A 144,179-nucleotide genomic window follows, 5' to 3' on the forward strand; every position below is an offset into this window, starting at 1 on the left:
AGACTCGAGATGTTCTCTGGGATTCTTGAAATGTGGCTCTGGAAGTTTCTTTGATTGAGAGAAGGATCGTGAATTTAATCTCATCCGGCTCGAAGGACTAAAAATTGATCGTCTCATATAATTCACATCTAAATTGAACGAAATCAATCCCAGTTATTTTCCATTATGAATTGAATAATATGAAATAATGTTTGAATTTCAAACATGCTCTTTGAAAACATTTTGTCAGATGCTTAAATGAAAAATAGAATTATTTACTAACAGGTATATATCTTCCAGCTGTAAACGTTCGAAAGACAATTGGAATTCTGTTCTGAAATTTCAAATTGATTGGATATTATTGAAGTATTGATTCATATAAATTGAAACCATTTGAGCCTCATGATCCAAATTGCGGAGAATCTTATATCGGATCATTTTTTCTTGAATGTAAGACTACCAACATATTCCGAATCAAGGGCTCATTCACTTATAAAAGTTTGAAAACTATTCACGTGTGCAACTAATTCTTGTGAATCCTATTAACTGAATTTCAAATTGAATATTGACACAAGCAAATTTCAATACAAAATTACAGAATTTCATATCAAAAATTTATATAAATTCAGTCTGCAGATCCAACTGGTGGTACATTTGTAATACCACTCGCTCAATGATTGTTAGCCAACATAAGAGAATCTGTCAGACTAAAGTCAACATAAAGATCAATAACCAATAACCTTTCTTTATTTATGAAAATCAATAGAAGTGATTCAAAGATGCCAAGAGGTAGACGAAATCTCTGATTTGTTAGAATTTCCCAATGTACTCTTGAGCCAAAGTGATAAGCACAACATTGCTCAACATTATTGAAGAGATGAAGGATGAAGTGAGATGAAATATTTTTATAAAGAACAGACCAGACGTTCACCGGAGATCGTGACCTACGGAGTTCTACAGAAAACAGTCTAAGAATCTATCCTTCTTCTTATTTTCGTGAATGGTTCACTAAAAATATAGGAGTCTAATGATGCAATTTGGTCTGCCGATGATGCCCTTCAATAGTGGTAAAACGAAATATATGGTCTATAGCTCTTACACTCAAAAATATTATTTACATTATTATTGCAGGAAGACCAAGGAAAAGATGGTCGGAAAGCTGGGTCTCTACTTCAACAGAGACGCCTTGAAGAACAACAGGTTACATCCTAAATGAAAGAGGAATAAGAAAAACGAAGATTGCAGGAACAAGTTTTTGTGAATCACCACCATTGTTAAACACCTAAGATGGGCTTAGTACGTAAGAAACCTCGACAATAAGATAAAAGGCCTAAACTTTAAAAATTAAACATTATCGTAAAACAAGTTTTTCATAAAGTTGAACTCAAAATAGCTGTCATATGAGGAGGTGAGATAAAACCTCTGGAAGTTATTAAAAAATGGGTCTAGAAAAGCATCCAGAAGAAGAAGTGTACTTTTCCCACTCAATAGTTATTCGATATAATAGAAGTCCAGGATGTGAAACACTTAAAGCACTTTTCAACATCATTTCAGGAAAAACATTCATGAATAAATGTTCACTGTGAAAATAAACTTTATTATCATTATATATCATTCAATCAATCGATTATCATTATTTTTGTTTGTTTATCTTTAAACTATATTCTCTACTATAGCTTTGTAATTTATTCATTATGCTTATTATTCTTTCTTCGTCTGTAGCGACAATTCTAAGGTGTGGTCAGCATAAATAACCTCAAAAAGATGAGTCTCCGCCTGTAGTTTTTTCGTAGTTAAATACATCAAAGACATTCAACAGGCAATATAATAAGAATTACTTCTAGTTTTCTCAGCATCAGCTGGTCATAGAATGCTCACTGATCTATCAGCTAACAACAACGTCAAACGTCATCTATCGTATGTTTTTCCGCTCTATAGCCTAGACGAGACATGTAGGTATCGCACAATCGACATTTCATCACTTTTCACGTGTTTCCAATACATCAATCACTTCAAATCTCACACAGAGACATTCTCAACGACATGCCTATCAATCAAAAACATCCGTCACCGTGATAAAATAAAGCATCCTTTGAATTGCAATTTTCGCAACATTTAACTGGGCATCCCGTTATCAGTCAAAGCTCGCAGACACTTTTTTGACTGCTGCAAGAGAGCACGGTCCATTTACACTTCCCTTCCCCGTTAATTAAGGTCTAATCGTCGGAGAAGAAAGACCTCTTTTCACTACGCACATGTGGAGACGACCAGTTCGTTCACCGGCTAACAGACGGACAGTCTCGGACAGAAACGAACTGGTCGTCCCAACTTAGACGACTTTTCGGGCTCAAATCACACGAAACCATTGCGAAACGGATTTTTTACGACTCGGCGAGACTATATCGAGATCTGTTTATTTTTTTGCATGTATAGGATGTTTAGGTCGGTGGTGTCGATGGACTGTCTTGCTGAAGGTTTAGACATGAGATTGAAGGAGATCATGGCTTTCACGAACTGGTAGAATAAATGATTCTTCAAATCAATATAATTCATTCGGTAGCTTATTTTCGTTGCTTCATCTGGAATTTCTCTTGAAATGAATGCCTTCTTTTTTAAGTTGAATCAATCAGAAATTTCTGAAAGGAAATATCTTACGGAAAAATATTTCGCATAAAATGTTGATGGTGCTCACGGGCGCTGGTTTATTCCCAGTAGGCTTATGATGCTCCCTGGGATTCTTGATATGTGGCTCTGGTTTGTTTGATGAGATAAGGATCGTAATTCCTTAACCTCATCCGGCTTGAAGGACCAAAAATTGTTTTTATGACCCTTGACTTTAGCATGATTTTTGTGCGACAAACTGAACAACACGGCTCAGAAGTTCAAATCTTACTCCACGGTTTTGAGGTGGGAGTCTGAAATCCCTTCCATTTACTTCACCCTTGTGGGAAGACGGGGTCAATTTTGGAATCTCAAATGAGAATCCCTATTTTTTATTGCACATTTCTATTCTACTGCAAAAAACACGTAGAAACGATTTTTCACGCTTCGTCACTGCAATCGATTTTAATTTTTCCGTCCGAACGACCTCAAGGTATCCATTCCATTAATTGTTCACTTGTGGAGGTGTCCTATAATTTTGTGTAAATTTTCGTCGTTTTAGAGTAGAGTATCGAAAGAACGGACCGAAACAATGACGTTACCTTTGGACAGTGGAGCTAAATATTACCACTCGATTTACATAAATTTGCCTTCAAGAGATGTCATGATAATCAGCAAGCTACGATCGGCTATGAACTATCAGCCGTGGCATTCAATCTACTACTTTGCTGCCTAGTGAAACAAATAACTATATTTCGCAGGGCCGCCGCCAGGACCGGCAAACCGGACATTTTGCCGGGGCGACAAATTTTAGGGGCGCAGTCAGTTAATGGAACAAGAAATATTTTCTGACACAAAAATGTTTTCTTACTTAAAATAAAAATAAAAAATAGCACTCTTTGTTGTAAAATAATGAAATTACCAACGGCCAATGTTTTCGAATCGAATAGGTGCTCTCAACTATCAATTATAGTTATGAATATACAAATTGGTACTTAAATGAACCTTTAAGAGCCACGTCGTGTTTTTACTATAAACTTATAGAGCGTTGTACTTTTAAGTATGCAGGACATTTTTGATGAAATCGACAAAACGCGACCTTTGATAAATTTGACAAGGTGATTTTAAGTTAAAATACGAATTCTTATGAAACTGAATTATGCCTGAGGGAAAAATAACAGAGGCTCCTTCAACGAAAATTCAGATAAATTAGGCAAAGCAGGGCGACGAAATTTTATTTTGCCGGGGCGCCAAAACGTCTGGCGGCGGCCCTGAAATTTCGGCTTTGCATATTGGCGCTGATGAAGCCTTTTATGAAACTTTAAATCGGCATGACAATTGTTTTGGGTACCTACTTATTAGCTTTATTTCCTGTGATCGATACGGAAAAACTGAAAGCCGTTATATCTGAAGGCAACTGGTTCAAGATCCACAATTCACTACATCAATTAACGTCACTGAATCTACCGCTTGATGTTTCTTTGTTCAAGTAAAATACAATTTTTCTGGGAATCATAAAGCAGAGAATCACGTAGAATAAGTGGAAACTATGCATCCAAATTTGAAAATTCTCTGTTCTAAGATAAGCATAAAAGTTCACTACGTCTATAGATATCGCTTTCCAGAAAACTTGAGGGATAAAAATAAGGAAGAATAAGGCGGAAGATTACATCAGGACTTGAAACTATAGAAGATCAATATCAAGGACGATGGGATATTCACATAATAACTCAATACTGTTGGAATCTTTTTCGAAACTATTCTACCAAGTTCTATAAGTCATATGAAAGGAAAATCCTGAATAATAGTTTATGTTACTTGTTAACAATAAAATTTGATTGGTTTGATTGATTATAGTGTATTATGTAAATTTTGTAATAAATGCTCAAATCTACAGGGTGTTTCCAAATAAGACGTAAACCTCAGATTACGTGTTAGTATGGCTCATTTCCTTCCGTTTGAAACATATATAGTGATAACCAAAAATCAACAGTTTACGAGATATTTAAATTCTTGTGTTTTTAAAAGATTTCTCACCTTACTTCATCTTTCATAAATTTTTTTTTAAGTTGACCAAATTTGATTATAATTTTGGTTTATTTTCGTGGTCAGCGAGAAGTCCGGATCTAACACCGTTAGAATAGACGAAGAAGTTTAATTGCAATAAGAAATATTCAATTCATCATTTATTAAAGAACTAAAGAAGGAATTTGGCAAATTTCTAAAATAATTTTATTATACATAAATTGTGGAATTCGAAAGTTGAAGGAAAACTATCAAAAATTTACTATTCATTTCTTCATATACCATCTTTTAAATCATACTAATTCTCATTCAACATCTAATACAGCATATTTTTACTTTTTTCATACATATCATCATCAAATCAAACTAACATCACGAGATAAAAAGAGAAATAAAGAGTGTGAAGTTCCAGATATAGTTCGATGGGGCCGCAATAGAAGAAGATTTTGGAATGCCCATGTGGAAAGGATGGATGAAGAAAGAATTGCCAGAATAGCAAGGGATGGAAATCCAGAAACAAGTCGACCGTTGAGAAGACCGCCTAAACGGTGGAAGGACCCGTGGACGTCAATCTCCCAAGAGACATAAATAGTTGGGAAATACAAGCCACCGGCTTAAAATATGTAGAAGAAGAAGAAATCAAACCAGGTCAACGCAGAAAAAATTGAGGAAAAATGAAGTAAGGTGAGAAATTCTTTCAAAAACACTGAATGACTCAGGAAATCTATTTTCCGCGTCGGAAGCCTTAAAGGTTCCGCCCGCCTATCAGACTTCTCTCCGAACATCACATCCGTCCTCGTGGCACGTCCTTTAGCGCGGATTCAATCCGTGCCGCGACGGCATCAGCGAGGAGGAGACGATGGGAAAAAAGATCCCGCGGGCAATTCGAGTGGATACACGCAAAACTGAGGCGACGGCGAGAAAATTGATGGCAAATTGAAATGGGGGATATTATTCGGGCGAGATCGATGGCTACGGCCGCTACCGTGATGGCGAGCGTGCGAACGACGACGCCTCAAGACGATTGCGTATTGAATTAGACTTTTATTAGTTTCTCACGATTCGAAGGCCGAAGGATGGCAGAAAAAACGGTGTGGAGGCATGACGTTGGTACTGGGAGGCGGCTGGCGGCGGCTGGTCCTTCGAGATCCGTGCCAGATCGAATGATAAGCCGGGACCAGATCGATGCTTCGCGGAGATTCCGGTAGGGGGTGCGGGACGAACTGCGTTATACAGGGTGGTTACTCACTTAGGTATGAAACTTCAGGGGGTTATTCGTTAGGTCGTTTTGAGGAAAAAAGGTTCTATGAACATATGTCCGGAGGTGCTTGGTTTCCGAGATACAGGGCGTTGAAGTTTGAAACATACGATAGGTATTTATAAATTATCGTAAGTAATTGCACGAGTGCATCAAAATTACTGATAATTTTGCATGACAGCGTGTTGTCATGAAAACTGCATGAGTTCATTTTCATTTTTGGAGAAAGAGCCCGAAACCGAAGGCTCTTTCTCCAAAAATGAAAATGACCGAATGCAGTTTTTCAAAGAAAACACGCTGGAATGCGAAATTATCCGGTCATTTTGATGAACGAGTGTAATTCGGGGGAATATTTCCCGAATAAACTGTTACATCACTTGTCAAACTGATGTAGAATGGAATTGCCATAGATTCGAACTGTGTAAGATGCATAGAAACTATGCATCCATGAACAGAACAATTATCGCAGTGCAGTTTCGCTTCCTACAATGCAATTATCGCTGTAATTTTCGATAATTGTTCTCCACATACATAGAATTTTTGACAGGAGGGAAATATTCGTAAGTAATTGCACAAGTGCATCAAAATTACCGATAATTTTGCATGACAGCGTGTTGTCATAAAAACTTTTCATTTTTGGAGAAAGATCCCGACACCGAAGGTGGAGGGCTCTTTCTCCAAAAATGAAAATGACCGAATGCAGTTTTTCAAAGAAAACACGCTGGAATGCGAAATTATCTGGTCATTTTCATGCACGAGTGTAATTCGGGGGAATATTTCCCGAATAAACTGTTAACTTGTCAAAGTAACATAGATTCCATAGATGACATAGATTCGAACTGTATAAGATGCATAGAAACTATGCATCTATGAAAAGGACAATTATCGCAGTGCTATTTCGCTTCCTACAATGCAATTATCGTAAGTAATTGCACAAGTGCATCAAAATTACCGATAATTTTGCATGACAGCGTGTTGTCATAAAAACTGCATGAGTTCATTTTCATTTTTGGAGGAAGATCCCGACACCGAAAGTGGAGGGCTCTTTCTCCAAAAATGAAAATGACCGAATGCAGTTTTTCGAAGAAAACACGCTGGAATGCAAAATTATCCGGTCATTTTGATGCACGAGTGTAATTCGGGGGAATATTTCCCGAATAAACTGTTACATCACTTGTCAAACTGATGTAGAATGGAATTGCCATAGATTCGAACAGTGTAAGATGCATAGAAACTATGCATCTATGAACAGAACAATTATCGCAGTGCTGTTTCGCTTCCTACAATGCAATTATCTCTGTAATTTTCGATAGTTGTTCTCCATATATATAGAATTTTTGACAGGAGGGAAATATTCGCAAATATTCTTGAATAGATTTGGTTGAAATTTAGTGAGTTAATTTGAAGTAATAAGGTGCTTATTTGGCCCTCACTATATTTAAATTAGTAGGTCCAGTGACGTCTCAGTGGGCACAGACAGCAAACAACATTGGGGAAAATAGTACGCCTCTGACTTTTTTGTGGGTTTTTATTTATTGAGATTGATCAAATAATTTTTTGGTTTTCTGTACTTTCTTTTTATATCTAGCTTCGTTTCCGTGAAAAAAATTGAAGCCAATTTATTGCATAACACCTGCACTGAAGACCAGCTGACAGTGATAGTATAGTAATATCTCGAAAACGAGGCTTATATGAAAAAAATCTGCCTGCACCTGTCTGCAGTTTTTTCGGGTCTATCCTAGAGTAATAAACATAGATAGAGATAGTATACTCAATTTTTTCATGTCCCCAACATGGTGAGATGTTGGGTGATTGTCGGATTGTGATATATTTTCAAATCCACAATTTTACTATATCATTCTGAATGTATATTATATTGAATGAAAAATATTCATTTGAGTGATTCCCGATTAAATATGCAAATTTGAATATTTCGAATCCGATATTTTTCCTAATCGTCGAATTTATAAATAAGCAGAATATTTATTATTTTCTGTACCTACCTGCTGAAATCCAAGGTTTGGCAACCTTTGCTCTCGCCTCTCCTATAGTGTCATCGGTTGTTTCACGTCATTTGACGCGCTTGAATTTTGTTTTCTGGATTTCATATATATTCAGGTATTTATTTCAATATATTTTGATTTAATATGAAACGTTGGAAACACTTTGGGACATAAGGAGTGCGTTCTTTGTGGAGAAACTCGCGAATTGCGTGAAATTTCGTATCACTGATGTGTTTTCATTTCCATTCGCTTCATGTCATTTTGATAGTTCATGTTGGGGACAAAATAGGCTTACTAAAAATCACATATGCTCCCTCTATCAATGTTTATTACTCTGAGGAGTCTCTCCACGCTAAAACTCGACAGTTGTTTTCACAAAAATTACAATACTTTTTATAACAAGTAACTTTAGTCTCATGAAATAGTCTTGACAAATACTATTCCAGCATCTGATTTTTCCTGTTGATAAAATCGAAAAAACACAATGAAAATCAGGTCCAAAATTCTCTTCTTCGACTGGGATTTTTGTTACCATGCATATTACTCATGCTTCTTGTAAAGGAAATATTCCATTATTTCCAATGAAAATTCAATGAATTAGAGTAAATAATGTTTTTTATATAATACTTGTACAGAAGACTCATTCAAAAACTCGCCTCTTTGTGGCTCGTTTTCTAATTTTGAACTTGAAAAATATTATTATTATTGAAACTCTTATTGGATAAAAGTTTTTTAACAAAGTGCTATAAGCGAACATATCCCAAAGCAATGTGTTCCTGTTCCTGTCCCCTTCAATATTATACCAATTTGAATTTTCTACATAAAAGAAATCTTTACAAAAATTTAAATTACTCCTGACTGAATATTGGATGAGGAGGAGGAAATAGGAATAGGGATGGGAAATAGAGGGGAAAGATATCTGAAGAACAGCTTCGAGAAAAAATATAAGGACTCACATATTAAGATTTGTTCCAGCTAGCCAGTGGTGACGCCGGGGGAAGGGACAGGGGGGCCCGCCCCCCCTCAAATTTTACTGCCCCCTCCCTAAAAAATGACATACTAAGGCTTAAAGATTAGCAGAACTATAATTTCGCTTTACTTTGGCTCCCCAAAAAAATTTGGACCCCTCTTGGCCACCCCTGTTTTTGAAAGCTGGCGTCACTAATGGCCACTGCAGCTAGTAGAATACCTCTTTTGGACTATTTCTGTTGGAACACGATTCCATAACTGCGGAGACACAGCTTTAAGGCTGAAAGATTCAAAAATGATGAAGGGGAGGTTGAATGGTAATGATAAGATTTTAATGATTCCAAAAACAGACCAAGACATAGATAGTACTCAAAATAGCATTTTAAAGGTCTTATGAACCTTCCTAGTTGAGATTTTACTTTAATCTCATAAAGTATCCTACAGATTACCTCATAGATCAGATACACAGAAACTGAAATCGTTAATTGCGGATGAAACGTCAAATCGTTCGCGGAACAGATAAGTAGCCAGGCGTCAGAAGGGTGCATTCCAACTACTAATTACGTATATACGCGGTCTTTTCTACGGACACCATTACACCGAGTTCGACCTACTTCTGTCACACCTGTTACTCGCTACCGATTTCGCTTGTTCTGTCTGCGGGAATAATTTATTTCTTTCGAATAATTCTTTGCGCCACCTGCGTTTCCGAAGACGGTAATTAATCAGGTGGATATCAATTCGCGAGTAACAGCCGCTGCTATCGAGGTTTTCTGACTCGAAGTTGAGCGGATGTTAGGTTAGAGTTTCATTCAGAGATATAAATCGAATTGTGTTAATTTTGATCGCAAATTTAAAATGAAAAAAACAGAAGCAAAAACAATAAAGGAAATAACAGTGTTTTCGAGCGCTCGTTGCGAATTTTGAGGCAGAAATTAGGGATTCACTTTGACTTGATCTCAAGTCAAGTCTGATATTTATTTAGCAAGTACTTGAATCATATCAGGCTACTTGATTATTAGTAATTTTTTGTGTAGTGTCACATCAAAAATGATGAAATGAGAAGAAAGCTTGTAAAAAACACTTTCATTTCTTGAACTTATTGTATCTATAAAAAAACCTGAAATATCAATTTTTTGAAATAGAAACATAAATTATATCAATATAAATCATATCAAAATAATAAAAAAATAAAGTTTCTCAATATTGACAAAACTCCAGGCTTTGTTTGATTTCATAATTTTCCATCCAGGATCTAAGACACATGAGGCATCTTATAGATTTGTCGCCTAACCTATTGCGGATTTTTGTAACTGTAAGAGCAGCTCTGGAAAATTGTCTTTCAACAGGAGCTGAAGTGCTGGTGTTGATGAAAATCCTTGGCCATTTTGGTCAAGTTTGGAAAGATATTTCTGAAATTACCATAATCAACCAATAGATTTCATGGGAATGTGAGAAAACTACTAATAAAGTCACTTTGGCAAATGCTTCAGTATCACGGCGCTCGAGAAATCCCCTTATTTAGTCTAAGCGCATACGAGATAGCAGAAATATATGCCATGCGACGCGTGCATATCAAGCTCAAGTAATATCAAGTAGTTTGATATCAAGTCAAGCAATAAATATCTAAAATCAAGTCAAGTTAAGCTCAATTATGTAATTTTTCACAAGCTTGATTTTCAAGTTAAGTATTTGGTTAATATATCAAGCTACTAGGCTTGATGAATCCCTCAATATACACCTTCAAAAACTACGTTAATTGTCTTCTAACTATAGACTTATAGAGCGTCGTACTTTCAACAAAACGTCCTTTGAAAAGGTGATTTTCAGTTGAAAAATACGTTCTCATATGAGATTGAAAAGATGCCTGGAAGAAATAACAAAGGCTCCATCAAAATCCAGAGAAATTAGGCAAAGCAGGGCAGCGAAATTTTATTTTGCCGGGGCGCCAAAATGTCTGGCGGCGGCCTCGGATTTACGTGTAGGTTTAAACGGATTAATGAATTGTGATGAATGTTTTTATTCAATAGATCATGAAAAACACTTTTTTTGACAACCAGATGATTCTTCGATAATTCTCGAGAAAAATGCCGCAACTATTCATATAACGGGCGTTTATTGGCATTCTTTTTACCCAAAAAGTGGTGCATTACCGAACTACACGTTCGTGACTATACCAGAAACATCGAACATTGATTTATGACAACACACAATTGTACTTTTGAGGTAATATATCGAAATAAGACATTGTCGGCTTGCTCTACCTCTATGGGAACCTCATACAGCCCATATATTCGCGGTTCGTATACATCTATTTTTCAATTTCCAATTTTTCGTGATGTCATTACCGGCGCAATAACAACAGAAGCAGAGATAGGTACCTATCGGTATCCTCAAATCGCTCCGACCGCAATTCTGAGATCGTGCCGTCTCATCGTGTGAACTTATCCGCGAAAAAGCGAAATAGATCAGGAACCTGCGAACGATTTTTTTCAAAATCGTTTTGTTCCGCGCGGGAGAACATGATATTGTGATATTGGTTTATTTTTACTGTAATAAAACACTAATGTTTCGTGAAGAAAAAAGATGTTTGTGAGTGCACGGAGAAATGCATAAAGTGATATTGATTCCTACTAATAGAGTGAATTTTTTTTGAGGAACAAAAAATTATTGCCGCAGTACTGAGTTGCATAAACTATTTGATGAGAGTTATACGTATAAAGAATACCGGCCAAAAAACTCGGCCACCTATAATTTTGCTGAAGTTCGTTGAGCAAAAACTTTCGCAATTTTTTATGGATTTCAATTGTTCCATACGTAATGCTTGGTAATATACTGTGTCCGTAAAGTGTGGAACAAATTCATTTTTAGCTAAACAGACCATTTTAAGTAATAATTCTGAAACATGTGGATTTTGGATTTTAATTTACCGTATTTTAAAATAATAATCTAATATACAGGGTGAATTACTTTCGAGTAATGACGTTACCGTCATTTTTTTCAAATGGAACACACCCATTTTGTCTCAATTTTCCGATTATTCTAGCTGAATTGATTCCAAAAATGCATCACATGTTGATTCCAATTGGTTCAGGGTGGACAAAAATACAATAGATTTGTATGTGCTCATAAAGTAACGCGTAACATTCTTTATTAGTTAAATTAACACTATTATCAAAAATACTTATTGTTTAGCGGCAATTGGTTTGAATGTAACAACCTGTAGTTTGTTACATTTTTAGATTAATATTAATGAGCTGTTTTCAAACATGTTTGAAACTTGTGGTCTAGCAGACAGAATATGAAAGAAATTATTTCTTATCAATTTGAAAAAAAACATAGTCGTCTAGTTTTTTGTGAAATGTCATTATTTCTTTAGTAATTTATTTATCTTGTTTTCTGAGGAAAGTTCACTTTTTGGGTTGAGCAGCGGGTATAGTCTCTTGTGCAATTGCCTTGCCTTTTTTCTGTTTTCTTCTGTCTGTTTGCTAAAGTTGATTCTTTCATCTAGAATTACCCCCAGATTTTTTGCTTCTTTTTTCCATTCTATCATCTGATTTTCGATTTTGACGTTTCCTGCTTCTTCTTCCTTTACTGTTGTTCCAACGAAGTAGATTTCAACTGTTTCAACTGAAAAGCAGCAGTCCTATTATCGATCCTTTGGGAACTCCGGCTTCAATTTTTCTAATCGTCGGCGTCGGCCTGGTACTATCGTCATTCACTCTAAATTTTCCATTTGCCAGGTACGATTGTATTAATCTGTTAAGTTTGGTTGGAAATGTCATCAACTTCATTTCGAATATCAGACCTGGATGCCACATTTTATTAAATGTCCAACAATATTGCACTAATCTGTAGAGAGGTTCATTTGCTCCTTAATATTTTCGGTTAGTAGTACCAGTTGATGAATCGTTGAATGCTCTTTGCGAAACTCAAACTGGTGATGTGTATTTTTTTCTTCTACGAAATTTATCTTCTGTGAATTAATTTCTCCAACGCTTTATTAATTGCCGATAATACGTTTATGGGTCGATAGTTCGTTGGGTCTTTTTTATCTTTTCCTTTCTTCCAAATTAAGAAGAATAGGTACAAACCAAAAATTGTAAAATATCTTCTAATGTCAATCTGATTCTCCATTCGACATCCTTCGATGAAAACAAACTCATTTTACTCCCATTCCATCCAATCGACGTGAGCGACATCGTCTCAGGATATAATGCAGGTCCATTTAATTTTTCCCGATGTACGGTAGACCATTTCACGCATATCTAAGACTGAAGCTATTCGGCTACGGTTCGTAGATGCTTTATTACCATAACCAATCCCAAAGGGTCTGCTGATGGCGATTCCTTCGCCCGAGATGGGTTCTGCATGCGCTCAGTTGATTGCTTCGACGTTTTCGTTTTTTTCTGTTCAGCTCATCTTGGGAGATATGCGGAATTCGATATGGCGTCCGTCCACACGAGTTTTGATAGTTACTGAACGGTTTCAAGGAATCCACCGAAAATCCGCAAAAAACTGCATTATCAATCCAAAACAGTAAAAAAACAATTATGAAACACTTACAGGAGCTCTTGAACGCAAGTGACGTTTCCTCATCTCATCTCAGTGGTCTCATTTCATTTATATGTTTATATTATATTTATAAATTTTTATTCTACTATATATACAGGAAAGTCATTAAGTTAAACACTTTTTTCATTCACCATTTTTCCAGATTCGGCTCATATAGACAGTTATAAGTATTTTATGTTATTTGAGGTATTTCAGAAAAATCATTTTATATCTATCAATTGATGTAATGAACAAGAGCCAATATGATATTTGATAGAAATCTAACATTGCTATTTAGAATCATTAATTCTGTGACAGTCGTCAAAAAAACTCATTTTGTATGTAGCTCTCTCTCTCCATAACTTTCATTATACAAAAACAGCGTGTCAACATTGCCTTAGCTGTGTTGAAGACAATTACTTGAACTGAGATTGATTCATAATTAAATTTTTCACTGATTTTATATCATTCAACTTGAAATATCTTAAAAATGGTGAGAGATCATAACGACTCATTTTATTTTCACAAATGATTGAGCATTTTAATAGTGGATAGTTGGATTATTTCTAATTGCTGTATTTATGCTAATTTCGTACAGTTCTTGATGATCGGTAGGGTATAACTTCATGAAAACCATTAGAAGTAGAAAAAAAATTGAAGATTATATCTCTTAATTAAAGAAAACTTCAGACTAAAATTAATTTCATTCTGAATAATCATGTGAATGCAACAAAGATCACATTTAATTCTGGAACTTCAACATCCTGTATATTTTCACTTGAGCTGAATCTGAAAGATAAAAGTTTGGGACTCAAACTTTATATATGCACAAAATGCCATATCAGTCGATTTGTTGTAACTCAAATATAAAGTATTCTTTCAAAATGTTGTTTCTGCCGACGCTATATACAGGGTGTTTCCTAAACATGCGGCAAAAATTCAGGGGGTTGTTCCTTGGACTATTTTAAGCATGTTTTGTCCTTGGATGATTTTTGAAAAACCTCTTTGTTTCGAAGATACAGGGCGAACAACATTTTTCATATTTTTAAAATTAATAATAGTTTAAATAAAAATGCGTACCGCACTGTGTTTACTAAGTAGGTACAATTTATTTTTAAATTTGTTTAACAACATTCCAATTACTAAAAACGGCCAGTTTTTTGACTAAAAATTGATAAGTGCAGATGGTAAAGGAATACAGATTAAACACGGTTTTCATTTGAATTCGTTTTGTGATGTATTATTATTATTATTTGTTTTTGAAAGGGTTCGGCAGTCAATGAGGAGAAGATTGGATGCTTGTATGCTGGCTAGAGGTGGTCATTTTCAACAGTTTTTGTAGGTTGAGTTGAATTTTCATTTAATTTTTCATAATAAAATGTTATTATCTGAAATTTTGTTTCCCCTATATCTTCGAAACAAATAGGTTTTTCAAAAATCATCAAAGGACAAAATATTCTTAGAATAGTTCAAGGAACAACCCCCTGAATTTTTGCCGCATGTTTAGGAAACACCCTGTATAATCCTAACTCTGTCGATTTTGTGGTCAAGGAAATATTGGATCATTTATTTGCGATATTCTTTTTGAACATCCTTTGGTCCTGATCATCTGATCAGCTTGAAATTCTGTATGGATCTTGAAATTTGTTATTTTATACCTAAATACAACTATCCTATTAATTCAAGGAACCCGTAGTTGGATTTTGACACCCTGAATATTTCAAGTTACCTGAAACTTGAAATATTCGGGGTTGGTTCAGATTCTGATCACGAATCCGTCATCAGTAAGCCGAACCATTCCTCAGTTAAAATTACATTAAACTACGGACAGTCTGTGCGTAGAGAGAACCACTCAAAAATAAGTGACATTTGGAATATCCAAAAAACAGGAACAACTTGAAATAAATTGAACATGATAATCTTCATCTTCATCTTAAAGTACCTATCCTCTGTAGATGTTGGCTATCAACATGATAATAACTATAACTATTTAGCTATATACACAAAAGTCGTTTTCGTGATTCAATAACTAAGAGTTTTTTTTCTCCAGTTGTATTCCACTACATCTGTTTTCAATTTTGTGAACCTACATATAGTAAGTCGGAATATGATTTACTTATCTTATCTGGAGTCAGGGCCGTCGCTAGGGGTAGGCAGGGTAGGCGGTCGCCTAGGGCGGCAAAATTCAAGGGCGGCGTTTCAAGCTTGATTCAAAAAAGTTACATATGTAAAAATTCAGAGTTCCAAATGAGATTCGATTCAGTCAGCAACAACAGGAAGGAATACCGACAAATTTAATTAATATCAAAAACCATATAAGGTGCCGCATTATACATTAAACTCATAAATATCCAGATGTGGCGTGATCCCCTCATGGTGCTGTTCACGAATTGTTGACGCTAACAAAACACATCCATTCATCAGGCTTGTCCGCGTTCGCTTTACGTTGCCGAATTTTATTGCCACTTGGGGTTCTGTATTATTTTATTTTCAATTCTCTAATCAGAATGTTGATTCCTCAGAATGGAATGCAAAATATAAGGAAACAGTTCCATTTCATCACTTCCAACTGATCTTTCTTGGGAAATATAGGAAGTTTTATTATTTCATACAACATTCCATTATTTTATAATACTTCTTATTTTTTATATCAAATTATCTAGTGTTGGGCGTGGACGCCTTCGAATTGAGTGATGGTTCATCCGCATCATCCAATTGTTTCACTCGATAATCTTAAACAAAAAAAAACAAAATTCCAAGCTTTTTCCAAAATCGAAACGTAACTAGGAACCTGAAACTGCAGGGCCCACTCTAGAGGGGAAGCAAATGATGCAGGGCGGCATTATCTACTTTTCATGGGAAATCTGGATTTGAACAAATTTCACTAATAATTTTTTCATCAAATTTACTAATCTTAAACATCTTTGCATCATGAATATCCGTAACATCTATTCGAATTTAAAATAATTGTTGATTCGCATCTTCCGGTTGTTAATTCAATCATATCAAAGAAAAAAAACGAAATGCTCGAGCGTTATAAAAGAGGTTTTTTTTAGAGCTATATAAGTTTCAATTGCAATAAAAAAACGATGGATTATTCGATTGACATGAGTTTCATTTATCCGCAAGATAATAAAAAAAAATAAAAAAAAAATAATAAAAAAAAAAAATCTTGTGGCATTACATTTTGAATATGATTTCTGGCATATGACCGCCACGGCTGGCTCGGATGTAGTCCAATCTGGACGTCCAATTTTCGATGACATTTTTCAACATTTGTGGCCGTATATCGGCAATAACACGACGAATGTTGTCTTCCAAATGGTCAAGGGTTTGTGGATAATCCGCATAGACCAATGACTCTACATAGCCCCACAGAAAGTAGTGTAGCGGTGTTAAATCACAAAATCTTGGAGACCAATTCACAGGTCCAAAACGTGAAATTAGGCGGTCACCAAACGTGTCTTTCAATAAATCGATTGTGGCACGAGCTGTGTGACATGTTGCGCCGTCTTGTTGGAACCACAGCTCCTGGACATCATGGTTGTTCAATTCAGGAATGAAAAAGTTAGTAATCATGGCTCTATACCGATCAATATTGACTGTAACGTTCTGGCCATCATCGTTTTTGAAGAAGTACGGAGCAATGATTCCACCAGCCCATAAAGCGCACCAAACAGTCAGTTTTTCTGGATGTAACGGTGTTTCGACAACACTTGAGGATAAGCTTCACTCCAAATGCGGCAGTTCTGTTTGTTGACGTAGCCATTCAACAAGAAGTGCGCTTCATCGCTAAACAAGATAAAATGGACGTAGTGCGCGATACATATTCCGCACAGAAGCATTATTTTCGAAATAAAATTTCACTATTTGCAAGCGTTGTTCAGGCGTGAGTCTATTCATGATGAATTGCCAAACCAAACTGAGAATAAATCACTTGACAGCTGTTAAATAGGTCGCCATCTTGAACAGTAAAGCCAACTTAAAGTTATATACATACTTCGAAAAAAACACCCGTTAATGTAGTCAAAACTCAGCAAAAGGATCTGAAACCTGAATTCACTTCATATATTTTATCATTTATTCATTACAATTCAGTTGAGCACGTTTATTGTTTATTACATTCCACTTATCCTGAATCATCTATTGGATTAAAAATTGAATTCATAAAAAAAAATGATACTTAAAATACATTTTTTCCTTCCTTAATTACTTTTGATGGAAAAGTGTGGAGTTTTTCACACTTCCAAACAGAATCTTTGAATACAAATTATGAAAATGAGTTTGCTAGCTCTAGAAATGATTCTTCAATCCGAACGATGTTCGGATTATAGATATCATTCAATATGATTCCTATAATCCGAATGATTCGATAAACCGAACGGGTCCTGCCAACTTTCTGTTCGGATTATCCATACATGACTTTACTTGATTTTCGAGTGAAAAATTCCAACCTCTCTCGTCTCCTTTTGTTGCAGCACGTTTGGAATAGTGCGGAATCCAAAAAACAAAACAAAAACAACAAACGAAAAAATAAGTAATAAACGAAAACCTGAAACCGATACCTCGACCATTCGAACAATTTAATCAAAGCGTGTGAGTCGACCGACGTCGTAAATCAGCCGATATTTTTAGTATAAATACAATTAATATTTTGATTCGTACGTGGTCTGGTGAGTTATGGTGTGTTTCACGGGCGAAAAAGACGCCGCCAAGTGTGCGCTCTACGCTCGCGTGAGGAATCCCGCCGAGGCTCGTATTCGAGATGAGGCGATGCTGGGGGTGAGATGATGAGGTTGTAGTTGGGTGTGAGGAGGTCAGGTGTGAAAAGATGATTAGATAAGGAGCGGTCAGATTTGATGTATCGGAAAATTTAATTGTGTGGAGTTGTGGAATAGTGTGCATCCATTTTTAAAGGAGATTTGTTCTGTTAAAAGTGGAGTATTGTTGATTCAACCTCAAAACGACATTGACAGACAGACGACGTGAGCACCGCCATAAAAAATGATGCGGAAATTAAGTGGAAAGGGACCTCAGAGTAATAAATATAGATAGAGGGAGCATATGCAGAATTTTATTTATTTCATTTATTATCAATATGATAATAGAAAAAATATATTTTTTCATCCCACCCTAAACACTACCATGGATCCGCCACTGGGACAAGCGGTTGTTATTGTGTCAGTTAATTTCGAATGAGCGTGAACCAGAATAGACTATATTTCGAAATTATTTTGTGGTAACAATATATTGTGTGAACATGGATCTTTTCGAATTTTTAGAAGACGAATTTGATAATTTCCTTGCTCATATACAGGGTGTCCCAAACTAGATGGCCTATTAGACATTTCTGGAAAACTAATCATAATTTTGAGCTGAAAATTTGCATATTGAGGTTTGAGACAATGATCTTTCTCCCTAAACTATTTTCAGATCTCTACAGCTTCCGGTTATACCGGAAACAGACTACTACTTCCTTATTTCAAATGGCACACCCAGTATATTATAGCATGATTAGATAGCTTTTTTGATGGCAATTTCGACAATATGCCATACCTTGGGTAAACATTCAACGGTTCATGAGTTATTGGGATTCTTATGAAAAAAAGGTGGCGATGAGGACTCACATTTTTTTGAATATTTCAGCAGAAAAAGCCTTTTTCGAAAAAAATTTGTTTTGTTTCGATTTCGCAAATACGTAGTATTATAAGACTGTTTTCGGTTTGGACCAAAAATGTAAAGGGTGTTTATAAGAGGATCATGAACTTCGACAACTCAAATTCATCAAAACTCAAGATTTTCAAATTAGAACCTATATTTTTATTATTTAAGTCGAATCTACGTACAAAAATAGTGGGGGTAACTTCAGCAATCCCTATACCTAAAATGAATACTTCAAGAATTAACTGGGAAGAACTTCAAATGAGGAGAAACCGCTATTTATAACTGTGGGAATAACTGTCTGTTACTTCCGTAAAACACAGAAAGAAAATAAAATTTTCAAAAAAATGTGAGTCCTCATCGCCACCTTCTTTTTCATAAGAATCCCAATAACTCATGAACCGTTGAATTTTTACTCAAGGTATGGCATATTGCCGAAATTGCCATCAAAAAAGCTATCTAATGATGCATAATATACTGGGTGTGAGATTTGAAATAAGGAAGTAGTAGTCTGTTTCCGGTATAACCGGAAGTTGTAGAAATCTGAAAATATTTTAGGGAGAAAGATCATTGTCTCAAACCCCAATAAGCAAATTTTCAGCTCAAAATTATGATTAGTGTTCCAGAAACGTCTAATAGGCCATCGAGTTTTGGACACCCTGTATATCACGTCCATGAAAAATATGTATATGCAAAAAGAAATCATAAAAAATATATTTCTTCTACTACCTTACTAGAAATCTCATTTTCGAATTAAATATCAAGTCTATCCCCACAAAATATGTTGATTGTAGAAACAAATCATCAGAGTAACATAAATACACAATTTAAAATGTCTAACTTAATGTTTCTTTAATGTTGCCAAACCTTCCTTCTTTCAATTTGTCGGCTAGATATTAGCATATTTTATCCGGTACTCGAGTGGTGAAACGGAAAGAAGTTATCCGACACCGTTATTCAACATCCGCTGGCTAAATATCCGAAACACTAATAACAAGCGGTGAAACAGACCTTGAGTTGTACAATTTTATGAATTTGAGCACTATTGATGAATAGTATTTAACAATTTTCAGCAGAAAAACTAAGGACGAAGCTGCCGCACGAAGAGTGCTGGCGGCAGCACCTCATGAAGAACTAGATAATTCCTGAAGAATATCATTCCTCGACTCCAAATATTCGGAACAGGGAATATATTCGCAGGGGAACAGCTGTTTTGATGTCCAGTTTTTTTGAGCTGTTTCTATATCGATTTGATGTCTGGAATTCACCTAGGAGCTCAAATTTTTAAGATATACAATATTAAAGAAATATACCTTACATTATTTTAACTAAAATCCATAAGTGTAGTAAACAAAAGTAGATTTTTATTTCAGTTATACAAAATACAATATTATGTCGTACTTACAAACGAAAAAAAAAACATTGAAGAAATGAAATCGTTACTCAATACTTTGAAAGCTTCTTTTCCGAGACATTCTTGAATGTTTTTTGAATAGTCGGTCCTCCATAACTTTAATATCTTCACCTTGTCCCTCATGTCTTCTAAATTTTCGGGAAAACGGTCTAAGTGGCTTTGTAAATAGTGTCTTTTAATACTATTATTGCACCCTTAATTAATTGTCTTATTTGTGGGCCGTCAAATATACCTGCTTTGAGTTTTTCTGCGCTCAACTGATGCATTTTTACCCCTATATATGCAAAACATGACCCATTCTCATTAAGAACCTTCACAAATTGCTTCATTAAGCCCAACTTTATATGTAACGGAGAAAGTATAATTTTTTTTCTTTCAACGAAAGCGTCGTTAAAGACATTATTTTCCCCAACGTCCATGTTTTCTCTCTGAGGCCAATCTTTCCTTAACTAGTGGTGTGTTTTGGCCCTACTATCCTAGAGGCACAAGAAACATGGATTTTCGTGTGCTGCCCAAGAAGAAAGTTTACCTTTTTTAAGTCTACACAAATCATCCATTGATGTTCGTGATACCTTATCTTCTGCAAGACCAAAGATATTGATTTATATTCTTTTTCCAGTTTCGTTGAGTGAGCTAATGGTATTGAACCATATTATCTATTCTCATTATGTAGGGCACATTTTAAGCTTCGCTCTGAACTGTAAATAAATAGGAGAAGAGCTAATCATCTGGAATATATTCAGCAAGTCCCACTTTTTTCATGAGTCCCTTAATTTCATGACAAAATACAAGATTGTTTTCTTGAGAAAATAATGGTAGCAGATTCACCTGGAATTTACTCAATTACAGACTAACAATAAAACTATTGTACCTACAATAATGAATATAATGGGTGTTTTTTTTAGAGCTATAGAACTTTAAATTGCAATAAAACAACGATGGATTATTCGATTGACATGAATTTTATTTATCCGCAAGATAATCTTATGGCATTACATTTTAAATATGATTTCTGGCATATGACCGCCACGGTTGGCTCGGATGTAGTCCGATCTGGACGTCCAATTTTCGATGACTTTTTCCAACATTTGTGGCCGTATATCGGCAATAACACGGCGAATGTTGTCTTCCAAATGGTCAAGGGTTTGTGGCTTATCCGCATAGACCAATGACTTTACATAGCCCCACAGAAAGTAGTCTAGCGGTGTTAAATCACAAGATCTTGGAGGCCAATTCACAGGTTCAAAACGTGAAATTAGGCGGTCACCAAACGTGTCTTTCAATAAATCGATTGTGGCACGAGCTGTGTGACATGTTGCGCCGTCTTGTTGGAACCACAGCTCCTGGACATCATGGTTGTTCAATTCAGGAATGAAAAAGTTAGTAATCATGGCTCTATACCGATCACCATTGACTATAACGTTCTGGCCATCATCGTTTTTGAAGAAGTACGGACCAATGATTCCACCAGCCCGTAAAGCGCACCAAACAGTCAGTTTTTCAGGTTGTAACGGTGTTTCGACATACACTCGAGGATAAGCTTCACTCCAAATGCGGCAGTTTTGTTTGTTGACTTAGCCATTCAACCAGAAGTGCGCTTCATCGCTAAACAAAATAAAATGGACGTAGTGCGCGATACGTATTCCGCACAGAACCATTATTTTCGAAATAATATTGCACTATTTGCAAGCGTTGTTCAGGCGTGAGTCTATTCATGATGAATTGCCAAACCAAAGAATAAATCACTTGACAGATGTTAAATCGGTCGCCATTTTGAACAATAATGCCAACTTAAAGTTATATACCTCGAAAAAAACACCCATTATAATATGATAATTTAAGAACTCTCATGAATGAATAAGTATACTGAATGAAACCCACATTGATAGGTAAGTTGATGTATCTAAAAAAGTAGAGCTGATAGGGAAAAACGGATTGCATTTACAGAATAGGCGTCCCAAATATAGTTAAAATCAGTTCATACATCTCAGGCACCAAAAAAAAAATGTTTTTTGTTAACCTGTGATTATGATTCAAGAATACATTTGGTATTTGAATAATTATACATTTTTCCGTGTATGCATCAAGTTGCTCTTCCCCACATAGACACCAAGAAGATTCTCGACGATCCCCCTCACTCTCCTCGAATCCCGCTACCATCAAGGCGCCTCCTTTTCAATTAAACGAAACCATCTATACGCCAACGGCACCGTCGTCGTCCACCACGGGCAATTTGTCCAGCCACAATCGCCTGCCAATCGAAAGACCAATTTACCGCGAAACAATAGGTACTCAAAGGTGATAATAAAATAGTAAAATATATAACGAAACGATATTGGCCCGTTTAGGGAGGGAAATAACAACGTCGTTCCGCGTTTTAGAGCCTTTCAGAGCCGGTACGCCAGAGCCAATCTGCGTTGGTTGACGGGCGACAAAAGATCGGCCGGACAAAGAAGAAGAACGACCGCAATTGCATCTCGCCTTGGCTCGCCTTGGAAGATTTAGGGGTGACAAGTGAAAAGGCGGCTGTGGCAATATGAACATTGAGTTTCCGTGTAACACAGGTGAGTTGAGAATGAGCACCGTGAGTTTTTACATCGGACGGACTTTGAGTTATCGGTTGGAGGAGACAATGGTCGAGTAGATGAGGCGAGCGATGCCGTAGGAACGGAGTAGTCTTGATTTATTGGATACTCAGAGTAGTAAACAGCATATGTAATTTTCAGTAAGCAAATTTTGTCCCCAACATGAACTATCAAATTTGACATAAGGTGTGCGGAAATTAAAACATATCAGTGATACGACATTTCATTCAATTCGTGAGTTTCTCCACAAAGAACGCACTTCTTATGTCCAAAGTGAATCAACGTTTCATATTAACTAAAAATATATTGAAATAAATACCTTAATATATCAGAAAATCAGAAAACAAACTTCAAGCGCCCCAAACGACGTGAAACAACCGATGACACTAGGAGAGCAAAAGTTGTCAAACCTTGCATTTGAGCAGGTAGATACAGAAAATAATAAATATTCTGCTCATTATAAATTCGACAATTAGAAAAAATATCGGATTCCAAATATTCAAATTTGCATATTTAATCGGAAACACCACAAATAAATCTAACCACACGTAAAATTGCGTATACTCCCTCTATCTATGTTTATTACTCTATGATTGGATACCAGTAGTGAGCTTCCGAAGAAAACATAAGTTTTCATTATATGGATTTTACCAGGTGATCTATTTTTAGTTGAAGCAGACGCAATTATCGAGAATGAAACATCAAGTGATCTCTGCCTAAGACACCCTTTCACACCATCGTGGAGAGGTGACTCTGCTGCAACGCGGCGGCTCGCCGGGCCCGCATTAGAATTTGCACAAAAATTGTTTGGAACCATTTGAATGAGAATGGTCTCAAAAAGAAGCTCGATGTAGTATGGGTACCACATCAATTAACGCAAAAAACCTCATTGAGTGAATTTTTACCTGCAAATCGCTGCTGAATGTCAACAAAATCTACCCATTTTTGGTGATTGCCACTCGGTATCATAGACATAGAATAATATCGACTTGAAGTTAAAGAGACCATTGATATCGGCGTATTTTGACAAGTTAGTTAATGGCGAAACATGGGTTTCTTGAATTGAGTGTGAGTGTTGTCTTGTGGAGATTGCGGATTCTTAAATGATTTTGTTGTGATTCTTGTACTTATTTAAGTACTTATAAACATTTTTGAAATTGTCTGCTTCGTATGCAGCTTATAAGTTTTTTGTTGGATCCAAAAGAAGGGTTTGACGTGAAATTTCATAGGTAAGTAAGAATGAAGTGATGTATCGTTTAGTTCATTGGATATTTTCACACATTATTTCTGAGAAATTAGGTGAAATAGGTTATGCTGATGACAATGAGGAGTAAACACTACAAACCTTCTGCCACAGTCGTATAATATGTATTAATCAATATGGAAAGAAAGTTTTGAGAAAGGAGCCATAAATTTTGATATTGAAAAGATGTATTACTAGAATAAAAATTAATACTATACAGAAAATTCCTACCCTTTATAGATCTGGTTATGAATTTTTGATCATTTTATTCGAGTTTCGAAACGAATAAGCCCGCCTTACAATCTCTGTGTCATATGTTGATCATAATTGTGTTATATTAATATTTGTTATATATTTTCTTCCAAATATGTGTAAGGAGACTTTTGTTTTAAATGTGATCAATCGCATTAGATGTCAAGTTGACAGAAATAAAAGAAACTGAAATTTAAATTCGTGTAATAATTTGTTTTGAAGATTAGATGAGTAATAAACGAAAGCGCAGTCCCAAGGGGGGTCAAGGGGGTCATGACACCCCCTCAAAATGGAACCACCTAACACTTAATATGCGTTTCAAGCAGACAAGGTACGAAATGGTCTCCTTAAAAAACTTGAAGCCCAAAACGGCGATCCCCCGAAAATTTAAGGCTAGGGCCGCCCTTGAATTAACGTTGAATGTTGTTTCTTTAATGTTCAGGTATGATTTATAATGCATAAAATTGTGTTTAACATTGTATTTTCCATGGCTAATAATAAAGAATAAACTTCAATTTTCAGTTGGTTATTCTGAAACATTTTTTTTTGGGATATTAACATTATATATGCTTGAATATTTGATGATGAAAGGGAAAATAATAAACCCTTGTGAAAACCTGGAATTCTTTTTTACACCACCAGAGTAAAGGGAGATACTTTTGGCACGTAAGACTGAAATGTCCTCTTTCGATAGGAAATTTACCACTTTCATCCTCAATCACTCTCACTATTTTTCTCAGTCTATATTTCCCGAAACAGATATAAAATTTTGAAATTTCATAAATGGTTTTTTGTAGGTAAGTGTCATTATTCATCACATATTTTGGATTTGCTAAAGTTCTGTTACACTTGGAGCTACATGAAACATGAAATCGGATATAAATTAGTGATCTATAATTTTATTCAAATATGAATTTTCTGAAGACTCTGGAATAAAAAATAAAAGATATTTTCTTTCAGATTCGCTTTATTCTTAAAGAAATTCTAAATATCATGAAAATCTGTCCCATACAACTCTTAATGTGGTTTCGATACTATTCTCATCCGAATAACTCAATATTTATATCCTGAAAAAAATTAAAAACGCATCATTTCCATAGCCAATTCCTATATTTAGCCATTAATTATTCCATCCTTCACAACCCCATCTCTCTCTTTGATAGTCCGCAACGCTTTTCAGTCCACGTGACCACGTGCTAGCCAGTCCATGCTCGGAACGGAGTTAACAAACGCGCATGCGCGTGCAATACCCGGGAACCGCGTCGAATGCAATTATTAAATGCCGTAAATAATCCCAAATCGTAAAAGTTCATGTTTCCCGGCTCCGAAATAGCCCCATAACGCCCGTTCTCAAAACAAAAAAACGTCGTCCGTCGATGCCTATTAATAATCGCGAAACAATCGCAACTGCGACAACGAGAACCTGAAACCGTCGTAAAAACCGCTCGCGTCGTCTTACCTGCCGTATCGACACCTATTTCTGTGCGCCTCGGTTTCTTCGTCGTCGCCCACGCGATATTCGAGCGCCATATTTGAGGGAAGAACGTCATCGTGAGGCACGTGTCGCCTGTTTGTTATCAGGAAATCGACTCATTTAGATCTGGAACGACGTCGGGTGTGGCTTCCGTTTTTTCGAGTGTGGCGAATTTGCGATAACGCGATTATATCGCCGCGATCTGTTCGCGGTATAGGTTCTAACGACGCGCGATCCGTTCTCGCGATGCGCGATATGTGAGTCTTTGACGCGAGTTGTAGTGACGTGTTTTCGAGGTTAAAATAGACCGATTGAGGAGATAGAGCCGTGTTGTTACTGTTTTTAGCTTGATACCGGCCGTTTTGATCGAGTTCTTTAGAGTGAATTAAGCAAGGTTTTCAAATGTTGCCTAATGAATTTCATTCTTCTTCCACGGCAGTCTCAATATTCTGAACGTTTTATCTTTTTGTTTTCCAAAGTGTTGTATAATGTATTTCTTCAGTCAATGTCATATATTCAGGGTGTGATTTCACGGCAAAAAACAAGATCGTTTCCTTCTATAACTATTTATTATCAATCCAAATCGTGTCACGTAAATCCTCATGAATTTGAAAATATTAATTAACTCAGTACCTACTTAGATGTACCTAGAGAAATTCTTGATTAAACCGGAATTTTTCAGAAGATTCGTAGATCATCATAGTAAAAGGAGTTTCTTATTTGTTTTCATAATTTTCTCTCATAAATTTGTCATGAATGAGGTGGCTCTGAAATCGAGTTTGAATTTTCTGTCAAAACGACCTCAATTCGAGTCATCCATAAATTGTCCAACTAGGTATTCGTTGAAACGATGGAAAACGTTCTTCGTATAAAGATAGACGGCCTTATGGAGATTTCTACCTACTAGATTTCAAAAAATCTTTTTTCAATTAATACATCCTTAATAAACAATGGGAAGTATTTTGGGCAAAAAATAAATGATTTCGGCATTTTCGAATCATCAATGATAGTACTAGTACATGTACTGTGAACAAACAGTTTAGCAGAAAACGTCCGAATGTCATGTGAATGATTACTCGAACGTATAGGTATACGTCGTTAAGAAGGAAAATTCAAACTCAAATATATGAAACCATCTGGGACGATTCGTGAAAAATTGTTCGTATAAAACTTCTGCATTTCTTACCATAAAATACGAATCTGCAATAAAAAACAGGGATTCCCATTTGAAATCCTAAAATTGACCCCTGCACTCCAACAATGGAAGAGGTTCTGGCATAAGACGAGTATCTTTCCGCAAGATGCTTGATTTTCAAGATTTTCGATTCAAAAAGTTACCTGATATGGGTAATTTTTATTTGTTATTGTATAATAGTTTTAAAAATTACTCATGCGTGAAAATTTTGTATCCATCAGAGTAAAAACTTCGAATAAACTAGACGCCTAAAAATTGTTGGAGAATCTGCTTTTCTTTGCATATTTTTCATAATTATTATTATTGTTCCAACAAAAAATATTGTTTCTTGTTTTGATATATGTCATAATCAAATAATTTAATCATACCTTGAAAATATGACAACCCTTGGATTCTTACATATTAATCAGAACTGAAATACTACTATGTCAAAAAAGTATCGGAAATTGGTAGGGGGGAAATACGAAATATCTACCCATATGTTTCGTTGATTAAAATATCGAATAAATGTCGAATTAAGAGTTCAGTGGTTTTTCGATTGGATGTTTATGGAGAACTAATCATACCTAAATTTGTGCTGAAAATTTGCACTTATTGGTTTGAGACAATGGTTTTTCTTTCTAAAATATTTTCAGATCTCTCAACTTCCGGTTATACCTTATTTCAAATGGCACACACAGTATATTTTTGTATCATAAGATAGCTTATTTGATGACAATTTCAGCAATATGCCAATAACTCAACGGTTCATGATTCTCATGAAAAAATGGTGGCGACGGGGACTCACATTTTTTTAGAATCATTGTCTGGATTAAATACAAACCATAAAGAGAGAAGTTGGAAGTATATAAGAATAAAAAAATTGGGGCACAATTTTCTGCTTTTTCTGGTCACTTAACGACAATATTTTGAATTTGAAACTCTCTTAAAGCAACCCTCATAATTATCGAATCCCGGTACTTTTTTGACATTGACATGTATTCTCGAGATTTCTTATGGTTGTTCCTATTAGGACTAGAATATATTCCTTTCTAATATTTTTTTCAGGTAGATCATATAGATATTATAATCATTCCTTATTTTATGCGGTGTTCTGTCGATCTTTAACCTACGTAGATACTTCCTTTTTATTATTTCTAAAACCACTAAAAGACGATGAATACGTGGAGGCAATTTTCGAGTTCCTACCTGCGCAATGCGAGTGAAGTGTTCTACGACAAAGGTTTTTTTGTGTCGTACATAAGCGACAATATAAGACAGAATTATTACCTTATTGGACCTCTTGGTGAGTTTCTAATAATATTACTGAAAGCTCGGTGATCCGATAATTCTATATTATGTAGCAATTAATTACGTATCATGCTCGAGCTCAGTAGATTTAACTGGGTCGTGAGCCTGACCTCACAATTCCACAGAATGAAAAATCACAAATTTCAAATGGAAAACTCGTTTTATTTACCACAAGTATTTCTTCTTCTTCTTCTTACAGTTTGTATACACATATTCACAGAAATGTTACCATATGGTACCAAAGTGAGTCGAATAAAATAATCTAACCGATAAAAACTTAAAATTACTTAGGTAGGTACTAGGTATAGGTATAAAACTTTTTTTAGTCGAAAAAATCTTAATAAGGAAATATCTTATGGAAAAATGTTTCCTATGATAAGTTGATGGATTTGTGGCAAACCAGGGCCGCTGCCAGGTCCGGCAAACCGGACATTTTGCCAGGGCGACAAATTTTAGGGGCGCAGTCAGTTGATAAAACAAGACATATTTTTTGACACAAAAATGTTTTCTTATTGAAAATACCACTCTTTCTATTAAAATAATTAAATTACCAAAATCCAATTTTTTTCTAATTGAATAGGCACGCTCAACTATAGTTCTGAAAATACAAATAGGTTCTAAAATTCACCTACGAACTACGCCGTCTTTTTGCTATAGTCTTATAGAGCATCGTGCTTTTAAACAATTCAGGACGATGAAATCGACAAAACATCCATTGATAAATTTGACGAGGTAATTTTAAGTTGAGAAATACGATTTCATATGAATTTGGAAAGATGCCTGAGGGAAATATCAGAGGCACCTTCAAAGAAAATTTAGATGAATTAGGCGAAGCAGGGCGGCGAAATTTTTTTTTACCGGGGCGCAGAAATGTCTGGCGGCGGCCAGGATTTTATGTTCCTTTTCGAGATTTTCGAATGATTCAACTTAAAAAATTACCCGGTATACAAATACCTACCTATACAAAAATGGCGCTTCTCGACGTTATTTGGTTAGTTGGTTTGGGGAACAGGCTAATGATCAATCTAATCAGATCATAACAGATGAGTTGTTTCAAATAGGCCGGCGTTTTATGATTCCTTGAACAGCATCACGAGGTTGCTAAGTTCTAAACGAAATTAGATATCTTTCATCTTACATATCACCGATTTTATGGGATTTTCACGTAATTTCCTTAAAAAATAATGGGAATAATCTACATGGAAGAAAGTAAATATTTTCAATTTGCGAATGAAACAAAATTAAAATTTGTGGTAACACTTCGTTTTTTCCAAAAAATATACTTTTTCACCAAGCAATGATATATTTTAAAAATATTCGTGAAAAAAGCCTACAAAAAGAGTTTATAATATAATTTCGTGAATGTCGTCTACTCATTTGCTTCGAAAAAAGAAAAAAGATGAAATCAATGTACAACTTCGTACACCATATAAAGTTTGGTCATCGCAGGAGCGCCAAAGGGGAAATTAATGGAACTCCTTTGTTTGATTAATACGCAAAAAACCACATGGTGGTTATCCCTCTTAACAGCTTCAACGTCTTCGTGCAACCAGAAAGAAATATTGGGAAAATCCAGGAAAGGATCCTGTAAAATAATTCAAAGAAAAAATACTCCAAAACAAGGATTTTAAATTTCAAGTTTCAAGAATAATTAATATTACGAAGGAAATATAGATAACACCTTTCTTGAAACAATCAAGAACGGAGAAGAAGAAATCTCCTTCGGTAGGTACCTACATAAGAAATGACAACTCATGAACATAGGTACAGATTTCGAAATTTTTTTTTCATTAGCCGGTCTTCTCGATTAACTTACCAGCGAATAAATTCCCAGCAAGTAGAACGCTGCAATTCATTACTTTTCCATATCAGAATAGGCAATTGTGTTTTCATTTCGAATCAAACTCCTTTAAAACAATATCTAGAGTCATAATTAAAGAGCCATATGATACCAGCCTATTGTGACTTTTTATATAAAGCTTAGTAAGGTGTAAATTATATCGAACTATTGTAAATTGATACTCGACTCAACCATATTCAATATGATTCTCATGGTTGACTTGTTGCGATCAATGAGTACGAGAATTATCGATTAAACAAATGAAAATGGAGTAGACGGAGGTTATATCCATAGGTCCTTTACCTCGTAGGTATACTGGACATCAATCAAATATTATTATTTTTTTGTTTTTTTCTGGAAAATGCAATTATCGAACTGAAAATACTGTAGATTGCACAAAAAGTTTCTAATAACTGGAAAGCGAGAAAAAGCACAAGATAAAACACGACTCATTTTAAAGCTAGTTTTACGATTACAAAAACAAGTTGAAAGTGTATATCGATTAATAATAAGGTAATTGACAAATAGCACGTGACAATTAACCTTAGGTATTGATATGATGTCTAATAGTTATATTGTAAATTTTATGGATGGGTTTCTAGACACTCAAAATAATTTTTGATTATTCATATTCTACACTTACTTACCTACTTACATTAGCAAAGACTATATTCAAAAATGACTTAGTGTTATCTTAAGTTAGTAACATAGCTTTAGCTATTAATTTTTGTAAATATTTTCTTAATAATGAGATATCTCCAATACTCCCAACACAAACTCCTTCTAACATTAGCTTACTTTCTTCTTCTAAAAGTTCCTTGAATTTTTCTGAAGCCAAATCCATAAGCTCTGTGCAACTTCTTTTTGGGTTCTTTTGAAGTTTTCGATACTAAATGCATTTACTGTAACTTCTTTTATTTCTATTTCTATACACCATTCTAAAGTTTACGATAATTTGTCAAACCCCCTTGAATGCCCCTCGTTGGGCGCCAATTGATATGATATCTAATAGTTATATTGTAAATTTTATGAATTGGGCTGGGTTCTAGTCACTCAAAATATTTATTGATTATTCAAATTTAGAATTAAACATATTTCTTTCAATCAAACACAAGAATAACTTAACTGAACTCACTTTTCTACTAACATAAGCAAAGGCTATATTCAAATATGACATAGTGCTATCTTCAGTTAGTAACATAGCTTTAGCTATTAATTTTTGTAAATCTTTTTTTTATAATGAGAGATCTCCAATAATTCGAACACAAGCTCCTTCTAACATTAGCTTACTTTCTTCTTCTAAAAGTTTCTTGAATTTTTCTGAAGCCAAATCCATAACCTCTGATGCAACTTCTCTTTGGGTTTTTTGAAGTTTTCGATACTAAATGCATTTACTGTAACTTCTTTTATTCCTATTTCTATACACCATTCTAAAGTTTACGATAATTTGTCAAACCCGCTTGAATGCCCCTCGTTGGGCGCCAATTGATATGATATCTAATAGTTATATCGTAAATTTTATGAATTGGGCTGGATTCTGTTCACTCAAAATATTTTTTGATTATTCAAATTCAGATTTAAATATATTTCTTTCGAACAAACACAAGAATAACTTAACTAAACTCACTTATCTACTAACATAAGCAAAGGCTATATTCAAATATGACTTAGTGCTATCTTCAGTTAGTAACATAGCTTTAGCTTTTAATTTTTGTAAATCTTATTTTTATAATAAGAGATCTCCAATTATTCGAACACAAACTCCTTCTAACATTAGCTTATCCTCTTCTTCTAAAAGTTTCTTGAATTTTTTTAAGACAAATCCATAAGCTCTGATGCAACATCTCCTTGGGTTCTTTCTAAGTTTTCGATACTAAATGCATATAATGTAACTTATTTTATTCCTATTTCTATACACCATTCTAAAGTTTACGAAAATTTGTCAAACCTCTTTGAATGCCCCACGTTGGGCGCCAATTGATATGATATCCAATAGTTATATTGTAAATTTTCATGAATTCGGCAGGGTTCTAGTCACTCAAAATAGTTTAGTTTATTCAAATTTAGAATGATATATACATATATATCTTTTAAACGAACACAAGAATAACTTAACTAATTTTACTTATCTACTAACATACTTATCTCTACTCCCTGTTTTTACAATGTCTTTTTTACTTTTGTTGAATCTTTCTTTATTAGTTCAGTATTTGGTTTCTTTTCTTCTACAATTTTTCCATAAATCAATTGATGTAGAGCACGTCTACATCAGTGTTTCCAGGTGCAAATGAATATGTATCAAATAACCACAATGTTGTCATTTGAGGGACAAAAAATCAATAAGAACAATAAATATCAAATGAGATTGACACATAATTTATAGTAGGTACCTCTATCAATCATGTATACCTACCTAGTATCACTCATTTAAATGAAGGTAACAACATATATGGTGCTATAAATAATTAGAAACAGTTCATAAGGCCCACAAGTTTCAATAAAAATAGTTCTTCGATGAAAACATAAAACTTCAAAATAAAAATCTAGGTAATGATTATTTATATATGTAATTGACAGACGTTTGGTTGTTTCGTTGACGGGTGCACCAATCCTAGGTTATTTCGATACCTCACTAGTTTTGTAACATATGATGACATTCAACTTATAGGTACCTCACAATTGATGCAGGATGCTATATAAATGTTCATTTCACCTTGATTCACCTCACTGATTTTTATATTATGTAATACCTACGAATTTTTTTTCAACATTCTCGAATAACTATCATACTTTATATCGGATGAGAGAACTCCTTGATCTTCATAGCACATAATTCATAATATTGAAATGAAAATTGAATCAATCATTTAAGGTTGTCAATATAAATTCAAGAGAAAATTATCTTGATCTAAGAGGGATACCACCATGTGAACAGCTGCTCAGTTCAAAACGAAAGCAGAAATATTTCTTTTCACAAATCACCGATTTTTATGATATGTACGATAAACAAGGCACTAATATATTTTTAGAATATTCATGAAAAAAGCCTACCAAAAATCATTACAAAATAGGTAAAACTATAATTTTGTGAAAAAAATAATCGACCGTCCTACGGTGCCGCCCTCTAATTATTTGCTTCGAAAAAAGAAAAAATAAGGTAAATGAATGTACAACTTTGTACACCGTACAGGGAGGGATTACCACGTGGTGGTAATCCCTCTTAATTTCCAGCATTGTTATGTTGACGATAAGGCACTAAGGAGTCAAGGCGTGTATCATAATAGAAGTACTTGTACCTGCTATTTCTCAACTCATTGGGAGTATTTAATGTTTTATTATTTACTTTACGTATTATGATTACTTTAATAGTGTATTGGCGAAGGATTTGAATTCGCAGGATTATTAGTTGTGATATCCAAACAAACATATCCGATCAATTTTTCTAAAATCAAGTGAACAATAATGTAGATAGTTAGATGATATCTATTTTTTATTAGATATTCCATAATTTTAATAATATTATGATGAAATTAACCTCTAACAACGGATTTTTGGGTCAATATTTATCAATAGATATTATATAGATGAATAACTCGGTGTATAAACCCCATCTCCCTGTTCAAATCTCATTGTACCTATAATTACTTAATTGACTGTTATTATATTGATATGTATTCATCAGAAAAAAATGTTTTTGGCAGCTGAGTTGACTGAGTTATATATTCATTTGAGCGCCATCTTCTGTTTTTTTCTAAACTGCAGGTTGTCGAATTTTCACTGCATTAGCCTCTATTATTCCTCACCAGGAACCTTTTTAATTTCATATGAAATCGTATTTTTGAACTCCATATCACCGTATCAAATTTATCAATGGACGTTTTGTCGATTTCATCAAAAAACGCTCTGAATAGTTTAAAAGCACGACGCTCTATAGTCTAGGTATAGTGAAAAGACAATGCAGTTCTTGAAGGTGAATTTTAGTACCTATACTTATTTGTATTTTCATAACTAGTTGAGGACGCCTATTTGTTTTCTATAAAATTGGCGCTTGGTAATTTATTTATTTCAAGTAATACAAGGAAAAGTATTTTCACTAAGAAAACATCTGTGTCCAAAAGTATCCACGTCTTCTTTTAATAACTGACTTAGCGCCTCTACAATTTGGCGCCCCGGCAAAATGTCCGATTTGCCGGTCCTGATCTAAACTACCTAATATAAAGGAATGTATTGTACTGCGGTCAAGGCCGCTGCCAGACATTTTAGCACCCCGACAAAATAAAATTTCGCCGCTCTGCTTTATCTAATTTATTGCATTTTCTTTGCATTTGCCTCTGTTTTTCTTCCCAGGCAACTTTTCAATTTCATAAGAAATCGAATTTTTCAACTTGAGATCACCTTGTCAAATTTCTTAAGTTCTTAAAGGTGCAAAAAGTCTTGTTTTATTAATTGACTTTGCGCCCCTACAATTTGGCAAAATGTCCGGTATGCCGCTACTGGCGGCGGCGCTGACTGCGGTCTGCGACCTAAAGTTATAGGTATTGGACCCTCTCCACAGTATTTATAGGTATGCAACTAAATGCCCACAATAAAAATTTATAAGAACACATTCCTTTCTACAAAAATGGAAATGAATACCTAATAAATATCAGAATACCTACCTACATCGGCAACATAGCAAAGGGTGACCACAAAAACTTCAGAAGTTAACCAGTTTTGCGTGCGTTTTCAAGGTGTATACCTATACAATTGGCATCTGGGATTCGCCATCTATGGCATTATCTGCTAAAATAAATGAACTATACCTACCTTCCAAAGAAGAACTGAAGATTTTAAATAAGTCCCTCATTGATTTCACATCATCTTCTGGAAAAAAATTGTAGAGCTAAATAACTCAAATATCATCCGAAATAAACATAAACTCGAGCTTAGTGGATTGGTTAGGTATCATAGTGTCAACAATTGTATACATTTTTCTGCATTTTTCATTTTGATGAGAACCTTATAAAATCGCTTGGTTTCAATAACTACGACACAATTGAATCCGTTTGAATTCAAATAGCTTTACCTATATCTAAATAAGTATACCAAGCTTTTCCTTTCTCCATCTTCAATCTATTTTTAAGGATCATTCGATTCTTAGAATAATAACAACTTGTTTTCAGGTGAGATCACTTTCTTCTTCTGGGACTATTTGGTGAAAGTATATGGTGAGTATTTCTTACAAACAAACATCAATGGTTTGCAACTGAAAATACTAGAACAAAAAACATCAACTACAGAAGCTTAAATATCAACATAATATACCTACATGAGGACTATAGTTAATCTCTTATAATCCAGAAAATCTTTCCTTACTCAAAAAGAGTTTCGGAAGGCTGCAGCTCCACACCTGCAAACCAAAAACCATCCCATAAACCAACTTACAAAGAGATGCATCCGGCGAATATAGCTATCCCCCAAACTCGCCCCAGAAGGAGCATATCTCCCAAAAACAACCCATGCCCGTCTCTTCCAGGTAACATAAATACCAGTTACAAAACATTAAAACATATTCATTCCGCATCATCCAGAGCTAAAACTAATATGAAAAAATGTAGAGCGGTAGCAAAACAGAATGCGAAATGAGGCGAAAGATCGCGTCCAAGCTATTATCGCCTTTACGTCCCTTTTCCATAGAGACCAACGGATCCGCGGCGGGAGCGATAAGATCATAAGCTGATGGCTACCAGGTACAGGAGGAGCCTGAAAGAAGGGCGTTACAGCACATTTTTATTGGCCCGCGTACGCAGATTTAGCGGTGGGAGAACGGATCGATGAGTAGGGGGGGTAAGCAAAGCTCCAGCACGGCCTGTCACGATCAGTTGTTGTCTTCTCATCACGTTGTTGTGTTCGGCGCGTACGACAAGCTTTGAAAAATTAACAAAACGCGTGTCTTGTCGTAGAGACATAATATCGCGAAAGACGGGTCTGTAACTCTGCGATCTTGCGATTGATGTGCCGGTGAAGCTACTGAGGGCTTTCTGTGTCTAAAAAAGTTCGCAGTTCCGTATACAGGGTGTATAGTGTCAGTGTAAAAGTCAACCTGGCGGCCTACCTTGAAGGAGGCCCCGCTTGTGCTTCTGTGGGGGCCCTTACGCTCAGGGCCGGGTTGGCCCATGTACCCTCCGGGGCCAATACCAATTATTTGCAACATTCAACGCACGACATAGGTTAGTTTCACTGTTACAAGCGTCACATCTTGAAACTTTGTTGTGTATTTTTTGTGAAGTTGGGCAGTACCTTTCGGAGCATCTTCATGAGCACCTTATTAGATGTTTTTTACTCCAATCAGTCAACTGAGCTTCAATGAACTCTAAAATCCAGCTTCATTTTTTCATTTGCGACATATATGACTTTTTTGTCAGCACAAATCAGTTATAAACACCGAATTTGAAACCAAAACCTGAAGGATTATAGATAATTTGGAGAAAATAATAATTTCTCATTGTTTATTATAAAATCATATTCCAAAATTCTCAAGTTCCTTGAATTATTGAACTCTGGGCAAAAAATCTAAGTTCTGTATTGAAATTTCGGTTTTGATGCCTCAACATCAAAAAGGAGGAAAATTATCACAAGTGAAGGTGTTAGGTATCTCATTTCTGATAGACACTTGATCACAGCTATTATTCAAACCTCTCAAGGAATGTACTGAAACTTAAAATAAATTTTAATACCACTTAAAATAAATCGGAGATCAGTTCACCACAAATAGTTTCATTGACAATTCAGTTGAGGTAGCTACCTGCTGTAACAACACAAGTTCATAAATCATTATTTGTGGTATTTTCGGTGAGAGGAAAGATAATAGAACAAAAACCGACTAGACTACAGGCTATAATGGTGTACAAAATGAGCTAATCATTAGAAAGGGATTGGTTATTAGGATCAAACGCACAAAAATAATAAATATAAAACAATACAATACAATAATTACAAAACATAAAAACTCAATGAAGACAAAACATATGTCAATAAGACTAACGTTTTTAATATTCTCAATTAATCATTTCTATTCAAAAATTCGTTCACATTAAGAACTAAAACATGTACAGGTGGATATTAATATCAATAAAAATAATTTAAACGTGTCAAGATTGTCACTCATTAATATTGAATAATTAATTGCATTCATCAGCATTTATTTGACCTTTCCTGAACTTTCCAATTAACATTTAAACCATTGCGTAACAACAACATTCAATTGAATATTGTTAAATTGATTTTTTGAAGTCCAATCAAACCTCTGCTAACGATTCTTGTATTTTACGTTCGCTTATCTTGCCGACGGCTGTTTAAACAAAGGAAGTACGTATGTACCCGTCGTACCAATTACAATACCTACATTCAAGTTTCAAAAGGAATACGAAATCCGAGCCTAGTACATCTTGAGATAACAGTATACCTACTCGTAGGTATACATACCTATAATAGTTACCTCATATAAGTACTCACCATTTTAGTATCTTCAGTTATTTAGATGTGGGGTTTACTAGATTTTATTTCAATGTCAAATTGCAATTCTTTTATAGGCCCATGTGAACTTTTCTGTTATATAGTGACCTCTTCAAAATTTTTTGTACGTTATAGGACATGTATCTAAGTTATTTACATTCAATGCAAGATTACGTCGTAAATTAAACGAATTTTACCGAGCATTTTACTCACGATCGTATATCATTTTACATTCCTCCTTGGAATTACCCGGTTAGCAGCTCCTGTTCAAATATTTACTAAACCCTTATAACTTAATGACATACCAGTCTTTATTATACGAGTTATATCTATTTTGTGGATATTTATCATAAGAAATGCTAGTCGGCAGTTTTCCTCATTCAATTACTTATGTATTTGTGTTGAATCCTTAATTGTTTTCGTTCACATCAGTAATCCCTTTCTTTCTTATTCCTTTCATTATTATATTACACCGAATTTTGAATCGGGTATAACATTTTTACCTACGCAATTGTGATTTTTTCATCTTGATTGAGTCAATTGTCCCACGTTTGTTATAGAGATAGATAGTGGAACTTCTGGTTTCTATGCTATCGGGATCATAATACTTAAATGATTTATTATCGTCAACTATAAAATTCTTATCAGGCCAATTCTGAAGTAAATCATTATTGTTGATGACCGACGTATTAAATCGTTCTGAATTTACAGCTATTCTGAGGAATTGAAAACTGAAAGTAGAAAAAGAGAGAGATGTTTTATGCGTAGGAATAAATTCGATAGGATTAATGATTTCCATTCAGATAATATTCATATATGACGGTCATTAAGAAAAAAAAACAGAAAAATATTAAAAATAATGGGGAAAATACAAAATGCCGAAAATGAACAAAGGGGAATTTTCATCAATTTGGATTATTACTGCAAATGCAAATTTAAACTTCATTAATATGGATTTCATTCATGATTTTCAAAAATTACCCACCAACAGAAACTAATCGAATTCAGTCTTCAAAATCTCTTCGTTGCGCAACAGATTTGTTTAGTTTTTTCAACCCGAGGTTCAACCAATCCAATGAAAAATATGATATAACAGATGCTGTTCATTTTCTATTCCCTAGTCGTTGGTTCCTGATCTAAACTGATCAAATTAAAGATATCTTTGCTAACCTAATCTGCACCATAAAAGATTTGATGTCCTGTTTTACCATGTAGTCTTTTTGTTGCCATAACACAAAAAATACTTAATTTTGTTTGAAACAGAAATTCTCGATCACGTATAGATATAAAAAAAATTAAAAAGTCAAATGCTCAAAAGTTGCCACGATTTGCAATTGTTGATGGATCACAGTATTTCTATAACTTAAGTACATTGAACGTTTACGTAATTACCTATGGTAATTGATCTGGTCCATAATATCATGTTCTGGAGCATGCAAGAATGATAATTAACTTGTATTTACATCAATTAGATCATTTCTTGCAGTTACTGATTATGCCATTCATACTTTCGTCAAATCTATTTATAGCTCGAATGAGAACATGAGACAAGTAGAAATAGGTATTCATTTCATTATAACTGAATATAGGCAATACATTTTTCGTGTGCTATACCTATCTATCTATTTTTTGCTGGAATGAACTGCTTAAATTTCCATAATTTGAGTTTTGGACGGAGAAAAATCTAGGCTTTAATCATTTTAGAGTAATTATGGTTTTTATGTTATACCGCCTTGATCATATTACTAGCCTTGATATTAAGTAAGTTTTTGAGAGCTGAAAGACAAAGAATCACTTAAATTTAAATATTCGGCAAACTAGGTATAGGTACCTATGTATATACTATCCTAGTTTCATATATGGAACTAGGATTGATAATAATTGATAAATATTGGCTCGAGAGTTTTTTATTCAAAACGGAGGAAAATAACTTCAGTTTTTGAAATTCAATGATCCCTTTTAAAATTTGTAAAAAAGATTAAAACGATATAGCACCCGTTTTAAATATAAAATTTCATGTAGATAAATGACTATAATTTTCCAGAAAAAAATATAGAAATGTGTACAAATTTTCCGGAAAGATTCCAATTATTAGAAATAATATAACAAAATTTCCATTGATAACTTATGATGTGCTATCAGAGCAAAAATATCAAACGGTATGAATCCGAAGAACATGATATCTACGTAACAATCAATCTTAAACAAATTTAACATAATTGTAAGTTCTCAGCATGGCTTCAGACCATGGTATCCAACTGAAACTGCAGCTTTTTAATTTTTACCGTGTATTTATTGAAAGTTGGATAATGGACTTTTTGTGACCAGTTTGTTGTTTGATCTATCAAGAGTTTTCAATTCCTCGAATTTCAAACTCATGCTAAGTAAATTTTATACATAGGTACGATCATATGAATTCTTCTTCTTCAAGTGCCGTCTTCGTTCCGAAGTTTGGCTATCATCAAAGCTATGCCTATTCTCGATACTGCAGATCTAAACAATTGGCAGTTGTTGCAATTGTACCATTCTCTCAATTAGGAGTAGTATATTATTTTCTCTTTCTTGCTATTGTTATACCTAATGAAGTATTTTTTACCGACTTGTGACTTGTCTCATATTGGGGATCAATAAAAGTTTAATACTATTACCAACCGATTGAGAATCAGTTTATTTTGAATAAAGAATAATTGTGGACAATTGCTTGGCAGATACATTTTGAGCCTTCGTTCTATGATCAGATTGGTCTCTTTCATGAAAAAAAATTGCATAAACATTCGTGTCATTATCCAACAACTTCACAATGAGGTTCATTTCAATTCGTTCAATATTTTTTTGATATTGGGCACAAAAAATCAGACGCCTCAAAAATATTTAACTTCGGAAACATTGGACGGATTTTGACTATTAACAAACTCAACCGAAGCGATCGGAAAGTTCTTAGGTGTTTCATCTGGAAAGTTATTATTCTTTCTCACGAGAAACTTAAGTCTCAACTCCGATCCTATCCGGGAAACGCTCATTGTTTCGATCTATGCAGATGGGGGGCAACTCTTTGCGCCATTAACGTTATCGTCCTTCAGCGTTGCGCAAGGCGTGTCGGAAAATCGTAAACGTTTACCTGCCGATTTAATGTTTATGTTACAATTTCAAAACCTTAAACCTATCGGTAATTGGAACACCCACGACGGCTAGCCATTATTGACTTCTGGAACACGCACTGTTGAAGTGTTCGTGCACTGGGACACGGGAAACTGACTCTGGGCAGTCGCTATAACCCCAATAAAAAAAAATCGGGAAAAATAGCTACCCGCTGACGCGATGCAATGAGATTTTGATTACTTGTTATTTTCAATACTGAGGCAATAGGCTAAACGACTAAATTTAAAATCCCCTATTCATGATTTTAAATCACATAATATTCTGATGTAGGAATACGTTCTCGTGGACGTATTCCTCAGATTTTGATTACTTGTTCTTTTCAGTACTGCCACAATAGGCTAAACGACTAAATTTAAAATCCTCTACTCGTGATTTTAAATCACCTTATATTCTGATGTAGGAATACGTTCTCGTGGACGTATTCCTCAGATTTTGATTACTTGTTCTTTTCAGTACTGCCACAATAGGCTAAACGAATAAATTTAAAATCCTCAATTCGTGATTTTAAATCACCTACTCTTCTGATGTAGGAATACGTCCTCGTGGACGTATTCCTCAGATTTTGATTACTTGTTCTTTTCAATACTGACGCAATAGGCTAAACGACTAAATTTAAAATCCTCTACTCGTGATTTTAAATCACCTTATATTCTGATGTAGGAATACGTTCTCGTGGACGTATTCCTCAGATTTTGATTACTTGTTCTTTTCAGTACTGCCACAATAGGCTAAACGACTAAATTTAAAATCTTCTACTCGTGATTTTAAATCACCTACTCTTCTGATGTAGGAATACGGCCTCGTGTACGTATTCCTCAGATTTTGATTACTTGTTCTTTTCAATACTGACGCAATAGGCTAAACGACTTAATTTAAAATCCTCTACTCGTGATTTTAAATCACCTAATATTCTGATGTAGGAATACGTTCTCGTGGACGTATTCTTCAGATTTTGATTACTTGTTCTTTTCAGTACTGCCACAATAGGCTAAACGACTAAATTTAAAATCCTCTACTCGTGATTTTAAATCACCTACCCTTCTGTTGTTGGAATACGTCCTCGTGGACGTAATCCTCAAAATTTTAGGAATACGTCCTAGTAGACGTATTCCGTTATTATTATTATTAGATTTAGGGCAAAAACGCGTCACGGTGCCCGCTTATGACGTAACGCTTAAGCAAAACTTTCATTGTGTAGTTTGTGTCTATTTTGAACGATGAAAGACAACGAAATATACTTACTGAATATTGTCACTCAACCCTGGGAGAACGTCGAACAACAATTAAATAATACACATATCAATCGAAACGCCAACATTAGATAATCACAACAAAACTTCCAAACTATACACAAGGTGGTGTTATTTTTATATCATATAGAAATGAATTATACTCCGTATGTCTATGGATTGCGCCCAAAAGTGACGTCTTTTCTCTGATTCGTGTTCCATATAAAATGGCTGTATTTCATAATTTTATTTAATCGAAAATCTCATTAATCTTCATGTTCAAATTTGAGAGTCAATTTTTAAAATCTTTTTAACATCTTTTTAACTCAAGTAGATTATTATTTTTACTCTTCATTAGTCTGTTGTGTATTTTCTAATGCTTAACCCTGTGGACAATATTTAGATTTCTTTCTATTGTTGTTCAATTGAAATACATACCTATTAATTACTTACAATTAATTTTCAATCAATAATATCCGATTGTACATAATCATGTTAATTAAATATAATCTGCTAAATTCACTTAGTACCTAATTATTTTTCGAACGGTTACTTCATTGGGATCTGGTACTTCGGGAGCGAATGTTATAGGTAATTATAATCGAATGAAAGATCATTTCAATTCTATCATTTATTTATTGAATCGAAGCATCTAGGTTACGATTATCAGAACACGATTTTTAAGAAATATATCAATGCTAACGAAACAGAAGGTATTCTTTTATTTCTTCATTTATTTTTGGTATTATCACTTGAAGCCCCTCCCAATACCTTGTTTCTTTTGTTTTCCTGAAAATCAATAGTTTGAATTGGATTTTTTTTGAGGAAAAATATTGAATCAAATTGGAAGCAGGCACCGAAGAAGTTTATTTGTTTTTATATGTGCATTCAAAAGGAATCATGAAATTTTGAAAGATATTTAATTTCGAACACGAAATATCATGTTTTTCAATTTTGGAATTATTATTATTAGATACGTACCTACTTGATTATTACTCATCTATAAATTATACATTCATCACCTGAGGTTTTCTGAAACTGTACAAATACCTATTTGAATTTCATCCTGAAAATCTTCTTCCTCGTCTTCATTATCGAATAATTTCATAATTGAATATTCGTCTGAAATCTATAAATATTTCCAAAGAACTAGCTTGAAAATCGGATCCAATTCCATAGGTTTAATATCAAAAAATGAAAATTTTAATACTATACAACATTATCCAATCATTAAATTGATAACATATGAGTTTAATTATGATAATAACACTATATTTTCCATCACACACTTTTTTATTCTAATGGGTTTAGAAAATAAGAAATTTTAAATGACTATACCGTACTTATTTGATGCAGAACAAATACCTACTATTGAGTACCTACTTTTTATTTATTTTTAGATTTTTCGAATAGAATAGAAAGTCATTTTGTGAGATAGGATAAAGTAATAAACTATTTTTTCAATACAACCAAACTAATTAAGTATAAATATTAAAATTGACGTAGAAAATTTTATACCCTCAATTTATATCTATATCAATTTCAATCTAGAAGGAAAATGCGCTAAATAACAATTTGTTTAATTGCAAAAAGTGGATTTTGCAAAATGGTAATATTTTTGTTCTATTTTAGCAAAAATGCAGTTGGTAAATATTGATTGAACAAATACCTATTCTAAGGTTTCTATCTGTAGTACCAGAAAGACAGACTATTCTTTCAATTCTGTTATCTCATAACAATTTTCCATTTAGATATTGCCGGGTATAGGTATAGGTATTGGGCAAATTCTATTTCCTCGTTATCAGAACATACGAGGGAGTATCGGATGTATAGCAATAATATATCGATTATTTACTTCATAATTGAAAAAGTCGTCCGTGGAATTTTCCATTTTGTGTCATTACTCTTAGTTCGAGTATACTATTATAATGTCAAACATTATTGGCTTTGCTATGATCAGTTTTTGAAATATACAGGGTAATTTATAAAGAGTTATTACAAAAGTTGTCGAAAAGTTGCATACAATGAAAATTTCATACAGAGTAAGTACACCGGCGTGTGCTTGGCAGCCACTTTTCAGTAGCCTTATATTTTCCAGCAGCCAAATGACCAGTGGCGTCGGTAGAAATTATTACTAACAAAACGATCCGTTTTTGGGCTGCAACGCCAGAATTTGATTCTTGAGTACTCTTGGAATTTCATATTTTGGGTATTTCCTCAACTTTATGTTACAATAAAAACGCTATTTGTTAACGAATAATATATTCACTTCTGATGGTTTTTTATGCTTATGCTAGTGGACTGTATATTAGACTGAATTAACTTGCGTTCCTGCATAGACTCGCAGAGTGTCAAGTGGTTTAAAGTGAGATTGGTTGCACATGGCCCTACAGTTTCTAGAAAAATCTATGAAACCCATAGGCGGAGTATGATAAGGGTTCAAACTGATTATATTATTATAAACATCATACGATGAAAATTTCATACAAAGTAACGGCAAGATACATGTTGGTGCATTGCGTTGCGTTGCATGGTAACACACAAATGCGTTTTAGCCTTTAGTATCTAGTGATTCGTTACGAAATTCACGATTAGAACCTTGATCCGGTCGCCGTCGCAACAAATTTACCATGACAAAGGATCCATCCGTGACCGTGTCCGTCAAACCGACCGTGTACCAAAACCAAATCGTGCCGACAAAACCGCCGTGTAAAAAATCGCCACGGCGCTTGAACCCGCCTGCGGTCGCGGATCGACCTTTTTCTGCAGTTTCGGGCTCGTTGCCGCCGCTGTCTTCTAACGTTTTCGGTTTTTGTCGCCGACGGTGACATGTAGTCGTTTCACACGGTCGAGTAGGCCGAGCAAAGGACGTAAGGTATCCTTAGCACGATTCGGTGGTTGCGAATTCGGTTGTCCCGTTTTTGAAATTTGAGAAATGAGGAAGATAATAATCTGGAAGTTTTAGGAAAGTAAATGTTTTTACTGTCGATGGAAATAAGCTACACTTACAATGTGGCAGTGATTCGTTGCATTCATTTCATAGCTTGAAGATTCGTCTTAGAGCAGGTTCACAAAACAAGCGCTCAACGCGCGTTGAATTTTAGCCTAGTGTTCACATGATCCGCGCTTGCAAAGCGTTCCGCGCTTGCAAAGCGTTGAGTCTGCGTTGCAGTGCTAACTTGGGATACATCAAGCCAAGTAGCTTGACATGACATTTTAACCAACTACTTGACTTGAAAATCAAGCTCGTGAAAATTACATACATGATCTTAGATATGTATTTATTGCTTGACTTGATATGCACGCGTCGCACGGCATATATTTCTGCAATCTCGTACTCGCTTAGTGTGACTTTATTAGTAGTCTCCTCACATTTCTATGAAATCTATTGTTAGATTTTGGTAGTTTCAGAAATATCTTTCTAAACTTGGCCAAAATGGACAATTATGTCAGATCGAGAGATGAATTTGAAGGTATAGACTTCATAATTCACCACTGAAAAATCAAGTATCAGATTATACAGAGCGTCCTATTAACCTCATCAACGAAAGAAAATTGATTGGCTAGAACGCAAAATTGGGGATGGGTAACGCGAAAGATGTCAAACATTTGGTAGCACCATCGAGAGAAATGCCATCCTAAAATAATTTCATAAAAAGTCCTTATAATTTCGTCAAATTCATATTGATATTCTCAAAATTTTCGAGGTCCACACAAAATTACCAATTTCATGGTTAAAGAAGTGTCCTCCTATTTTTTGGGATGAAGCTTCCTCATAAAAAATTGACTCTTACCTTTATGATGAAGCTTCAAAGTTTCCTCAAACCTTGAAATTGGTTCTTGGAACACAATTATTTTCTAAAGGAGACTTTACTTTCGATTATGAAACTGACCCTAAGATCTTGACTTTCAGTTTGAAGAGGAATTTTCGAGATGAAACATCATTCATTATTTATTTGAGTGAGTCAAAATTCGGAACGAGCAAAACCAAACTTTCTCTATCCCTCCATATTCAGAGACCCCTAAAAATCTCAAATCTCAATTAGCAACAGTTCGATCCTTTCACAACCTTCGGCATCTCATCATCCTGCAATATAAACACAGGTGGCCGAGCGTTCCGACTTTCGAAAAAAATTACTCTGATCCCATCACTTCTGCGCCGTTTCCATGACGTTAAAAACGTTTATACGAAGCGACCATAGAAAAAGCTGCGCCACCGACGACGCGCTACTCGATCTATGAAATGCCGATTGCCGAACGATGCGGCAACCTATAATTTCGCCAAATCGCATAAAAGGCAATACAAAAGGTACGTGGGCGCACAAGCGGCGGCCGCGATCGCTAAAAATCTAGTTATTTACACTCGGACGATCGAGAACGAGTCCCGGGATAAATCAAACGTTTCGAAAACAGTCGGACGTAAAGGAGATAAAGTGTTCTATGGGCGTAAATCATAGAGCGTTATTCGTTTATCTATGGACGGTTCGCTGAAACAAGCGGAGAGAATGTTTTTGAGCGCTCGTCACAATGTTGGTAAATTTAGAAAATTGAGCCGGGAATGGTCTCGAACAAAAAGCACATTATCAATGATAAGGTAAACATAATAATTCCTGAACGGTAGAGCTATAGTCTGTTAAAATATGAGACGGGTCCTCAGAGTAATAAACATAGATAGAGGGAGCATATGTCATTTTCAGTGAGCAAATTTTGTCCCCAACATGAACTATCAAATTTGGCATGAAACGCGCGGAAATGAAAACATCAGTGATACGATATTTCACTCAATTCGCGAGTTTCTCCAAAGAGAACGCACTTTTTATGTCCCAAAGTGAAGCAACGTTTCATATCAACTCAAAATATATTGAGATGAATACCTAAATATATCAGAAATTCAGAAAACAAAATTCAAGCGCGCCAAACGACGTGAAACGACCGATGACACTAGAAGAACAAAAGTTGCCAAACCTTGGATTTCAGCTGTTGATACAGAAAATAATAAATATTCTGCTTATTATAAATTCGACAATTCAAATTCAAATTTGCATATTTAATCGGGAATCACTCAAATAAATATATTTCATTCAATATAACATTCATAACAATATAGTAAAATTGTGGATTGAAAAATATATCGCAATCCGACAACGTAATCTAACCATGTTGGGGACATGTAAAAATTGCGCATACTCTATGTATGTTTATTACTCTATGGACGGAGCAAGTAATCGTACAGTTTTACCCCATATTAATCTACAAATATTATATTCAAAACATCCCCACATAAAAAGTATCTCAACAAGTAAAGTTATAGATTTTCTTTCTTACTCTTCTGTGAATTGGATATACAAATCACCAATTAAAAATTGATATCCTCATTGAGTTGTGAGTACGATCCTGGCAGTATGTTAAGGATGAAGGAGGGATAGGATTTATGACCGTTTGACCTATAACAGTAGCCTTATGCGCAAATCATGCGATTTACTTAGTTTATATTGCTCCTAGTTGCATTTGAATTGAAATGTAAAATTTGCCTGGTAAGCCACAGTTTTGGCGAAACAATTGTCGTAAAATTTAAATTTGTGAAAATTAAGTGTAAGTTAATTTCGATCAATTAAATTCATTAAATATTAATATGGGTCGAATGGCGAAAAATGTCAATTCGACTTTCTATTCGCAAAGTGGTGGGCAGTACGATCGCTAGGCCCTATATTGCGAAAGGTTCGAAATTTTGTTCACTAGCTTATTTCAGAACTGGAGATTCGATCGAGATGAAAATTTGCATTCAGATGAAAAATAACAATTTCAAGCTCCATTCGAAATTTCAAGTTGATTGCCTAACCAGAACCAGAGAAAAATTTAGAAAAATATCGAAAAATTTACCCAATATTTCCGTGATCTCAGAACTGAGTTCAGATTTTGGGTGTTGCTATGGAAAAATATGAATTCCACGCCTCGTGAAAAATTTCCAACTGATCTCAGCATCAGGACTATAGAAAATTCGAGAAGAATTTTGCAAAAGAACCCCTCAATCAGGATGAGATTTTGCGTTTATATTAAGAACAACCGAGAGAACAACAGTTTAAAGCTTCTTGCAAAACTTACAGTTAATAGCATCTTCAGAAAGATCGAAACTATATCAGAGTACCTATCGAAAAAATCTTTCAGCGGCTGTACATCCTTCTGAGTTGAGATTTTGCATGTAGGTAACTATAAAATTTCAAGTTTTATGCAAAATCAGGAAGCTTTTTGGCACTCGTCCTTGTGCCAATTGCACACTTGGATATATAGAGTTCTCTGAACTGCACGGCTGAAATTGGCTCATGAATGTACTAGCGCTCAAAAGCTCTAGATTCCATGTCAGAGCTTTTTCCATTTTAAATGTGTTCAGTTTTCTGGTTTAGATCAATAGGGACTTCATCAAGGTTCTGTACTTTTCCCCTACTTTCATGTGAAATATCATTGAGATCTTTCAAAGCGGCCTAGATTCTTCGGTTCCTATAAGCAAATCAGGCCAGATACCATAGATAGTCGATACTTTTTGTGAGTCTCAAAAACGCACCCATATGCAGATTCCAATACAATTCTACCCTTTCCCGCTTTTTTCTTGTTCAACGATAAGAACAATACATGGTTACGTACGCCTAATAACCTGAATGCATAACATAGTGACTTCTTTCTTAAACCCTAATTTGAATAAAACATTGTTAGCGCCACTATTGTTCTGGTTCTTCGATCGGCACACCACATCATGTATAGATATAGCTGACATTTTTCTGGTTCATATACCCTTCGGATACTGTGGCGCGATATTACACATCTTATTGTGCTCTCTTGTAATTGAATCAGAACGATTGTCTTCGATTTCACAGATCAATGTAATGTGGTTACATGATTGGATTAGATTTGCCAATAAGGTTTTTTACGCTTCCATGAGTTGTGCCTCATGTGTTGGAATGTGTGGTGAACTCGTGAGTCGTGTTACAAACCTGATGTGATTGTGTTGAGTAGAGTGTGAAGAGAATAATACATATTTTGATGCCGTAATCAGTTATATCGTTTTTTTTTTCGATAAAAGCAAAATAACAAAATTTGATCAGCAACGTGTTTCCAAATTATACGTTTTATTTGCTGTCGATTGAACCATATTCATTGATAGCTGAAAATCAACAGTTTCAGAGGTATTTGAATTGTGTTTTCAAAAAATTTCTCACCTCACTTCATTTTTCGTCAATTTTTTCTGCGTTAACCAAGTTTGATTTGAATTTTGGATTATTTTCTCCAGAAAAGGATATGATATGTATGGAAAGGGCTAAACTGTGCTGTATTAGATATTGAATAAGAATTAGTATAATCTCATAATATCCCATTATGAAATGTTAAGTATAAAATTGAAGGAAAAAGTCTAGAAAACACTTCTGTTGTTGGAACCTTGTATATTAAATCATCCGGTTACATGTTTTGGCATATTCGCCATTCTGAAGATTCTGAAAAAAAATATACTCTTAGGTACAATATATGAAGTTGAGCGAAAACTTAAAGAAAAGGTGAAAAAAGGTGGATAACATAATTCTACAGTTTGGTTAATTGCTCACTGAAACTTACGATTTTTAGGTTCCATAGTCATATGGTAAAACATTGATAAAATAAGTATAAGTCACAAGGTGAATTAGAAATATAAATAAATAAATATTAAAAATACACTGGTTAAAGAGGCATACTGTGAAAAGTCAAAAAATATAAAATGACAAACAAAACATAAACAAAACAAAACTGACGTTCATGTTGACGGATTCCTCTTCTTCCAATCAAGGTTGACCCGGGTGTTAAATTTCCTTACGATGCAGTGGCGTCCTCGAGGAGCATCAATATAAAATTTTATACGTGTCTTTAAAGTTGTTTGTTAACATAGCATTTAGTGTCCTTTATTCTTTGTTCTTTATATGTTGTTTTAAACATATGAAGAACATAGTAAATTTCTAATATAAATTCGCCTGCAATTTTCAAAGTCCACAATTTATGTATGACAAAATTATTTAAAAAACTTGCCAAATTTCTTCTTTATTCCCTCAAAAAAAATTTCGTTAGAATGCAGGCACAAGTTTTGTTTCAGCAGATTTTGATTAATGACAATCATAATTTTAATGTATTAATGGTTGTTTTTGTCTAAAATAATTAATTAATTATAATATATCATGGCATAGCAGACAATTTTTCAATTCCGGAAAAAATACTTTCAACCTTTGATTCTGGAAGAAGCGGTAGCTCAGTTGGTAGAGCACTGGACTAGTAATTCGGAGGTTGTGGGTTCGAGTCCCGCTCAAGGAGGTACTTTTTCCGGAATTGAAGAATTATTTGCTATACCTTGATATATTAATATTGATACAACATATGCCACTCAGGGCAAGTAGAGAATGGGAAGATAGTGGATTATTTTTCATTCTAAATTGTCCTAACAATAGTTAAATTTTTCGTCGATATCTGAACTGAATTCTTACATTTCTTATAGACTTTTTTTTTGTTTCCAGGTCGTTGCGAACCAGCGGCCGGGATGTTGATAGCCTGTGCCGGTTGCGACAAACCTATCCTGGACAAATTCCTCCTCAACGTCTTGGAGCGGCCGTGGCATGCTAGCTGCGTCCGCTGTTTCGACTGTCACGCACCACTCACAGACAAATGTTTTTCTAGGGAGTCCAAGCTGTTTTGCCGGAGTGATTTTTTTAGGTAAGTAGAGCTAGACATCATTCAATTTGATTTAGTTACATTTTCCTCACCAGCGTTCTAAAGATTGTGATTGTATGTACATATACTAATGAGTACATACATGTACCTTAGCTGCAGATCTATGTCTTTTGAGCGGTATAGAGTATTTTTTCTGCTTATAATCTTGGGCATAATTTAAAAAAATCTTCATCTGAAGCTAAAAGATTAGAAGAAGAGTTCATTTATGATTGACCATCAGTAATTCTTATAGTTAAAATGTTTACTAATTTTAGATATAATTCTTCCATTACTGTTGAACAATCTTATGAAATAGCAAACTAAAAAATAGTAATTTACGTAACAAGTCCGGAAAATAGGGTTTTTTTGGACGAATAGACAAAATTCCAGGACGAGCGTAAGCGAGTCCTGGAAGTCTGTGAGTCCAAAAAAACCATTTTCGGGCGTGTTGCGTACAATATTTTTTCGGCAACCATGTAAAATAACACTATCGCTGCTGCTTTCCATATTTTATTGCGATTGCGATCAAAAAACATGCAAATTTTTTGACAACTAATTTCATATGAACTGTCAGCCGTTATCTCGGTTGCTATGGATTCTATGATTCTTTTCCGGCCTAGTCCGGGAAGTACGTACTTTCCGGACTAGGCCGGGAAATGCTACTTTTTCAGAGAAAAAGCGTCCGGGAAGTGAGCACTTCCCGGACGGTTGCCGAAAAACATTATTACCGACGTCTTTGAGGTATTTAAGGCAGAAAAGATTTCATTCTATTCGTGTAACGTAAAAAATAAGTAGTTTCGTGAGAGAGTTTGCATTCTTTTTGTATTGTACAATTCGCAAATCATTAGATGTACAACCTTTCTTCCGCTGTTTTGCAATAGATGGCTGTAGCGTTAAGTGATAGTCGAAATAAATAGATCGTTGATGTAATCCAATAAGCTTAGGTCTTTGTAAACATAACGCCATCGAAATATTATTCGATTTGTGTCTGCATCATAAAGTTATTCTCGATTAGATATGACAGCTTACGAGCTAAGTTCTCGTCATTTGCGGGAGGTTTTGATTTTCTGCTTTAATATGAAGGAATCTGTGGCTGAGGCTCATCGATGATTTTGAAGTCGAAGACCAGCATGGCGGTAGAAGAGAGAAGTTTTTCGAACATGCAGAATGGAGGCATTACTCGATCAAGACTCGTGTCAAACGCAACAAGAATTGGCAAGATCATTAGGAGTGACGCAACAAGCTATTTCCATAACGCCTGATAGTCATGGGAATGATTCAGAAACAAGGAAATTGGGTGCCTTACGAGTTGTATCCGAGAGATGTTGAACGGAGTTTGTTTGCTTGTGAACAGCTGCTTGCAAGGCAAAGACGGAAGGGATTTCTGCATCGCATTTGGACTGGAGACGAAAAATGGGTTCATTGCCAAAATCCTAAACGCAGAAGATTATGGGAATATCCCGGCCATGCTTTCACATCGACGGCCAAACTGAATATTCACGGTTCCAAGGTCTACTCAGTATTTGGTGAAACCAGCTCGGCATAGTGTATTATGTGTTGTTAAAACCGACTGAAACAATCACAGGCGATCGTTATCGAACGCAATTAATGTGTTTGAGCCGAGCATTGAAAAACAAACGGCCGTAATACAACGAGAGACATGATAAAATCACATGCTCGACCCTATGTTGCGAAAGTTGTCAAGACATACTTGGAAACGTTGAAATGGGAAGTCCTACCCCACCCGCCGTATTCTCCAGACGTTGCTCTCTCGGACTATCACTTGTTTCGATCAATGGCACAAGGCCTGGCTGACCAGCACTTCCGGTCTTATGAAGAAGTAACCAATTGAATCGAATCGTGGATCGCTTCAAAAAATGACCAGTTTTTTGAACGCGGGATTCGTGTGCTGCCCGAAAGATGAGAAAAAGTAGTGACCAGCGAGGGACAATACTTTTAATCATAAATGAATAACAAGTTTTTTACAAAAAAGCTTTCGGTAAGAACGGCGGAAGCTAAGTTGGACGCCTATGTATGTAGTTGCTCTGACATGTTATTTGTGGCCTGAAGCCTGTTGAAATTATGTCTTGGAAAACATTGAAAACCACTGGTGCGTATAAAACAAATTGGCGTATTCTGATCGAGTCAGTCAGAAACGTATTAGTAGATCGGTATGGGTGGTCGTGCGGCAACTGTGCCTCCACTGGGCCCGATAGTTCCAATTTTGTTGAAATTTCCGCCGTAAAACAGGCTTAATGTGACACAAATTGCCCCACTAAACCCAGATATATAGACGCGTAGAATTATCCCTGTCGCCGACTTTTATATTAGACGAATTAATTTTATGAATGCGTCGGCAGTTTTTGATTCTGTATTTGAGTGAATGTTTTTTTTTATCGGCTGTCATCGGTAGGGTCATCCAGAAAAATACAAGTTCGAAAAAGTACCCATCGTTCTACGTAGGGATTCATTAAGCCAAGTAGCTAGACATTTTAATCAACTACCAAATCAATCTCGTGAAAAATTACATACTTGAGCTTGATTTGACTTGATTTTAGATATTTATAGCTTGACTTGATATCAAGCTACTTGATATTACTTGAGCTTGATATGCACGCGTCGCACGGCATATATTTATGCAATCTCGTACGCGCTTGCCGCTTAGAGTCAATAAGGGGTTTCTTCTAGCTCCGAGAGACTGAAGCATTCGCCAGTGTAGTTCATTACTAGTTCTCTCACATTTCTATGAAATCTATTGGCAGATTTAGGTAGTTTCAGAATAGTTATTTATAATACAAGTGCAGAAGGCATTGATATTCTTCCACGAGTTCAAAATTCAAAAACGAGCCACGAAGTGGCGAGTTTTGGAATGAACGAGTGGTAGAATGAGCCTTCTGTACGAGTATTATACATTATTTTCTCTAATTCATTGCATTTTCATTGAAATTAATGAAATATTTCCATAAATATAATTTAGTGATTTTTGCATTGAAAAATGTTGGTTGGCAGAAGTGATTTCTTTAAGGCAAATTGATGAATTGACAGATAAAGCCGTAGCGGAAAGTTCGGGAACCAACATAGAATAATAAAATATAACCATGAAAACTGTGCGTTTCTGATATATTCTCGCACGATTTTGTTCTACAAGATGTGGAAGAATGAACGGAATAACCACAGAATTAGAGAAATATCTTTCCAAACTTGGCCAAACAAAGATTTTTTTATCAACGCCAGCTCCTGTTGAAAGACAATTTTCCAGAGCTGCTCTTATAGCTACAAAAACCCGCAATAGGTTAGGCGACAAATCTATAAAATTCCTCATGTGTCTTAGATCCTGGATGGAAAATTGTGAAATCAAACGAAGATTGGAGTTTTCTCCATATTGAAAAGTTTATTTTTTATTTATTTTCTATTTTGTTATGATTCATAGTGATTTAATTTATGTTTCTATTTCAAGAAAGTTGATATTTTCGGTTCTTTCATACGATAAATTTGATAAATGAAAGTGTGTTTTGCAAGGTTCCTTCTCATTTCATCATTTTTTCATTGTTGTAACACTGCACAATAAAACTGCTAAAAATCAAGTAGCTTGATATAATTCAAGTACTTGATAAATAAATACTTGACTTGACTAGAAATTGAAAAACTACTACTTGATTGAGCTTGACTTGAAATCAAGTCAAGTTCAAGCCAAGTAGTTTGAAAATCAAGCTGAGCCGTGAATCCCTTGTTCTACGCTACTGGACCGTTGCTACATGGAGTTACGAGGTACCAAACATCTTCACGGGTATCACTTGTGGGTTATACACGCATCAATTCGAGACAGTGAAAACTTAAAGAGCGTAGAAGTGAAAATGTGGCAACTTCTTTGTTTCCGATTCGATCCAGCGCACGGTATGGGAAACACAAGAAAGCAAGACTAATATTACGAGATTCTAGGAATGTCGACGCTTCAAACAAAGCCTGATGTAAGCAATCGTTCAATAATCCGCGATTCAAAAATGTGACAAACAACAGATTTGTTTTAGCATAGCTCCAGACCTCAGAGTAATAAACATAAATAGAGGGAGCATATGTCATTTTCAGTAAGCAAATTTTGTCCCCAACATAAACTATCAAATCTGACATGAAGCGCGCGATAAAGGAAAACATATCAGTGATACTATATTTCACTGAATTCGCGAGTTTCTCTACAAAGATCGCACTTCTTATGTCCCATAGTGAATCAACGTTTCATTTCAACTCAAAATTTATTGAAATAAATACCTAAGTATATTAGAAATTTTAGAAAACAAACTTCAAGCGCGCCAAACGATGTGAAACAACCGATGACACTAGGAGAGCAAAAGTTCCCAACCTTCAGCAGGTAGATACAGAAAATAATAAATATTTTGCTTATTATAAACTCGATAATTAGGAAAAATATCGGATTCCAAATACTCATTTTGCATATTTGATTGAGAATCACTCAAATAAATATTGTAGGATTTCACATATGCCTACTTATGCGTTTCGTCCCTGGCACACACACCGGACTCATCAGTGTGACTTTGGTATATTTGTGTGTGCCGTGTCACAGACGCTTGGGGAATTTATTATTATCGGGAGCCGCCGGGACTCGAACCTGGCACCTTGTCGCATCTCGGTGAGTGAGTCTACACTCTTAACCTCTAGGCCACCGAGTGCTGTGTTTATTATTGCTATGTGGAGCTTTATGAGAAGCCGCCACAATATATTTAATTCAATATAATCTACATTAATAACAATATTGTAAAATTGTAAATGAGTTTTGCTCGATGAACTGAACATCCAGGTTTCAAACAGACGTCAAACTGTCTTTTCGGAAGACAGAATTAAATCTGGATCGAAGAATTGAAGGTTAGCTAACGCTTAATTTGTTTTCGTTTGAAAAATGGATAAAAACGAGTACCTATGTCAAAGATAGAGTCAGCAAAGTAAAAAGCAGTCGGTGAAAGTTCTGCATGGTGTAGGTATTGTTCATTGACTATCTTGACAGAGCTAAACTATCAATAGTGAATATTGCATAATGTTATTGAATCGATTAAGTGCAGAAATTCAGAAAAAAAAAGATCCTTTCTCTTAGACAATGCTCCTCGTCAGAAAAAAGGTTCGAAAAAAGACGAATCTTTCTGCAAAAAAAGTAATTGAAATGTTAGAGGAGCGTCGGAGATACATATATCTTGAGGGTGATGGCTTTGCTGACGAATAAGAGACAATGTTTTTTTTCTATTAGGCCCGCAACTTATTGAGTCAAGTGTTATTGACTTCGAGTAATGTAATTCCGCGGAGTTCATAGAAATTCAAGAAGGGAAAAAGAGTCTATGAATAAAATTACGATACAGCAAGAGGCGTGGAGATGAAACGCTGCGGGTGCGTTCCGAAATTCACCCTCGTCGTATATGCGATATCATTTTTCATGAGTCGGATTGGTCCCTAACAAATTGCTGCGTCTGTGCCTTATCTCAACTGGAGTGGGTTGACTCTGTTATCTCAGGCAATAAAGTCATCGCGTCAAACTTAATTCTTATCAAAGGGCAGCAGTTAGCTGCTGATAATGGGTCCAGACAGAATAATGAAAGTGAACTAGTAGGGAGGACGTAGTTTGGGGCAGGAGAGGACTAGGGGGAGGGAATTAGACTTGTCTGTTCGAGAGATAAGATATTCAACTTTTTTTCGTATCGTTCCTAATGGGTTGTTGCCCTTATTTTTTTATTTTAGTTTTTGACCTTAGTGAATCACTATCCAGTCATCATCTAAATTTATATAACTCTATCAATTTCATAAACCTCCACCAGACCTACACAACATCCATGACCTAACCAGTATTAGAACCCGGTACCTTCCGCACCACAAGTCGACTGTTAATCCACTGCGCTACCGAGGTAGTCTGCACTCGATTTAAAATATATTTCTTGATTGGGGATATCAAATGATGATATTTTTACAAAGAGGGGGTAAAATATAATATAAAACTCTGAATATTTCGGAATTTTTCTGATTGTAAAGTTCCACATAATGAAAAACAGTACAAAAGTTCAAGAAAAGTGCTCTTCTGTTGCGAAGTATTTGAATATATATTGGGTTATAAATAGGAATTCACGCCTTGGCTTTATATTCGAGCTACTTGGCTTAAGCTTGACTTGATTTTAGGTCAAGTAGTAGTTTTTCAATCTCAAGTCAAGTATTTATTTATCAAGTACTTGAATCCTATCAAGCTACCTACTTGATTTTCAGCAGTTTTAATGTGTAGTGTCACATAAATAAAATATTGATGAAATGAAAAGGAGCCTTGCAAAAAACAGTTGTACTTATCGTAAAAAAAGGGCAAATATCAAATTTTTTGTAATAGAAACATAAATTAAATCACTATAAATCACGAGATAAATCAAAACAAAGTAAAAAATAGAAAATTAACTTTCTTAATATTGAGAAACCTCCAGGCTTTCTTTGATTTCTTAAATTTCCATCCAGGATCTAAGACACATGAGGCATCTAACCTATTGAGAGTTTCAGTAACATCTTTGGAAAATTGTCTTTCAACAGGAGCTGAAGATGCTGGCATTGATAAAAAATCTTTGACCAAGTTTGGAAAGATATTTCCGAAAGTTACAAAAATCTACCAATAGATTTCATAGAAATGTGAGAAAACTACTAATAAATTCACATAAATACTTCAGTCTCTCGGAGATCGAGGAATCCCCTTATTAAGTCTAAGCGCGCACGAGTTTGCAGAAATATATGCCGTGCGACTCGTGAATGTCAAGCTCAAGTGATATCAAGTAGCTTGATATCCAGTCAAGCAATAAATATCCAAAGTCAAGTCAAGCCATACTCAAGTAAGTAATTTTTTACGAGCTTGATTTTCAATTCAAGTAACTACTTGGCTTGATGAATCCCTAGTTATAATGTATAGACATTCGGAAATTTGGAATTGAACAACTCATCTTGTGGACTGCCTTACGGTTTTGTTACATGCTTGCTTTTTCGGCAAAATCCTATAAAAAATACGCAATGAAATAACCTGGAAAGATTGATCTCTCTTTTACCAACACAGCATAGAGGTAATTGATGCTAATGACCATTAGAACAGTCATGGATTTATTCAGTACGTTACATACATTAGATGTTTATTCAACAACAACAACAAAAAAATGCATTACAAACTGCATACTAGAATCTACACACAAATTCAATATTTTCACTATCCAAACATAATCAAAACATCAATCACATATTTTTTCCGAAGGCAACTTCATTGGCGAGTCAAATAAATTGTCTTGTATGGAAAATTCATGAATCAACAAAAAAAAGTCAATCCAAATCATTATTCTTGAGAAGAACAAAAAAAGAAACAAATATACATTGATTTAGTAGTTGACTGTTTCATAATGATTGTTATCATAGACACCTTACTACAGTGAAAGCGTGTGACAGAATTTACCGATAGAATAATGAGGGTAGGTACTTCTAGGGGAAGATGGTTCAAGGAACAACTTCAAAGAATTATTTTATCGTTCAAAATATCACTTGTCGATTCTCTTTCTCTTACATTCTCCCTTCATCCCAAAGACTCTCCCCATCAAAGAAATATCACCAAAACTCTCGCAGACGACACAAATATAGACGAGATAAGAGCAGAACTGCCGTTCTATACGGCCTTCCTTCAGGAAGATAAATATTTATCTTGAATTACGCAGACACGGATCCCCCTTCCCCTAACCATTAAACCCCTGGAAACAAGGGATCGCGGGGGCGTAAGAGATATCGTCCACCCCTGTTTTACTATTCATCGTTCTCCATAGTCCCTCAGAAGGCAACAACCACTTGATTTGGCCAGTTATGAAGTAGATAAAGTGCACTCTCATTTATTTATGGTAATCGTTGGCAGTTTAGGTCGGACCCCACTATAAAAAGATTGTTCTGCGTATGTATTTAGACAGGAACAGGGACGGCTTGGCCAGTTCGAAATCTAATCCGGAAATTTGTACGCACTGAGGTGGTATGTTAATTGTTGATGAGTTTTGGATTGTTGTTATCAATGATGGACGTTGGAAGAAAACTGTAACTCTGCATTTTTATCATTAAAATTTAATCGGCTGACAGAAATAGTTTAAATTTTGATTATTGTAAGACACAAACATAAATTGATGTGTATTACATAATGGGATATATAAATTAATTTTTGTTCATAAATATGTGATAATCTGTTATGGAAAGATTCAACCATAATGAGAATTTGATCAACAAATACATCATATAATGAATTAGAATTGTGTATTGGCTCAGTTCTGGAGTAATAAATTGAATAACTTCCTAATGATAATGGTTCTATTCAATATAGTAACGATCTTGAATAATTTGGGCAAGAAGTGAAGTTATACCAAATAAAAAGGAACAGAAAATACCTAAACAGCCTCTTATAATATACCATACTGCATAAAGTATTTTTAACTGCAAAACATCGTAGTTTCTTATGTGGATTGGAACACAAATGTCCCTAAGTTCAAAACATATGCGGCATATAGTGTTCAATATCAAGAGCTTATAAAAAATGATAATAACGATATATTTATCATGACCTCTTACCCTGTATCTATAATACACTTTCTCATTTAGGTTTTCAACCTTCCTCTTTAGGAATAATATTTCCATCAAGTACACTCAGCTTTCAAATGCCATGGTAATTTTCCTACAACTTCGTTTGACTCGACTCATCCAAATATGAGAGCATCATACTCGTTTGAAGGTTTTCCTATAGTTATCCGGCTCCCTGAAATGTTCTACATTCGGGGATTTTGATCCAATAGCATTATATATTTCAATCATTCAAAGAGTTTTCCAATAGAAATTAAACAATTTAAAATAATTATAATGGCGTATTATTTTTTGACTTTTCTCATCTCATTTGTGTTCAGAAGGTTCGTTCATTCAATCATCGAAAGAAACATTCAACAATGTTCAGAAATTGTTAAGTAGTTTTATCAAAATTAGTGCTCATTTGTGAATACTGAGAATTAAGGAAGAATTCATGGATGATATTATTCAGTTAATCTTAATCAAGTACTTTTCGTCGTATCGTAGACAAATTTCAAAGTGAGTTTTCTTTACATAATACAAGAATACCAACACCAAGGACAGACAGAACCCTACTATGTCTACTATACGTCAAATAGTGAGTAACTGCATAATGTCATCCATAACTTCTCCTTGAATTTCTCTCAGGATTCACAAATGATCACTGATTTTGATAACACAATTTGAATATCTGAACGTATAGCTGAAGCGTGTATATTAGATATTAACTTGATATTCAAGATACTTGATTTGAAATCAAGTCAAGTTCAAGTTTAGTAGTAGTTTTTCGATGTCAAGTACATGTCTAGCGTTGATAAAAAAATCTATGGCCATTTTGCCAAGTTTGGAAAAACGTTTTCGTGCCTCTTCCACCATTCTAAAATATCTTCAGAACTGTCAGCACGTGGTTCAGACAGGAATTTGTTTACTTCATTACGGCAAACCATTTCATTTGCTTGATTTACAGGAGATTTCTTGAATGAACTTAGGAGATAGATGTCAAACTCACCTATTTATCCTTTGAAGATGATTATTTTGTGGAAGCGAGCTCGCACGTGCGACTCTTGCATATCAAGCTCAAGTAATATCAAGTTGATATCAAGTCAAGCAATACTTATTTCAAATCAAGTCAAGTTCAAGTATTAACTTTCACGGGCTTGATTTTCAAGTCAAGTAGTTGGTTGAAATATCAAGCTACTTGACTTCATAAATCTTTAGTGTATATTTGTAATGACATAACCTACTTCATACAAAAATGACATGAGAAATGTCAAAAATACATGCACAGTGTTGCCAATATAACCATTATAAATTCCTATTGGAAAAACGTAGTAGTCGTAAGATGATACCTTGAAATTATACAATCCTCGATATGCCAGCAACGTTTAATGTTCCAAATCTCACCCTATTAGAAAAACTCGGCAATATCCGTATCGTGCAACGACGACGCAATACTAGCGCACCTGCCAAAAGCGCATCGGCGTCGACGTCGAGACGCCAAACTGCCGTGTAGCGTCACGTAATTTTCCAATTAGCGGCGACTAACTTTAGGTCCGGTAATAAAGGAGATTTAAAGTAGAATAATCGCTCTAGCAAACGTTCCGTGACAGGTTGAAAGGTGGGCGGTGGAACGTGCGAAAAAAAAAACGACGCGCTTCCGTGCCCGCGACACCGTGCGCGCGTGCGCCACTGTCTATTTCTGGATTTCCATTTCGCGATCGGTTGAGCGAGTGATTGTCGCAGTTTGCTTGTTCTATTGCAAGTTTTCGGTATTTTTATTATACAGGGTTAGAACTATTTAGAGGGGCACTACAGGGATATCGAAAACCGTTAGAGATGCAGGGTGGCTTACATCATAAAAAAATGGCGTTGTTTAGGGATGAGTATGTTGGTTTTAACAGATCCAAAATATCTCCAATGGTTCCCGAGATATCTCGAAAAAACTGAAAATCGAGATTTTCTTTTTTTCTGTATAACTCATTTGTTTTTCGAGATAACTTCACGAAATTTGGTTTGTAGCCATTATTCAATATTTTGATTCTAATGGTGTCGCCAGATTTTTTCTGTTTCCCATTGTTTCAGAGATGCGATAGTCAATTTTTTTTTCTAATGGACCACATATTGATAACATACTTACACCACTATTAATAGCAGAAGAACACAAGAAACTTATTTTTTTTTGTTCTTTACCATATATTTAATTTCAATGAGTAGTTTCTTAAGAAGTGTGAAAAATTCACAGTGTCTTCAGCGAAAATATATGTGAATTAAATAACATTAAACAAAAATAGTCCTTCAATGATCAAGTTATTCAGCTTTGTTTTTAAATTTTGGGTTTTTCAGTTTCTTCAAACGATCTAAATTTCCTCTGATTAAGTTACTATATGCTACTTGAAAGTCAATTGTTATTTAAGTTATTTAAGTCAAGTGATCAAAATGATACCGCTTCCTAAGAATATATGATAGGTATTAATTTCAATTCATAAAGTATTAGGTAGGTATACAATAAATGTTGGCGGTGAAAACAATTTATTGAAATCGTAATCACGTATTGCTTCATTTGAGTTTCATATGATCTGGAAAATTAAAATTTGCCTACTTGGTTTTGTTTCGATTTTAATGGCTCGTGGGTATCATAGTTATTGTTAACGTAAGTGTGATATTGAAATAAAAACAAGTTAAGAAACATAATTGGCGGCAAATTAGTGCAGATTTAGTCAGATTTCGATTCGATTCCACTTAGGGGAAAATAAATGTGAATTCTGTAAAATATACCTACCTTTTATGAACTTCAAAATTGCCTTATAAGGTATCTAATTCTTATTCCTCATCTGAAATGTTCACTTTGCAAATTTCCAAATGTAATTTTAGAATTATATGGTACAGTAATTAGGTACCTAAAGTTTCAAGTTTTCTGTTCATGTTAACATACGAGATCTATTTTCTGAATTGGGAATATTTGAAGTGGTAGGTAGGTATCTCCTACTTCCGCTTGTCGAGTTGTTATGAACTAAGGAGGTTCGTTTCTACCAAAAATAACCCAAAATAATATAATTCTTTTAGACAGTTTTTTCTAACCGTTTTTTTCTGGAAAAATTTTCCATTCAAACGTTTACGTTTGACACCATTATATTATCTTGTTTTTGTTAATTATTATTCATTTTGTAATTTCATTATTTTAATTTCTTTTTTTTGTTGCAGGCGGTACGGAACCAAGTGCGGAGGTTGCGGGCAAGGTATTTCGCCAAGTGACCTGGTGCGAAAAGGTAGAGACAAAGTGTTTCACATAAACTGTTTCACGTGTCTGGTGTGTCGGAAACAGCCCTCTACGGGCGAAGAACTCTACGTTATCGACGACAGCAAGTTTTTGTGTAAGGACGATTATTTAAACGGTAACAAGACGGCAGTGATACCATCCGGACCTCCACACCACCAAGGTAAGTCCTTCAACCCTGAAGACGACTAAATCAACAAAAACTTTCAGCGTTTTATCGATCGAATCGTTTGCAACCGTTCAAACAATTCTCGAACTTTCCGTCAACTTCTCCCTCCTCTCCAGTTCTTCCCCTAAAACCCCAAAAAGTGCTGGCGGCGATCTTCCCTCCCCTTTTCAAGTCGAAGATCGAACACAGATAATCCCGATAGGCCCCTATCCTAACGTGGACGTAGTTGCCGAGTTGATAGAGAACGTTCGATCCCCACCAGCTCTTACCGGGTCGGGGACTGTCGCGATTGGTCGACGGGGAAGTAGGGGCGGGTCGTCCCATTCATTTCGCCGCGATGGCAAGGTAACCGAGCAACTTGAGAGCGGAGGAATGTCGTGAGTTATAATCGCGAGAGGGATAGGCGCCTGCGCGGCCTGTTGTGGGGTTTATCGATGGGTACAGCTGATAGGGTCGACTGGAGTGTGGAATCCACACTGTGGATATTGATGACTGTTGTTGAAGATTGTATCGAGAATACTTCGATACAATCTTTTTAAAGATTGGTGTCGAGAAACAGAAATTAGTTTGTATTTACGAAATACGTGTAACACTTTCTTAAAAGCTTACTTCGAAGTATCGACCCTGAAATTTGTAGGTTAGGAGCGTCTTTTAGACTCAAGGGAGTGATTTTTCAATATTTTCGAAGACGCTCCTTAGATTTTATGCAGGATATATTTCTCACATTTTAGTAGCTAAGCGAATGAATCGATTGATAATACGATATTTACATATCAAATGAAAACTCAATTCATGATGAAATGAGATAAGTGAATGCCTCTTACTTACCTACCTTGATTATTTATTATCCAACAGGATGAATATTTGAAATCGGCCGAGAAAAATGAATATGTTATGAAATATCAGGTAGATATCTAGGTACTTTCAATCCCAAAATCGAATGAAAAAACCATCCACCTACCCTTGAAATTTTGTACGAAAAACATTTGCCTCAGGGCTGCCGCCAGAACCGGCAAAAGAACCGTTATATCGGTCATTTTTCCGGAGTGCCAAATTGTAGGAACTCCTACAATTCGGCTATTAAATGACTTTAATGCAACGAAACATACCTTTTGTTACACAAATTTTTCTTTAGTGAAAATGCCACTCTTTGTAATGAAATAAAGAAATTGCCAAACGCCAATTTTATTGAAATCGAATAGGTGAATTAGGCAATGATCAGGACGGCGAAATTTTATTCTGCCGGGGCGTCAAAATGTCTGGATTTGCATTTATACCTATAGCTTGAGTAAACGAGATTTATGAATTTTAGAGTTAAAAATCGGATAAATCAATATAAAAGAATTATCTTGTACCTAACATGAGAATATTCGATGGCAATGAATCAAATAAGTATTTTATTTCGGAATGATTGACCCAGATGTCCCAGTGTTCAACCCCCCCATGATTCAACTCTAGTTACGCCAATGTGTGTATGAGTACGTGTCTGCTCTCTCATTGATTTTTTTCAGTTACACACAAACTGAAAGCTTAATGCACCAACTCATAATACCCGTTTCGCGCTTAACTGTCACAAACGTCATAAACGTGTCTAGCGCCTCCGTCGCACTCCTCGGCGAAACAATGAACGAAGCCTTTTCGGCTCTGATAAATCAAGACGGCTGTCCGCGATCCGCGGAGACAAAAGAAAAACGCGTGTGACGCAACGTTGATGCCGTGACGGATCGTCAATGGGATTCGAATCGGCGAGAAGCGAAGGCCGCGTCCAATCGATTCGATCGAACGGGTTCTACGAGGACGATGGTGAAGATTGTGCGAACTGGCGCCCGTCAGATTCTTCTAGAAATGCCGGCGTGGGCGGAAGTCGACTAGTGAAGAACCGACACAGATTTTCTGCGAGTATATATGGCGTGTTTCTCACGGTTTTTCAACAAATTCTTGGATCTACGTCTACAATCGTTCTATAGTACCTATATGGTATATTCATCTTAGCAGTGACGCCATAAAACGTTTAGTAGCACCGTTGCCAGACTGTGGTTTTTTCCAATTTTCACCATTAAATCATAACATCTGGAATTGGTAATCACAACATTCTCTTCTTTGAATTTGTGAATTTCGTATTCGATTTTTCTTCCTTCTTCATGTCACCCTTTATTTCTATTTGGTTCTTCGAAAGAGGTATTTCCTCTTGTCATATCTTTCTTATTGGGATTTGTATTATCTTCCTTAATTCACTATTATCGTGCTCTTTTAGCATCTCTTATGTCTTATTTATTCGTTTTTATTTCCTCAACTGTTTCAATTTTCAATTCTTGTCTGATTTGTAGGTTGCTTATACATATACCATGGGGCGCCAACCGCTGTTCTGATTACTGTATTTCGTAATTGATCTTTCTTATTGTCTTTCGTATTACACCAGGTTAATCCTGCATACGTAATGCTTGGTTTTAGCACTGTATTCATTATCTTCAGCTTGTTTCATAGGGAAAGTTAACTTTCTGTGTGAGTAGCGAGTAGAGTCTTCTGTGCAAGTGCCTTGCCCTTTTCGTGTTTTCTTCTGGCTGTTTGCTAAAACTCATTCTTCCATCTAGAGTTACCCCCAGATATTTTTTTTCCATTCTTATTTTATATTTTGACGTTTCCTGGATTCTCTTTCTTCACTGTTGTTGCTCCAGAGTAGATTGCTGAACTGTTTTCGTCGTATTCACTTTGAATCTCCATTTTTTTAAGTATTCCATCAGTTTATCTAAGTCTATCTGTAACTGACTAGTTATTGCTTTTCGTGTTCTACTGTGATTGTAGATAGCGGTGTCATCTGCAAACTGGGCTATCTTGCATCTATTCATTTTTGGTATGCCTGCCATATATAAGTTGAACAACAGTGGTCCTATCACCGATCCTTGGGGAACTCCAGCTTCAATTTCTCTAATCGTCGACCTGGTTCTATCGATATTCACTTTAAATTTTCTATACTAGGTACAATTTTATTAATAGCTTAAAAAAATAGCATTGGTTGTGAATTTCCTCAACTTTAATTTGTATATCACACCTTGATGCCACATTTTATCAAATGCCTTTCCAATGTCCAAGAATATTGCACCAGTGCCCGTAGAGAGATCATTTTGCTCCTTAATATTTTCGGAGAGTCCTACCAGTTGGTGGATCGTTGAATGCTTTAATTGGGAAATCCAAACCGGTGATCTGGAATTATTTTATTTTCTTCTACGAAATCTGTCAATCTTCTGTGAATTAATTTCTCTAGGTGTCATTTTACTAATTGCCGATAATAGGCTTATGAGTCCATAGTAACCGGAATAGAGTCGGAATAGACTTGGTATACCTACCTATATTAATTTGAGCAATGTCATGACGTCACAGATGACGTATCAGAGATTCGCCAACTATATCTACCTTGAAAACGCATTCAAAATTTGTGTTGTTATCCCTTTTTTACATATGTTGTTATCCCTTTTTTACATATGTTGACCTGATTTTAGATTTTTGTAACTTCTTAACGAAAACGAATTGTTTATATAGAAAAAAAATTCAGGATGAGCACATCTATCATTTCATGAGAATGTTTTTGAATTTCGATTTATTCACCAGTTTACAACGGAACGTTCAGAATAGATTCTCGATAAATAGGTATATTATCAGCAGCTGAAAAACCAACAGTAATTTTCCTCCAATTGCTGATCGGATATAGGTTCCTACTATTGCAATAAATGGACACAAACGTACCAACTCTAATCTGTAAAAAAAACATGTAACTATATCGCGGCTACGAAAAAAAAAAAATAAACGGCCGAACATGAAAGAGAACGTCGGCAATCACAAAGGAAATAGGGGTGGGGGTTGAAAGGGTCCGCAATCGCAAATCAATACGTTAGTTCCAGCACGTCGCTTCTGGGGGCAGAAGTTAAAACTCGCATCCAGAGCTCTTCTGGAAGGCTGTAAAAACATATCGCTTTGTACCGAGCTGTTATACCGTGCGGGCAAATATTATTTTAAGGGGGATTTTGCATTGCGGGATCCTAGAGGGCCGCGGGCAGAGGAAACGTCGGGTTGTTTGAGGGCTACAAGTACGATGCGCGCTTTTGTTCGGCTGCTTGACGTTTGGTGAGAACGCGAAAGTCAAGATGTCCTAGCTGTGCCGACAGGTGGTGATGTTTTTTTGCATGCGGAGAAAGAATTGTGGAATTTTTCTCACCTATCAATCTACTTTGCATTCTACATATGATTCGTGGTGAATTATTCCCTTTAATGATTAAAATATTTCGTGTCTTATTTTTTTCTTGAAATATGTACCTCAATGCCATACTTAATACATATGCCATGCCATACTTAATACATATTATTAATTATCATTCTAAGCAATCTTCTTGGCTAGTCTAATATAAAAGTGTACTGCTTCTGATAATGTGAATCTTTATAGCTTTAGTGAAGTCCTTAGAGTAATAAACATAGATAGAGGGTCCATACGTCATTTTTAGTAATCAAATTTTGTCCTCAACATAAACTATCTAATTTGACATAAGGTGCGCGGAAATGAAAACATATCAGTGATCCGATATTTCCCTCAATTCGCGAGTTTCTCCACAAAGAACGCAGTTCATATGTCCCATAGTGAATCAACGTTTCATATTAACTCAAAATATATTGAAATAAATACCCAAATATAGAAGAAATTCAGATAACGAACATCTAGCGCGCCAAACGACGTTAAACAAATGATTACACTATAAGGAGAGCAAAAGTTGCCAAACCTTGGATTTCAGCAGGTTGATACAGAAAATAATAAATATTCTGCTTATTATAAATTCGACAATTAGGAAAAATATCGGATTTCAAATATTCAAATTTGCATAGTTAATCAGGAATCACTCAAAAAATATATTTAATTCAATATAATACATAATGATCTAGTAAAATTGTGGATTTGAAAATATATAACAATCCGACAACGTAATCTAACCATGTTGGGGACACGTAAAAATTACGTATACTACCTCTATGTTTATTACTCTTTAGTAGAGTCGAATTGAAGAACAAAAAAAATACATTGGACTTGAATATAATGTCGAAAAAAATATATAAACGTCGGATTGTAACCCTTCTATATTTTTTTGAAGGTATCACATTTTAATAACGTCGAAAACACAGAAAAAGATCCGTAGAGTTTGATTTGAAACACGAATTCGAAAAGTGGGTTAATAGCTTTCCAGTATAGCGATTTGAGGAGAATATACATGTTCATACCTTCTTCTTAAATTAGATAAGTAGAGACAATCATGCGATTAGATCACAATTTGGAACTCATGAGCCAGTGTATACCTCCTGGAAAGGGTTAATTACAAGAACATACGGAAGGATTGAGTAATTACTGAAACTCATTAGCAAACTTAACCTGACAGAAAATGATGTAGCTAAAAGATAATGAAGGAGCATAGCATCAATTAGAATTTACACTTGAATCTATGAGGTTTAGCCAATTATAAGAGAGTGGTTAGTATAGCGATTAAATCTTGGTTGTCCTCGAACATACTTTCTCACACATCTCCTGGCATCATTGCTTGCGAACACTGAATATCTTCAGAATGGACCAGACCCAGTGGAGCATGTCCTGGTCAGACCGTTCTCAAAAAAAACATCCCCGTCGAACAATACCCAAAGTTGTTGCGTCTAGACCGCAAATAACGGACAAAAAAGATGGAATACAAAGCGACGCTGTGTGCGCACCATCCAAGTGTATCCAGAGCATGAAATGGCAATCTGCGATGGAAGCGCATTTTTCAACGCCTCGCCCTCAAGGTCTTCATAAGTCTCGAGATCTTCATTGAGGACCAATGGGTCAATCAAAGGACAATCGGCGAAAAAGATGTGGCAGTGTTTCTAATGGACTTCAAGTCGAAGATGCCAGAACATTATAACCAAATTGTGCGATCGGGGAACCCCCGACAAGGTTACAGGAGCTTACGTCATTTTCTTTAAAGTTAAAAGTGTAGTTTCTCATTTGATTTGCCTGCAGTTTCTGCTAGCATGGCTGCCAGTTTCCTTTTTTGTGTACGTTATCCATTTCGTAAATCTTATCGGCAATCATTTTGATGAATGTCAACCATTGTTGTTTAATTTTTCAGTGCAGCTTTTCAATTATTCCAAATATCTAGGAGGGTAGCTGTCTTCTGCATTATATGTTTTCTTTGAACAAATATTGTATGTTGTACATTCTAAGTTTTCTAAGTGTATATTTATAGTTTTTGAAAAAACGCCAACGCGGCCGTGTCTTGCGGTATCCCGACATGTTGTTTTGACAATCGCGCGCATTCCTACGTCGCGGCTCCCGTAAATCAAGTCAGCGTTGACGTTGCAGGTGATTGATTACCCGCGTTAGGTTTCTCGCTTAACGCACTGTTGGGGTCTCCGCGACGGACGTTGATGTATGACCCAGGAACGATTGGAAAACGTCGCGATACACGAAAACTGATGGACGGATTCGAAAGGGGAAACTTCGAAGCTTATTTGAACGGCACCACTCGGTGGTTCTGTCGAGAATGAGAGGATACCACATCGAAATAAGAAATATTGCACTATATCTTGTAATGGGTGTTTTTTTTTTTTGAGCTATAGAATTTTAAATTGCAATAAATTTTAAATATGATTTCTGGCATATGACCGTCACGGCTAGCTCGGATGTAGTCCAATCTGGACGTCCAATTTTCGATGACTTTTTCCAACATTTGTGGCCGTATATCGGCAATAACACGGCGAATGTTGTCTTCCAAATGGTCAAGGGTTTGTGGCTTATCCGCATAGACCAATGACTTTACATAGCCCCACAGAAAGTAGTGTAGCGGTATTAAATCACAAGATCTTGGAGTCCAATTCACAGGTCCAAAACGTGAAATTAGGCGGTCACCAAACGTGTCTTTCAATAAATCGATTGTGGCATGAGCTGTGTGACATGTTGCGCCGTCTTGTTGGAACCACAGCTCCTGGACATCATTGTTGTTCAATTCAGGAATGAAAAAGTTAGTAATCATGGCTCTATACCGATCACCATTGACTGTAGCGTTCTGACCGAGGTTCTGGCATATCATCGTTTTTGAAGAAATACAGACCAATGATTCCACCAGCCCATAAAGTGCACCAAACAGTCAGTTTTTCTGGATGTAACGGTGTTTCGACATACACTTGAGGATTAGCTTCACTCCAAATGCGGTAGTTTAGTTTGTTGACGTAGCCATTCAACCAGAAGTGCGCTTCATCGCTAAACAAAATTCGCTTATCGGGAACAACGGCAATCTCATTTTGAGCCCATTCGCACTATTTGCAAGCGTTGTTCAGGCGTGAGTCTATTGATGATGAATTGCCAAACCAAACTGAGAATAAATCACTTGACAGCTGTTGAATCGGTCGCCATCTTGAACAGTAATGTCAACTTAAAATTATATACCTCGAAAAAAAAAACACCCGATATATTAAGTACCTACTTGAGTGGCAAGAACGGGAAGGATGTTTTAGCGACCGAAGGTAATTGTTTAAAGGACATAGTGACGATTTTATTGGATTACTGAAATTCCATCTGATTACTCAAAAATCAAAAGTGACGATTATATAAAAGTATTGTCTTCTAAATCAGATTCAGTGAATACCAATTTTACTGATGCTCCAGGAAATACATAAACAATAGACCTACTAACTATAGATACGTTTTTATCAGATGTGTTCACAACAGATACAGCAATTAACATAAAAAGGGTAATCGGGCAAAAACACGTATAACTTTTTCTTGTGCCACGATATGTTTCACCAATTCTGCAGTGCTGTATTTGATAACCTGTTATTTATTATTCCTTTCTATGGTACAGGAAAATACATCTCAAAGAAAGAGTTTCGAACGAATGAAGAAACTCCAAAAAGTTCCAAATAGTATTTGGATCTCAGGAAGAACAAGCTGCAACTGCAACTCCTCACTGTCTTCCTTATAGGTCATTGCTGTCTCAGAAAGCTCCTACAGAGAATATGGCTAGGCTAGGGCAGTCGTGGGAGGAGGAAGAAACTCCTGGGCCCCTAGTCATAGAATGTCATGCTATTGCCAGCTCACCCAAAAATTGCTTTGAACAAGAAATTTATAGAAGTGAGAATGTAACTTTCTTGGAGCCATCTCAGATACTGGAGTTCATCAGAACTCTGGAACTAGAAGGCGAGTTGTAAATGTTGCAGTGGTGATATCATCTCTGTTGGGAGGCACAATAGACCATAAGATCGTGGTGCAAGGTAACCATTTTGAAAAAAAAAAAATTTCTCAAATTGTTACTCACAATTTTTTTAATTTCCTTCAATCAATGGAGGTTATGTCCCCAATAACCACCCCATTGTTAAGCCTATTAAGATATCCCTAAATTAAAAGTCAATATTTAAATTTATGAAGTACCTACCTACTTACTTATTGAGAGTGAATACTCACGATTGCATAACTCCTCAATTTTCTTAAGAATTCCCTTCAAAGTTATTAAAAATGACCGAGATGTTCTCTTTGAGGGCCTCCACTCGCGGAAAACCCGATAAATATCTCCCACTTCCAATTTGGCGAAAATCTATCACGACACAACATAGAGATGCAAATGGAATGCAAATTCGGCCATTACTCAAGCGCCAGAACGCCGTGGGAGGCCATTAGACGACGTAATTAACGATTTCAACGACACGAAATAAATTTTTTTATGGATCGCTCCTTCCAGTGGAATTTGTCAGGCGACAAATCAAAACAGGCCGATTCGTGAGAAAATTATATACATGCCAAATTCTCGAGGTCATCTGTGGTCTAGTTTTTTCTCAATTGCTCGCAATACTACTCACTTTTACGTTAAACGGAATAAAAATAGGTATTCAAATTTTTTTTTCGTCGTTGTTCTTGAGCGCCAGTCATCTCGAAATGTTTGTATTCAGTGCAGCCATCCGATAAGTTAATTTTAGAATTTGCGTATTTCTCATGTAATTTTCCACAATCTGGCATTCTCCTATTTATTAATTAGGTATTATCTATGTATAATTTTCTTAATATTTACGAAATATTAATACTTACAAGTTTGTCTTTTCCTTCTTCATTCGAATAGTTGTCAACAAATCTGCCATGCTTTCTTTATATTCTTTATAGTGATTATAGCAAATTCTCGAAAACTTTCGTTTTTTTGTCAGTCAATTTGTATTCTTCTGATAATATTTCTTTTTAAGTACAATTCGGTTCTTAACATCTTATATAAACTACACAATGTGATTTTTTATTTCCTTGGAAATAAAGCCAAACCCTTTATCCAATTGGTTCCTTTTGTGTTCACACCAACTAAATTAATTATATTCGACTGAAATTTTATATCAACATTAAGGGCATCGAAAAAATGGGTTATACAACCCATTTCAATGTACCGGGTTTTTCACCATAATTTGACCCCCCCTTTAACTTTGTTACCAAAAGAGGTACAAATAAATGTTTTCTACAAAAGTTTCACGAAATCGACTAGTGTTTTTTGAAATGATTTCACAAAACGAAATATATACAGAGTGAGCAGCATATTGATTGCAACTTCATTTTTTCAAATGGAGCACCCTGTATATTTTTCTATATTTGACTAGCTCTTTTTCCCCTGATTTCGAATATATAACATATGTTTGGTCTATCTCTCTTATTCTGAGTACCACAGAGTTTCAAATTTTAAGAACCACTTAGGATGCTCAGTAATCAGTTTTCTAATGGAAGGGTGCGATAATTCAAAATGCCCTTTTTTGAGTTATCTCGTTGTCAACGATATAACATACGTTTGTTATTGAATGAAGATATTCATCGAATATGTACTGCACAGAAGCGGAAAAATTTGAAATATTTTCCCTTTATGTGAAGAACAATAAAAATAAGAATGCTACAAGAAAAGAAAATATGAAGTTGCATCCAAATCATCGAATTCCAATTTATAGTGAAAAACGTATATCATATAACAAGATAACTCAAAAAAGGGCATTTTGAGTTATCGCAGCCTACCACCTGAAAACTGATTACTGAGCATGCTAATTGGTTCTTAAAATTTGAAACTCTGTGGTACTCAGAATATGAGAGATAGACCAAACATATGTTATATATTCGAAATCAAATATAGAAAAATATACAGGGTGTTCCATTTGAAAAAATGAAGTTGCAATCAATATGCTGCCCACTCTGTATATATTTCGTTTTGTGAAATCATTTCAAAAAACACTAGTCGATTTCGTGAAACTTTTGTAGAAAACATTTATTTGTACCTCTTTTGGTAACAAAGTTAAAGGGGGGGTCAAATTATGGTGAAAAACCCGGTACATCTGAGTTATATTTTTTTCTGGAACAATGCTGATTCTTTCTCCCAGAACTTTTTTTGATGGACAACTGGAAGTATAGAAAAATGTAAAAAAACTTAGTTCAGAAAGTTTAACATCTGGATCGAAGATCAAGTGATAGGGAATTTTTGTCTTGAAGAATAGATATAAATCTTTGATTCTATGTCGAAGACTTCCTCGATTTTGTCTACATTGATTCCAAATCTCGCCCATATCTTCACATGCTCCTTCGAGCGTGTAGGTTTTTTCTGGTACCCGAAGAACGCTCCATCACTTACGTCCGCCCACGCCAACTTGAAAATAACGCTCGCTGCGAGAGGCCAATCGTAAATAATCACGTGTGAATATTCAATAGCGTTTACATTATTAATACGTAATGTTAAATGGTACGTTCTGAATTTATAGGCTTATTGTGATCTATTGTCCGACCTCTAATTGCCTTTTCTTGCGCATTTCTCCCTTTCTTTGTAACGACGTTCCTATATCCTCTTCTTAGTTTTGTATTTTTTTTTCTTCCTTTCGTTTTTCGATGTTTGTTTAAACGTACAGCCGTAATGGATTCGTCTGCGGTCTAAGGAGGCGTTGAGAATCCTTTGTTGAGTTTTTACGTCTGTATTTGGAGGTGTCGCATTGTTCGGTTTGGGTGCTATTGTGTCGGAACGCCGGTACAGGGGTCGGTTTTTGGTTCTGTTATTTTATGCGGTCTTTCTTTTGTCGAAGATGAAATGGTGCGGATTTCACACTGGATTTCATAACTTCGAAAATATGATGACTTTACTCTTTGTTCGTGTTGGATCAGATTTCACACTACTGGGAAGAATGGACTTTTGACAAAAAGACGAAGTATATCATAAAACATTGATGACATAAATGCATAGATGTTATTTATCTCTTTTAAGTTTTATATTTCTATAGAAATGAAGTAAGGAATGATTTTATGATTATTTGAACATTTTGGCTCAACAGCTTCATATGACACACTTTCCTCGAACGTCACACCTATATTTATGAATTAAAAATGCGAAATATGTGTATTTTTGATTAAACTTCGCTTTTGAGAATTACAGGGGGCATTTGTTCCATATATGTTGTTATGAAAAATCTTATGCGTTATTGTAGTGAAACTTATTCCTCCCCCTCATTATTGGTTAGTTTGATACAATTTTCCTTGTCATCTTTAAATTTTGCCATGGAATACTGAACTCGGGTTACTCGGGAAATATTGAAAAAAGGTGTAACTTTTCATTTTCACTCTATTCCTTTTCTTATATCTCACTGAATATCTCAACTATCTCTTTCCTCATGCATTTGAATATATTTGAATATTTTTAATTTTATGATGAACAGTTTTTTGCATAAAATATCTATTAAGTCTTCAAAATTATGTATGAGATTATTGAACTCTATTCCATGCAGTTTGAATTAATCTGAACTTGTAAATCTACGCACGGTATTTTTATTGCGAAGCTTTATTCACAACGGTTTAGGAATATCTAATATCTAAAATCTACAACGAAACTGGAAAGATAAAGGTATCATTAAAAGTTTGTTTTTTCTGAGTTTGTAGAAAGTAGATCTTCAGTAAAAAATTAGAAAAGTATTGTCTACTTCACTACAACATAGATAGAGGGAGCATATGTCATTTTTAGTGAGCAAATTATGTCCCAAACATGAACTATCAAATTTGACATGAAGCGCGCGGAAATGAACATATCAGTGATACGATATTTTACTCAATTCGAGAGTTTTTCCACAAAGAACGAACTTCTTATGTCCCATAGGGAATAAACGTTCCATATTAACTCAGGAAATATTGAAATAAATACCTAAATATATAAGAAATTCAGAAAACAAACTTCAAGTGCGCCAAATTACGTGAAACAACAGATGACACTAGCAGAGCAAAAGTTGCGAAACCTTGGATTTCAGCTGGTAGATACAGAAAATAATAAATATTCTGCTTATTATAAATTCGAAAATTAGGAGAAATATCAGATTCCCAATATTCAAATTTGCATATTTAATTGGGAATCACTCTAATAAACATATTTCATTCGATATAATATAAATTCATAACGATATCGTTATATCGTGGATATTAAAATATATCACAATCTGACAATGTGATCTATAACCATGTTGGGGGCATGTAAAAATTGCTATATTTATGTTTATTACTCTATGGTATTTTACTTCAGTTTTTTCCATTCTGATGGAGCTATATCAACACCAAATTTTACACGTAGCTTCAAATTCCCATTTTCATTACACGTGCGTTTTTGTGGATCTGTAATCAAAGGAATATCGGGTATTTCTTTTTCAATATTCTTCTAATTTTAGGACAGATTCATCGATTTCATGCATTAAACCGCTCGCTGCTTCAAATTTGCAATCACAGACATTGTAATAATAAATAATAAAAAAAAAAAAAACTCTGAAAATTTCCAAATGACCGTCGATTCCACAATCTTGCACTCGAATAATTACCTTTTTCCATTAAATCTATGCAACACTGACAAACCATTCACGGGATGACTCAGTAGCAAAAGATATGTAAATTCCCAATACCACATACAGCGAAAACACGAGTTCTCATTTTGGTATCGATCCAACAAAGCGAAAACGACCGTCAATAAGTCAGATCCTGCTCCGTGGCCCGTTCTTGGACGTTTCGCGGGACACCTCGGACGTCTTCAGGCGCCCCGCAGTGACGGCCCATAAATCCAGGACCGTCCGGGACGTTTTTCGGCCGTAACTCCCGCCCACGCCCGTCGCGAACGTAAACAATGCCAAAAACCGAAAATGGAGGTTGTTTGTTTCTTGCCTCGTATATCCCCTTCGCGTTTGGCGTTTCTCTTTTGTTTTTGCGTATTTACGAGCGCATAAATCGGCCGCAACGAGGATACGCGCGATGGTGGGGATGGCGACGTTATTCCACGATGCGATTCTATGGAATTCTTCTTCTTCCTCTTGTGGGCCTTCGCAAGGGGAGTGTAGTGGGTATATAGGATGGGCGTGTTGGGACTCGTAAATAGGACCGTGGGCAAACACGGTTGAAGTCTTCATCTTGCCGGAGGTACACCTGGTATTTTTATTTGGAGTTGGGGCTAAATTGATTTGTAAGTTCGTTTGGAGAAATTACGCTTGCCATAAAGGTTGATTGAGTTGTTAACGTCTGGCGAAAGTGCTCATATCTCGAAGACGTGATCGGCGACTATTAAATATGTCCAGACTGAAACACGAGGAGATTAAATGAACATTTAAGGGAATTAAAATTTCGTTTTAGTATAGAGCAGTGTCTGCACTGATCACCTGTCAAATTAGAGATGAACCGATTTCCTATTAGAGTGTGTGTTGTGTATTTTACTCTTACTATTCCTGCATTTAAGAGGAAAAAGCACCACGTGACATTCTAGCAATATTTGCCCAGAGGAGAAGTGACAAAAGTAAGGTACGCTGAAGCCAGAACGATTAATTGATCAGTAGAAGTTAGGAATATTACAAAATTTAAAACTTTCGTCGAAAGGAAGTACCTTAAGAGTCTCTTTATAAATTTCCACAAAATTAGAGTTTTGCCTCTTTTGTAGGTAATGATTGATTTGTAATTTGTAGGACTTGTTGTATCATCAATTATTTTATGACAAACGAAAAAATAACCAAAATTATTTTTTTTTTTCGAAAATCAAAAATATTGAAATACTGCAATGCTGATTTATTGTTCGCAGAAATTATGTGAAAACCCCATAAAAATTGGTGATTTGTAAGAAGAAATATATATAATTTTGTTTAGAACTGACCAGTCACGTGGTGGTATTCCCTCTTTAGACTCTTATTGACAACTCGTTCCCTGAACAGATCGCTATAATTTCGTAACAAGCTCTGTAATTTTGAGCTGGGAATTATCTCAATTATCATTTCCAAAGTTTAACTACTCTTCTCTCCAAGCGTTTTTTAGGATCCCATCACTTTTCAGGATTACTGAAACGAATTCAATTCCTCTGATTTACCGTCCTATTTTACCACATGCATGATTGCATGAATTCAAAATACGTTTTTACATCTTCATTTTCAATTTTTTTGGTCGCTGAGTTGTCAAAACCATTTTTGTGAGGAACATCGTAGACAGACGTTTTCACGTCTATATTTGTAATTTCAGAAGACTTTTTGTATGATATTTTTATGTGAAAATTCATGAAAAAGTAAAAGTTTGTTCGGAAAGTTTGAATGCATATATTTATTCTTCATTCAATTTTTTTTATTATTATTAAACAGAGTTACAGAGTTGAGGCACATTGAATCTATAAACTCAAACTTACAAATTATTGAGAATACAACTGTAGAGAAAAAAAGAGATTTTTTTCCATTTAAAAAAATAAAGCGTAGATACTAAGTTTTGCACTGATCGCCGAAATGGTATAAACCTCTTTAGGGCTTTATTATTTCTATCACCAATATGTTTGTTGTGACAAATTCATTTAAATTTCGTTTCAGGGGATCTACGATCGGAGAATTCTCAATGTAGCATCGTCCATAGACTACTAAAACCTTTCCTCCCATTCAATCAAAACTCAAACCATCACAGAAGGATCAAGGTTACGATCACGTCCTCCCCATCAATACCAAAACTCACACCAGTGATACTTGTGGCTTCGACCCAGCACAAACGCCTTTGGATTTACCTCGCGTTTATTTCACTGTCGCCCGGATCAAAACCACCTCCGTCATCTCAGATAATGCCACAGCGACGCAGCATCCCCGAGGAACGTGAGCTCTTCGCCTCAGCCGATCAGGGCGCCTAAAACAACCCCCTGGCACGTACCTACCCCCGGTTTCAATTTCGATGGGTAAACACGCGAAGCGGGCTTCGACCAAAGCCGCAAGCTTAGGAAAACAGATGACTGTCGAACGATTCCGCACGCCGCCGCCAGGGAGAGTCCTGAGGATTTGTACGAGGGCTGAAACGCGTGTCGCGGCATTAGTTGCCAATTAAAATCGGGAATCGTGATGAAACGAGTGTGGGCGTTCGGTTTTGATGTACATAAAGGGTGTGCCGATTTTTATTTATACTTTTTTAGGGAAAAGACTCTTTTTGAATTGAACCAGTTAAAATTGGCCCTTTTTGTTTATAGGCAGTCATATTATTTCAAGAGGATTCGTTAAGAAGTATTTTGTTCTATTATTATTACTTTTTTTGGTGTTTTATTGTGAATCATTTCAGTTCAGATTGAAAGGTATAAGTAAACATTGATATTCTGTTTTTGATGCAAGAATATCCGGCTTCTTGATCAAAAAGGATTTACAGTAACTTTTCATCAATGAAATTTGAAACAAAGATCGAATATATTCTTTAAAGAAAAAAACTGGAAATGAAAGAGGGGTTTATACCACGTGCATTCTCGTGATCTGCCAAAGTTCAACTACACCTTCCATTCTCCTCAGTGTTTTTGAGATCCCACCACTTTTCAAGATTAGGGAAGCAATTTCAAACATTACTCTGATTCACTGTCCTTTTCTACCACATGCAAGAATTCAAAATACGTTTTTACGTCTTTATTTTTGATTTTAGAAGAACCGCATTTTCAGCCTTAGACGAGCCTTTTTTTTCAATATTTTAATGTGAAAAAAATTAATGTTTGTTCTTCAATATAAAATTCATCTTATTTTCTTTCATTGAAAAAAATTAATAAATAAGGACTTTCCACAATGACGAACTCTTCGAAAAGAATAATAGTGAAAATTTCTTATAAATCGATGGTTTCTAGAGTGAAATAACCGATTTCGACAGGTTTTTCAAATACTTTCTTTAAACAATAATCTACATGGTGGAAAGTCAATACTTTCAATTTGCAAATGAAAAAAAAACTATATTGGTAAATTTTCGTTTTTCGCAAAAGAAATGATGATGTGATATCTCTACATAGCAGTGATGTATAAGGTGTGTGAATAAGTCTTTCCAGTTTTTTTTCAAATTTTGAGCCTTTATTGTGAAAAAATGGTTACAAATGAATTATTGAAAGTATTGGCCATCGCTAGCTACAACTTTTCCCCATCTTTCTGGCAACATACGAATCCCGTTGCGAAAAAATTCGACCGGTTTGGCCTCTATCCAGTCATCCACCCATTTTTTGGCTTCCTCGTAGGAATGGAAGTGCTGGTCAGCCAGGCCATGCGTCATCGATCTGAAGAGATGGTAATCAGACGGAGCAATGTCTGGACTATACGGCGGGTGGGGTAGGACTTCCCATTTGAGCGTTTCTAAGTATGTTTTCACCGGCTGTGCAACATGTGGGCGAGCATTGTCATGTTGCAAAATAACTTTGTCGTGCCTGTCGGAGTATTGTGGCCGTTTTTCTCGCAGTGCGCGGCTCAAACGCATCAATTGTCGTCGAAGACCTCGCCTGTGATCCTTTCATTCGGTTTCAGAAGCTCATAGTAAACCACACCTAGCTGCTCCCACCATATACAGAGCATGAGCTTGGCGCCATGAATATTTGGCTTGGCCGTCGATGATGATGCATGGCCGGGTAGTCCCCATGATTTTCTTCGCTTCTGATTATCGTAACGGATCCACTTTTCATCGCCAGTCACGATACGATGCAGAAAACCCTTTCTTTTATGTCGCTGAAGCAGCTGTTCGCAAGTGAAAAAACGCCGTTCGACGTCTCTCAGCTTCAGTTCGTACGGCACCCAATTTCCTTGCTTTTGGATCATTCCCATGGCTTTCAAACGCTTGTAAATGGTTGTTCGGTCAACTCCCAATGCTTCAGCAAGTTCTTCTTGCGTTTGACACGAATCTTCATCAAGCAAAGTCGCCAATTCTTGATCTTCAAAGATTTGCGGCCGCCCGGAACGCTCCTTGTCTTCCACGTCGAAATCGCCACTTTTGAAGCGTCGAAACCATCCGCGAACACTTGAATCATCGACACAACCTTCTCCATAAGCTTCCTGAAGCAACCGATGCGCCTCGGCAGCAGATTTCTTCGAATTGAACCAATAAAGTGAAACTTCCCGCAAATGACGTCGACTCGGCTCAAATTTCGACATTTTCACGATTTCAAAAATTTATGATGCGAAAAAATTTCAACTAATGTGTTAGTGTGGAATTGTTGACAGATGAATAAGCTTTGATTATGACATATGTAACCATTAATACTCGCACAGCACAGTATTGGTGGCGCCATCTCTTACAAAAAACGGGAAAGACTTATTCACACACCTGATATTATAAAAATATTCCTTACTTCTACTGATCATTCAATCCTTCTACCAACACCGCATATTCTTACTTCTCCTCTGAGCAAATTTCAACAGATCACGAGAATGCCACATGGGGGTGTTTCCTCTCAAATGATTGTAGAGAGACATTTTTCGACTATATGGGAGGGAATTGAACTGAACGGAAACATGAATTTTCTATGTCACGAATTGTCGTATGTTCAATTTTTTCCTCATTTTCCACCGAATTTTCACCACCGTCACTCGAGCAACCTTCGAAAATTCACAGACCAGGCTCAAGCCACGTGCGAAAGACAACTCACACTGGGCCTGTCGGATCTTTTGAACATCCAACGAGGCGTTAGAGCTTTCGTGCTCTCTACGGACATCAAAAATGGCATGGCCGGCAGGTCCCATCCTTAGACCCTCGTCTGAAACAGATCCAGCGCTTCTTCCGCGGTGTCAACGTCAGTCAAGTCCGCTGAGCGTACCTGGGGCCTTGTGGCGATCCAGTCGGCCATGAGAAGAGCGCCGAGGTCTGTAAAAGCGACGCCGATGAAGCGGAACGATTTCGCATAAGGAATTATGTTTTATTTCATGACGATGGTGATGTTGCGCTGGTATTTCTTGCAGGAAAATTCTCGAAGTCCCATTCAATTCTTCTGCAGTTTTGCTAATTGCTGCAACTGACTATTTATGAATTTGGCTACTAGATTTCATCAGTTTACCTTTGTTTTTACGGAAGCTGGCAGCTATAACGTTCACGGTGCCAGTTAAATCTAATAAACTGAAAGTAAAATAATGAGCTTGAGAATCCCATGAAATATTAAGATTTATTGGTTCTTTGAAATTCGTATCGAATATTTGCTATGCCATTTGGATCTGTTCGACTACCAAAAGTAATTACAAGTTAATTTATCAACTGAAGTGATCTTGCTGAAGAACGCTAGTATACTCTATATCGAATCGGATCTCCAGTTGAATCAAATCTATGTGAATTGGTATCAAATAACATTATTATACTTGAATCAGTCAAATACTCAGAGTGATAAACATAGAAGAGGGAGCATATGTCATTTTCAGTAGGCAAATTTAATCCCCAACATGAACTATCAAATTTGACATGAAGCGCGCGGAAATAAAAACATATCAGTGATACGATATTTCACTCAATTCGCGAGTTTCTCCACAAAGAACGCACTTCTTATGTCCCATAGTAAATCAACGTTTCAAATTACCTCAAAAAATATTGAAATAAATACCTAAATATATCAGAAATTCAGAAAACAAACTTCAAGCGCGCCAAACGATGTGAAACAACCGATGACACTAGGAGAGCAAAAGTTGCCAAACCTTGGATTTCAGCAGGTAGATACAGAAAATAATAAATATTCCACTTCGACAATTAAAAAAAATATCGGATTCCAAATATTCAAATTTTCATATTTAATTGAGGAACACTCAAATGAATGTATTTCATTCGATATAATATACTTTGAAATATATTATAATATATATATCACAATCCGACAACGTAATCTAACCATATTGGGGACATGTAAAAATTGCGTCTCGGTATATTCCCCCAATCTATTTTTATTACTCTATGGTCGAATATCTGAGAAAGGAAATATCTTAGGGAAAAATGTTTCGAATTAAAGGTTCTGAGGTGGAAGTTCTCTTATGCCAGAAGGCGTGTTCGTCATCAGTGGGTCAAACTTTATCGTTTGAGACCAATACCGGCTCAAAATTCGAAAATTACAGACATTGTACCGTTATTATAGATCGATTAGTTTTGATAAAAACTACACAAAAATTTGTTACTCGCGCTGTAAAAACAATATAAGCAAATCTTCGTAAGTGTAGCGGGTTGGTTTGTGATGAACTCAATTCATTTGGTCGACTGTACGAGCGAGGCTCAGGGCGACTCAGCTCTTGGATTACGAGATTTTATGACAACCCGCAACGCAAGACTGACAAACACCTCGCTAGATATCAAAATAACGTCACGAAAATTCCAACGCGGCGTTTCTGACGTTGATGGGTCAAATGACAAGGGTTGCTGTTCGGAGGCAAGCTGGAAACGTGTCTAAACATTTGTTTACGTCATCCGGACGAACGGCCACCAAGACCGCCTGGATCTGAACTCCCGCGATATTTTTTGACGCCATACATTCTCGGAGACCTTGATAGGGTATTCTAGGCAACTCGGGTAATCAATACACGTCCGAAACTCCAATTTCGTTAAGGAAACGTTTACCAAGGGCGTAGATCTTTTTTTTTCTTGGAAGGGAGTAATCGAAAAAAATTTTTTGACGACATTGTTTACTCATATCTATAATGTGGGAAGAAGAGGTTTGATAACGAAGTTTGAACCAAATGACTCGAACTATTCACCAATTTGATTGTACTTATCTTATAGTTCTTATACTAGGTGTTCCTGAATTGGAGTTACGGAGGAAAATGAGAGATTCCTTTGATAATTTTAAAAATAAAATGGCCCATAAACATGGGCCCGCAAACGCTTTGTTTTCGAAATACTGGGTGTTTCTTGTAGTCCTACCTTTTTGTGATGGTTAACCAGTTTATCGAATCTTTATTAATCTTCGCTACAATCCTCGCTTCATTTAACACATCTACCTAATTGGATCTTTATAATGATTTGGATTTTCCTGACAATTACTATAGAGAGATGTTTGAATTTTTCCTCGAAATCGATTGCAGATACTACAAAACTACGACAAACCAAAAAATGTAGTACTGAACCAGAGATTCTTCTTAAATTTTTATAAACTACCAGTGTTTTACAAAAAATAATTCTAGAGGAAAGACGCGGGCACCTTTCCAAAAAAAAATTGACCAAGTAGATTTAAATTTGAAATTATCACATGATGAAAACTTTAAATTGAAATATCTATGCCAATTCAAGTTGAACAAAGCGTTTGCGGACTTATGAGTCCTATGAGACTTTTTCTCTTGAAATGATCTCAGAAATCTGTCATTTTCATTTGTACCTCCAATTTAGGAACACCCTGATGTCTTCACAAATAAATTGCAATTTGAATGAAACACAAAAAATTGTACAACACAGCCCAGACAATTTTTTCGATGCGAATTACTCAGTTCAGTTCTTTGATAACTACAGTATTGAAATGTTGTGACGAGAATGATACAAAAAACCGAAAACAACGGGTAAATGTATATCGATGACGTATGCAAAAACCACAGATGTCAAATAAGAGGCGTTGTCGAAAAAGCGGATAGATAAAGAAAAATAATAAACCTCGGACAAAAACTAGTTCGTCTTCGTGCAATAAAAGTACCCATCTTGAAAGCGATAATTAACTCATAAACCGTGAAGGGGTCCGATTTTTTACTGACGTGTCGATTTCAAAGGAAAGCAAAATGATTATTGGTTCATTTTATGGAAAAACTTTGGTTCTGCGTCTTTGCGAGATTTCTCAAAAATCAAAAATTTGGAAATCTTGAGGGGTAATTACCCCCAGTCCCCCTATTTCTACGCCCTTGACGTTTACAAACATCGGAACGGCGACGGAGCATGGTAAAGAGGAAAGAAACAATCATTTTTCATAACTTTCGTGAAGAGGGAATCTCGCGCTCATAAATATTTAACGAGGCACTTTGAGGAGGCGGCGAACCACTGAAATGCTAATTTTATAGACGTCCCTCTATGCGCCCGTGGAGTAATTATCGACCGAGTCGGAAAAAAATGGTTCGACTGGTATGATGAGGTGAGGTTCACGTGACGACGTGTGGTAAATTCAACATTTTCGAGGAAAATAAAAATGATAACTTACTGATCGTTCATTATGTATTTTCGTATTTCTCACAAGCGTGACAAATTTATTAAAAATAGTTTCGACATTGTGAATGGTGTTCTCATTTCGAAAAGTCTTGAGAAAGTACTGTCGTTCTTTTTCTTGTTACATTAAGTTTTAACTCACCTTGTTAGAGAAGCTTTCTTAAAATCAATTCATTGTTGGAAAAAAATTATAATTTTGTGGTCTGTCCGTTTTATATTTCTTTTCTCAATTCCGGCAAAATTTGAACTCAACTCTCACTTTTCCAGAAAAACAGAAAACGTTTGTCAGAAAATTTCTCGAGGTTTTATATTTATATCTCATTTATATAGGTACCTCTCTGTCTGCAAGGGTGCAAGTGGCGCTTGAATGAACGCGCAACCAAAAGCTCCTAAGTTCAGGTCAATGCGTTTGACACATTTTTTTTATTTCCTCCAAAATGCTCGGAATAGTGGATCGAATCTGAAGTAGGTAGAGAGAATTTGGTTATTTCTTTTCCAATATTTTTCTGGATAATGTGATGAAATTGTTTATTCATATAAACACCTGAAATCTCAAAATTGTCGGTTTTGTGATCACTGAAATATTGTGTAATTTTCTTTGAATATTCTTCTTCAATTTTCTATGGTTCAGATCACTCCATCAACATGAAATTTTGCACAATGCTTCAAACTATCATTCCACACCCAAATACAAATTTTTACCTCGATCGAATCGGCAGTTTCGAAATCAATAAAAACACAACATTTTCAACGCCATATTTACGGAACCCCTAGTCGGATTTTGCCCTTCAACGAACATAACCGCTGCGTTCGAGATCCGAATAAAGCTGAACCTATTCGAGAAATGATTAAGCGATAGGTTCGGGAACGAGCGCTCAAATAACTTCGAATTTTACATAAAAATACAATTATTGAAAATTAATAAATCGGTAGAATATGATTTAACTATGTTCTCAAGTCCGAACATAAAATTATAGAAAAATCCACATAGCTCTAGCAATATAATCATCTCTTATGCTCTTTTCTATAGCCTAGATTACATAACAACACCAAAGGATTTCATCGGGAATATCGTCTTGAATATTAAAGAACATTATCATGGTTAACGACAACCGCGTCGAGCAAAACATCTGACGAGACCTTTATCTTACTTTCGAACCAACTCACCGATTAAAAAAAAAAATTGCACGCCTTGGGTGGCCACGGTTGAACTCCTGGTACACCGTTTGCGTCCACTTTATATGACATTGATTACATCCCATGGCGTCCTTCAACTATCGCTATGAACAGCAGGTGCAAGTTCGGAGGAATTCAGACAGCTAGATATGTAAAACAGCCTTTATATACTTTTATTCCAGAAGTTTTAAGTGTTTTCCAATAGGAGGATTCATTTTTATGTTGGAAAAAAACTTGTATATTTCAAGAGAAATCTTGTAAAGAAGAAGGTTTGCCATCAACCGCATGGAAAATATATTAGCTACGATTTCAGCACCATTCACGAATTCCATTTTTAAGGCCTTGAATTGATTGAGCTTTGGCTTCTTCACGTAGCTCCAAAGAAAAAAGTCTAAAGGTGTTAAATCACAAGATCTCGGTGGCTAACTTAAATCACCTCTTTGAGAAATAAAACATTCGTGAAAAATAATTAATTACAACCTAATTTCCAAGATTTACGAGGAACCATCAAACCTGAGTTTTGGTCGATAATACGCGCTACAGCAGAAATATTCTCAGTTGTTCCTGAGCAACACACGGTTTCGATTCATCACATTACCAAACTTGTCCCAACAGCTCAAATTTTTCCACCACTGTCTCTATTGCCGGCTGAAAAGATGCTTCATTTCGGCAATAGTTTTATGGAAAATTTTGGCACTTTTTTCTATTTGATTTTTACCTGGCGTACCTGGTGACATCCGTTTATAACATAAAAGTTAAATAAATCTTCCCATAACCTTTCTTTCTTTATTTTGTGACTATGCTTAACAAAAAATTCTATTATACAAAATACACTGGATGCTGGTTCACCATAATTAAACCTCGAGTGAACAATTAAATAATGAAGAAAATCAAACGCCAATAATAATTACTACAAAACTTTCAAGCAACAGAAGGTAGGATTATATGATAACCATAAAATGGAATGTTGTACTACGTTCGTCTATGGGTCACACTGAAAAGTGACGTCATTCGCTCTGATTCGTGTTTCATGGCTGATTGCTATATTTCATACTTCTTTTTTATGGAAAATCTTATTATTCGCAATTGAAACTGTTATTTGTCAGGATACTTTTGACATAATATATCAATCTCTAAGATCTTGGATTCTGTGATCTAGCCTATTTGCGACGCCGCCTTGTTTTCTGTGCGATCGTAAATGATGACGTTACGAATGTCATCTACCCCGGTAATTATACCGTGCTGACATTGAGACCGCTCATTTCTATGTCCGTACACCCGTATTTAAATATCGCCAGCAATCTTCTACCTGCCCAAATCTCACGGGACTCGATGCAAACCGAAATTATAAGCTGGCGTTGGTCTCGAGACACAAATTTGTATCATTTTCACCTCTAATGGCCTCCGTACACACCCCTTCTTACCCAAGGCACACCGGCAACCACTATACTTAAGAACCCCCTCGAGCTGCCTTGCAGACTATAATTTTCTTGTTTACATAATCCTCCGCGTTGTTTGTTCGACGTTCGACACGCTGATGCTTTTTCGGTTCTGCCAGAGTTTTTCGACCTTTCCGGTTCATCAGTTGTTTTACAATTATCAATTAATAATCTCAAACACATATTTCTAACAAAAATAGAGTAATGAGACCATCCAAAGAAGAAGAAGAAATCTCGTTGGTTTTAATCCAGATTTTCTATGCTTCAGCGTCATTAACGTCATTGTTTACCTCCTGAGTAGCCTTGAATCTCATAATTATTCAAACAAACAGTTTATTATCGGAAACAAACTGACGTTTATGACATGGAGTCACGCCACGCTAGATGCGTGCTAGAGATAAGCAGCACGTCTCAAACCAACCACGTTTTTTATGTTAACAATCTTGGTGATTATTTAATTGCTTACGATTTGTACAGCACCAGATGGAATGGATTAATCTTTACGCTCGTCACAGATTGATAACAGTATTTTTCACGCAATGAAATTTGAGAGTTTTTCAGGATGTAAATTCTACAAGATTCGGTTGAGATCAAATTGAGGTAATATTCGACAAACTGCCATTTTCTAGAATTTTGATGAGACCGAATGCATCTTCCTAACACATTTACATATCATCTAATTCAAAGTGATGATACAATAATTTTTTTTCTATTTCAGTATCGTAATGAGTTCATTATAGAACTAAAAAATGTGCTGTAATGAACTCGTTACGGTACAGCATTGTTTTCAGTTATATTTTTCGTTTTGTGGTTGTCTACAATGACTTCCGATCCTATCAAATTTCAACACATGTCAATTGTCAATATACCTAATATAATTTGGATATAGTGAAATGATTTGCAGCATTATTCGAAATTTCTGTTAATTCTGGTGATGTTAAATCGATTTCGTCAGACAGAATAATTTCAAAATTCAAAACGTACGATTCCAACTCAAATTCCGTTATCCAACTGCCAATATACAAAACAAAAGTTACTAGGATATATAATTCGAATTTTTCATTGAATTTCGACAATATTCCACAAAACTTCTCTGAAATAGAGACAATATCGTCGAATACTCGTTGTAAAAGGCAATACCAACACTCATGCGTTCGAAAACCCGCTCCTTCGTCGCTCGTTTTCGGATTTCGCATTCGTGTTGGAATAAGAGCCAATTCTGCAACTTGTTTATAAAACGTGATTTCATACTCGTTATTTCAATGGTGACTTTTTCCATTTCATTTAGTGTTAGATCTAAAACTCACATTTGACATCCTAAATTTTTCAACTCTAGTTTTTCTTTTTCGAAATTGAACAAAATAATATCTAGAGCGTCTTGTTTAAAAAATACCAATCTCCTCTATATCTCTGAAATGATCATTAATTCCTATGATCTGTTACGAGTATCTAAACTATTAAAATCCTCAAAAAAACCTTTCAGAATTTTTTTAATATCTTGAACAGAAATAAATATATAGCGAAATATTTGAATCAATTATTATTTTTCAGAAATGGAGAACGAAATAAGATATCTATGATCTGCTTTCTTATTTGATATTATTTAGAAAAAAATCGGGTATTCTTGAAGGTCTTTTTTCTGTGTGTTATAGCTCTCTTTCAGTAAGCATCAAATTTGGCACCCATCTGTGAATAGCTCATACTTCACCACAAATATTCATACTCATGCAGGTGTTTGTAACGAGGACTAGTATCTCACTTCTGTTTTGATTTTTGTTTTATTCAAATGGTATATTATTTGCAACGATAAACCTGTTTGCTATTATGAGTGTCTTTTAATATTTAAACCATTTGTAGCATCTGGACTAACCATAATCTTTATAAATTATCATAAATTAAATTATACATCGGAAACAACCGTAACATGACGACATCCAAATGTCGATAACGAAATGTCCCTATTAAAACTTCAATAAAAAATTCTAATACCTCTCTAATACACAAATCCGCTATGAATGTGCCGACAACACGGTCTAGCGAACGTTCCTCGAAAAAAAAAACAGAAATAACTCAAGAGGTTTACGAGCGAAAATCAAAATTCACCTAGCTAGATAGTCCCGCAAGTTCCACTCACAAATAGCAGCCAACCGTTATCCCCGTCAAATCCACCTTATCTGTCCGCTTAATGGCGATGAAGAATAAAACTTCTGAGAGGTACGCCATTGGCGGATGCGCAATTCGAGTTTTTAGTACGCTGTGCGATGCGATATTTTATGGCGTTCACATCGTCGTTCCGCCGGTTCCGACGAATGTTAGTGCGTGAACCGCAAAACATACTGGATTAGTCGTTAACTCTCATGTAGAAAGGTGTTCCGACATCAGATTCCGATTTTTAAGACTTTCGGATTTGACAGCTGTCACTTGTCATCTTTGACATATCGATCCACGATCCTCTGTGGTTATGAAAATTAAAGGTGCGTATAACCTCAGAGTAATGAACATAGATAGAGGGAGCATGTATCATTTTCAGTAAGCAAATTTTGTCCCCAACATGAACTATCAAATTGGGCATGAAGCGCGCGGAAATGAAAACATAATATCAGTGATACGATATTTCACTCAATTCGCGAGTTTCTCCACAAAGAACGCACTTCTATGTCCCATAGTGAATCAACGTTTCATATTAACTCAAAATATATTGAAATAAATTCCTCAATTTATCAAAAATTCAGAAAACAAACTTCAAGCGCGCCAAACGACGTGAAACAACCGATGACACTAGGAGAGCAAAAGTTCCAAACCTTGGATTTCAGCAGGTAGATACAGAAATAATAAATATTTTGCTTATTATAAATTCGACCAATAAAAAAAATATCGGAAAATATTCAAATTTGCATATTTAATCGGGAATCACTCAAATAAAGTTATTTGATTCAATATAATATACATTCATAACGATATAGTAAAATTGTGGATTTGAAAATATATCACAATCCGACAAGGTAATCTAACCATGTTGGGGAAACGTAAAAATTGCGTATATTCCCTCTATCTATGTTTATTACTCTATGTGCGCAACTGAGTTCACGCTGTAAGTCAATAGATGGCTACAGCAAACTGCTGGTCAATTTTGACATGTGATGAAAAATTGATCTATGTATTACAGTTACGTAAATAAGTCATGGGGACTGCCCTGTCATGCTTCTCATCTCGACCAAATATTGAAGATGCGAAAGTTATGCTGTGTATTTGATGAGAACAGGTTGGTATTATTCATTATGAGCAGCTGGAACCGAGTGAAATCATTACTAAAGGACGATTTCAATTGATGCGATTGAGCCGAACACTGCGCAAAAAACACCACAATACGAGATTCTGAAGCTTGACAACGCTCAAATCGATTGTCCTACCCTACACGCCGTATTCTCCAGATATTGCGCCATGTGATTATTACTTGTTCCGGTCATGATAGCACATGGTCTGGCTCATCAGCCGTTCTACTCATATAAAACCATCAAAAAAGGGCTTGATTCGTGGAGAGTCTCAGAAGAAGAATACTTTTACCGTACCGGTAATCGAGCTCCACCGGATAGACGGGAAAAAGTTGTAGCTAACAATGGGTAATACTTTGATGATTCATTTGTGATAATTTCTTCACAATAAAGTTTGCCTTCCACAAAAAAAAAACAGCGGGGACTTAGTTTTGCAACTTTGACCTAAAATTCCTTTGTATTCGTCTGGACAAATCACAAATCGTTTCAGTTCTTCGTCCGGCCATTCCCAATGAAGAACAACACCTCGTCCGACTCCTCCAGTTCTGCACGTCTGGCGCATCCTACCGTCGTAAACCACGAGACCATAAAAAAGACATAACACCCGACCTGCCAGGTCTTCCTGACCGGCGACCAAGACCGCGTCTCCTCCTTACGTCGAACCGTAAAATGCGATCTTCGGAACTTCGCCAATTATCCCGGTATGCACCGCGAGGACCGCATGGGGTCCACGTTAAAACAGACCCCAATTAGCGCGCTCCCCGCCGCGAAACACCGGCGAGTACGCTCCCCCCGCGCGGCGACCCCCATGGACCTGATCGTGGTCCGCGCGACTCCACAACGCGAGAGATTTAGCGCGTCATAGGAGGTGTCGAAGGGTTCTTGACTGGATTGAAACGTTTGTTTGGGTAGTTTCTAGTTTTGATATTGGTATTCTGAAGGTTTGGGGCTCGGAGAACGCTCCTATTCGCGTATTTGTTTATTGCACAAGATAATACATTCGTCAAGTCGTGCACCTTGCGCTTAGCTATAAATAACCGGGTAGGTACTACCTGTTCGAGCCAGAGAAACGTAGGTGTAGAATAATGAACGTGAGTAATCTACATTTGTGTGTTACTTGGTATATGAAATGGTATTCTTGGAGAATAAAGAATACTACCATTGTCAACAGGCATTTGCAAGGTTGTACGTGTTTGGTGAAAATTCATGATTTATGCGAGCATTCCATAGGCACTTTTAAATCTGTCAAAGACATGAAACGGAATATGTCATATACATCCCATTATAACTGGAGACGAAAAATGGATTCATTACGATAATACCAAGCGCAGAAAATCATAGGAATATCCCGGCAATGCTTCCACGTCGACGGTCAAACCTAATATTCACAGTTCCAATGTCATGCTCAGTATTTGGTGCGACCAATTCGGCGTAGTGTATTATGAGTTGTTAAAACCAACTGAAACAATCACAGACGATCGTTATCGAACGAAATTGATGCGTTTGAGCCGAGCATTGAAAGGCAAACGGCCCAATACAACGAGAGACATGATAAAGTGATTTTACAACATGACAATGCTCGACCCCATGTTGCAAAAGTGCTCAAGAGATCCTACCCCACCCGCTGTATTCTCCAGATTTTACTGCCTCAGACTACCACTTGTTACGTTCAATTGCACAAGACCTGGCTGACCAGCACTTCCGGTCTTATGAACAAGTAGAAAATTGGATCGATTCGTGGATTGCTTCTAAAGATGGCCAGTTTTTTCAACGCGGGATTCGTACGCTGCCCAAAAGATGGGAGAAAGTAGTGGCCAGCGATGGACAATACTTTGAATCATAAATGTATAACCAGTTTTTTACAATAAAGTTTTGATTTTCGGGAATAAATGGCGGAAACAAATTTGTACGCCTATGTACAATACAGATTTCAGCGTGTTCTAGTACTTCTAATTTTCAAAGAGCTTAAATTGTTCGATTAATTTTTGGATTGGTGATTATTCATTTGCCTCATGTCTCATCTTTCTGTATATATTTTTAATTTTTTTTAATTTAATTTATTTTGCTCCTATTTCCATTTCTTGTTTTATTCATGAATCATTCGTTTTTTTCTCTTCTGTTTTATTTTGTCTTCTGTTTTGTGAGATAAATTTTCATGTTTTCCATGGTGACTATCTCCAGTAAAAACCGAGAGAAAAAAAATGTTTTCCGTCAATAGGGGAATGTCGACAAGAAGGATTTATGTAGAAATTAGGTCTCGGCAATCTATTATCGCCCAGACACCTAACGGAATAGACCGGTATGCATTCTGTATCGTTAGCCATGATGAAAAAACAAACAATCTCTTGTATTAATAATGATGATGGCCTCGTGGTGCCATGACAAATGACAGCCAGTATATTTGGCCATTTTTCAAGCACCTGACACCCGAAGCGGCTTCCTTTGAGGGAAAGACGTGCGCCTTTTTCTATTATTGTCAGATCGAAAAAAATGCGTTGTTGATGATGCGGCATGACAAATTGATTTTTTTTTTTTTTGAAAAATGAGTATGAAGTCGAAGCGGAGATTTTGAAAAGTTCACGTGCTGCGAGACTAAATCGTCGACGATTTTATGTAATGAGTGTCATTTCTGTGAATTATTATTGACATAACAACCACATTGTTTCTTGGGATGTCTTCCTACATTACGTCAAGAGAACAAATCAGAAAAAATTGATGGTTCGAAATGTTCTCTCAAAGTGAATTATTTGAGTTGTATATGGGCCTTCTCTTTACTCACACAGAATTTCAGCCTTATTTGCAATCTCATTTTGTCAGTTCTTTTCAAGTTTGTTCCACGATTTTTACAAGGGAGAATGATAATATCTTCTTTCTATCTTACAGATTTTAAACTTTATTAGAGGAAAAGAATGTAACAAAATTTATTATCTCAGTCTTGTAACATAACTTCTAAAGAGTTGCTAGTTATGTAATTTGTACTTGTACTTATACTACGAAATGCTGTTGTAGAAGAACATTTAATGAAAACTGATACCTAGTGGATACTAAAGTAAATTCCTGGAAATGTGTTCAAAAACGTCTTTTGTTATTTTGGAAATGACCCAATTTGGGGTGATAATATAGGTACATTATTCAAATTTTTTGTGTCATCGACCAATTAATAATTCCCCGTGATTTCGTGAAATATACCGATTAAAATTGGTGTTATGTGTGACGTAAACAAAATAAACGAATTGCATGCTCGAGGACGTATCTAACAGGAAGATACTGTCTGTTATTACAGTCATTATCTAAGTTGAGGGTTATAACCTGATCATTAGGCGATTTCAGTCCCACCTATGCGACTTCATAGTTTTCGAAACGTCTGCGACACGGCTTCATCTACGCTGTTAGTCTTTTCGTGTGGAATTATAGGTATTATCACCATGAACTGCTTCAACCCTATTACGGCCCCTTGGAGCGGAACACCTATTTTTATTTCGAAGTACGACACAGTGATTTGTTCGGATTTTGTATACGTTTAAAGGGGGATACACACTGACGGATTGCAACAAAAGCAAGTGCTCAGGGGTGGTGGTAGCTTTTAGAAGACATTTAGCTCAGGGGAAATTGTAACACTATCGCAGATAGGGGCTTTGGAGGTTGTAGCAAATCCCCCCTTCAAATTAAATACTAACAATTCAAAGAAATTATTTCTATGCATAGAACACTAGGTATGCCTCTAAGGGATTTTCGTTTATTATTTATAACCCAGCACATTTATTGCTTTGATCGGCAACACATAGGAAGAATTTCTTAGCAGTTGTTTCTCAGAGATAACCAGGTAGTAGTTCAGTAGATGAACACCATGATACAATAGTATACTCTAAAACATATAAATAAAACAATAGGCTCATATTCCAACACGAATGCGAAATTCGAAAACGAGCGCCAAATAGCGAATTTTCGAACGCATGAGTGTTGGAATTGCCTTCTGCAACGAGTATAAGAAAAGTTTTTCGAAATATTGTCGAAATTCAATGAAAAATTTAAATAATACATCCTAGTGACTTTTGTATTGTATCTTGGCAGTTGGTGTGACTGGTAAGAAAAATGATAGATTACGGAATTTGAAATTGAATCGTACGTTTCGAATTTTGATATAATTTATAATTAAGCATTAAATTCGTGAATTATGTCTGACGAAATAAATTTAACACCACCATAATAAAGAGAAATCGCGAATAATGTTGCATATCATTTCACTTTATCCAAATTATATTATATTGACAATAATTGACGTATATTGAAATTTCATAGTCAGTGTAGAAAACCACAAAACGAATAATATAACTGAAAACAATGCTGTAATGAATTCATTACAGCACTGTTTTTAGTACTATAATGATACTGAAATTGAGAAAATGATTTTTGGTTTACCAGTATCGATGGCAACGCCGGAAAGAACTTATTCTACCCTCAAGAGACTGAAAACGTACAATGGAAAGTGGGCACACTCTAATGAATAAGATATTATGATTTTGATTTCGATATTGAGAATGAATGTATTAGATATCCTAGGAACATTTGGAAGGAACTGAATATTTGAAATAACGTATTTTTATTATCTTTAGTATTTACTTAGACCTTCAGTTCTATCTTCGAATAGTAGAATGAATTTTTCATATCAAATTTTTTTATACAGCCTACAGCCAACTTTCTCTCTGTCGGCTCATTCATTCGATGTTCAGCTCCCCCCAAAACCAAATCCTGGCTGCGCCATCTAATTGCACGTTGAAAAGTAGAACATAACATTACATCTTCATCAATCTGATAACGTAAGAAGTAATCTAAACAAGTGGTAATTTTCTCGCCGATGAATGCACTATCTGCCATTACCGTCGGCGTAATTAAGCCATCTTCACACGGACGATTCCGAAAATCACGGGTTTTCCTCTGACCGGGATCTCAGCCAGCTACCGCGAGCGAATGGCCGTGGGCCCGCAAATGATCATAACGCAAAGGCGAATTTAATTGCTCGCGTCTACGCCATGACGAATTATGAACAATGGTTCGTTTACAATTAGAATGGGTATTGTAATTAATTGATTTAGATCTGTGGAAGGAACTATATATTTAGTTTACGTCTTCCCTACTTCGACACCCTTTCGATGATTCGTCATCGTCAGCGCACGGCTGTTATGCTGGAGCCCATTAAGACCGACGGTGATAAAGGAGGGTTCCCACGGTGGACAGCACGTTTACGGTCTCAACAGCCGTTTGTTTCTCAGCTCTAGGAGCGATTGTTCTATACGACCATTCAAGATGCGTTCGGAAAAGTTTTCTGAAATTTTATTTCACATACGTTTGTTTTATATTCTTTCCGTTACCTTAACAATCGAACATCGATCAGTTAACAATGTTAACGTGGATGTTCGACTTCGAAAACGTCAGTTTTTCTAACTTAAGGCCAGTTTAACACCCAGTAAGATAATTTTTTCAACTAACATAGACATGCAACTTTGCTTCCGCCGTTTTTTCCATCTTTGCCTTGCAAGCAGCTGTTCACAAGCAAACAAATGCCGTTCAACATCTCTTGGCTTCAAACCGCATGGAGCCCAATTTTCTTGTTTCTGAATCATTCCCATGAGTTTCAGGCCTTTTGAAATGGCTTGTTGCGTCACTTCCAAAGAGCCTGCCAGTTCTTGTTGTGTTTGTCACGAGTCTTGATCAAGTAATGCCTTCAATTCTGCATTTTCGAAAACCTTATCTCTTCCACCGCCATGTTGATCTTCGACGTCAAAATCAAGCTGTTGAAGCGTTGAAACCACTTTCGGCACGTTCTTGCGGTAATAGCGGCCTCACCATAGGTATTTGAGAGCATTCGATGAAGCTCAGCCGCAGATTTCTTCGAATTAAAGCAAAAAATTAAAACCTCCCGCAAATGAGAATTTGGCTCGTAGCTTGACATGTTCAATCGAGAATAACTTCATGATGCAGACACAAAGCGACTGATACTTCGATGACGTTATATTGACGAATACCTAAGCTTATTGTATGACGTCTACCCGCTACAGCCATCTATTGCGAAATGGAGGAAGCGGAGTTGGATACCTAATATTTTTCTGCAACGTGGTAGTCTGAGATCAATAAAGATTATATCGAATTTATGACACATTTTAATATATTTCGTTGTTCGACGTAAATTTTTATTTTTCCCTTTGAATGTCATTTGCGAGTAACCAAGAAGAGTGGAAGAGGTGTCAAGGACCTACTGAAATGAAAATTTTATTATGATCAGAAGTTTTATTGATTCAAAACATAAAAAAAGAGTTCTTACTTGCGAAACGAATTATAAATTTGTAGCCATGACTCGTTCAGTGAAAAAAATTAAGAAACAACTCTGCAATTTTCAAATCTTTTTTTCTTCCACAGATTCACTCATGGGATCGGCGTCGGAAGACGAAGATGATGATGACAACAGCACAGCTTCCTCGATATTGAAACATCACACATCCCTCCACGGGTCGCTACCACCAGCACCTGGAGAGACGAATAATAACTCTCTACCACACTCTGACATAAGCGGATCCATTGGTCAGGTAAGAAAAAAAAAACCTAAAAAAAGTTTATACATATTTTAACACTTATGAAATATTTAAGAAATTTAGGCAGTCAAATATAAAGCATTGTTTTTTATAAACAAAAGTCTGTGAAAAAAAGGAATTTGTAAAAAATTTTTTTTGCAAAACAGCTAAACACAGATTATAAGAATAAAAAATTCATTTCAAGAATATTTCTGTCTTGTATTATTATTTGAAGTTCCCGTGCTCTTAAAAACACCAAAAACCACAAAAATACTCGCAACCACAGTTATGCCATTTGGCCTTCATCAAGACTTGTATAAAATTTCATGCACCGTCAAAACCTCGCCCGCAATTCGTCAAGCGAAATGGGACACCTTATAATACACCCGGTGTCCCTTTTTATTCGGCTGCGAAAGTCGATCGACATAAGCCTCAGACCCCGGTATAAATCAAGAACGGAACCTGTGACAGAAATTCGATCGGTTCACACACACACAGGCCCAGCTCCTTTCGACTGGTCCTGGATTCGAAAAAAAAGAAAAAAATGAGGCCAGACCGAACGTAAAACGCAATCCCCGGGGGCGGAACGGCCCGAATCCCCGTTCGAAGGACCATTCATCAACGTTGGAACCGCTTCGAACGTCTCTGCGAGCATTCAGAGTTTCACGACCGATTTGTCGAAATCTGACCGTATTTTCATTTCTAAGCCGAAAACTAGATAAGTTGGTCAAAAATATACCTATAACATATAGAAATATTTCACATGAAAACCTCATCAACTTTTTCAAGAAATCATCACAAATTCTATCGACAGTCCATTAGATCATAGGACTACAAATAATGCCCCTTCAAAAAGTTGGATATTACTAATAATAAAGATTGCAAGTAATTACTTAAAAAAGTTATATTAACTCCAAGCAAACTTAAAAACCAATGAAGCATCGTTACTCCATAAAAATACTGACGCTGCCCACTTCGAATTGTACCTTGAAGTTACTCAAGGTTCTGTCCTGGGTCAGTTGATTTTTATAATGTGTATAAAACCTCGATTATATTATAGCAGAAGAAAATTGTAGTTAGTTGTAAAAACAAATAGTGTAGACGAGCTCGTTGATCTCTGTGAAATTATAGTTGAAAAGTCTTGGTGGCTGACCACCAAGAAAGACAGGCCTATGTTAAACGTTAAAAGACGGAATGTATCGAACTTGTATTGAAGCAAAGATCTCCCCTTACTCTTAACTCTGAATAGTCTCTTGTTAAGTGTCAGCGATTTTTTTAGGTCTGGTGCTTAACAGCAGATTGTTGGACTGACCATATTGATTATTCAAGTAAAATTTCACGTCATGAATAATACGCACCTGACAGAACTGAAATTTCGATTAACATACTGTTGCGTCGAGTGAATTTCACACAAACCTTACGGGCAGTTGAATATTCAGAGATACGCATTTAGGTCGAAAAATCAACCCCAGCAGGTACAGCGAGGGCTAAAAATAGAATAGGAACATCCTTGGCGCCACATTGGCGCTACATATGGTCATCCTGAAGTCACATCTAAGGGCAAGGAATGAAGACGTGGACCAATCAGGGACTTGGATTGTGCTTTGGTATGCAAAATCCAAAGCGATGCTTAACATCCCCAGGAAATCGGGGTACAATCATTCAGTACGCTCGTAGCTGTTACCTTGTAAACACATAACTTATACAGCCAAATTCAATATATTAGTTAAGAAATCCGGTGTTTCATTATCCCAATTTAATAGAATTACAGTTGATCGATTCAACCAAAAACACATACTCACTACAAAATCCAAAAATATCAATTTTCATAAACATCGGATAAGCTTTCTCGAATTGTTTTCCAAGATCCAAGTCTAATCAAACCAATTCATTTGCAGGACTCAAAGACTGGCCAAGACGACTCCGAAGACCAAAATTCTCTGGACGGCGACCCCGAGACTCGGGATTCCCAGACGGAGAACAAGAGTCCAGACGACAGTAGTGCAGGGTCCAAACGAAGAGGACCAAGAACGACGATAAAGGCGAAACAGCTGGAGATTTTGAAAACTGCCTTTTCACAGACGCCCAAACCGACGAGGCATATACGAGAGCAACTGGCTAAGGAGACAGGTCTTCCTATGAGGGTCATACAGGTAAATATCAATATCTAATTTTGGACCTATGCTGTCGAGGCTAGATCAATTTTTGAATATGGAATAATCATTTAGTTATTCGACAGTTGCGTAGATGGCTATTTCAACCTATTTTCATCGAATTGAGATATTCCCCTTTAGATATGCATGGCTTTACTTGATTCAAGTTACTTGACTTGATTTCAAGTCAAGTTCAATTCATAATAAATACTTTACTTGAAATTGAAAAACTTATTTGACTTGATCTTGACTTGAAATCAATTTGAGTAGTAGTTTTTCAATTTCAAGTCGAGTATTTATTAAGACTTTGAACTTGACTTGAAATCAAGTCAAGTAGTAGTCAAGTAACTTGAATATCAAGTAAAGTACTTGAAAAATCAGGTACATTCCATCAAGCTACTTAACTTTTAGCAGTTTTATTGTATAGTGTACATATCAATAAAAAAAATGATAAAATGAGAGGAAACCTTACAAAACACATTTTCATTTATGAAACTTGATGTTTAAAATATAAAGTATTCAAAAAAATATAGTTTCTTAATATTGAGAAATCTTCAAGGACTCTTTGATTACATCATTTTTCATCCAGGTTCTAAGACACATGAGGCATCTTATAAATTTTTCGCCTAATCTATCGCTGGTTTTTTTAACTGTCAGAGCAGCTCTAGAAAATTGTCTTTTTACAGGAGCTACAGTTGCTGGTGTTGATAAAAATGTTTTGTCCATTTTAGCAAAGTTTGGAAAAACGTTTTCGTGTCTCTTTCACAATTCTAAAATATTTTCAAAACTGTCAGCACGTGGTTCAGTCAGGAATTTGTCTATTTTATAACTCCAAGCCATTTCATTTGCTCGATTTAGAGGAGATTTTCTAAATAAACTTAGGAGATTGATTTCAAACTCACTGTATTTAGCCTTTGAAGATGATTATTTTGTCTAAGCGCGCACGAGCTTGCTGAAATAAATCCCGTGAGACTCGTGAGTATCTTGCTCAGGAATATCAAGTAGCTTGATATCAAGACAAGCAATAAATATCTTAAATCAAGTCAAAAGAAGAATCAAGTATTTGACTTGTGAAGAGCTTGATTTTCAAGTCAAGTAATTGATTGAAATATCAAGCTACTCGATTTGAAGAATCCTTAATTCCCAATGCTTAAGAGGGAGTACCACCACGTGGTTTTCCGCGTATCAGTCCAATTTTGGTACCCATTCATTTCCCCTCTGGCGCTCCTGCGATGACCAAACTTTTTACGGTGTACGAAGTTGTACATCCACTTCATCTTCTTTCTTTTTTCGAAGCAAATATGTACGACTGTACACTGTACGATAATTTTCACGAAATTTTAATTTTACCTCTTTTGTAATGATTTTTGGTAGCTTTTTTTCACTAATATTTTTAAAATATATCAGTGCTTTTTTCTGTTGAAAAAAGAAAAGTTACCAAAATTTTTTCTTTATTTTTTTTATCGCAAATTAAAAATATTTACTCTCTTTTATGTAGATTATTGTTAAAGGAAATTATATGAAAACCGAAATATCTCTAATTTTGTTTAGAGTGGTGGTGTTCCCTGTTAAATAATAAAATTTGCATCTTCCAAAGATCCACTAACCAACACAATCGAAGATTGGGTCTAGGCAGAGGTCGATCGAGCGTGGGCAGGGTAAGGGGCGCCTGCAGCGTCCAGGACCGTGGCGGCGGGGTGCCACACCGTGCGTCGGCACCACAAAGCCCCCCCGGGGGGTCGTGTAAGGTCTCGTATAAACACGCGGGCCCGAAAAGAATGGAGAACAACTTGTAATGTGTCTAGTTAGAATTCGTGGTTCCTTTGTCCGATGTTCTGGGTCGCGACCGCGCTCGGAAAGTCCATTAAGGGGTGTTTATGGGGCATGTTACGAGACTTTATTGGTTAGAAGACGCAGGTTGAAATATTGAGGATTTTAATGTGTTGATTCTTTGTGTTCCGACCGGGCTGGAGACTTTTGAAGAGTCACTTAACGGAACTTGAGAATATTTTAGGAATAAAGTTGTGTAAATGTCACATAACCAAAGGAGTTTCGTTAAAAATCAAAGCTCAGTGCAAAAGAATAATACTCTATAACCTCTACCAACGTGATACAAATTTTACGTTGCACTTCACCAAAGAATGAAAAAATATTATTTTTCAATGGCTTGGTTTCCAATGCTTCAGTTTATCATTTCTAATGATGAATTTTTAATAAATGTGTAAAATCTAGAATCCAATGATCGAATACAAAAAATCCGTGTATTACCGTTAGGGATTCATCAAGCCAAGTAGCTTGACATTTTAACCAAGTTCTTGAAGATTTTAGATATTTATTGCTCGACTGGATATCAAGCTACTTGATTTTACATGAGCTTGATATGCACGCGTCACACGGCATATATTTCTGCAATCTAGTGCGCGCTTAGACTAAATAAGGGGATTCCCCGAGCGCCTAGAGACTGAAGCATTCACCAGTGTGCCTTTATTAGTAGTTTTCTCACATTTCTATGAAATCTATTTGTGAATTTTGGTAGTTTAAGAAATATCTTTCGAAACTTGGCCAAAATGGCCAAGGATTTTTTATCAACGTCATCATCTTCAGCTCCTGTTGAAAGACAATTTTCCAGAGCTGCTCTTACAGTTACAAAAACCCGCAATAGGTTAGGAAACAAATCTATATGATGCCTCATGTGTCTTAGATCCAGGATGGAAGCTTATGAAATCAAACGAAGCCTGGAGGTTTCTCAATTTAAAAAAACTTTATTTTTTTATTATTTTTCATAATATTATGATTTATACTAATTTATTTTTTGTTTCTATTTCAAAACAGTTGATATTTTCGGTTTTTTTATACAATAAGTTTAATAAATAACAGTGTGTTTTTGCAGGGTTCCTTATCATTTCATCATTTTATTATTGATGTGACACTACACAATGAAATTGCTAAAAATCAAGTACCTCGATATGATTCAAGTACTTGCGAAATAAATACTTGGTTGAGATTGAAAAACTACTACTTGAATTGAAATCAAGCCAAGCCGTTAATCTCTAATTACCGTCCAGGGCATTTTTAGGAAAAAACGAGTATTTTTGTATGAAATTTGCTACAAAAACCGGTTCCTTTGCTCCTTCCTGCCCGACAGGAATATCCAAATCTGAAGAGAAATAATCTCAAAAACAAATTAAAAAATTAATTTATTGAAAATTAAGACGACACATTCGTTTGCTGATGACATTGAAAACACGTATATTTTACATCAAAGTCCTAGGTCATATATATAGGAAATAATAGTTTTTGACATAATATAATAATTATTAACAAACTCTAAACGAATTATAGTATCGTGAAAATTGAATCACAAAAACGTGAACTGAAAATGGATGTTATCCGTTCTCAAGTTGAATACAAGTATTCCTACATACACAACAAACAGAATGGGTGAAAAAAAATTTCAATCAGGGAATGTCAGCGCCCCTAATCCTCGAGAAATCTCTGTAGCAATTGGGATAGCAGGAATTCTTTCTGGATTGATAATTAACTTTGGAATGCGTTGTTGACGCATGGAGAGGACCCACGTCTGAAAGCGTGTCGCGGTATGATGAAGACGTCGTCGAAAATATGCAGGGGGAGCCACAAATTCTTCAACATGACATATTGTCGCCAAGCCGAGAACAAATGGGCTAAGAGATTCTTGATTATTTTCATGGAGTCCTCGAATTCTTAACATCGACGGTATTTCGGCCATGGAATGTGTTGTGGGGAAAAATAATATCGACTTATGCTATTTGTGATTTCTTCATTTATTTGCATTAATTGAATCTGCAATATGATGGTTATATGATGTTAACAACTCATAATACACAACGTCGAGCTGGTCCCACCAAATATTGAGCATGATTTTCTGCGCTTGGGATGATCGTAATGAACCCATTTTTTTCTTCAATCACAATGCGATGCAGAAATCCCGTCTTTGCCTTGCAAGCAGCTGTTCACAAGCAAAAAAATACCATTACAAAATTATATGAGAAATGAATACCGAATGCTACATAGACAAACTCTTGGTCTTCACTCGTATTGACTTTAGTCTCTTTTTAGCTCTCACCAAGCGGCAATCATCTATGAGAGCTGCTGCAACCGTAACTACTTCAATTTTTGCAGAATAAAACCGGTATATTAAAAGACTTCTTGTCAAATTGAATTACTTCTTGTTGCTTCAATAGCTAAACTTTCGAATAAACATTTCGTCTGAATTACAGTTTTGGCGTCGAGCTATTAAGCAAGAGACAGGTTCTAAAATCTAATAGATTCCTTCTTTATACCTCATCCGATGTCGGTTCCTTTCGCCACTTTTCCACCTATGCAAATAAGGCAATTATTACCTTAAGCTAAAGCTTTCAAAGTCTAGCAAATAACGCTTCGACTCTCTCATTGAATCCCTTCTTTCATGTTGTTCTAATTGACCCGTCTTGGTATGTGGTTGCACGCCTTTCCCGCATTTCAATTTGGTCCAGGACTCGGATGCTGTGAGGTCCAATTTGTAAAGGAACTGCGTCGCCGACGCCTAGACGTCGACTGGAGTTAATTCGAACACCAGCTTCCGACGCCGTATGGAGATGATGGATGTGTCAATTAACGCTGGAGCTTTGGAGCGGAATAGAATGTGCGGGTTGGGGAATATTACGAAATGTGCAAGAGAATCGAGAAAGACTATTTTAAAAATACAATGAACTAATAGGGAAAAATATTTTGAACAAAACCCAGAACAGGTTGCTCACAGGTTGACCTTTCCATCTGAACTAAACAGCTTTTGAAAACAGCTGCTATACACAAGTTCATGGTATGTATTATAATACCAGCAAAGTGTTACTGAACCTCGGTAAAGCATATTTCAAAAGCCACAGCGTCATTTATAATGATTTTAGTTTGAAGATTTCACTGAAGGGTATTCCAATAACAGGTTGACAACTGTAACTTTCGAAACTGTCAGCTTTTAACATTTGACAAGCGAAAACTATGCCATTACTAAAAATGAACGTTACCTACATGCTTCAACAACGTGTTGAAATTGTTAAAATTCACTACAAAAAAAGTGCAGTCACTGTTCGAGAAACAAAAGCAATTTTGGGTCATCGTGAATCAACTTGCAACTGCAAATGAGCGAATTGATTATGAAAAATGTCATTAAAAGGATATGGTGCTTAGAGATTCATCAAGCCAAGTAGCTTGACATTTTAACTAACCACCTACTTGACTTAAAATTCAAGCTCGTGAAAAATTACATATTTGCTTGACTTACTTGATTTTAGATATTTATTGCCTGACTTGATATCAAGCTACTTGATATTACTTGAGCTTGATATGCACGCGTCGCACGGCGTATATTTTTGCAATCTCGTGCGCGCTAAGACTAAATAAGGGGATTCCCCAGAGACTGAAGCATTCGCCAGTGTCACTTTATTAGTAGTTTTCACACATTTTTATTAAATCTATTGGTAAATTTTGGTAATTTCAGAAATATCTTTCCAAATTTGGCCAAAATACCCAAGGATTTTTTCATCAACGCCAGCATCTTCAACTCCTGTTGAAAGACAAATTTCCAGAGCTGCTACAGTAACAAAAACCTGCAATAGGTTAGGCGACAAATCCATAAGATGCCTCATGTGTCTCAGCTTGACTTGAAATCATGTCAAGCTCAAGCCATGTAGCTTGAAAACCAAGCCAAGCCGTGAATCTCTAATGGTGCTGTCGCAGCGCCCGTAGCCATGGCTGATATCATTAATGGCATACCTTCCCCTTCACAATGAAATATACATTGCTCTTAAAATATACTCGTTTTTTTTTTTCAATATCAAAATGGATCTCATTGGAAAACCCTGTGAATATAATAGAAGATGAAATGATAGGACAGCATCAGACCTCATAATTTTTCCAATGGGTTTAGTAAACGAATAGTCTATCCAATTCTTTTTTCCTACCAACTGTAATCAATTCGAACAATGTGAGCTTGGTTTGTCGCTGCAAACCCAACATATGTCCCAGATATCGAAACCAAACCATGGAAAAACGTGACACTACGTCTTAGAAAGTGCGGTTCCAGCCAATATCCAGCTGAAAAAGCGTGAGGTTGATAGGAAACCGCATAAACGGAATACGTGATCGTTTAAGTTCGCTACTCTCGAAAAAAAAGGCCATTTTCCGCAAAAAAGCGGTGGCTTTCACGCTTCTAGCGGCATGCAGGGTCGCTGCAAGGTACGTGGAACGATCAGGAAGGACCTTGGACAGTTCTGCGAACGGTGCATCGTCACGGACGCTTTTTAATAGCGGTATACGAAGTAACGAAATGGAATTATAACGCTGATCGAGAAGGATTTCAATGTCGGCGGTTAAAATGACAGAATCAGCTCGGCGCGGTTGTGTCATTTTTAATTACCGTTATTAGACGCTCGGTTTTTCTCGAAATCGGAATCTATCCGGTTGTTGCGTCGAGGGTTAAAGTCATAGAGTAATAAACATAGATAGAGAGAATATACGCGATTTTTACTTGTACTTGTTAGATTACGTTGTCGGATTGTTATATATTTTCAAATCCACAATTTAACGATATCGTTATGAATGTATATTATTTTGAATGAAATATATTCATTTGAGTGATTCCCGATTGAATATGCAAATTTGAATATTTGGAATCCTATATTTTTTCTAATTGCCGAATTCAAGGTTTGGTAACTTTTGCTCTCCTAGTGTCATCGGTTGTTTGACGTCTTTGACGCGCTTGGAGTTTGTTTTCTGAATTTCTGATATATTTAGGTATTTATTTCAATATATTTTGAGTTAATACGTAACGTTGATTCACTATGGGACACAAGTAGTGCTTTCTTTGTGGAGAAACTCGAGAATTGAGTGAAATATTGTATAACTGATATGTTTTCATTTCCTCGCGAATCATGTCAAATTTGATAGTTGAAGTTTCATGAATAAAAGTGTTTTTTTTTATGTGCACACTACACAATGAAACTGCTGAAAATCAAGTAACTTGATAGAATGTACTTGATAAATAAAAACTTGACATTGAAAAACTACTACTTGACTTGAATTTTACGTGGTTTCAAAGTCAAGCCAAGTCAAGTTGCCCGAATATGAAGTCAAGCCATGAATCTCTAACATCATTTATCTTATGGATTTTGGTGTGCAAGGATTTTATGATATGGTCGATGTTTATGGTGGTATTCATATTGTTGTCAAATGTTTCTTTTTTCCGGAATAATAATAATGAACTTTGTTTTTAATGCAGCATAAATGCACAGAGTGCGCAATAATACTCCACTGAAAAAGTCGAAAGATTCAAGTTGCCTACAGAGTGACGAATCGAAGTGAGAACTTGCCGAGGCGTAATCCTTCTTCACGTTGACGACCTAAATCACATCGAGATGAATGCGGATCAAACGCGCTCGTCTTGAGCCGGAGCCCCGTCTCATTTAGAGCGTCTTGTCCGCCTGTATTTCAAGTGAAATAAAGCGCATCCTCTGGGTGTGGTCCTGCCCGAACGACGGACGGGTTCGGTCTCGAAAATAACGCTGAAATATCCGGCATTTAATAGCCCGAAACTAACCGTTGACATGATTAGGAAAAGTGGAATGGAAATCTCACGATTTTAAACGTACGGGGGGTATCCGGTGAGAATCTACGAATAAAAAGAGAACAAATGAGTTGAGAGAAGTATATTCAAATGATTATATAACTCGTGTTATGATGAATCAATAGAATCCGTAATAATAATAATTATTGACAAGTGAATATACTACTTGACGACGTGGTATAATCGTTTTGGTGTTTCGCCTCCTGCCATATTGTGATCATTTCCATAGTAACATTCTTGGACGTTCGCCAAAAAATAAGAGTCAAGCTCAATGAAATGGCATTGAATAATCAAAATGCAGTGCTTTGGTTATACTTATTGAAATTATTCGTTATATAATCGTAACTAATACCAACTCGAGCATAGACAATATATTTCGATTATACGAACCACTTCACTCGACGTAGTTCGCGAAACACCACTCGAACTGGCTCTCGTGATGTTTCGCGAATCGTAGGTCTCGTGAATCGGTGTATAATCGAATATTGTCTATGCTCTTGTGATATTTTAACTGATAAATTATTATCTTAGTAGATTTTACTGCTAAAAGCAGCCAGGATTAGAAAAACACTGCAAATGTATCGCAATGGATTACTATTTCCTTCTATCTCAAAGAACTGAAGTACTGAAGAACTGAAGAAAAAAGTAATGGAACTGATAATATCAGCATTATATTCTAATAAGAACATTGAAAAATTCATGACTCCGAAACTAACATTAGATACGTTGCTGTTCTCTACTATAAATGATCTATTACCATTGCATCGTGGGCATCTCATGTATTAGTGACTGTATGTTGTATTTCTGGGAATACTTTGTTATACTTTGAACCACATAAACATCGGTAGGGGGAGTACACGCAATGTCCAAACATGGTTAGATTACGTTGTCGGATTGTGATTTATTTTCAAATCCACAATTATACTATATTGTTATGAATGCATATTAAAATGAATGAAATATATTAATTTGAGTGATTTCCGATTAAATATGCAAATTTGAGTATTTGGAATCCGAATTTTTCCTAATTGCCGAATTTATAATAAGCAGAATATTTATTATTTTCTGTAACTACCTGCTGAAATCCAAGGTTTCGCAACTTTTGCTCTCCTAGTGTCATCGGTTGTTTCACGTCGTTCAGCGCGGTTGAAGTTTGTTTTTTGAATTTTTGATATATTTAGGTATTTATTTCAATATATTTTGAGGTAATATGAAACGTTGATTCACTATGGGACTTAAAAAGTGCGTTCTTTGTGGAGAAACTCGCGAATTGAGTAAAATATTGTAAAACTGATATGTTTTCATTTTCGCGCGCTTCGTGTCAAATTTGATAGCTTGATAGATATGTTGGGGACAAAATTTGCTTGCTGAAAATGGCATATGCTCCCTATATCTATGTTTAACTTTGAACATTCGCATAGCCAAAACGTGACGTTTTGAAATTCATTTGGAATGAAGTTGTCAAACTCAATTGTGTAGTGATAGTGATTGATAATTGCACTGTATGCGATTATCAGTGTAATGTTGACATGATTGGGTGAAATTATTTCATATGACACAAAATGACAAAATTTGATTGGTTGTTAGAACTGTCAAAAATTCTTCAGAATAATTTCAGTTTCGTTGCATACTCAACTTATCATAATCAGTCCTGACTTCCGCATTGTATTTCAGGAAGGAATAAGATTTCTTGTCTAAACACTGATACAATATGTCATCAAGTTATCCATCTTGAAATACTCGATTAGTCAGCAACTCAATAAATGATCACCACTTCCAGCCTCTTCAAAACATAATTCCAGGTTATCTCTTTCGTTTAGCGCCTTAATCGACTAATTGTTCCTCGCAACCCCATATTTGAGGCACGCAAGTACCCCCGGGGGTCGATGTAAGTGAAATATTCCGAAAAAATACTATGTTCCCACTTCATTAACATCCCTATAATTAACCAGTTGAAGAAAAGCCCTCCAGATCTGGACAATTAATCAGATGAGGCCCAGCAGCTACGAAACATGTAATTATAAAGAAAAAAAAATTGGAGTTGATATATGCGAAGTTTGGGACTTGGACATCAGCGAATTGGCATTTATGTTGGGTTTCCTAGGAATTCGGAGGTTTGAGGTTGAACGAATTCGGTATTTTTAACGGACATGTTCGAGATGATGAAGGTTAGATGATTAATTATTATGAGGTTGGGGGCGTATGGTTCTATATTTCATAAATTTTAACGTATCTACCAGCTGGACATTTTCAGGAGTAAGAAATAGTTCTCTTAGGGTTAACCTTTTGATATTTATAACAATATTTCTTTCTGAATAACTTCAATCTTGATGTTTGTATTGAAACAAAGTTTATTTCTTAATAAACAATCCTGCAACAAAAATTGAAAATTAATAAAGTATCTATATTCTAAAACAAGTTGCAGAATGGGTTCCTATTCCAACACGAATGCGAAATTCGAAAACGACCAACGAAGGTGCGAGTTTTCGAACGCATCAGTGTTGGAAATGCATTCTGCAACGGGTATTACACGATATTTTCTCTATTAGTTTTGTGGAATTATGTCGAAATTTGATTGAAAATTCAGATTATACATCTTAGCGACTTTTGTATTGTATCTTGGCAGTTGTTTTGATTGTTACCAAAAGGGATTTGAATTGTAAGTTTCCAATTTTGAAATAATTTATAATTTCGTATTGAGTTCGTGAGTTATGTTTGACGAAATTGCGAATTATGTTGCAAATCATTTCACTATATCCAAATTATATTGACAATTGACGTGTGTTGAAATTTGTTAGGATCGGAAGTCAGTGTAGACAGCCACCAAACGAAAAATATAACTGAAAACAATTCTGTAATGAGTTCCTTATAGCACTGTTTTTAGTACTGTAATGAACTCATTATGATACTGAAATAGGGAAAAATATTTTCCTTCTATTATACATTATGAACCCACTTATATTCAGATAAAATGAATTTCTGAAAATAAAACAAAAATATCATATCCCAAGGTCAGTTGATTTAAATTATAAAAATAAGGACAGTAACATAATTCAAAAACGCAACACTACGCTGCATTACACATTTATGTCTAAAATAAATATTAATGCACATATAGTTGGTTCTACAATAATTATTTGATTTGAAAAATGTCAAGTTATGAATGGTTTAACGTTCTCTAGTTGGATGTAAGTTAGAATATCGACTATGGGCACTTCAAAGCAATATGCCTTTCAATTTTTATTCTGCACATATTAAATGACTACCTGCTACATGTAAATTAGAGAAATTTGGAACTTTCGAAATATTGCAACCAAAGAAAAAAATTTAATTTTAACAGCATCATCATTCGATTCTTTCATTACTTAGAAAGAAAACCCTGAAATTTCTACACAATATTTTTTTACATAATATTTCAACTCAAAATTACGATAACAATAAGATTTAAGAGGGAAAACCAACACATGATTGCTCAGTTCAAAGCAAAATTAGAGACTTCTTGTCAAAAATCACCGTTTTTTATGTGGTTTTCACATAATTTCCTTTAAAAATAATCTACTTGGAAGAAAGTAAGTATTTTCAATTTGCGAATGAAAAAGAAAAAAAAATTGGTAACATCGTTTTTCGCAAAAAAATGTCATTTGTACAAAGCACTGATATATTTTCGAAATATTCGCGAAAAAAACCTACCAAGAAACTCGCGAATTGAGTGAAATACCGTATCACTGATATGTTTTCATTTCCGCGCGCTTCATGTCAAATTTGATAGTTAACGTTGGGGATAAAATTTGTTTACTAAAAATGACATATGCTCCCTCTATCTATGTTTATTACTCTAAGGTTATGTATGACTAATATACTCATTTCGTCTTTCATCCCATTCTCGTAAGTTTTTCGGCATAATATAATATCGGTGTTCTTCATGGTTCTGTTCGATTATTCATCGAAATTTTCCGCATTGCGCGACACTAAGGGCATTTCACACGGCCCACCACCGGCGGCGACCGTCAAACGACCCCTTTACGACTTGGGCCGAAAACCTCTCCGACCGAAAAAAAAATTTATCGGCGATATTTTTTCCCAAAAACAGCCGATCCCGTCGTCCCGCGCGTCCATTCCCTCGGGATTTACGGCCCGTTTTTACGAGCCGGATAATTTACTTGCGGGCGCGGGTTTGGCTGTCGAAAAACAACGCGCTAATGCTGTGCGCGCACGGATTACGGGCCGATTCATGGCCTTCCGAGTTTTTCGAACGACGGCGGTCGCAATAAACAAGTCACCTACGCCCGTTAAGTCGGGCGGCGGTCCTTTTCCACATATATAAATATTATTTTTAATATCTGTTTTACGACTTTATAGGTATTTTATTCGTTCAGGTGTTAGGGAGACCTGACGTCGTTTATGAGCGTCTACTTCTCCGACGCGAAATATAAACGTCACGGACGATACGGACGTCGGCGACTTATGGCGGGTTTTATTCCGCGAAAAATTTTATAAGACGGCTGTGACCTTGATGGGAAGACGGCGGTACCTTAAAGACCTAAAGAGAATAATTCTTTTTAAGTTGCTAGATATAAATGATGAACAAAATTGAATAAAATTTGTTTTTTTTTTCCATAAGCGTACAACGTTGCTTCCGCCGTTTTTTCTTCCGAAATTCGAGGCTTTATTGTACAAAACTGGTAATACACTGATGATTCAATTCTCCCATCTTTCGGGCAGCCTAAGAATCCCGCTTTGAAAAAACTGGTCATCTTTTGATCCACGAATCGATCCAATTTCTTACTTTTTCAAAAGACCTATCAGCAAGAAAGCAACGTCTGGAGAATACGGCGTGCGGGGTAGGACTTCCCATTTCAACGTTTCCTAGTATGACTTGATCACTTCCGCAACATGGGGTCGAACATTATCATGCTGTAAAATCTCTTTATCATGTCTCTCGTTCTATTGCGGCCGTTTTTTTTTTAATGCTCGGTTCGAACGCATTGATTGCGTTTGATAACGATCGCCTGTTATTGATTGAGTCGGTTTTAACAACTTATAATACACTACGCCGAGCTGGTCTCACCAAATACTGAGCATGACCTTGGAACTGAATACGACGGTTTGGCCGTCGACGTGGAAGCATGGCCAGGATATCCCTAATATTTTCTGCGCTTGGGATTACGTAATGATCCCGTTTTTGGTCTCCAGTCACAATGCGATGCAGAAATTCCTCCAATCTTTACCTTGCAAGCAGCTGTTTACAAGCAAACAAACACTGTTCAACATATCTCGGCTTCAACTCGTACGGCACCCAATTTCCTTGTTTCTGAATCATTTCCATGACTTTCAGGCGTTTTGAAATGGCTTGTTGCGTCACTTCCAATTATCCTGCCAATTCTTGTTGCGTTTGACAGGAGTCTTGATCAAGGATTCCCTCCAATTCTGCATCTTCGAAAACCTGCTCTCTTTCAGCGCCATACTGGTCTTCGACGTCAAAATTTTGAAGTCGTTGTCGTTTTTGAAGCGTTGAAACCACTCTCGGCACGTTCTTTCACCATTAGCTTAGGTATTTGAGAGCATTCGATGAGCCTCTGCCGCAGATTTTTGCATACTGAACCAGAAAATTGATACCTCCTGCAAATGACGAGAATTTGGCTCATAAGCTGACAATATGTTTAATCAAGAATAACTTTATGATGCGTAAACAAATCGACTAATATTACGATGGCGTTATGTTTACAAATACCTAAGCTTATTGAATGACATCTACGATCTATTTATTTCGACTTCTACATACCCCTACAACCATCTATTGCAAAACGGCGAAAGCAAAGTTGTACACCTAATAAAAAATTGAGTACCTATAGTCGCAGAAATTAAACAAGAATATTTATTTATCTTCTATGACGTTTTGAAACGATTCAGTCCTTTTTCAAGGCTGTTACAAAATTAATTAATGTTTAAAACAAGAATAAAAACAATAAAATGCCCATACCTCGTTATACAAATTTCAAGATCTAGTCATTTAATTAAAATGGTTCCGGAGATGAACTGAATGACCAAGATGTGTTAAAGTTTTTTATAATAATTCGCAATCTACAACAAACATTCAAATGCTTCATCCTTCAATTCAATTAGATATTTTTCGAAATTAATAATCCAACTAAATCCAACATTGAAAACATATTCTCATCAAAAATCGGAAAAAACATTTCGGCAAAGTAAATAGATATTCTTGGTTCAATAGCTTTTTTTAAAATAAATTCACAGTTATGAACGACCTGACTTTCACAAGATACTCACACGATGACATTAGATAGTCCTTTGAGAGGACGGAGCAAAACATAAGAGAGTCATGCTTGGCAGATCTCGCAAACATCACTAGATAACAGAATCGATTACAGAATGCTTCTCCATTGCCATCCAAAGCAAAAATTCATCGGCTATCAAACCATACTCGATGGAAACATTTCATCCGTGAAGCTTTATCAGCCTCAGTATACATAATTTCCAATTACCAATGTAAATAACATAATATAGAAAAGACATGCGTTCGAAGCTAACCTTTCTTTCCATAAAATCTCAAGCGAAGTACAAATATAGCAATATTCAAATACATAAAAATTGATGACAGCACTAGCAATTATCAATTATTTACGATAACTAAATTTATCGCACAATTCACCTCGAGTATCCTGAATATTTCAATGACGGCTATGATGGAATAGACGGTAATTAAAAATATGTAAATCAACGGTTTGTCCGACAAAATAGAAATAGCAATGTACAACGCACAAATTCCAAGAATATTTGCAGAATAGCCAAGATAAACACTGTGGGTGCAGAACTTATGAACGAAATGGATGCTTTAGGCTCGGCACAGTTTAATGCAGGTCCTTTGGTTTTTATTTCGAAAAGAATAACTTTTGGAATCGTTCGAGGAGAAAAAATAAATTCGATTGAATTTTCACAGTTTACGTTTTGGATTGTTTTGAATCCAAAACTCTGAGAATCCGCTGTCCAGTAGAGATTCACGGCTTGGCTTGATTTTTCAACTACTTTATGACACATGAGGCATCTTGAAAATTCGTCGCTTAACTTATTGTAGGTTTTCGAAACTCTAAGAGCAGCTCTGGAAAATTGTCTCTCAACAGGAGCTGAAGATGCTGGAGTGAATAAAAAACTTTTAGCCATTTTGGCCAAGTTTGGAAAGATATTTCTCTAATTCTGTGGTTTTTCCGTTCATTCTTCCACATCTTGTAGAACAAAATCGTGCGAGAATATATCAGAAACGCACAGTTTTCATGGTTATATTTTATTATTCTATGTTGGCACTCCGAACTTTCCGCCACGGCTTTATCTGTCAATTCATCAATTTGCCTTAAAGAAATCAGTTCTGCCAACCAACATTTTTCAATGCAAAAAGCACTAAATTATATTTATGGAAATATTTCATTAATTTCAATGAAAATGCAATGAATTAGAGAAAATAATGTATAATACTCGTACAGAAGGCTCATTCTACCACTCGTTCATTCCAAAACTCGCCACTTCGTGGCTCGTTTTTGAATTTTGAACTCGTGGAAGAATATCAATGCCTTCTGCACTTGTATTATAAATAACTATTCTCTAATTCTGTGGTTATTCCGTTCATTCTTCCACATCTTGTAGAACAAAATCGTGCGAGAATATATCAGAAACGCACAGTTTTCATGGTTATATTTTATTATTCTATGTTGGAACTCCAAACTTTTCGCCACGGCTTTATCTGTCAATTCATCAATTTGCCTTAAAGAAATCAGTTCTGCCAACCAACATTTTTCAATGCAAAAATCACTAAATTATATTTATGGAAATATTTCATTAATTTCAATGAAAATGCAATGAATTAGAGAAAATAATGTATAATACTCGTACAGAAGGCTCATTCTACCACTCGTTCATTCCAAAACTCGCCACTTCGTGTCTCGTTTTTGAATTTTGAACTCGTGGAAGAATATCAATGCCTTCTGCACTTGTATTATAAATGACTATTCTGAAACTACCGAAATCTACCAATAGATTTCATAGAAATGTTCGAGAAATCCCTTTATTCAGTCTAAGCGCGCAAGAGATTGCAGAAATATATTATGCCGTGCGACGCGTGCATATCAAACTCAAGTAATATCAAGTAGCTTGATATCAAGTCAAGCAATAAATATCTAAAATCGAGTCAAGTCAAGCTCAAGTATGTAATTTTTCACGAGCTTGTTTTTCAAGTCAAGTAATTGGTTAAAATGTCAAGCTTGATGAATCCCTACTCGAAATAATGCATTAGATTATTAAAGTACCAAAATTTACAAACCAAAAGCCAATAATCAACAGTAGAAAATTCTCCCTTCCAAAGCCACCCTATTCCGCAATAACAATACGTGCAAAAGTCGATTTCTGACCTAACAAGCCAACATATTTATGCGACTGGAATAGTTCAGAAGGGGAGCAGACTAACCGACTAATTTTCCAATTCCGTGTACAGATGGCACATAAAATCATAATTCGTTGTAATAACAGGGAACCTAACTGGGATATCCGCGATGAGGCCACTACCAGCGACGACTCTTTGTGTCACCACTTGTTACAATATCCATGTCCTATTGTTGTCTTCCACCCCTAGTTGATCGACTAGGGTGGGTGTGGTTGACGACAGTATGTTACATTCTGGTCGAATCGACTTCTGGCCTCCGCGGTTCCTGAATATTCGATTAGAAAGTCCCTTTAAGCGCTTATAATCAATTTTCGTTATTCATAGGGAAAACATAAAAGAGACCGCAAGTAAATCCTACAATAATTTTTCCATTCTTGATCTAAAAACCTAGTAATACATCATATTCTATTTTATCTCCTAGGAGGTGTTCCCCAAGGTTCAATATTGATCCCATCGATATTTTTCGACATATAAACTAAACCCTTCTTTCCTTGTTACAGGTGTGGTTTCAAAACAAGAGGTCGAAGGAACGACGTCTCAAACAGCTCACATCAATGGGAAGAGGACCCTTTTTCGGAGGATCCCGCAAAATGCGAGGATTCCCCATGAACCTTTCACCTGGAGGTCTCGAAGACGGTCCACCATTCCCCTACTTCGATGGAAAATTCGAATTTGGGTACGGTGGACCTCCGTTCCATCCGCACGATGCTCCCTTCTTCCCAGGACATCATCCTGGCAATGGAGGTCCTGGACAAGGCATGCCTTTCGGGCAAGGAGGTAGGTGTACTTAGAATTTTCTATTATGATACTCGATTCACAAATTTTCCTTTCTTCAATTTGTTAACTTACTCCCTTCTTCTAGGAGGTCCAATGGACCATGGTCCGATGCCCATGGGTGGCGATTTCGGCGGCATACCTGGGGAACAAGGCCAATTCATGCAACAGGGGCCTCCAGACCAGATGATGCAAGGTAACGGAGGTAGAGGAGGCAGTCCCGAGTTCATGACCTCCGGAGGATTTGCAGATAACCAACAGCAGCTCAACGAGGGTCTTGTTTGGTAGCTGGCAAAGGCTCTAGCCAAGAGAGCTAGAGAATGAAAACCACAAAATTGTACATAACATAGATGACTATTTGTAAAAAGTACTTCATTATCTTGGTGATAGAAAGAAGAACGAGCATTATCTTCGAAAGTCCAGTGCGCGAACATCTCAGATGTGCTCCAGGCGATATTTTAGGTCGCCTAATTCACCCCGAAACTTTACAGGGTAATTTTAGACAGATGAAATATGCAGAGGTCAATATTTGAACCTCTCAAATTCAAGAGATTTTTTGGCTGCTTACTTATTGTAACTACCTTGTCCACAAGCGATTATCGTGTTGTATTTATTTGTTAAGTTTTCAAAATTGTTTTTTTTTCTCATCGTAGATTGAGTTTCCCAAATATCACGATTATATGTGCAATGTTACTTAAGTTTCACGTTTTTTGTCTGCCCCAACAAAATTCGAATCAGGAAGGCCAAAAAAAGTGTTTTTTGTTCTCAAATATCTTTCAACCTTTTATCGGCCATCTTGTATCAAACCTTGATGTAAATATTCCCTTCAATACATTGAAATGTTAGGTGCATTTTTATAAAACGATGATTGTATGTAAATAAGGATGAAAATGGAGTTGTTGTTTTATAGAATGTGGAATCAAAATGTTTTAACTGTAAATTATTAACTGGTCCTTCAAATTGCAAGCCACCTATTGTACATTCATTTCAAGAAAAAGTGCCAATAAGTACAGTGTTTTTATATTTATTGTTTGTGAAGACCTTGAAAAAAGTCTTCTTAGGTGCGAAAGGACAAGCTTCTGATTATCCAAATCGAGAATTGTTTCGTTTTAGGAATAACAGGAATAGGATGAGAAGAAATAATCTGTACAAATTTTGCCTGTAAAAAAACTGCAACCCCTTATATTATAAATGTATATTGTTAATTATAGGTGTACTTAATATCAATAAATGCAATTCTATACGAAGATCTTTGTTTCTATGAAATAACCCATTCAAATAGCATAGTGAGTTGAAAAATGAGATTTAAATACATATTCAGAATTGTTCTTAAATTGTTAGATGATATACAAATATAGCACAAAATATCGTTGATTGACCTTTGCTCTGAGCTATACATCAAAAGAATTTTACTAATCATCTATCCAAATATATCAAAAATTAACGTCGCATCACTGATCAGCATTAAGTTGAAAAATCACTTGATAGAAATGATTATTTCAGACGATCATAACATCATCAAGCATTCTATGTATATGTTGCATGTGCAACATGAAGCATAATACGATGGCTTGGTGCTAGACTATCCTAAGTCCAATTCTTCTCAAATTGAGATATTCGGGGAAAACAATCGCAAGAAAATGTTTGTCACAGTAAAATAAGTCCGTATTTCTCTCTAAGTCCGTCAAGCGAAAAAAATTCAAACTATCCTAACTTCAACCCAATCTTTTTTACTGTAGTGAAAATATCCTATATCCGTATCTAGGACTTAGGATTGCATGCATTTTAAAAATTTTTGAATATATGGACTTGACCAAAATGAAAGGAGTATGAAGATTTGACGGCGATTATCTCGACTTCTTGCGAAATCGATTTAGGATAGTCTTGCGCCAAGCCAGCGAAAGGATTTCAATATTTTTTCATTTCAAATTAGAAAAAAGATAAATCAAATGTTTTCGACATTTAATAAAAATTATTGATGAATACCATTGAACACGAGTTTCGAATATCGAACCGTAAAAAAAATAGAATTTTTAAATAATAATATATGACAGAAAAATAAAATAAAAATATAGGAGCTGTTTTCATGAGGTTCGTAATGAAAATCAATAACTTCTTACTTGGAACACTCATCTATTATTCTAAGATCAATTTGAAAATATGGACTCTACATTAAAAGTGTGAAAAATGGCTTATAAAAAAATTAAAATATTTTTGCAAAATTTTTCATTGTAACATCTTACTGTTTTCCATAGAAACTTTAATCTTTGGAAATAGATTAATGTTTTTCAGCACATAATAGGGAAGGAGATGGGCTTCATCGAAAATGCCTCTTCATCTGCCAAATATTCTCCCAAAAGGACCTTCTCACTTGTGACAAAAAGGCAAAACCTTAATCTTGCTACATTTTGAGACCGAATATTTCAGTGAAATTCTTTTCTGAATTAGAAAATTATTTGATTATAATAGTACTTCCTATTATAATAGGAATAAAGCGCTAATTATATAGAGTGGTACCTAGGTATATTTGTTATTATGCTTCAATTCCACAAAATGTTTTTTCCGAAAATAAAATTGAACTTTCTGAATGATTGTTGCACATTATATCTTTCCTAACGTAAGAGCCATAGAAAGTCATTTTTGAAACAATTATTCGTGGTACGAAACATTCCTGTATTCAAAATTATAACTCAATCATAATTTCAATGCTTAAACCTAATCTAGATAAAGATAGACCTAATCCTGATAAAAAAAATTGGGCATTCTCATCTAAAGAGACTGGGTGGAATTGTCTTTCACCGCTTTCGGACCAGCATGTAGAAATCTCGGTAGAAAGAATTAAAGCTTATGAGCTAAGTACTGTCGATTCCGTCATAATTTGAATCATTCTCTTAGCCCAAAATTATAACTCAATCACAATTTCATTACTTAAACCTAATCTAGATAAAGATAGACCTAATCCTGATAAAAAAAATTGGGCATTCTCATCTAAAGAAACTGGGTGGAATTGTCTTTCACCGCTTTCGGACCAGCCTGTAGAAATCTCGGTAGAAATAATTAAAGCTTATGAGCTAAGTACTGTCGATTCCGTCATAATTTGAATCATTCTCTTAGCCCAAAATTTCCAAGTTATCGACCGATCGTGAACTATTGACTCACCTGTATATTGCAGTTCAAATCACGTGGTTAAGTTCATTGAAATTGGAAATAAGCCAACGTTTTGTCTAGGTATACAGGATTGGGATAAAGTATGGAACCAAGTAAATATCTATTGAACGAAAAGGACAATATTTTAAAATTGAGCAGGTAAGTGCAATAGCGCAAAATGCATATGATGTACAATTTTTTGTTGATATTATACTCCCAGTTTAACCGGAAGTACCCTCAACCTTAATTTATATGGGATATTATGGAAGAATGCGAATTAATACGGGAAAGCTTGGAAAGAGTGACTGAAGAATTTTATAATAGGATGGCAAATTGTCAGGAGGGAATGGCAGGCATTTTGAACATTTGATTTAATTTTGTTTGAAACATTATTCTTATTAGTTTGCAGTGAATAATAAATTCAGCTATCATAGAAGTAACAGTAAATTATTCCTGGTTTTTATTATATTTTTCACACTAAACCCAGTATGTGCACATTTGAAAACCCAAGCTCTTTCAGATCTGCGAAGGTATATAGGAGATCCCATGTAAATTAAAAAAGTTGAGGGTATTTCCGGTTCAACCGGAAGTATATTATCAACAAAAATTATACATCAGATGCATTTTACGCCATTCCATTTACCTGCAAAATTTCATAAATATTGTCCTTTTCGTTCAAAAGATATCCACTTGGTTCCATACTTTATCCCAACCCTGTTTATTTAGACTTAATCAATACTATAGATAAAAACAAACAAAATAAGTAATAAATGGAAGTGACAATTATGTATGAATAAAAGTCAATTTTCAAAATATTTGCTTACCATTTCATTTAGTCGAATAAAGATGATTAGTTGAAACACAAAGAAAATTGGAAATTAACAGTAATACTAAGGAAGAAGACACAGTTAAAAATCTATTAGGTATAAGATTGCATTCGCTGTTCCCAAATGATTTTCATAAAACTAATAAATTACAGGGCTAATAACTCCTCAAGATCTAAGTCAAGTATATGCTAGTTTATTACACAGATATTATATAAATATATAAACACATGACGTTTGTATGAAAGTCAAAATATAACTCATTTAACTCAGTTTGTTCTGACAAATGGTTGCAATCTTATAAGAGACATATACATTAACCAAAGTGTTACTATTAATTTGCAAATCAAAGTAATCATCTTTATATATTCGTCTAAATGAACGAGGTGAGGAAATATTATGTATTTTTGTACAAGGTTTTTTTCAATTTATATATATTTCTTTGTTTTTCTCGGTCTAAATATATAGACAAAAGATTAGCTTAGTACAAATTGGTCGCCTTATTTCAATAGTCCTAACCCTGTAGGTGAATTGAACTGCAACATGTTTACAGAAGAACATTAAAACACCGAATCCAAAAAATACAATTTGATTGTGTTTACGCACACTCCTTTCGTCCTAAAAATTACCTCGGCAATCAAGAAATCACCCCTCGGGCTAAATCGGTAAGTCGCGAATAAAATTCCTAAGCCGGTATGCTTCCAAGAGCGATAAACGGAGCAATTTGGCGGTACCGATCCGACCTACCTTAAAAACTGTTATTTGCCGATATTTTAAGGGGAGCAAAAGGGGTCATTTGGGCCGTTATCCGGGTATAATTTCGTCGGACTCACGTATTTGAGTTAAATGTTTAATTGACAGCATTATGCCATTATAATAATCTGTCCCAGTTTCGCCGGTCACCGTTTAAACGGTCCAGATCCAGGTCCGGAGATGATGGATGTCGTCTGATGATAAGGCCCGGACGGTAGGGAGACGCCAGCTTGGAAATTTTCGGGCACCGCATCGGCGCTGTGTCGGTCTTTGAAATTGCGGAATTTGCGAACTAGGTAGAAAAAGGTGGACGGTGGTGCCGGCGGCGTCTTACTCTTGGACAATCAAGTCCAATGTTATTTCTAATTGAGAGAGAACGCCGCAAACTTTGCTAAAGAAAGTTCTAAAAATATATAGGAAAACAGGGAGAGATGACGCACCTTTTGTAAAATGCAACATCAACATGAAATAGTAATTTTTCAAAAATAAAATTAAATAGAAAATTCTGATTTTGGCAATCTCTCCCGCATCCCATGGTTGAGACGACGCATTGGGTTTGAGAGAAATTGCTCAAGGGGCTAACATGCTTACTTTTTGGCAATTGTTTTATTCCCACAGGGCATACACTAGTTTTTAAAGGATTTGCACGTGTCATAAAGCCACCTGCGTCACTCCACTTACTGAATCCATTCCACTGTAGATTTGGTATTTTGGTAGCGCTCCAAGCAACCTAAGCATTCAATTTCGTCAAAAGTTTCGTCATCTATGGAATCGTTTTCCAGCGCACCATTTTCTTCAGAGGAAGAACTTACCAAACGTCGTTTTACACGTTTTATTCTAGCAAGCTTCTTTGTCATCAACTTTTTGGGTGTGTTTTTTCTGATGTCTTTCGTGATGTTCTTCTAATTATTTTTTTATATGCAATCAGGCAAGCTTTGTGCAGACAAAACCTCAAAATATTTATGCGCCTTTCTTTGTTCACACCTTCAGCTTGGTACATGGATAAATCTTTGGCATTTCGAATGCTCAAAGTGGGATTTCTTTTTGAAAATAGTGTAAAAAGGCGGTATTTTGGGTCAGAAAATAAAAAACTATAATGCGTCATCTGTCCCGAAATATCATGCGTCATCTATCCCAAACCCATGGGATAGATGACGCACCTGTTTATGTTACAAAAAATTTCGAAAGATAGAGTTAGCTTAGTGAATATAAGTTTTATAATAACCCAACTTCAAACTAAATTCGTCAGAACGTCGACTTTTAGCGTATTTCTAATTAAAAGTGGATCAAACTAAACACCTTGCAATCTTTTTAGGTACTTACCAACTATATATCACCAAATATCTTGTAAGTATATCTCACTTTCGACATGATTTTTTTCGAACGGCAAGAGTAAACCGTCTGTATGCACCTGTCTTGGGCAACCGGCGCTGCGTCTACGAAAAACGCGAATTATCGAATTGAGTCGTCTCTCCCGCCGCGTCATCTCTCCCTGTTTTTCTCTAGTTTGAGTACACATTCATCACAATCCATACTTTTAGAACTTTCTTTCTTCTTGGAAAAGTTCAAACTTTTCTTCATAGTATCTGAATTTCTCAAAATTTTCTTGCAAATATAGATATAATATTATAATTTAACTTTCGCTTTCTTTTGGAAGGAACACTCCATATATTTTTTCGAATGTGATGTAGAATGAGGTGAAGAATAGGATTCATAAACATTTTTTTATTGTAACCATTTTCGAATAATTTAACTACATATTAAGATTACAAGTTTGCTTCTGCCGTTTTACAATAGACGGCTGTAGTGGCAGGACCGCCACCAGACATTTTAGCGCCCCGGCAAAATAAAATTTCGCCGCCCTGATTTGCCAAATTCATCTTAATTTTCTTTTGAGGAGCCTCTTTTATTCCTCTCAGGCATCTCTTCAATTTCATATAAATCGTTATTTCAACTTAAAATCATCTTCTGAAAAAGGTGCATTTTATTATAGTTTAACAAAAGTCACTTGAACTAGTCCATAAAAACGCTTGGCCAGATGTCCCTTTGAAGTGGATACTCCGATCCGCTAAATACCGGGGTTGTTAGGCAATAAGTTCACTGGCACCAAAGAAATTTTTGAAAACTAGGACAAGCCTTGTGTAATCGAAATATTCTGGCTTCCTCCAAGTGACTTCGGATATACTATACCTATATGTATTTTCATAACTATAAATGAGAGCACCTTTTCGATTTAGAAATAAATAAGCGCTTGGTAAAGAATAAAACATGAAAAAAAATCTTTGGCGCCCCGGCGAAATGTCTGGTTTGTAGATCCTGGCGGCGACCCTGGGTAGCGATAAGTGGTAAATAAATAGATCGTAGATGTCATACAATAAGCTTAGGTATTCGTAAACATGACGTCATAGAAATATTAGTCGATTTGTGTCAGCATCATAAAGTTATTCTCGATTAAACAAATCATGAGGATATACCGTCCATGCTTCCACATCGACGGTCAAACCGAATATTCACGGTTCTATGTTCATGCTCAGATTTTGGTGGGACCAGCTCGGCGTAGTGTATTATGAGATGTTAAAACCGACTGCAACAATCACAGGCGATCGTTATCGAACACAATTAATGCGTTTAAGTCGAACAATGACAAACGGCCACAATACGACGAGACATACAGCATAGCAATGCTCGACCCCATGATGCGAAAGGGGTCAAGATAAACTTGGAAACGTTGAAATGTGAAGTCCTACCCTACCCCCCGTATTCTCCAGAAGTTTCTCCTTCGGACTATCACTTGTTTCGATAAATGGCACACGGCCTAGCTGACCAGCACCGGTCTTATGAAGAAGTAAAAATTGGATCGACTCTTGGATCGATTCGTGGATCGCTTCAAAAGATGACCAGTTTTTTCAACGTGGGATTCGTACGCTGTCCGAAAGATAGGAGAATGTAGTGTGAAGCGATGGACAATACTTTGAATCATAAATGTGTAACCTGTTTTTTACAATAAAGCCTTGAATTTCTGCGGAAGCAAAGCTGCACGCCTATGTATAAAAATTGTAAGTAGCAAAGTTGTACGCCTATATGTATAAAAATTGTAAGTAGCTGGAATGTAACACTAAAGAACAATGTTTTAATAGTATCTCATATTAACGTTTTGTATTATTGAACAATGGAGAACAAATGAGAGTTCAAGGACCTTTAGCGTCAAAACTAGTCTAAAAAAATTTTTTTTGTCTATTGAGCTTTGTGATTGGAATGACTTGGACTATAACATATCAAAATGCGTATCCTCTATGTGGAAAAATGATAAAAAAATGGATTGGCAAAATGCATTAAGTAGGGAAAAGTCGTAGTATTCATTTCAATTATGTTATTTTTCATACATAATGTAACTTTTCTAATGAAAAGAATGGTGTCTCACTGAATACTGAATAATAAAATCATATCTTTCGAAGAAAAATTTGTCTAATTATCTGTGAATCCTTACGATCCAGAAATAGAAGAATATAAAAGGAATGCACTGACGTGGTCCTTCTGGTCTGTAAATGAATATCAATTTATTCGAAAAAATCTTAAAATATATACTTTAGCAATTGAATTCAAATTGATATTGTTCTCATTAATAATAACCAATAGTTGACACAAAGACCTTTCTTGCTCGCAAAGCCTGCAGGATAAAATTTATTTTTGTGATTCTTCCTTCGATAGGAATTTAAATATATCAATAAATATAGCATTTAAAATGGATATTATATTATCCAATTAGGTATGCTGAATTTGTATATATTTTTTATTCATAAACTACGCCCTATCTCAAAAACCATGTTGACATCATTCTGTAAAGAAATCAGAAAATTTCGATTCGATAATTACATACTGAAACAATATGATCGATGAAATTTTCACGTGATTCAAAAAAATCTTCAAGATCACCAGATAAAACTCGTGTTTTGCATGTGTAGTTATATGTGCGTTTGCCGACGTGGCTATTTAATAATCTGATTTCAGGTTGAACTGTAGGGTTGGTAATTATAGTTGAATTGCTCAGATACGTGATTGATTGAACGACAGAAGAAAGTGTCTGCACTACACGATCATTAAAGTTCTTTGGTTCGTGACATAGTCGAGAATTGTTTTGATCGTTATATGAAAAAAAAAATGCGATACCTACACAGCTTGTTTTAATCTGGAGATTTCAGAAGCCTATATCAGTTTATGAATTATGAGTATGCAATCATGTATAGATATGATAAATCATTATATCCTCTTTCCATTTCCGTAAAAGAGTACTTATTGCAGGATGTTTTAATCGTATTTCCTGAGAATATGTGATATACATAGGTATTTGAGAAAGTTTTCAATTCATTTAAACTTCATTTCATTTTGCAATGGACCAATACGAGAATGAGAGAAAATATTGAAAGTTTGTACGTTACTAAAAAGTCAAACATTGAAAAATAAACTGGGATAAGGCAATAAAGAGGGTCTACGACAAAACCAAGTTTCCCATGGCCATTATAATTGTAGGTATTTAGTTAGTAAGTAATAAAAATTGTATTTCCTTAGAAGCTAGAAATAAAACTGATCAGGAAGCTTGAATATCTTGTGAAGAATCATTATTGACACTGACAAGTTAATGTACGCAAATATTCCAATGTTAATACAGATAAAAATCGTAGACGTTGACAAAACAGCAGACAAAACTCAATACAACATACAGAGTGGTCCAGATTTTAGTTGAATAACTTTGTCATCGGAAAGAATAACTTTTTTCATAAAAAAAGTTCATATAAACATGGAGACAAGTTAAATAGAGAAGTATTTCAAACGAGGTGCCGAGAGAATTTCCTTTGTAATCGGGTGTTCAACCATTGAAACGGCCTGCCCAGCGAAATTGTAGAAGCAGTATCAGTCAATGGGTTCAGGAATAAATTTGACACCTGGAAAAGTAATTAAAGTGTACATTGTTAGGTTTTTGGTTGTTGATGATATCATTCTTGTAGCCTTTTGTAAATTTCTAAACAAACACTATCCACAAAAGGCTATTAAAATAAATTTTTCGAAATTTTAGTTATAAACAAAATTACTAAAATTGGCGTAGTTCTTCAGTTGGATTTAATTGAAAATTCAAGAAAGAACATTTATCAGACACTCACACTATATGTAAAACTATTTACAAAGATTGTTCAAAAGGTGAGCCATCTCTTTCAACCACACTCCTCACCGACGCAAAATTGAATGATTTAAATTTGTTAAATGAGAAACCATAATTTAATTTTTGTAGATATTATTTGCTTGCAAACGGTACATTCTATGAAGAAAAATTACGAGATCTTTTTTCCAGTAAAACTCTATTGATTACAGAAATGGAATAATTTTCTCGAAAAAAAGACAGTTGCGTAGATTCTTATCTTCACCCTATATCTACGACACTAGATAATTTTGGCAATAGACACTTACCTAATTCGAAACAATACATTATCTAGACTTCAATAACTGAAAATTAGAACAATGAATGTAATAATGCAAGAGAAATAAAAAACAGTTTTTTTTTTCAAAGTTTATCTCGAAGACGATTGTTAGATAAGAACATGTTTATATGAACTTTTCTTATGAAAGAAGTTGTTCTATCCGACGCCAAAGTTATTGAAGTTAGAATTGGACCAAGGAATAGTAAAAAAGTAAAAAAGAAATCATTGAAATGAATTTACAAAATTATTAAGAAACATGAGAAGATGCTTTACAATATTCGTTCAGATTATATGTTTCACAAGTAAGAATGAAACTGTTGATGGTTCGATGTCTTTTTGAATTTTCTTTAAAAAGAGATCTTTCTGAACTCAATGGGAAGGAGTTACCGAGATCATCAATGTATCCATTTTTTTATTAATTGGCTTTACAATAGCTATTTTCAACTGATCAAGAAAAATGCCTTGTTTGAAGAATTGTCGATAATAAATGTGAGGGGCAACAGAATCATATCAACGAAAAACTTGAATTTCATAACAGCCATAAAAGGTCTTATCTTCAAGAGATTCGACAACTGTCAGAACTTCGTTTTAAGAGATGACAAATATGAAAAATCACTTGCCAAGTCTATTACGCAAATTATAGGCAAAAGTTCTTGGAAGCTGAGAATTAATTTAGAAGGAATATCAGTGTCATTGAAAGCACTTGAGAGGAGGATGGTTAGACATAACTGGGTATGGTCTTTTTAAAATTATGACTAACCAACTAAGGGACTCAACTCAATGATTTTCCAAGATGTTTTAGATATATTATCTGAATTAGAGATACGGTCATTTTAGTACACATTTGCTGCTTTGGTGACTGGGGAGTGGCCCCTCATATTTCTTTTGGATAGTGATCACTGATCAACTATCGTTATCAGTGTCAAAAGCAGTTACAACACTCAATTATTTTAGTGTCATTGATTGTTCAGTGAAGGTTAAATCACACGGCTCTCGACACATCACTGTTAACTATTCACCCATTTGCGAAATAGTGGAACGTTATTTAACTTTCATAACAAGGACAGAATACCAATATCGTAGTTTTTGACTCACATATAATGCTTCTGCCAACATTTAAAGATCGGTTATAGACTATAATTTTCTTATCGCTCCCGGCGATCGCAAACAAGTAAACGTCTCCATTCTTCACGTCCTTTTCGATCATCGTGACACGGTCCTGCCCATAACCTCCAACTGACGTCGGCATATGTCACCTGTCAAACGATGAACGTCAGGTAGACAGCCGAAATCGAGTACACGCGCTTTTTCTCCAGAAAGACACCGAAATCCCGTGATCACGTCAATCTGGACGGTGATACGACCCTCGTCCCGTCATTATCACGTCAGATAGGCCGGTAATACAGGTGTCTTCATTACTCATTCATCTACGGCGACCACGTTGTGTTTTTTCCACAGACACGCAAAGGTCGCGGGAACACGCGATGATGACAACCGATTTGGTTTAATTCGACTACGTTGGTATGAAGAATCCATGCGGTATTATCTAGAGGTGCAAAATGAAATTTCAAATGTGTCTTGCAAAATTGTTCGCATGTCAAATATTGTCCCCAAATTTTCCGTTTTTCCAATTTTTTTCACCGCTGGTTCACTGAACAGATAGCTTCATCATTTCGTCACAGAATCCGAATTTTTCGATTTTTGAGCCGGAAATCATCTCAAACGAATGTTTGAGTTTTGCTCAATATTTCCGAGACCAGACAAGTAAGTAAAATCTCCCCTTTGCCTACGCCTCGTAGCAATTCGCATAAAGTCATAAAAATTGTCACCCAGTGACAAACAGGAACGCCGTCAAGAACGGCATACCGGACATTTTGCTGAGGCGAAAATACTTTTTGTCACAAAAATGTTTTCCTAGTGGAAATACCACTCTTACTAATGAAATAAATAAATTGCCAAGAGCTAATTTTATTACATTCGAATAGGCGCTCTTAACTTATTTCTAGATGTATACTAAAATGCACTTTTAAGAACCGTTTTTCAACTATGGACTTATAGGGCGTCGTAATTTTGAATAATGCAGCACTTTTTTCATGTCCTTTGATAAATTTGACAAGGTGATTTTAAGTTGAAAAATACGATTTCATATGAAATTGAAAAGATGTCTGAGAGGAATAACAGAGAGCTTAAAAAAAAATTCAAATGAACTAGCCAAAACAGGGCGGCGAAATTTTATTTTGCTGGAGGCTCCAAAATGTCTGGCGGCGGCCCTGGTGACCTAGTCAGATAAGACGAAACCTGAAGGTTATGTCTATTAGCTACACATTTGAAAAAGAAACCGATAAATCGCGTTATTGGAGAATCAAACACGAATTTATCCATATATCAACTAGTTTTCAATCTCGATGACAACAAGAGTAGGTACTGTTATGGATTTGTAATATCGACTTATAATAATCAATCAAATACATTACCAAATTCTATTTTTCGGAAACAATCACCTGATTCATTAATATACCCTAAATCTTCGAATTGATAAGATCCAATAACAATAAGGAAAGTAGACTCACTTCATTCATTTATTTCTTTCATTCATACATTCAAAAATAGAATAATTCAATTATATTTATAAATTTCTTCAGCATCGTTCATTCAATTCAATATATCTCAGAACCTTATAAAAACAGGACAATAATGATAAAATTCAAGTTTAAAGAGATAGAATCAATAAAAGATATTCAATTCAAGGATTAGAAAACATTTATAAATTATATTCATATTGTTAAAAGAATCAAGGGACTGAATATTCAATTTTCTTTCACAATGTTCAAAATAAATCATTTTATATTTCTCATTTTAATCCACATATGTTTAGAAGTTTATAAAATGTACTATTAGCTCAAATTTCACATAAATTATGAATATTAGAAAATCCGTGGTATAAAACTATGGAGAAAAGAAAGGAAAAATTTTCTAGAACCTGATAGGAGAAGGAAAACTTACCTCAGAAGAGAAAATCAAGAAAATATCAAAATTTTGACATGTTTTGACATCCAAAGCAATTCAGATTTCAAAAGAAATTTTAGAAAGGTATAAATAGCCGAGATCCAGAGCGGAGATTTCAGTCAGTAATGAAACATTATAAAGTAAACATCATTTGAATCGAGTTATAAAATATCAAATCGAAAAATATAAAATAGAAGACGTCATTGAACATTGAATTTATCATATTGAAAATTAAAGGTTCGCTCCATAGACATAAAGTAATAAAAACAACAGAAGAGGATTTGGCTGGTTAAAAATTTTGAGTTTGGTTTGAAGATTGAAGCTTATAGATAAGTAATTTTATAATTAATTAATTTTATTAGAGTGAATAGTTTCATTTTTAATTCTTAATTACATTTTTTCTAATTTCTCAAATTTATTTTTTTTAACACTGAGAAACCCTTAAGAAAAGTCAGTAGAATTCATTGAAAAGTCAAAATTTATTTTTTTGTTATTAGATCGTTATGTCAAAATCGAAATTGAATTTCTATTCTAAAATGAAAAAAATTATAGAGTCGATCCATAACAATTGGCGCCCAACGTGGGGCTTATAATATTTAACATTGCTGTAATAGAAATATTGTTAGCCACGAGTTGGGCGATAATTGTTATGGATCGACTATTATTGTTCTATATTTCCGAATAGAATAAATTTGATTTCAAATTTGATAAATCGATCCGATAACAGTACCTACCGTATTGACTTAGCCTGGACTAAGATGCATAGAAACCCTGTATGCACTGATTCGATTTTATTTCTGTCTTTTTTGAGATAGTCCACCTATTGCTTTGGTGAAAACTTACCAGAGTTCTGTAAGTGTGAGGTGGCGTTCTTCAGAATTGTTCGAGTTCTCGCTATCCGTCTGACGGCGTTTAAAAATGAAATCATGATTTGAGACATTGCAAACTTTCACAAGAAATTACAATTCAGTTCATATCGAATTAGCCGTCTGTCATTATATTCTATATTCTGAATAGTCAGAACATAGAAGATTGTCACGAACATAGAATATAAAATATTATTATTCTATACTCGAACGTCGCGAGACTCGAGAATCGCGGGAAATGTCATATATAAATGCTGTATGCGCCATCTGAAACTATCATGATCTCTCAAAATCAAAAAGGCATAAATATAACATTTTTTCTGAAAGTTTTACAGATATAAGCAGACACACCAAGGTTTCTATGCATCTTAGTCTGGACGCACTTTTGCTTACTGCGCGGTTTTGGGTAGCGCTTCGGCACTTGGGTATTCTCGAGATCCATATTTGGGCACCAATAATTTATTTATCATTTTATGACATTTGATAGAATAGTGTGAAATATATTTCTGAAATATATAATTTATGTACATTTTTATGTAATGCTGCTAAAGCTTCAGCGCCCATCTTGCCCCCGAAGACGGCGAAAAAATTGTAAAAATAATACAAATCTATGGAAATTAAAAGTGTTCATTAAATTTCCGTCAAATACTGACTGAATTCATCAAATATTCATCCCTTTGACCTTGATCAACGTTGAACGAATTCCGAAAGATACCTTACGTCCACTTGCAGCATCCAATCTGCGCGCGGTCGCCGCCCATAGATCGCCGTGACCCCCATCGTTCAGCGGCGGTGACCTTAAGGACGACGGCCGATTAAAAAAAAACTAAAAAACCGTCGGTTATCTGTACGAAACCCGCGTCCGCCGCGCCGTGTCATTAAGGCAGGGACCACGGACGGTAATTATAGAGTGGCGTTGTTGGCAACGCGGCCGCGGTACGCACACACGGCAGGCTATGAAACGTGCTTCCGAAGACGTGACGGCGACGGAACGCGCCCCCTCTAGACGGTCCTCGATGGTCCGCGAAGATACGGCGCGTTTCTGTGATACGTCGAGTACGTATCACAGCGACCTGTGTTATCGGCTGAGATCGATTGCGGATTTTATCACAAAGATGGGGGATATACGATACGATATGTATGCGGGTATACGTGTAGAGGAAACGGTGTGCTTTTCTTCGCGTCATTATTAAACTGAAAGTTGACAGAGTAAAATCGAATGATTGCAGAATGGCCTTTATCGACCCGAAGTTTTTCTCTACTCTCCGATTGGCAAGAGGGTCGTCGCTAGCCAAACTGCCACCCTAGGCAGAGACCTAACAGAAGCTAACTCTGCAAAATGCCGAAAATGAATATTGAGTAATCGGGCTCCAGGACCCGCTCTACTGTTTCTCGTCAAAAATACAGGTTGGCACCCTTGCAGGTTTTAAACTAAGCAAAGGAGCAGGGGGAAGGGGTGTTTGGTTGGATTGGTGAATTTATATTCATAGATTCAGTGTGGAAAACTCCACATTTTTTTCATTAAAAGTATTTTAATGAAGAGAAAATGTTGTTATTATTTTTTATGGATTCAAATTTAAATTTGATTCTGCATTCCATTTTGAGGAATCAACATTCTGATTGGAGAATTGAAAAGAAAAATAATCCAAAAGCCGCCCCAAGTGGCAATAAAATTCCACAACGTTTAGCAAAATGAACGCCATTATGTTAAATTTGTCGGTATTCCTTCCTGTTGTTGCTGACCGAATTAAATCTCATTCGATACTTTCTATTTCTACACATGTGATTTGGTAAAAATAAAATAGGTGGGAGGCAAGGTAGGTGGTCGCCTAGGGCACTTAGCTTGTACCATATAGTTCCCAGATTTGAATTAGGTGAACAAATAACGTTAGTGACAAAACCACCAATTTTCGACACTCTTGAGCTCTACTCCTCGATTCAAAAAATGGTTTCTTCCAACTTGCAAATTTCATTGGCAAGTTTGCATGAATCGATAAAATATGACGATTCTGACAACTTTCGGTTGAGGAATTTCAAGAAATCTGTAGAAAATTCTCATTTGAATTGAAATAAGTTTTAAATTATGCGAATAATAAAGTGAGAAACATGAGACATTATTTCAATTCTTAACCATAAAAAAACATAATTTGAATTAAAGGAGCTGCTGGAAATGACCACCTCTGTACTCCAAACATTTTTCACATCTTTTTGTGATGTAATTGAAGACATTGTTTAATGTAGGGGTGAGTTGTTAATTTCTTCAACTTTTTCGATAATTCGGTCTGTTAGTTACTAGTCTGTTAGACTGAATCAGGTATAAGTACTTGAAAAATACAATTTTTCAAGAGGCCACAAAAAAAATAGGTATTAGGGCGCAAGCACGTGGATTGAGAATATAGAATATTCAAAATATAGAATATAATGACTGTTATTATATTCCATTCATTTCAATCAAAATTCGATATAAACTGAATAGTAATTTCTTGTGAAAGTTTACAGTGTCTCAAATCATTATTTCATTTTTAAACGTCGCCAGACGGATAGCGATAACAATTCTGAAAAGCGCCTCCTCATTCATACAGAACTCTGGTAAGTCTCCACCTAAGCAAAAGGTGAACTATCTCAAAAAATTCAGAAAAGAAATCGAATCAGTGTATACAGGGTTTCCATGCATCTTAGTTCAGGCTAAGTCAATACGGTAGGTACTGTTATTGGATCGTTTTATCAAATTTGAAATCAAATTTATTCTTTTCGAAAATATAGAACAATAATAAACGATCCATAATAATAATCGCCCAACTCGTGGCTAACAACATTTCTATTACAGAATTGTTGAATATTACTAGCCCCACGTTGGGCGCCAATTGTTATGGATCGACTTTATCATTTTTTCATTTTAGAATAGAAATTCAATGTCGAATTTGATATAATGATCCAATAACAAAAAAATAAATTTTGACTTTTCAATGAATTCTATTGACTTTTCTCAAGGGTTTCTCAGGGTGCCAAGCTGAGTCACCAGAATAATATTAAAGAAAATCTTAGATACAAGCTGAGCGCTACTTGTTATCACAGAAAAACCACTGTAAATTCGGCACAGCGCTCTTGACCACGAGTTTAAATGAACGCTCGTTATAAAAGATAATCCTAGTATACCTTTTTTCGCATTTCCATAGAAGCACAATGTGAATCACCATCTAATTAATAATCTCATAATTATTATTATCCCATCGCAACAATAGATACCATCCAATAATACCCCAAGGCCAAACTCCTCCACCTCCGCGATCGTGGGTTCACCTGAGAAACCACCCATTTTCCCACGTACCATGGGAACACCCTCTAATCACTACCCCTTTACCGTTTCATTCATCCCTGGCACGGCGAAAATCCGTTTACGGCCTGCTACGACCCGCGGCCGGTTAATTTCATTGAGTAGATGGATTTTTTGGTCCCCCGGGCCCGCTGGACAGATTTCCGTAATTTATTGCCGAGATTGGTACCGGCAACCTGCAATTTGTGCTACCTCGAACGGCCCACTGCGCTTTTTGGGATCGAACGGAAATTATCATAAACGGAGGACCCGAGGATGATTGTTGATTGACTGGCTTCAGATGGAGTAGATTCGGATTCGGTTTGATGGTTTTTAGAAGTGTCGTGGTGGTGAATGGTACCCTGTACCAGCTGTCGCTGGTGGGTCCAGTTGGGCCTTCGAACAGGTTTATTCATTTCAATCACAATACCTGCAATTGAATAGTCCATTTATTTCAACCTTCCAAAACTACCAAAACAAATAACGATGGTGTTTGAACAACAAATTCATAAAGACTGGTAAGGTGCAGAATATAGAACACATCCGAGAATCGAAATAGTATTTTTCCTACAACTGCTATGAAAAGTAGCGTATTCTTCATAGCTTACTCAATTTCAGAACTATGTATTGCTCATACTGTGAGAAATATTATTCCACACGGCACTTTGCCCACATCTCGCTTGGCAGACGAATGAAATTGGGCTTTTGAGTCGTTTCTATGGAAACGCAATAAATTAGCACAAACTGTCTTTAGCACAAACTGTCATTACTTGAATTATTGAAATTTGTGCAGTTGTAGGAAAAGTATAGTGTGCAACATGTGGAGAATAGTATATTGTGCAACAAGTGGGGAAAGTCCAACTTTTTTCGCGAGTGTGGAAATTTGTGACACGAACCTGAAAGGCGAGTGCCGCCAACAAAAGAGCGAGAAAAGGACTTTCTTTACATGCTGCACACTTTACTTCTCCTACAACTTAACAAATTTCAATAATTCAAGTGATGGACTTGATTCAAATCAAAATGGCCTTCGTTGACAGTATGTGCTAATTTATTGCTTTTCCATAGAAACGACTCAAAAGCCCAATTTCATTGGTCTACCAAGCGAGGTGTGGGCAAAGTGCCGTGAGAAATAATATTTCCCACAGTATGAGCAATACATAGTTTTGAAATTGAGTAAGCTAAGAAGAATATGCTACTTTTCATAGGCACTCGCCTTTCAGGCTCGAGCCACAAACTTCCACACTCGCGAGAAAAGTTGTACTTTCCCTACACTTTCCCTGCACAATATACTATTGTGCAACAAATGGGGAAAGTCCTACTTTTCTTACGAGTGTAGAACACACGAGTAAGAAAAGGACTTTTACTACAACTGCTATGGAAAGTAGAGTATTCTTCATAGCTTACTCAATTTCAAAACTGTGTATTGCTCATACTGTGAGAAATATTATTCCACACGGCACTTTGCCCACACCTTGCTTGGTAGACCAATGAAATTGGGCTTTTGAGAATTCGTTTCTTTAGAAACGCAAGAATTGAACGATACTGTCAACGAAGGCCATTTTGAATTGAATAAGGTACATTACTTGATTTATTTAAATTGTTGTAGTTGTAGGAAAGGTATAGTGTGCAACGTGTGGAGAAAGTCCTTTTCTCACACGTGTGTTTACGCAGGTATTCTTCTTCCGTTCATTCATTGCACATACGCTGATACAAGGGAAATACCTAATATTAACTATAACTTTCTATTGTTAAAATATTTTATGTTACCATTATGAAATATTCGATACATTTATTGAGTTTTTGTTGAGTGCATATTTGGACTTAACATCTTCTTTCTTCCAAGAAGTCTAAATATCTGTTCTTCGTCGTAACTTGTGTTCTGGAGGTAGATTGTAACTCCATAGTTTCCTAGATCTTCCTGTGCTTCTCCTTCCTGTTAGTCATTTACCCCTTCCTATACCCTTACCTACCGGTCTTCCATCATTTGTGTGATATGATCCTTCCATCCAATTTTCATGTTCAGCGCCCATTAATTGAAATTATCCATCTTATGTCTTCGCTTATTGCTATGTCCCAAAGTATCTGTTTATTTTACGAAATATTCTCATATCTTCCATAATTTGACGTATTTTAGATGTTTTGGGTCTTATTTCAGTAGCGTATGTCATTCTTATGGTGGTTTTATAAATACCAGCTTTTAAATATGTTCAAAAATATTTGTTGGAATATATCGTTTCATTGAGTTGTGATGCTGATCGTGATGCCTTGATCGTTTGTCCTTTGTCCCTTGTTCTAGTTAACTGTATTTCATCTCTTGTATAATATGATCATCGATAGCTAATTTAATCTCGGAGGTATTTTGGATGTAATCATGCAGTTCGTCTTGGATGATAATATTTTCAAACCCAATGTTTTAACGGCTGTGTTAAACGCTTGGAGAATCTTTTGAAGATGATTTTCATGATTTTCAGAACTGCATCCTCAGCATAGCATATAATTTTGATCTCACGATCTCCCATTCGGTTCCCCCTTCTCCTAGGATATTCTTCAGTTCAACCATAATAATGTTGAAGAGAAGCGGGCAAAATGAGTCATCTTGTCTCTTCACACATTTATTGGCTTAGTAAGTTTGTTGAATACTTTGCTTGTATTCGATTTTTCGATATGCAACCCAGCGGTACCTGCCATATACACCTCACATGTTCGAATGGGTGCCGTTCTTTCGAGAATTGCAAAACCGTCGACGCCATCTCTCTAGTCAGTAGTCACTGAAGCATATAAATTTCTCTAATATCATTAGTCCTTTTATCTTATATCCCATCGAGCCTATTGTCCCCTTTGAAGGTTTCGAAGGGATGTGTTTCACTCTCGGTAATCGCTAACACATAATTCAGCTGGAAATTATTTACATATGAGAGTTGGCTGAATTTAAGGAGTCAGAAGCATATATTCGTATGAATTATATCAAATATTTTTCTTCAAGCTGGTGTTGTCTCAGACTTATTTGTTATTTGTTGTTTGTCTTAAAAACATCAGTGTCTCTTGCTTCGTTTGCTAAAGAGAATGGAATATTTCTGGACACTACTCTAATTTGAAACATCTTTGCCGCAATACTTTATTCAATGAAATTGATATGATGATTATCAAATACTGCAAATCAACAGTATCACCAAGCAAATTCCTTATAATATTTCAGTTACAAGGTCGAATACATAAGAAATGAATAAATTAACATATTCCCGAGAACTTTGATCTGGTTGACGAGAATATATTATCTATTCGATTCTAACCATCACTACTTAATATAAACACGTAAAAAAATTGTAAGTAGATATCTATTTCGGTCAAAACCTTGAAGATATTGTGGAATTTATGCACGTGTACAATTCATAGAACAATAAAATGATTGGAATTTATGCACGTGTACAATTCATAGAACAATAAAATGATTGGGAAAATGTTCAGTCACAAAAAAAGATTTGAATTTAGTTACTTACGGTCATTTAATTCAGTTAGGTAATAAGGGACGCAAAGACTAAGAAGAAGAAAAATAATGACGTTCGGTTGGATGTTGTCATATGTCAAATAATTCAGTTTCTGTTTTGTTAATCGTTCAAGTATACATATATGATGATTATTCACTCGAAAATAGTTTTTATAATTAGTAAGTATTATTTTCTAGGATACATAGAAGCATATTGAGGTCGGAAAGAATTAATTATGATACTCAAATAGAAATTAAACATTTCAATATAAGCAAAGAGAACTAAAATAAATCAGTCCTTATCTATCTCAATAATGTTAATTTTTTAGATGAAATTATACTTAGGAGCTTATCTCCGTATGCGTGTAAATGAAGAAAGTAATAATTGGAGTAATTGGGTACCCTTTTGGTGTTTTTCATATAACAATACCGTGAATTCATCCACTCTCTATACTCCTTATGAACTTGTTTTTGGAAAACCTAGTAGAATTCCACAAAATATCGAAAACCAAATCGATCCCATATACAATTTCGATAATTATCCCATTGAATTGAAATACAGATTGCAAAAAGCTTGGAAAGATGCAAGAGAAAATTTGGTGAAGGTAAAAATCAAAAGAAAACAGACTTTTGATAGAAATTGTAAGAAAGTTGATTACAAAATAGGCGATAAGATACTTTTAGAAAATAAGAATATTGAAAATAAATTGGACGCTTTGTTCAGCGGTCCATATGAAATAATTGACGTCAAGAATTCTAATGTAGTGTTGAAAAAAGACAATAAAGTGAAAGAAGTGCATAAGAACATGATTAAACCGTATTTTTTTTAATAGATAATAATAGTATTAGTAATAGTATATGTGAATAGGAAATTAAGGGAATTTAGTAATATAGCTTTAAGATAATGTATATAGTTGAATGTAAGTCTTAGATAAGTAGAAATTTTTTTTTATTAACAAAGAAAAAAATTTTTTTTTCAAGCGGGGGAGGTGTAATGTAGGTCAAATTCCAATATCAATTTCAGTAGCGATATTTCCGCAAGGTAGCTTCTATTGGAATTCATTGTTGAATTACCAATAATTTGTTACTATGTCGTCAATGATAATTTGTAAACTATATTCTCATATATAAATATGCATATAAGCCGATATAGGGCAGTTCCATAAGAAATGTGCTAGAGAGTTCTAGATTCGACATTATTGTTTCTTCACACGATCTCGTGTAATGTAAAAGTTGGTGATAATATGAAAAAACCTCATCTGTTACTCCCTTGAGTGTGTGTCTTATTTCACCCTGCATGAACGATAAGACTGGTACCTGGTAAGAACATCACAATGCGTCGATATCAAGGATCACTGAAACTATCCAATTCTCAACCCTCTAGATGAAAGTTTGTTTGAAATTTGGTAAGAGTTGTGATTTATCTCATCTGCTATGTTGACCTAGAGATACGGATATTATGGCATCATTGGTATAAAAAGACATCAGATGAACACTATGGCACGTTATAAGTGAACTATCTATCATAACAAAAGTCGACTAAAGTCAGTGAAAGTTGGAATAAATAAGGTAATCTTATTCTCACTCATGCCTAAGACATATAGGTACTTAATAGGTGAAAGATCTAGGTAGCAACGGCAATAAAATAACTCGGTTTCCCTTGCTACATATTTTCAGATTTCTTTTTACTCAATTATTCATAAAAAAACGCATATCGAGATTATTAACTGAAGATCACGTATTCCAATACGTACTAGGAGTAATGAAAACACTTGAACCCTTGCTGATATGAGTATAAATTGAAAGAGTTCGAATGCTGAGAGTTTAATTTTCACCTCGTCAATTGTTTCCTTATACAAACTGATGGTGGGTGTACAGCAATACGTCGAATAAAAAGTTAAAATGATTTATATATAAAAATACCTCAATTGATAGTAGACGAAAACGGGTGAAATTAAGGATTCCACTTAACCAAACACTGACACATTCATATCTGGTTGGAAAAAAGAAAGAAAATACTCGACAACATGCAGGAATTTTAAGAATTGTAACATGACTATTTATTCTAGTTCATTTCTAATAATTTCTAAATAATATATCAGCAATGATTGATAACATCGACCCAAACAATTGCTCTAATACAATCGACACATACTTACAGATCCATCCAATGATCCTAACATAACAGATATGTTTCAAAATAAAGTTTACCAATAACATGATAAAGTAAATACAAAAACATATGAAGTATTCTTTAACAAGAAAATTCGGTTTTTGCAGATTTCAAGGTGTTAAGAACAAATTGTGTTACTAAAAAAAAACAGTTGTTATACAGGGTGTAATTGAATAACACCGAAAAAATATGAGGGGTGATTATGTTAAGAAAATTGGGGTGGGTATACGGCATAAAATTTTTTTGGAAAACCTTCCCTCGGAAAAGTTTCATCCCACCGAAGATTAACAAAAAAATTTTCAACATTTATTATAATTGTATTGTCGATATTCGACAGGTTTCTGTTCATTATTTGTTTACTATTTTGTTTTAGTTTTAAAAGACTTAGTCTAGTAGAATCATATCATGGTTGACTCTTGTTCAATGAAATGCTATTCATAAGCTTGCAATACATTTATGTTTTTCTAGTAAATGCTCAAGTTTTTGATAAAACTTGTAAAAATAAAAATGTTAGCAAATGTAATGAATTGGGCTTTTCAACCATGTTTCTTTAAAAAAAGAATTTTCATCCAAAAATATTGTAACAAAAAATATTTTAGGAGGTCACTATTTTAACTCCTTCTAAGCATACGTTAAGGTTGAAAAAACCGAAATGTGTAGTTTGTGCATATTTTTTTACTAATGTTAAAGAAAATTGTATGATTCATGTAATTTATGCAAATAAATTGTATTGTATTGTATTTTATTGACAAATAATATTCAGCAAGTTATATGTCTTTAGCTCAATATAAGTGAAAAATAAAAAGGAGAAACAATATTTGTTTTTGATTGTCGGAGGGGTGTAACCTTTCCGCGGGGAGGTTCATCAAAAAATTTTATAGCAAATGCCCAACTTAATTTTCATCACATCAATCAATCAGCTCTTATATTTTTCGGTGTTATTCAGATACACCCTGTATAATAATAATTATTGATACTGTGAGACACTATATGTATAGTACAAGTCAATCTATGTAAATACATTCAAAAAAGAGAATTATCAGCGAAGTATTCCCTAACACTATAGTATGCTCTACAAAGCATTACTGACTTAATTTTCGTTTTAAATTTCAATTCATCCAAAATTTTGATAGAATATGGTAAATGATTGTACAGTTTCATAATTTGGTATAATGGAGATGACTCAAATTTGATAGTTCTATGAATAGGCATGGATAACGTTTCTGAGCCTCTTGTAGAGTAGCTGTGAAAACTAGACAACTTGACAAATAGTGATTCATTTTCTTTAACATATTGCAAAGACTTAAAAATAAAGATACAAGGTACTGTCAGAATACCATTTGCAATAAATATAGGTCTGCAGTGATCACGATAACCCAGCCTGAACATCATCCTAATTATCCTCTTTTGCGATATAAAAACTCTGTTGAATTCAACAGAATTACCCCATACCAAAATATTATAGGGTATATGGCTGTAACATAAACTATAATATACATTTAAAATTGCATCAAAGGGAAGTGAGTCTCTAATGCGTCTAATAGCGTAAAATAATAAGCTCAATTTCCTGCAAACATGATCCACGTGTTCACACCATCCCAAGTTCTTATCAACGTATAAATCCAAAAACTTTATTGTATCGCTCGATTTCAACTCCATGTTCTGGTATTGTAGCAGAAGTAGTCCGGTCAATTTAGACCAAAAAATGAGAGTGAGGGTACATAAACTCCCAACAAGCTGAAAATAAGTGAAATTGTTTAAATCATAATTATAAACAATACCTGAAAGTTCCCCATCATTCCCGTTCAAGGAAAAAATTTTATTCAAGGTCAAAGGTAAAAAAAATAAGTTTTTCACAATTTTCAGCTAAAAGGTAAGTTTTACAATAAGAGTACCTCATACAAAAATTGTAAATTATAAAATTATTTATAAAAAATGTATCGATATTTTTTTCCGACGAGCCGCCGTTTCGGAGATATACCGATTCAAAAAGTTAAAAAGTTCTTATCGTCATAATTGTACACGTTTTCACGCCACAGGTAGTGTACTTAGCGCGTTTTTTTTAATGTGGTTTCCCCATTGAACTAATAATAAATGGTTTTATTAATTCTATGGGTTTCCCCATTAGGCCTACTCCACGGGTCAGTTGTGATTCTATTTAATGTGAAACTATTGCAAACTATTGGAAATTTCCCAAGATTGGAAAAGATAAAAGCGGTGTAAATTAAAAAAAAGTGATGAAGTTTATTCGCCTGATTCGTAATTTTCAAATTCTTGTTCTTCTTCTTAATCTTCTTGTTCTTCTTCATCTCGACTTTGGAGGCAAGTAAATTGGAATCAAACGAATCCTCCATCGTTTGTGGTTGAACATTACAGCACGACTGGACTTGACAATTTGTGCATGCTAGAGAACAAAACAGTCGAACTTTTTTGCAACAACATTTAGCACTGCGTCCCTTTTTGCAGTTGCAAAAAATTGTGTTTAGCAGTTTTTCCGGCGCAGGTGGGAGTAAAGTTTGAACTGGCTCTAATAAATTGTTGACCAACTTCCAACCCCATTCTGTAGGGCCTAGCTGATAACCAAGCCACACTTGAACTTGGTAAAAAACCCGAAAAAGATGTTGATGAGCAGCAACTGAGGTTGGAGGAAGACAAGCTAATTGAACTTGTTTTTTATTTTTAGTATTTTTAACAAAACATGCATATCGATGATTATCTGAACAGGTCTTTTTTTTGGGAGCTCCGCACCGCTTTTATTTTTTCCAATCTTTGAAAATTTCCAATAGTTTGCAATAGTTTCACATTAAATAGGATCACACTTGACCCGAGGAGTAGGCCTAATGGGGAAACCACATTAAAAAAACGCGCTAAGTACACTACCTCATAGGTGGCGTGGAAACGTACATATTATGACGATAACAACTATTTAACTTTTTGAATCAGGATATCTCCGAAACGGTGGCTCGTCGGAAAAAAAACTATCGAATCATTTTGTATAAATAATTTTATAATCTACAATTTTTTGACCTTTGACCTTGAATAAAATTTTTTCCTCACACGGGAATGATGGGGAACTTCCAGGTATTGTTTATAATTGTTAGAATATTACTTCATCCGAACAGATGACGAGAGAGACAACCAACCCTACACTTGATAGTGTTATTGCATGTCGTGCGGTGGCGCTACGAGTCTGCGCGTGGCGAGGCCATCGAGGGCCATCGAGAGAGAAAACAAGAATGGACCTTCGATGGTCGAGAGCGAAGGTCAGGGACAAGACTTTCGAGTGACAGTCTCTTCCAACCTGCCTTCTGTCAGGTCCTTTTCGTTCTGCCTTGTGAACTGTACTTGCCTTTGAGATAGAGTTTAGACTTACTAGAGTTGTCTTGAGAATAAACGATAAATATCATCATCTGTGTATTAGTGAATACTCTGTATTTATATAACCCAAATATATATAATCCAATAGGTAATGGGCTCCAGGGCATGCTTAAACTGCGCTGTAACAAGGTAAACACTTATTCTGAAAATATGTTGTGTAAACAACGAGAAAAACATTGAGGTAAGTTGAATTTCAACTTAATTATGAGGCTACTAGAGATATTTTAGTTAGTTCGGTGAATGGAAATGATTTATTTCATATTCATTCCTGAAATAGAGAATTCCTGTTATACAGTATATACTATATTTGGTTAATGTGTTTACCTATCTATTAGACAAGGAATCAACTTTGATTCTTAACGGTTATTGACAGTTGATGTTTAGAGAAACGAGATATTTTGCTATACACATGTTTTATAGATTTAGATGATTAAGATTCAGTTTAGAGAAACGAGATATTTTGCTATACACATGTTTTATAGATTTAGATGATTAAGATTCAGATTAGAGAAACGAGATATTTTGCTATACACAAGTTTTATAGATTTAAATGAGAGATTCAGATTAGAGAAATGAGATATTTTAATATACACATGTTTTATAGATTTAGATTATGCAGATGTAGATTTTGCATACTCATTGTATCAAATTGATTTAGATGTTTGTAAATTTAGAGATTTCACATTCATCATTTGAGAAAGTAATATTATGTGAATTTAGAGTATTTTTCAGAGTCATAATTTGAGAGATGTACATACATCATTCGAGAGGTTTACATGAGGAAATTTTATAGTGTTTATTGAAACCTTTCAGAGCCTGAGATTATGTAAACTTTAGAAATTGTGCTAACATACTTTCTGTTTTAGATTGGATAATATTATAGAATTTACATACCACACCTAGAGAATTGGATCATGTAGATTTGAAGATTCTACATACATTGCTTGGAGCATGTAAAATTGGATGTTTCACATTCCATAAACATAATCCAGAGATGGAGATATTTTGAGACTATATATATTGATGAAAAAATTTGGGGAATTATTTATTTCACTAAACTACAAAAACTGCAGTATGGTAAGATTAGTGATAACTATTATTTCAGGGCTTCTCTCATACAATGCTTGCTGTGCTGTGTTGTTTGTTTGTAAGCTAGGGATATTATAGGATTCAAGTATTCATCCCGTATTTGTAAAATGGCCATACCTAACTCAACAGGTTTTCATTGCAGTGCGTGATACCGCTTTGTAGTAAGGTTTACAGGTATGAGGTGGTGATATTTGAAAACTTGATAATTCCGTTTCGAATTGTATCAGATTGCTGTGCGTCTGAGGCAATTCAGAAGCACGAAACAAAATTTTATATCTTATACCTGGTAGTAGATGTACTAAGAGAGCATATAATGCACAAAAATCTTAGAATACATAATATAAGTATTTTGTTTCATAAATCCTGAAATAGATGGCAGCCAAAGGAAATCAAGGAAAACCATTGGTGGATTATCATAGCGATTCCACCATTTCCGTAAGTGCAGAAGATATAGGTTTCATGCATTACGAGGAAAGAGAGAATTGTCAGAACCAATGTAAGTTTTTCATGCAATTAATAATTGCCCATTTCCTTGATTTTAGCTGACTAGAGCAGTATCAACGAGTGATACGTAAGAGACTAGATGAGAAATGCTAGAGAAATTTTAGTCATTACACAAAACCCCCTTTTGAGATATTAGAGATTTAGAGATTTGAGAGAGTAGAAATTGTCGACAATAGAGTAGAGTAGAGAATATTAGAGATTAGAGTGCGAGAAAACCCAGGTATATAAAAATTTATTCATGTTACAGAGGTAATTAGAGTTATGAGAATATTTTTGAGATTAAATCTTAGAGATTTAAGAGTTTGAGAAAACCCAGCTG

At 35.5% G+C, this 144,179-nt stretch overlaps 1 protein-coding gene across 5 annotated transcripts; it reads left to right on the forward strand.

Annotated features, from left to right (window-relative positions):
• Positions 1 to 22,845: 22,845 nt before the first annotated feature.
• Positions 22,846 to 117,099, forward strand: LOC123676546 (LIM/homeobox protein Lhx1). Of its 5 annotated transcripts, none has more exons than XM_045612497.1 (8): positions 22,846 to 23,028; positions 35,506 to 35,550; positions 50,751 to 50,946; positions 62,740 to 62,975; positions 96,686 to 96,852; positions 98,736 to 98,990; positions 115,579 to 115,855; positions 115,941 to 117,099. In XM_045612497.1, the coding sequence occupies exons 1-8, from the start codon at positions 23,001 to 23,003 to the stop codon at positions 116,138 to 116,140; spliced, it is 1,404 nt and encodes a 467-aa protein (XP_045468453.1). In that variant the 5' UTR covers positions 22,846 to 23,000; the 3' UTR covers positions 116,141 to 117,099. The 5 variants fall into 5 exon arrangements, with proteins under 5 accessions (XP_045468453.1, XP_045468454.1, XP_045468452.1 ...); XM_045612496.1 differs by lacking the exon at positions 22,846 to 23,028 and adding an exon at positions 28,354 to 28,498; XM_045612498.1 differs by lacking the exon at positions 35,506 to 35,550.
• Positions 117,100 to 144,179: the final 27,080 nt, after the last annotated feature.

The sequence above is a fragment of the Harmonia axyridis genome, chromosome 3 (genome assembly GCF_914767665.1).
Source record: "Harmonia axyridis chromosome 3, icHarAxyr1.1, whole genome shotgun sequence".
Lineage (NCBI taxonomy): Eukaryota > Metazoa > Arthropoda > Insecta > Coleoptera > Coccinellidae > Harmonia > Harmonia axyridis.

Coding starts and splice junctions, on each gene's coding strand:
- LOC123676546 (XM_045612496.1), top strand. CDS start 28,369: ATGAATACGTGGAGGCAATTTTCGAGTTCCTACCTGCGCAATGCGAGT. Junction 35,551..50,750: donor CTATTTGGTGAAAGTATATG/GTGAGTATTTCT, acceptor TTTTGTTTCCAG/GTCGTTGCGAACCAGCGGCC. Junction 50,947..62,739: donor TGCCGGAGTGATTTTTTTAG/GTAAGTAGAGCT, acceptor TTTTTGTTGCAG/GCGGTACGGAACCAAGTGCG.